This window comes from Dromiciops gliroides, chromosome 6 (genome assembly GCF_019393635.1).
Source record: "Dromiciops gliroides isolate mDroGli1 chromosome 6, mDroGli1.pri, whole genome shotgun sequence".
NCBI classification, from domain to species: Eukaryota; Metazoa; Chordata; class Mammalia; order Microbiotheria; family Microbiotheriidae; genus Dromiciops; species Dromiciops gliroides.
The window spans coordinates 109,537,999-109,659,894 of NC_057866.1; the positions used below are offsets into that span (position 1 = coordinate 109,537,999).

The 121,896-nt window shown below is 40.3% G+C and overlaps 1 protein-coding gene and 1 long non-coding RNA gene across 2 annotated transcripts; one reads left to right on the top strand and one right to left on the bottom strand.

Moving 5' to 3' along the window:
- The first annotated feature begins 22,843 nt into the window (after positions 1 to 22,843).
- Positions 22,844 to 121,658, top strand: RRAS2 (RAS related 2). The gene is made up of 6 exons (XM_043970324.1): positions 22,844 to 22,985; positions 108,752 to 108,839; positions 111,163 to 111,265; positions 111,465 to 111,573; positions 118,463 to 118,581; positions 119,995 to 121,658. The coding sequence occupies exons 1-6, from the start codon at positions 22,878 to 22,880 to the stop codon at positions 120,080 to 120,082; spliced, it is 615 nt and encodes a 204-aa protein (XP_043826259.1). The 5' UTR covers positions 22,844 to 22,877; the 3' UTR covers positions 120,083 to 121,658.
- On the bottom strand, positions 23,272 to 48,834 carry LOC122730836. Its single transcript, XR_006353551.1, has 3 exons — positions 48,612 to 48,834; positions 23,539 to 23,624; positions 23,272 to 23,313 (listed from the first exon to the last, which is right to left on the bottom strand). It is a non-coding gene; the product is annotated as an uncharacterized LOC122730836 (long non-coding RNA).
- Positions 121,659 to 121,896: the final 238 nt, after the last annotated feature.

Consider the following 121,896-nt stretch of genomic DNA (forward strand, 5'->3'; position numbering starts at 1 on the left):
TCACTTACTTCCTGAAGAGTATTATGCTTTAGGGAGGGGGAGATTGGTAATAGGGAACCACTAGAGTTTTCAAGGGCAGAAAGGAAGTGATCACTATAGTGTCTTAGAAAGATTACTACTCTAGTCATTATCAGAAGTAGTAAGCAGGAAGACTACTTCACAATCTATGATAACACAAAGGGAAAGGTAATGAGCACCTTTAGGACGATGGGCACAGTCAAGTGAGGAACGGTGGCAGGGGGAGGGCCTGGAAGGGGCAGAGTAGAGCCAGGCATGGGCTTACTCTTCGTCCTGGCTCATTAGGCCGAGGAGCACAAGAAGTGGAGCAACCCCCATTGAAGGTGGTAGCCAATAATTCTTTTTTTTTTTTTTTGGTGAGGCAATTGGGGTTAAGTGACTTGTCCAGGGTCACACAGCTAGTAAGTATTAAGTGTCTGAGGCCAGATTTGAACTCAGGTCCTCCTGACTCCAGGGCCAGTGCTTTATACACTGCGCCACCTAGCTGCCCCAGTAGCCAATAATTCTTTGAGGAAGATGGAAAGAGGCTGAGAAAAAGGTGTAGGTTGAATGAAGGGAAATTTGTTAATAGCATTGAGCTCCAGAGAATGCAAGAATACCATAGGGACTGGTGGGACTAGGGTCTGTGAGACTGAGAATATGGGGAGAGAGGGGGTTGTCTTTTTTTTTTTTACCTTGACAGCTGGAGACTCAGGATCACAGGGCTTAGGGGAACAGGAAGTAGAGATGTGCTAGTCATTGGATCAGATAATGGCAGTGTGGCAGTAATAGATGCAGAGTTGCTCTTGGAGTTGGCAGACTAGTGTTCAGATCGGGCCCTTGACCCATCCCTGCCTGGACAAGTCACTTAACTTCTTGGTAACTTAGGCTAGTGATGTCCAAAAGGGTGGGGCAGTAGGGGACAGTGGCCTGACCCCAAGAGCTGTGTCATCAACCAAGAGGAGAGTGGGAAGAGCAGCTCCTTCTCATTCACTTCCTGACAGTCGGTGCTGAGACCACACATATCTTTATTCCCCATGTTCTCCCATACAGCCCCATCTCTGTACTGTGCAAACTTCCTACTACTCCTTCTGCATGGCACATTGATCCCTCCAGTCAGTTTTAGCCTAAACTGACCTGGTGACCCTCACAGCAATTTGCTGCTGTCATCAGAAAAAATCCCCCTTCTCCCTCCCCAAGAATAATTGCCCCTTTCCCACAGTTCCCATCTTATCTGCAGGTTCGGGCTCCTTGGCCAGTGAGTAAGAGCTCCACTTCCCTCCTTTTCATTTTTGGTGGGACGGAGTAAGTCACATGGGATGAGCAGGCCTGGATGGGCTGCAGTACTGAACCCCTAACTTATTACAGCAGGGCCTTATAACCTCATTTCTTTCATGGACCCCTTTGGCACTGGGGCGAAGCCTAGGTCCTCTTCTCAGAATGTTTCTAAATGTATACAATAAAATCCACTGGATTACAAAGGAAATAGGGTATGTTGAAATACAATTATCAAACTATTTACTTAAAACCAAAAAACAAGTTAATGGTAGGTTCAGAACTCCCACAGTACATTATCTTTACCAATATCCACCCTTCTACACTTCCCTGTTTCTGTTGAGAACACTCCTGTTTTTCCCAACAAGCACATTTGTAACCTTGGTGTTATAAATAGATAATATATAAACCATGCTGACTTCTCACTCTCTTTCACCCTCATATGCAGTCAGTTACCAAACTTTGAGTCATTTTAACCTTCCCAACTATTCTTCTTTCTTTGTATAGGCCCGACTCTGGTTCAGGCCCTCATCTCTCACCTAGTCTATTGATTCCCCTGCCTCAAGTCTCTCTCCACTCTGACCAGTCCTCCTCATCGTTCCCAAAGTTATCTTCCCAAACCAAAGGAACATCGACCAGGTCAGTCTCATATTCAATAAACTCCAATGGCGGCTCCCTATGGACTCTAAAATTAAATATTATTTCATATTTACCTCTTTCTTTTCAAATTTCTATTTTTGTTTGCATTTTAAAGTGAACATCATGATTAGTATAATAGTACACATATTTTAACATATATTATTTTATAATAAATAAATATACTCAGATTGGGGAGCATGCTCTTTTTTTTTTTTTTTGGGTGGAGAAGCATGCATGATCAGAAAAATTTGGAGACCACTGCTTGAGGCAACTCTGTAAGACTCTAAGTTGTAGAATAATTTGCTCATATGTATTGATGGAGGAAATTTCCTCAGCCAGAGTTCTTGATACCAATGAAATAAGAGATTTGGTTAAAAATTTTAAAAAGGGGGGCAGCTAGGTGGCACAGTGGATAGAATACTGGCCCTGGAGTCAGGAGTACCTGAGTTAAAATCCGGCCTCAGACACTTAACACTTACTAGCTGTGTGACCCTGGGCAAGTCACTTAACCCCAATTGCCTCATTTAAAAAAAAACATTTTAAAAAGGATGCAAGAAGTACAAGTTAATCAATAACCTCTGCCTTCTAAAGTCCTTCGATGACTGTCTTCATCAGAGCAAGTACATCATATCCATATCCTCAGCATTTTCTTTCTCTAATGCAGAAGAGTTGGGGTTGGCAAGGAGTACAGGTATCAGTCAGTAATTACCTGGAAATCAAATCCTGAGCAAAACTGACCTCAGATTCACTGCTAACCCCATCACTTCCAGGGGGCCTCTAGAGTTGAGAAAGGGTATGGGAGTAGCTGTATCACAGATATGAGAGCAATGGTACAACAGGCTAGGGAGGACTCAAAGGTGTTGGGACTATGATCCTTCCAGGGAGGTAGAGAGGAAGAAGCATGCTTTGAGTGAGGTCTACTACATACACCCAGAGGCAAAGTTCCAGCTGCCCAGCCCTAGTTATCAGTCTGCTTAGAATGAATTCTCATCTCTCTCTTCAAGATTCAGTGACAGGGACCCCACAGCTTCCAAATAGCCCCAGGTATTAACTGCCTCTCCCACCTCAAACTTTCCAATAGCTTTTTGTCTGATCTCTCCTTTATTACCTTTTGTGTTTAAGTTGTGTTTGCTTTTACTGGGTGTTTACTCTACCAACCTTCCTTTTTCCTTAGCATTTGAGAGAGAACAAATTTATATCTCTTTTTATTGTCACTGGCCCCTTGGAGGTAATAGCCCTTAATGGTAATTCCCAGGTCTGTGGGACTATTTGACTCCCTTCTCTTCCTCATCCCTCTCTGTTACTGCCTCCTTCTCCTCTCCCTCCTCCCCAAATCCCCATGACTCAGAAAACATCTAGATCTCTCACCACTATCCACCTCAACTCTGGTTTTAACTATCTATGCCCACTCCTACCCCTTCCTTCTCCCTCTTTCCTCAGGAATTCACCTATCTCAGCCTCCCTCCCTGTCCCAATGCATGCCCTCTTATTTAGTGGTCATCAACATGCACATCAATGCTCATTCAATCACCTGGCCTCCCAGTTCATCAATTGCTTTAACTCCTATGACTTGAACTTTCATTTCACCTCAGCCACACACAAGGATGCTCATCCCTCTGATCCCATCAAAAGCCCAGAACTTTGACTTCCATGATCTAGAACTCTGAAGTTCTTCTCTGACCAGACTCCTGTCCTTCCACGTCTCAGCCTTTCTTTTATTCCTCCTCATTCCATGCTTTCTCCCCACCACAACCCTGGTTTCTCCACCACTCCCTGCTCTCCTGTGCTTCCATTCCTGTTCTGCCCTCCCTTTTCTTCTTTTGAAACATAGATCTTGATACATTTCAACCATAACTTGTCCTCTCCTTGAGCCCCTCGCTCCCTTGTCCTATCACCCTTCAAGATTTGCTGAACCCTAACCTTAGTCATCCTCATTATCTAACTTTTCCATCATTACTCATAACGCTACTGAACTCCAGTAGAGGAAGTCACACCACTCTGCTGCCTGGGTCTACCAAAATTTATGTTATCTAATCTCAGCTGGGACCTCAGGGTTGCACTACAATTCTTTTATTTTTTCCTGACTGGCTTTCTACCCACTGTGGAAATCAAATGCTGTTCTTCCCACAAGCCTCCTACTCCCACTTTCTTCCCTTTCCCTTTCAACAGATGACCTTGACTCTGAGTTTCCTGAAAAAGCTGAGGAATCCAATATAAGCTTCCTCCTGTAGCAATCCTATATTCGAGAACTCCTCCCCATTTTCCAACACCTCTTCTACCCACTGTGGAAATCAAATGCTGTTCTTCCCACAAGCCTCCTACTCCCACTTTCTTCCCTTTCTCTCTCAGCAGATGACCTTGACTCTGAGTTTCCTGAGAAAGCTGAGGAATCCAACATAAGCTTCCTCTTCCCCTAACCCTCTATGCTAAAACTCCTTCACATTATCTGATATTCTTTCATTTGCTCTTATTGCTGACAAAGAAGTGGTTCTTCCTACTTGACATGATCAACACTTCTACTCGTGCTCTTGTTCCAATCTCCTTTTTTCTCCTCTGAGAGCTTAACCCTTCAATCACCCCCTCCCTCTCTCATCTTTAATTTTTGCTAATAGACTGGCTTCTTCCATGTTACCTAGTGTGGAAATTTATTTTGATTTGGGGACCCTACCTTTAGGCTGAGATTAGAAAGCCTCAGGCCCTCAGGGTCTCTCCCCCTCCTCCTCAGCTTTAGCTGAACGAAAAAGCCCCGTGGGCTATACAAGACGCCAGGTCAGACAGCTAGGGGAAAAAAAAAGCCCCCAGCTCCCTCCGACCTGAGCGGAGCTATTTGAAGGATAGCCTGTGCTGAGGCATGAGACTCGAGAGCACCCTCCCCCCACCAGTTGCAGCTCTGGTTGGCGGATTAGCTTGGTCTGTGGGGGGCGAAGGAAGCCCCGAGATTTGAGTGGAGAGAAGAAAAGGTATATATAGACCTGGGAGTTAGATAGGAGGGAAGGAAGGAGAGAGACGGACTAAAGAAGGAGTGAGGATGGACTAGATAGAGAGACAAGATTAAGGAGAGGGGCTGACTAGAGGGGAGCCCGGACAAGGACGGAGGAGAGTTCGGTTCGGAAAAGGAGAGACGGATCTGACAAGGTTACAGGCCTTAATACAAACCAGGGAAAGTGTAACGTGCCCTGAGGCCAGAGGCGGCTAAGGCCCTTATTGTATTCAAGAAGTTCGAAGCGCAGCAGGTGCGAAAGAGACCACAGGAAAGTAGTCAAATTGTACACTTTATTTCTCTGTATTCCTAATTTTAAATAGTATCTCATAAATAAACTCTGCTTGGATTATTTAGTTAAGAGGCTTCTTAATCTTTAGTCTATCAATTTGGGAGTGGAGCAGTGTGGTGGAACTTTACAAACGGCCCAACATTAAATGAACGAAGTCAGATAGCCAAATAGTCAAAAGTCCCAAGATTAGTCCTCCAGTCAGATTAGCCTCCCAAATTAGGCTAGTCATTCAAAAATATTTCTACACTAGAAATATACCCAGGTCTTCAGAATCCTCAAAATTTTTCACCTGACCGTCCCCTCAAGCTGTCATGATATATTTTCTCCCTTTTTATAGTCAAACAAACAAAAACCCATTTATACTCATTGCCTCTGTTTCTTCTAGCATCGTTTCTCAACTTCATTCAATATGGCTTCTGATTTTTACAATTCAACTAAAACTGCTCTCTCCAAAGTTACCAATGATCTCTTCATTGCTAAACCAGAGGTCTTTCTTTATTATTCTTAACCTTTCTGCAGTAGCTGAACCTGTTGGCTACCCCCTTCTCCTGGATCCTCTCCTTATTAGCTTTATGTGACACTTCTTCTACCTTTTTTTTTGTTCCTTTTCAATCTCCTTTGCTAGATAATCTTCCATGTCTTGTCCCCTAAACATGGGGTCTCCCCTAATGCTCCTATTTTCTCTCTACATTCTTTCTTTTGGTGATCTCATCGGCTTCCATGAATTGAAATCTTGTCTCTATGCAGATGACTTCCAGATAAACCTATCCAACCCTAATTTGTTATGAACTCCAATCCTATATCACCACCTGCCTGCTGAATATCTCCAAATGGATGTCTTATAGGCATGTCAAAGTCCTGTCTAAAACAGCACTCATTAGCAAAACCCCCTAAAACTATCTCTCCTACAAATTTCCCAATTTCTGTTCAGGGTACTCCCAACCTTCTAATAACCCAGTTTCATACACTGAAGCATCCCTGCCTTTTCATTCTCCCTTATTCCTGGTATACAAAATTTTCACATCTTATTGACTACACCTCCACAAAATCTCTTGCATCCTTTTCCTTCAATAAATGCTTGTTGACTTTATTTCTGTCTACTTACACAATGTTATCTTTCACCTGGACTACTGCAAGTCCAATTAGGAGTCCTATTGGACTTCTTCCTAGCCTCCAGTCTCTTCTCTCATCTATCTTTTCTCCACACAGCTGCCAAAACAGTCCTCCTAGTTAAGGCTTCTGAGCAGGGAAGTGGCAGAGATGAAAGGGTGGGAAGTTGTGGTTGGAAAGTGGAATTTCAAAGTTCCACATTTGGTAAGCAGTGTGATTTCAATTTATTTAGAATTTCACTTTTCCAAATTACATGTAAAAACAAATTTTTTTCTTTCTTTTGTTTTTTTTAGTGAGGCAATTGGGGTTAAGTGACTTGCCCAGGGTCACACAGCTAGTAAGTGTTAAGTGTCTGAGGCTGGATTTGAACTCAGGCACTCCTGACTCCAGGGCCGGTGCTCTATCCACTGGGCCATCTAGCTGCCCCCGTAAAAACAAATTTTGACATCAGTTTATAAAACTTTGTGTTCCAACTCCTCTTCCTCTCCCTCCCCCAAGAACTAAAGCAATTCAATATAAGTTATACATGAGTAGTCATGCAAAATATCTCCACATTAGCCAGGTTGTGAAAGAAAACAGACAAAAAACTTCAGATTAAGGAACTATAAAAAAATTATGCTTCAATCTGTTTTGAGATAGCATCAGTTATTTCTCTGTAAATGGATTGCAATTTTCATAAGTCTTTCAGAATTATCTTGGATCATTGCATTGCTGAAAATAACCAAGTCATTCATAGCAGCTCATCTTATACTATTGCTGTTATTTTGTATAAAGTACATTTCACTCTGCATCAGTTCATGTAGGTCTTTCCAGGCTTTTCTGATAGCATCCTGCTCATAATTTTTTTGTTTGTTTCTGATAAAGTAACTAACAAAAAAAATTATGTTCAATCTGTATTCAAATACCATTAGTTCTCTCTCTGTAGATGGATTGCATTTTTCATAAGACCTTTGGAGTTGTCTTGGATCATTGCATTGCTGAAAATAACTGAGTCATTCACAGCAGATCATCTCACAATATTACTGTTATTTTGTATTCACTAGATTTTACTTTGCATCAGCTCATGCAGGTCCCTCCAGGTCTTTCTGATAGTATCCTGCTCATTATTTTTTTATAGTAAACTACCTTTATATAGTACCTGAAAGAGAGATTTCCTTACAATGAATCCATGAGGTTGGTTATTGCAAAACAGTGATAGATAATTTTTATATAGTACCTTAAACTTAACAAAGAATTTTCACAACAGCCCAGCAAAGAAAGTACCATACATTTTGCCATCATCATCAATCAATCAATCACCATCCATCAATCCTCATTATCATCCTCAATCAATCCTCATCATTGTCAATCAATCCTCCTCTTCCTTCAATCATCATCAATCCATCATCATTGTCGTCATCATCATACATTACTTTCCTCTGCTTCAAAAATGTTTTCACAATGACTATTGTTGACGGTTTCCCTCCATCCTATTCCCTTCCCATGATATTTACTGTCTTTTCGATCTTCTTTTACCCTATCCCTCCTCAGAAGTGTTTTTGCTTCTGACTGCCCTCTCCCCCAATATCCCCTCCCTTCTTTCACCCCTCCCTCCTTATCCCCTTCCCCTCTTTCTTTCCTGCAGGGTTAGATAGATTACTCCACCCCATTGAGTGCGTATTTTATTCCCTCCTTGAGCCAACTGTTTACATTCCTACATAGGAAGATGATATGTCTAAATCATAAGAGCTTTTTTAGTATTGGGGCAGATGATGGGAACAAATTTAGACAGAAGGCACAGGTGGGAAATGATTATGAAGGGATGATATCTGTAAAACATTTATTTTTTGTTTATCTTTTTTTTGGGGGGGGTGGTCAGGGTTGGTGAGTGTCTTGTGTCTGAGACTGGATTTGGGCTTGGGTCCTCCAGGGTTCAGGGTGGGTGCTTTGTCCACTGTGTCACCTAGCTGTCCCATGATGACTTCTTTAAGGTAAAATTGAGGGGGAAGAGGAATGCACTAGGGGATGGGGAAAGGGGAAAGGGGAGAGGTAGAATGGGGCAAAATCTCACATGAAAGAAGCAGGAAAGGGCTTATGGAGTAGGGGAAGAGATGGGGGAGGAGTGGGGAAGTGAAAGAGCCTTACACTCATCAGAATTAGCTCAATGACTTTAATCTCATCAGAGTTGGCTCAAGCAGTGTGATTTCAAGAAGAGGAAGGTTTTCTGGTGTTGGAATTCCAGCATGTGGCTGAAGGAAAAGGATATCATTATAATTTAAATGAGTAAACAATTATGTGAGCTAGATACTAAAGTCACTGGGAAAACAGATAATGTAATCTAGAAATCAGCAGATCACAGTGAGAAGGAGGTAAAGAGGATGTACAAGAACATTGTACGTATCTTAAAAAAGGAAAGGTTATTGAGGGATGAAAGAAAGAATAGACTGCAGTGATGGGAAGCAAGGGCTACAGCAGAGCAGAAGGCAGTCAGTTAGCATGCATTTATTTGGTACTTACTATATACCAGGTGCTATACCAAGGGCTGCAGATACAAAGCAAAGAAAAAAAAATTCCGACTTCTCTGCCCTCAGGTAGCTTGCATTTGAATGAGAGACAATATGCATATACAAGTGGAAGGGAATTTCAGATGGATGAGCCCTAAAGTGAAGGGAATGGCTTCATTCCAAAAGCTGAGCAGGTGTCAGGAAGTGGAGGTGAGGAGGGAGAACCTCTGGGCATGGGGTACAGCCACTGAAAAGTCACAGAGTATGGAGATGGAATCTAGTGTGTAAGGAATAGCAAGACAGCAAGCGTGTCCCCACGCAGAGTGTGGGGAGCAGGGTAAAAAGATAAGAATGGAAAGATGGCAAGGACCCAGATTGGAAAGGGCTGGAAATGGTAGGGGATTTTATATTTGATATCCAAAGAAAAGATTAATAGGGAGACCCTAGAGGTTTTTTAATTGGGGGTGATATAGTGAGACTTGTATTTTAGAAAAATCACTTTGGATGCTGAATGAAAGATAAACTAGAGTGGGGAGGGCATCGAGACAGGGAGACTAAATGGAAGTCTATTGCAATAGTCTACGTGAGAGATGACACACCTGTGAGTGGAAAAAAGGGGAGGTGTATAGGTATGTAAATATATGTGGGTGTATACCTATATGTGTACATGTATAGGTATATGTAAGTCTACAGCTACATGTATGCACATAGAGGTATATATGGGTGTATACCTATGTGTGTATATGCATGGGCATAAACCCACATATGATATGTGCATAAACAGAACATACACGTGTACATGTGCATATATGTATGCACATATATTCATACATGTGACACACATATATGAGAGAAGTCAGCAACAGATTGCATATGTGGGATGACTGATAGAGGAATTGAGGTTGTCACTCAGATTTCCAGCCTAGGAGGATGGTGGTGTCCTTGATAAAAATAGGGAAGGTTGGGGGAAAGATAATTGATGTCGTTCCGGACATTCAACAAAGAATATGGTGTCCTCAAGTGGAAAGCTATGTTTGAAATGAGAGCAATGTTGGTTGAAACATTTGAAGATGTAGGAGAGTTTGTTGATAATACAGTGGGAGGTTCTGGAGGGTTAAGAGAGGAGCAGAACAGGTAGAAGAGAGCCCAGAGAGTAATGTAAGACTAATGATTAGGAAAACCAATTTGGAAGGTTATATAAGCAAGCATTCCCACTGCAATGAAGGCTGTGATGCTGGTGGACTGGCCTTGGCAAAGCAATATGATGAGAGGTAGATTTCTGTGGCATGCTCCCTTGAAGGAATTTACTTAAAAGGATATGTAGTGGGGGCAGCTAGATGGCGCAGTGGTTAAAGCGCTGGCTCTGGATTCCAGAGTACCAGAGTTCAAATCCGGCCTCAGACACTTGAAATTTACTAGCCGTGTGACCCTGGGCGGGTCACTTAACCCCCATTGCCCCGCCAAAAAAAAACCCCAAAACCCCCCAAAACCAAACAAAAACAAAACAAAACAAAAAAGGATATGTAGTTAATCTGGACGCAGAAGTACCTTTGTGAAGTTTCATCCTCAGATGTTCAACTGGTGATTCTTCTCCTTACATTAGGAATGGGGCTTCCAGGATCTTTGTAGGAAAGCTTGAAGCAGGTCAATATAATCTGTGGTCAGTAATTTGCCCCTTTATTCCCATCTTCAAGGCAGCTATTGAGCTTCAGTGTGGTCCCACTGAAGTTGTAGGACATCCTGAAACCTCTGCAGCTAGCAGCTAGTCAGGTGATTCTATTCCTCTAAGGAGTGGATGCCAGCATCAGCCATTCATGGGTTCACAGATTAGGGCTTAAAAGGACCTTAGAGAATATCTAGTCCAATATTCTCATTTAACAGATGAGAAACCAAAGCCATAAAGCTTAACTAGATAGGGAGATTGGGAAACAGATGCCAAGACTGGCATGGAGTCTAGACTAGGGATGGGGAACTTCAGTTATTCAGACACGGGCTGGGGTTCTCTCTCTGACAAAAGCAGAGTAGTGAGTAAGTTCTTGATCATCTTTAGGATACTTTTATCTTTCTAAAGTTGGAACAACATCTAAACACAGTGTTTGGCACATGGAAGGAACAGTAGGCACTCAAGATTAACTCTTCTGAATCCAGCTCTCACCAACAAGGTAAAACTGGCTGCTGGGCTAGAAATAATGAGAACATTTTGGGAAAGGGACAAATCCATCCTGGAATTTGTGACAGAGAAGAAAAAGAGACCAAGCCTCATCTGACACCCCCCAATTCCAAAGGGTTCAGGTCAAGGATAGATGAGACCCAGTGGCTAAAATTCAATTGGAAAGTCTGGGTAGATGGAGTAGAAGAAGATAGAAAGAAGAAATCTAGGCACAATCTGATACATATCCTTGAGTTTTAGAAAATAGATTGCAAAGTGTTTAGACAGAGGGTGCAGGGGAATTCAATCCAGGAGGGATAAGAAGCTCTCAAGAATGAAATCCTGATGGTCCTAAAACAATTAGAGTAAGGAGGAAGAGGGACAGTTGTCTACAGTAGTGGTGTCAAACTCAAGTGGGGAAACTAAAAGATCCCTATAGACTGCACATTAACTTAGAAAACCACCAACTAACATTATTTATGTTTTATTGTATTTTGATTTATTTTGCTAAATAGTTCCCAATGACACTTGGCTGATGGGGCTATGCACTTGACACCTCTGTTTTAAAGGGACTTATTGACTTAGATTCTTTAAAGATGTGTACAGCAGATGGCAATGCATACCTTGACAACACAAGGGTATGAAGGGTACAGACAAAATTGTGAGACAGCCCAGAAAGGCTTAAAGCTCAGAATGGTTTGAGGATGAATAGGGAGACTAAGGTCAATGCAAAAGGGTTATTTTTTCTTTTCTTTCTTTTTCTTTTTTTTTTTTTTGGTGAGGCAATTGGAGTTAAGTGACTTGCCCAGGGTCACACAGCTAGTAAGTGTTAAGTGTTTGAGGCCAGGTTTGAACTCAGGTCCTCCTGAATCCAGGGCCAGTGCTCTATCCACTGCACCACCTAGCTGCCCAAAAGGGTTATTTTTTAAAAAGCTATATTGGGGAATTGGCCACTGAGCTGAGATGATGGCAAGAAATTCAACTGCACATAGTAGGTGCTTAATAAATCTTGATTGATTGGTTGTTTTCTATGGCAATGATCTTTTGGCTGACCAGAAAGGATGGAATAAAAATGGCTAACAGAGAGCGGAACTCTAAGATTAGTGTAACTGGGGCTTCTGAGCATGATCCAACATGCTTGTCTGAACCTGCTTTCAGAAAGATGAGGTAAAGTAATGTCTGGCTGTGACTCAGGAGGTAGGGGCTATTATCTCCATTTTACAGATAAGCAAACTGAAGCAAAGGGGCTAAGTGACATGTCCAAGGTCATGTAGCTAGTAAGTATCCGAGGCTGAATTTGAATTCAAGTCTTCCTAACTCTCAGCCCAGCGCTCTATCCTTGTACCACTTAGCTGGCTCTGACTATGCATTCGAAAGGCACTAACCAGCCAAAGCGAGGGTCTTATTCTTTCTCATTCCTGTCCGGCAGGACTCGAGACTCTGGATGGTGAGAGGCCTTAAGATTTCCCCATCTGAAGCCAACATGTGGCCTCTGCCTGTGGGCCTCAGTTCTTTGCCTCTTTGCTCTAGCTCTTGTTGTTAAGCTCAGTAGAGAATGCTTTAAACCTCTGAGTGGGCCCCCAGGCCATTGTTTCTTCCCATCAAAGCTGCTGGCCTGTGGCCCACTAATGTATGGACCATATGTATTTTTCTGGCTGTTAGGTGAAGGAGCAGTGGAGACAACTATGACTTTGTGAGCTTCAAAGTGTCAGAATGGTAAGCCACCAAATGCTGGGAGCCAGAGTTTATACTAAGATTGATGTGCCGGCAGCAAGCCTGCTGAGGGACCTAGCTCAGTGAAGATCCATCCAGCAGCTGTGTTGCATTTGGAAGTGAATTTGATGGGGTGAATGCTATATAGAAACTGCTTGTGGCTTGAGCCCACTCTTCTCAGGGACTAAGATGGTATGGGGGACAGGGATAGGGGGAAAGGTTTTTAACTTATCTTCCTATTCTATCTTCTCAGGAAGTGTAATTTTGTTAAACTGATTTGATTTTAGTTGGTTAAATGGAACTTGGGTACTAACCACTGGTGGCTGACAGTGGGTAGAAACACTAGAATGGAAACTTGAGCCAATAGCTTAAGGGAGAAAAAACACTCCTCTCTGCCCATGAGGGGCACCCCTAGGAAAGGGGGAGATGCAGCCAGCTTAGCCCTAGGAACCCAACCTATTCTTGTGCATGAGGTTGGGGAAGTAATTCCAGAATCTTGCTACCAAATGACATAAATAAGGGAGAACAATTAGCTATCCTTAAGGAATTCATGCCATCTGGTCCACATGAAATAAAGGTACGGAAGAATCTTTGGATGGGATTGTTGAAGCAATGTTAATGATCTTTGAAAGATCATGGAGAATGGAAGACTAAACACAGGACTGGAGAAAGGCAAATGCTTTCACAATTTTTGAAAATAGTAGGCCAGTGAGTTTGACTTAGATTCCTGGCAAAATTCTACAAGATATTTTTTTTAAGTTAAATTACATTGAAATTTTTAAAATAAAATTTTTATTCTTTTTTTTTTAAATCACCAAATTTCTTCCAGCACCTCTCCCTTCCTCCTTCCAAAGGATCATCTTATATAACCAAAAAAGTATTTTTAAAGAAAAAGAGGAAAAAATCATTAAAGCCCATCAAAGTACATCAACGAAATAAAAATATATGCAGTGTGCCACATCCATGGACCTCCCACCTCTGTAAGAAAGTGAGGTGGAAGTTATTTTTTCTTATCTCTTCTTTGGGGCCATTTCGTCATCAATAATTTTGCAACAATCGCTTCTGATTGTTTTATGGCTGTTCTTTCTACTAACCTGTTCTTCTACAATGCATTCATAAAATGATGGTTAGAAGACAACTAAAAGAGGAAATAGTGGAGCATCAAGTACAGTTCATGCCTGACTAATCTCATTTCCTTTGGTGATGGTGTCATCGGATTGGCCAATCAGAAGAACGATGTAGATGGAGTTTACCTAAATTTTAGCAAAGCACACGATACCATTTTTCATGTTGTTCTGGTGGGAGAAGATGGAAAGAAATAGGCTGGATGATAGTGTAGTGGGGTGGGTATCTGGAACCAGTTGAATAGAGAGACCCAAAGAAGAGTCACTAATGATTTGAAGTAACTCTGTAAAGAGGTCTCTAGGACAGTGGCCCTAGGACTTGTCCTTATTCTTGCTCTGTCTATTATTTTTATCAATGACTTGGATAAAAGCATAGGTCAGTCAACAAGCATTTATTAAACACCTATGGTGTTTATATGGTTATATTTACCTTTATTGTTCTAAGTGCTGGGAATACAAAGAAAGGCAAACACTATTCCTCCCCTCAAGGAGTAGAATTCTTTTTTTTTTTTTTAAGTGAGGCAATTGGGGTTAAGTGACTTGCCCAGGGTCACACAGCTAGTAAGTGTTAAGTGTCTGAGGCCGGATTTGAACTCAGGTACTCCTGACTCCAGGGCCGGTGCTCTATCCACTGCGCCACCTAGCTGCCCCCACAAGGAGTATAATTCTAATTGGAGACATGGCATGTAAATATTACACACTGACTACACTGGCCCTCACTGCTTGAAGGCCAGGTGTATTATACTGCACCACTCCCTCTGCGTTATCCCTTACTGTGAATGGGGTTTGGAGTTATTTAGGCTCTCTGCCAATGGCTCCAGGCTCTCTACTGGTGGTTTTCTCTCTAGGTTTAGTGGATACTCCCTAGCACCCCAGTTCCGTTTAGTCACTTAACAGATTCTTTTTACAGCAGAATATTTATTTCAAAGGTATAATCACAAATATACAAACTTACCTTCTAACCCTTGGGGCTTTGTCCCTTCAAGAACAAAGCATGAAAGAGTTTGTGGAAGGAGAGTGAGCCAGAAAGAGAGTGACCATCGATTAAAGATGCTGCCTGTTCCCATTGGTTATACAACCAATCAAAGGAGGCTACCTCCACTCATGTGTTAGGGGGACTAAGAGTGCTTTCATCTTATGACATGTGGGAAGTCCAGATAAGCCCCTTACATAAATGACTAGGTATATGCATTGTCACAGGGAAATTGGTTATGGTGAAGATCCTTAGGAATTCCTCTTTAAAGAATTATACCCTCTGTCACGCAAATCCAATTAGAATAAAATAATCTTTTATTTAGGCACTAGAGAAAGGAGACCAAGAGAGAAGTCTGGAGGGGAGAAGGTTCAGAGACATGGTTCTCTGAGATACCTATCTCCTTGAATGGGAGAAAGGCAAAAACTTTTTTTTTTTTTTTTTGCAGGGCAATGGGGGTTAAGTGACTTGCCCAGGGTCACACAGCTAGTAAGTGTCAAGTGTCTGAGGCCGGATTTGAACTCGGGTACTCCTGAATCCAGGGCCAGTGCTTTATCCACTGCGCCACCTAGCTGCCCCCAGGCAAAAACTTTTATAGATGGTAGATGGGGGTGATTACCTGAGGATGGAATGTGCCTTATTGGGAGAAGTCGGGTGAGGGGCAGTTGTTCTGATTTCTGGAGCTATCTCTTGTCCTTGGCGACACTCAAGCAGCAGCCACATCTAATGGGCTTTTCTCTCTTGCTTCTCAAAGTGTGTCCTTTAGTTTAGCTGGCCAGTTTAAACTTTAATAGTTCCAAATACCTTGATATGTCCCAACCCCATTTGATATATGCAGAGTAGATCATCAGAAAGGGAAGGCGTAGCCCCTAGAGAGACCCTAAAAGGCTTGTGGCCAAAGGTGGGATTTAAGATGAGTCCTGAAGGGCGCCAGGGAAAGGTGAGAGGGAGAGGGCAGAACATACCAGGCATTGGGGATAGCCATTTCAAAGGCATGGATGGAGTTTCAGTCATTTATTCAGCTCTTAAGATGTACCAGGTGCTGTCCTGAGTGCTAAGAATACACATTCAAGTAAAAAGAAAGACGGTCCCTGCCCTCAAGAAGATTACATTCTATTAAGAGAAGACAACACCTACAAAGGGAGCTGAAGAACAGAGAGGAGTGGTGGGAAAGGGAAGGGAGGAAGGAGGTATTCATAGGGGTGCGTGGTGATGAAGACCAGAGAATGAGGAATCCATCGCTGGTCTGATCCCTTCTCCAAACTGGACGTTCCAGGAGGGATTCACAAATGGGAGAAGGGGCCTTCAGAAGCAGAGTGAAGAGGCAGCCTAGGGATGGTGGTATGGTCTGAAGTATTGTGTTTGAGGAACCGAAAGTAGGCCAGTGTTTCCAGCTTTCTGGAATGGTTTGCTAATTCCTTCTCCAGCTCATTTTACAGATGAGGAAACTGAGGCAAACAGGGTGAAGTGACTTGCCCAGGGTCACACAGCTAGTAAGTGTCTGAGGCCAGATTTTAACTGTGGAAGAGGCGTCTTCCTTACTGGAAGCCTGGCACTCTATCCACTGCATCACCTAGCTGCCCTTGCTGTTCAGCTGGGGTTTTTAGCAGACTGCAAATTCAGCAGGAGCCAACAGTATGGTACAGGAGCCCCAGACACCCTCATTTGTTATTGAGTTGAATTGAGGGTAATGTAGTATCTACGATTGGAGAGTTAATTCCACTGTTTTGACCAAACCAAATCTGGAGTATATAACAAGAGCAAGAACAATAGCATTTATATAACACTTGAAACTTTACAAATATTTCATTTTATCTCCACAAAGCCCCCCAATGCAGGTGCTGTTATTATCCCTGCTTTTAAGTGTCTAAGGCTAGATTTGAATTCAGGTGTTCTTGACTCCAGACCCAATGCTCCATCCACTGTGCAACCCAGCAACCTGCCATTTTAGGAAAGACATTGATAAGCAGCTAAGTGATTTGCAGTAGATGGGGCCCTGGACCTGGCATCAGGAAGACCTGAGTTCAAATCCAACCCCAGACAGTAAATAGCCAGGCGACCCTGGCCAAGTCATTTAATCCATTTGCCTCAATTTCCTCAATGATAAAATGAGGATAATAATAGCACTTAACCTCTGGGGAGGTGGCTGTGAGAATTAAATGTGATTTTATTTGTAAAGCACTTGGCACAGTGCCTGGCATGTAGTAGGTGCAATATAAATTTGTATCATCATCATCACCACAAGATAGAGAGTTTCAGAGAAGAGCAGCTAGAATTGTGGAGGGCTTCCAAATCATGTCATGGGAGAACTGCTTGAAGATGCTGAGAATTTGGCTGGAGAAGAAAGGCCTTATAGGAAACATGAGAACGGCCTCCTTATATGTGAAGGGCTTTACTACTCGTTCAGGTTTACAACCTTAGAGTCAACCTCTCCCTCAAACCCCTTATCCTGTTATCACCTACAACTTTATCTAGTCTATTTCCCTCTGCAGTGTTTCTTGCCTCTGTCTCCCTTTTCTTCTGGTATACAACCTTTCCTCTGTTTCATGGCCTTATCACTTCTGGCTTGGACTACTGAAATGGCCTTCCAATTGTTCTTCTAACTCTGGTCTCTCTCCCCTCCAATTTGTTGTTCACACAGCTGCCAAGTTGATATTCCCATGACACAGATTTCACCATATCACCCACCCCTTACTCTTTTTTGTTTGTTTGTGAGGCAGTTGGGGTTAAGTGACTTGCCCAGGGTCACACAGCTAGTAAGTGTTAAGTGTCTGAGGCTGGATTTGAACTCAGGTCCTCCTGACTCCAGGGCCGGTGCTCTATCCACTGCACCACCTAGCTGCCCCTCACCCCTTACTCTAAAACCTTCAATGGTTCCCTAGGCTAAAATACAAAATCCTCAACCTCGCTTTTAAAGTCCTCCCTATTTTGACTTTCTCTTAACTTTTTACCATTATATGAAATTCTTCCACTTGTCTCACTTTCTCCATTCTTTTCCAATTGGACTGTCAGTGTTCCTCCAATACGATATTCCATCACCCACCTCTACACCTTTGTACAAAGGGTACCCTGTTTCTGAAATGTACTCCCTTCTCAGCTCTACTTGATAGAGTCCCTAGCTTCTTTCTCATTATGTTCTACCTTTGAAACCAGAGTTTTCTCTTTGCTTGCTTGCTCATTCTCTGCCTCCTCCAACCCCCACCCTGATGAGGACAGATACTGATCCTTGTCTTTTTAACCCTAACACACAGCACAGAGCCTTGCAAACACTAAGTGCTAGATAAATGTTTGTTGACTTGAATGGAATTAAAGAGGCATTAAGCAGCTAGGTGGTGAAGTGGATAGAGCCCTGGGCCTGAGTCAGGAAGAATCATCTTCCTGAGTTCAAATCTGACCTTAGACACTTACTAGCTGTGTGACCCTGGGCAAGTCACTTAATCCTGTTTGCCTCAGTCTCCTCATTGGTAAAATAAGCTGGAGAAGGAAAGGGCAAATCACTCCAGTATCTCTGTCAAGAAAACCCCAAATGGGGTCATGCAAAGTCAGACACTGAAAAATGACTGAACAAAAACAAATAAATGAAGAGGGGATTCAGGGAGGAAGAGTCAGGCTCCCTGTAAGAAAATACCTCCTGTTAGAACTATTTAAGAGGGGAATAGATTGCCTCCAGAGTCAGTGGGTCTCCCCCCATTAGAGGTCTTCCAGCAAAGGAAGGATAAAGACTTTTTGGGTGTTTTGAAGAGTGGATTCTTGCTCAGGCAGAGGTTGTACTTATATGCTCTCTGGCCTGGAACTCTGTAGGCCCCTCTAACTATGATTTTTAAAATGATTTTTGAGTTGGTAGTAGACTGGAGACAGGAGGATCAGTTCTGAGGCCATCATAATATTCTAGCCAAGTAGCAACGAGGGCTTGAATGACGGTTGTTGTAAGGGTGCAGACAGGAGAGAAATCATAGAAGGATAAAGAGCAGAGCCTGGTAGTGGATTGGCTGTGGGAGCTGAGGGAGACTCCAGAAGTCAAGAAGAATCCATGGTGTGAAATTTAGAGCTGGATGTGACTAGTCCAATCCTCCTGTTTTCCTCATTTTACTAAGGAAGAAACTGGGCCCTCCATTAGATAATTAGATACCCACTTTCTATGTGGGTAGCAGGTGTCAGAGTTGGGATTTGAAGCTGACTCCCAGGGCTCTTTCCTGATACTATTCTTTATTTATTTAATTTTTTTTGGCGGGGCAATGGGGGTTAAGTGACTTGCCCAGGGTCACACAGCTACTAAGTGTCAAGTGTCTGAGGCCGGATTTGAACTCAGGTACTCCTGAATCCAGGGCCAGTACTTTATCCACTGCGCCACCTAGCTGTCCCCTCCTGATACTATTCTACCTAAATAGTTAGAGCCCCAGGAGTGAATGGGATCACTAAGAGGGAGAGTGTATGAAAGAAGAGAGGAGAGTGGAGAACACCTCTTTGGAGAGTCACCTACACTTTAGACAGAGAAGGAAATAGTAAAGTAGGACTGCAAGAGAGAATCCAGTCACAGAAACTCAAGGGTCGAGAAAGAGGAGTGAATCCCAACCGTTGAAGGTCAATGATTTGATTTCTTTTACACTTGATTGTATTTTATTTGTTTGTTTTTGTTTCATTTTGTTTTGCAGGGCAATGAGGGTTAAGTGACTTGCCCAGGGTCACACAGCTAGTAAGTGTCAAGTATCTGAGGCTGGATTTGAGCTCAGGTCCTCCTGAATCCAGGGCCAGTGCTTTATCCACTATGCCACCTAGCTGCCCCCTTGACTATATTTCATTCTTGGATGATGCAGCCAGAGTATGTGAGTCCTAAAATATAAGGGTCTCTATGGTGTAGAGTTTGTTCTCTGAGCCTGCAAACACAGGCAGAAGGAGCTTGGGTTGTTTGGGAGAGAAGGAGCTGGACAGAAGAGAGACTGAATAACCACCATTATGTCTCTGAAGGGCTATTCTTTAGTGATAGGCAGTCACCAAGGGGCACTGGATCCAAGGCCTGGCAGCCCTTTCTCTACCACTCCCCACAATATGCTGCTCTTTATCCTCTCTCTCCCTCTCTCCCTCCCCCCCTTTCTGTCTTTCCTCTCTCCCTCTCCCCCTTCCTTAGATTGTCTTCGTCTTCCACATACAAGACACTATTACTGTGACACCCAATCAGTGTCGCATATAAAACGACCTTCACTTTCCTATACTCCTAGAACCCAGTCACTGTCACACCTCTATTCCTCATATTTGCAATCCCTATTACACACCTACAATCAGTTGCACATCCATACCTATACTTCCTATCAGACATACTTACTGCTAATAGACAATGTCACCTATCCATATCCCTGACACAGAGAGCATTATATCATTTATTAATGTGAAAAACATTTGGCATTCAACAGACATTTATTAAACATCAGTAACAAGCAATGCTAGAGATACAAAGAAAGGCAAAAGGCAGTGAGTGTTCAACTTCAAGGAGATAGAGATCCAATAGATGAGATTATTGGGAGAACAAGGATAGAGAGAGAAAAGAAGAGCACCCCAGGAGAGCACTTTAGGGGGTACTCATTCTCTAAATGTTCTTATTTCACTCTGAATGTAAACACCAACTAAAAAGAGCATTTCCATATATAAAGTAGACCAGGAAAGGATTGTACAGGAGATGATGAATCTATTATGCACAACTTGTTTTTCCTTCCAATAATACAATCAATTCAGCCTGTAGCTTTCAAAACTGTCCTGCTTGTTTGTATTTCCTTCTGGCCTTCTTTCTATTCTTTCATGAGCTGTCCTAAAAATGCTTCAAAAACCCTCTCCCCACCCCCCTTCTTTTTCTTTTTTTTTTTCCCTTTGGCAACTTATTCCTAGGCTCCTTCTCCTCCTTCCTTTTACCTCAATGTGAAAAAAAAGGGAAAGAAACAAAATCTTCATAACAAATGTGTCTAGTTAAGTAAGACAAATTTTCACATTTGAATGTCTTTTATTCTGCAGAACAATACTTCTCCATCAGGAGGTGTGCAACATCATTATTGCAGGTGGGGAGAGGCAGGACACATCCATTCTTGGAGACAATTACAGAGTCACAGGGGCAGCTAGGTGGTGCATTGGATACAGCACTGGCTCTGAGGTTGGTTGGAAGGACCTCAGTTCAAATGGGACTTCAGACACTTACTAACTGTGTGACCCTGGGCAAGTCACTTAACCTCAATTGCCTTAAACATCTAGGGCCATCTCCAGTCTTCCTGATACATATCTTGCCATTGGACCCAGATGGCTCTGGAGAAGAGAATAAGGCTGGTGACTTTACACAGGCCTTCTTCACTTAAATCCAATTCACTGCAAGTCATAACATCACCTCTGGATGTCATGGTCCTCTTCGAGAATGAAGGACAAACATCCACAACAACAGAATCACAGAAATTCAAGAGTTGGATGGGATTTCAGAGGCCACTCTGAAGAAGCCAATGGACAAGTGGTCATTCAGCCTGTGTCTGAAGACTCATTAGTTCCAGAGGAAGCCAATTCTACTTTTGGAAGCACCTGGTATAGGGGAGGGAGGGAGAGAGGGAGAGGGAGAGGGAGAGGGAGAGGGAGAGGGAGAGGGAGAGGGAGAGGGAGAGGGAGAGGGAGAGGGAGAGAGAGAGGGAGAGAGAGAGAGAGAGAGAGAGAGAGAGAGAGAGAGAGAGAGAGAGAGAGAGAGAGAGAGAGAGAGAGAGAGAGAGAAAGAGAATGAATGCAGGAGCCCTGGCATTAAAATCAGGAAGGCTTGGCTTCAGAGCCTGCATCAGATGTTAGCTGTGTGTGACCCTAGTAACCTCTTGAGCCTGAATTTTTTCACTGACACAGGTGGAGGGTAGGGTGGGAAAACTCCTGCAGAGGTTGGGCTCACCCTGGGAGTGTGAGTGCACACTATCCTTATATATAAAACATGGGTTTGGACTTTATGGTTTTAAGGTTCCTTGCAGTTCTAAATCTATGATCCTATGATACCAGATTTCAATTTAACAAGCACTTATTAAGCACCTACTATATGTAAAGTCAAAGGCAATTATAAAAAATTTTCAAACAGCTCTTGCCCTCAAGAAGTTTATAGTCTACTGAAAAAGAGAAAATGATGAAAATATTTGAGAACTGTGAGAGAGCACACTTGGAGGGCACACAATCCCTCACTCACGTGATAGCACAATCTGTCACACAGAGACACATACAGTCACATAATCACACCTTTTTCACATAATCATACCTCAGATAGATGCACATGCCATCACACAATCTGTCTCACACACATGCACACAGATGTACCCCATCACCCCCCTTCCCCATGGTCACACAATCCTTCACCACCACCCTAGTCACACAATGTCACACACACAGATCCACACGTGGTCACACAATCTGTCACACACACATGCACACAGACAAGCACGCAGTCACAGAATCACAGCCCATTACACAATCATGGCCACACAGATCCACACGTGGGCACACTGTCTGTCATACACAGATGCACACAGTCCCATAATCACACCCCACCACACAATCACAGCCACACAGATCCACACGTGGGCACACAATCCGTCTCTCTGTCACATACACGAGCGTGCACACACGCACACACGCACGCACGCATTCAGAGGGTCGCACACGACCACACCGCGTTGGGGCGGTGGGAAAGCGGGGCCTCCGCAGGAAGCCTACTCCCTCCCGTCTCCCTCCCTCCGGGTCGGTGGAGGCCCCGCCCCGCCCCGCCCCCTCATGAATATCCCGGCCCAGATTAGCGCGGACCCCGCCCCGCCCCGCCATTTGTCGCGGCTCGGGAGGCTGCGCTCGCTGCCTGGGCGCTGAGGAGGGAGGCTGAGGAGCGCGAACCCGGACCCCGGCCCTCGGCCGGGCCCCCGCCACTCTTGCCTCTGCGGCTCCGCGCCCGCGCCCTCCCCTCGGTGCCCCCGGCCCTACCCCTGCCCCGAAGCCCCCGCTGCGGCGCCCCCGGCCCGGGCCGCCCTGCCGCCCTGCCGCCCGCCGCGGCCCGCGCTCGGCCCCGGAGGGGTGGGTAGGGGAGCGGGGCCTCCGCAGGGGCCGGCCCCGGCTGGGCCGGGCTGGGCCGGGCTGGGCCGGGCCGGGCCGGACGCCCCCATGGCCGCGGCGGGCTGGCGGGACGGCTCCGGGCAGGAGAAGTACCGGCTCGTGGTGGTGGGAGGAGGCGGCGTCGGCAAGTCGGCGCTCACCATCCAGTTCATCCAGGTGACCACGACGCGGCTCTGGGGCGGGGGGCCTCCCGGGGAGAGGGGGCGGAGGCTGCCCCGTGGAGGGGAGGGCGCTGAGATTGCCCCGTGGGGCGGGGCGGGGACTGAGATTGCGGGGTGAGGATGGGGCAGAGGCTCCGGGGGGGGGGGAGCGGGGAGGGGGCTGAGGCTGCCCAGGGGGAGGGGGCACTGAGGCTGCCCCGTGCCCGAAGAGGCCGGGCCCGGAAAGTTGTCGGTGCCGGCCTCCCATCCCCATCCCCTCCCTGGCTGGTTACCGCTTGATCCTCCGCTTTCCGTACCGTCGGTGCCGGGGGAGCCAGGCTCCTCTGGAATGTGGAAGGGAAGGGCGGAGAAGATTTTAATCCACTTTATCTCCTGAGTTGGGGCCAGCCCGCGGGGAGAGGGCCGGGGGCTTCTCTTCGCGGGCCCCCCCCCCCACCTCGGGACTTGGTAGGTTCAGAGCTTTGGAATGTCTGCTTCTCCCCCTCCCCCATCTGTGTGATGATTTGGGGAGCCCCCAGGGCGGCGTGGTGTGGCCTCCTAACACTTACGTCAATTTGAGGTCGTGCTCGCGGGGGTCCAACCTTTGGGATGCCTCCTGCTGGTTTAAAGGACGTCTCCGTGTGTTTAACTCGGGCTAAGACAAAGAGATGAAATTGTTTTGTGCACTTTATGCACGTGTTAAAACCGTCCCTCGTTGGGGTGGGATTATAAAGATACGGAAAAATGGTGCCTGTGGAGAAATTAAAATACAGCCAGTGGGGCCCTTTCATTCCTCCGAATTGCTTCTGCCGTGGTGGCCCTTTGAATGAGAGACGCCTAGTCTCATGATAGTACGCATACTTCTCTTCCCAAATAGTTACAGTAAGCATTATCCAGACAGATGAGCCAACCGAGACTCGGAGACATTTAGGTGACTTCCCCAGGCTCACCCAGCTCTTAGTGAGTACAGCAGGCTGAGTTGAAACCCAGGCCTCTGCTGACTCCAAGTCTGGAGTTCTTTATGTTGTACCACGTTTGTGCTGTGACATTTTGGAAAGTTCGGAGGGACCTCAGCAATAGTTTGAAAGCCGAGGCTCCATTAAATGACTTGTCCAACAAGACCCCACAGGTAATAAGAGAGGGCGCAGGGACTGAAAGAAATCTGGCTTCCCACTCCAAATCCAGGGCTCATTCTATTTGAGCAGCCTTCCTTTGTTTTAGCTTTATCGGACTTGTGCATCAACTCCACCTTCCCACCCTAAAATATTTTCTGGTCAGTTCAACCACATTTTTTTAGTGCCTCCTATGTGCAAGACACTGTTCTTTGTGGGTCCAGCCACCCTTAGGCTGTGGGCTTGCATCTGGGTGAGGAAGAAAATCAGAAGGGGAATACTTGTTTGAGAAGTTCAACAGATAGTTTTTAAGTCCTTAAAGTACTAAGATGTAGATAATAGAAAGCTAGAAAATGGAATTCCCTCCTACCCTAGAAAACCTGAGAGTTTAGTAGAGAGTTGAGGCTACACAAATAAATATGAGTTGGAATGAGGAAAGTATGTGAAAGGTCAAATTGTGAGCCCGCTGAAGGTGGGGGAGGGTACTGGGAAGATCAGGGAAGGCCTCATGGAAGAGGTGGCCTGAACTAGGCCACCTAGACAGGTTTTCCATAGGTGGAACCATGGAAGGAATTTATTCCAGATACAGAGAACGTTTTTTAGAATTTGTTTAAAAAAAAAAGTAATTTCTTAAAATTTTTGCTGCTAGTAACAGGAATCAGATCTTTTAAATTCATGATTTCTTCAATCCAAAAACTCAGTAACAGGGTACTAACAGTCTTTGAGTTAAGTTAGGTGGCCATTTAGTGTAGGCACTGATCCATAGGCACTGTTTGGTTTCGTTGGCATAGCCTGAAAAATGTTGTAATGAGTATGATCGAATGCTTTGGTCAGCATTGGATTTCACATCTTTCCAGACCATTGTTTTAAATAGGATACTTAAACAGCCTTCCATTTTTACTTACTGGGTATTAACAACTACAGATATCAGTAACATGTGGAAGTTGATCTAATCCCCTGTCATGTTGATGCTGTGACTAATAACCTTTGCAATAGTGTGGGGAGGGACTAAACAACGGAAAAGCGTTACTTCAGTTTAACAGACATTCTTCAAGTACCTCCTAAGTACCTGGGCTAGTGCTGTGGGACAGAGATTATTAAACAACCAAGCAAATGGTGTATTTGCAGAGTGTAATGCAAAGTAATTCTTGGATGGAGCAAGCACGAACCACCTCAGGGATCTCGAAATCTCCGGTGTGGGAGATGGCAACGAGTGATGTTTTGAGGGATGGAGGTAATATATTCTAGACCAGGGCTTCTTAAACTTTTTTTCACTCTCGACCCCTTTTTGCCCTAGAAATTTTTACTCAACCCGGTGTATATAGGTATACAAAGTAGGTATACATAACCTTTTACTGTTGCCAAATTTTTTCTCGACCCCCCCCCCCCCCACATCGAGACTGAAGCTTTATTCTAGACACTTCTGATCATTTGGACAAGGGCTTAGAGGTGGAATGCTATGTGTGGGGAATAGTTTGCAGTAAAGTAAGCCTGAGATGGCAAGTATGTCAAGGAGAGTACTATGAAACAACACTAGAAAAAAAATTTAGTTTTCAAGCAGTTAGGAGCCATTGAACAGTTTGAGTTGTGAGTGACATGGTCAGACTGCCTTTTAGTAATGTCATTATTTAATAACATCAATAATTGAGACTCGGGCTGCTAAAAATTATTGCAAATAGTGAGACAAGAAAAAGAAATGCCTGTGTTATCCCAGCACTGACTTATTCTTTCTGGATGCCCACTATCTATTAAAAATATTTGAAAAGTAAGAGTAGAGTGAGCTATTTGGTTTAGGTTGTAGAACTTACTAAGATGCTGTCATGTAGCTATTTCTCAAGGGCTTAGGGTAACATTAGGGAACTGATAACAAAGCAGTTTGTAGCTGGCTTTTCTCTGGGGAGTTTGGTCTCATGGTTAGAACAAAGGGGGAGGTGTGAGGTAGGAATTATGGATTCTTTTCCTGGCTCCACTATTGATAAATTGTTTTACTCAAAACCACAAGCGTTTAAAAACTTTGGCATCCGACTGTTTGAATCCCAAATGAGTGTCGTGATTAGAAATTCTCTGGGTGCAGAATAGCAGGAGAAACTCGTGGGAGAAAGGCTCTGGATACTTGACAGCCCTGTGATCTACGGCAAGGAAATTTACCTTTTTGAATTTCAGTTTCCTTGTAAAATGGGGATGACCATATTTGCACTACCTACTTTATATAGTATGGTGTGAGAAAAGCATCTTGTAAAAGTAAAAGCTCTCTAAATGGGAGCTGTTATTTAAAGTACAACTGCCTTTTTGGAAATCTTGTAATAAACGTCACTTTGTAAGCCTAGTTTATAGAGAGCATTGAGCTCAGTGCACCGTTGATACAAAGGAGGTCAAGACACGTGATCCTTCCTTGGAAATTTGCAGTCCATTTGAAGAAAGATAACATGTTTAGTTAAAATGTCTGGAGCATAATTTTTAGTCACCATATAAATAAGTATAGCTTAATGCCTAGAGAACCTGGCAGGCCTGGGTCAAGTCCCCTTTATGACACATTTATTTACTTATGTATGTATGTATGTATATATGTATGAATGAATGAGTGTGTGACCTGCAGAATTTGAGAATCTCTAAGGAACCGAGGAAGGGAGGGGATGAAGGTGAGGAAGGAGAGCATGCCCATGCCTGCTACAGTAATAGGAAAGTTGGGAAGAGGAAGGTTTTGGGGGGAAAGATAATGAGTTCTTATAATGAATATGTTGGATTTGAGATGACTTACACATCATTTGTCGGCAGAAGGGATGGCTGATGATGTGGAACAGGAGAAAGAATAGGGCTGGATATTTAGATCTTGGAATAATCAGCAGAGGTATGATAATTGACCTGTGAGCTGGCGAAATCACCACATGAGAGAGCATCTAGGGGCAAAGAGAGGACCCAGGACAGATCTTTAGGTAGCACCCAGGGTTACTGGATGGACCTGGGAGTGAAGATCCAGCAAATGAGTCAGAGGAGTAGTCAGACAAGGAGGAGGAGAACTGGGACAGGACAATATCATGAAGACCTAGAGAGGAAAGAGGATTCAGGAGGAGATGGCGATCTACAGTGTCAGAGGTTGCAGTTATTAATAACTTCACAGAGAACAGTTTCCTTTGAATGATGAAGTCAGAAGGCTCCTTACAGAGAGGCTTAGAAAAGAGTAAGAAGAGTAGTGGAAGTGGAGTCCTAGGTTATTGGTGGTCCCAAGGTCATGGGTGATTTTTTTTTTTTTTTAAGGATGGAGGAGACATAGGAAGAGCCAGTATCACATGGGGAAAGATGGGAGATTAGAGAGAGTGGAAAGAGTTGGTGAAGGCAATCTGCCAGAGAAGACTGGAAGGGATGGAGGCATGTAGAAGGGTGAAAGGGGAATCATCATTACTGGCATAGGGAATAACGGGTGCCAAGGCGAAGGGGGGGGGCGGAGATGGAACACTGTGGTGGTGGTGGGGGGGTGAGGAAGTGAAATAAGGCTGGAAAGCTCATTTGGGCACAGAAGCTGAGGAGCTTTAAATGCCTGGGGAGTTTGTGCTTTTATCTTGAGAGGATAAGGAGCTACCAAAGCTTCTCCAGTAGGGGATCGCTATGGTCTGATGTGGACTTTAGAATTTAGGCTCGTAGTCTCAGGTGCAGAGCTAAGACCTCATTTACAAGTGAGGAAAAAGGACCTGAAGATTAAATGACTTGCCCAGGGTCATACGCTGTAAACAGCAGTGGCAGGGTTTGAACCTGCACCCTTGGTTCCCAGGACCAGTGCTTTTTCCAGCGTACCATGACTTGATGTAGAAAAGTTGCCTTCTTGAGATCTTTTGTTAGCTGACACTTGTGTACTTTTTTCTCATGGGGACATCTTCCCAGTCAGTCAGCTGTAAATAGTTACACAAATTTTTAGGTATGCCGACAGCATGGGCTAGTGGAAGGAGTGCTGGATGTGGAACTAAAACCTGAGGTGACTGCGGGCAAGTCACCTGACTTCTCTGAACCTTGGTTTCCTAATTTGTGAGGAGGGCTAATTCTTGGACACCTTTCCTCTCAGAGTTGTTGAGAGAAGTTTTACAGACTTTAAGGTGCTGTTAGAGTCCCCGGTAGTTTAGTAGGCTGGAGTACTGAATTGCAATCTCATTACTCTGTTTAAATCTTTCCCTCTGTAATCTAGGACTTTTTAAATAACATCGTTACTTTCACCTGTGAATTTGAAATACTATAGAGCTGTTTAATCCATCTCAGGATTTAAAAAACTTTTTCAAACTAATTTCCAAATGAATTGTTTGTGGTTTTAAAGGCAACACTCCTTCCTTCCCTGTCATCCTCCTTCCTCATTCTCCAAGGTGGCAACAATCCTCTTTGTAGTAACTCAAGTTAGTTGAAATGTTCCTGCTGGTAATTCCCAGATACAAATTCCAGTGGCTGGAGGAACATTTTTGAGAGTGGTTGTATTTGTCAGAATGGAAGCAGAAGGAAATTCCAGCCCAAACTTTTCTTGACCTAATGAGAGTCAGAAAAGAATATTTAGTAGCTCTTTTTTTTTTAAACTAGCATCAGAATGTCCCATGCTGATATGCTGTTTACTAGGATAATGTTTTAATTCAGGTTTTTTTTTTCCCCCCCCGACTTGGTCCTTTAGTATCCCATGGCATAATGAAAAGAGGACATCATTAATTAGGGAATGGGGGAGAAAAGAGAACTGACTGATCTTGGAGACATAAAATCTGAATTCAGGTCCTGATGCTTAGTCTTAGTAGCTTTGTTATCTTGGACAAATCATTTAAACTTCTTGGACCTCAGTTTTATTTGCTGTAAAGTGAGGGTAATCTGCAGGGCCTACCCAAAGATAATATCATTTCACTCTTCTCTAGGGCCTTATCAATTGACTACCTTAGGTTAGTGATCATGTGCTTAAGTGACATTATATGAAGTATTGGAGTGGCCAAGGGAATAGGGTGCTGGACTTGGAGTCATGAAGACCTGAGTTCTAATCCTGCTTCAGCCCCTCAGCTGTGTTACCCTGGGGAAGTCACATGCTTCTCAGCTTTACTCTCCTCATCTATAAAATGTGAATAATAATAGCATCTACCTAGCAGGGTTGTTTGTTGTGAACATTGAATGAGAAATTTTTTTGGGGGGAGTGAGGCAATTGGGGTTAAGTGACTTGCCCAGGGTCACACAGCTAATAAGTGTCTGAGGTCAGATTTGAACTTGGGTCCTTCTGAATCCAGGGCCGGTGCTCTATCCACTGTGCCACTTAGCTGCCCTGAGAAAATATTTGTAAAGAGCTCACAAATCTGTGAGCTGTGTAGAAATGTTAGCTTATCATTGAATTTGAGTTTAATTTCCTTGGCAATCTTTTGATCATACAAGCAAAGAAGAATGTGTTTTAAACCTTCTTTGACAGAAACTAAGATTTACAAATTCTCTCTTTTGCAGTTTATTTGGGATTCTGAAAGAAGCAACTCCTTATCCTTCCCCCAATGGGGCTTGGCTATCTCTGTAATGATCTTAGTGTTTAAATTCCACTTCTGTGTAGCATGTCAGAGTGTGCTTCTTTGTCCCAGAAGACAATCATTAAACCAGGGTGAGTGCCGCTGATTTTCCATCTGTTAGTGTTGTAGAAGAGAGTCTTGTTCAGGTATGGACTGGGCTGCACATACCCTTTAAGCTGTGAGTTCCTTGCTATTTTTGATTTAGTGGATTGCATTTACCTTTTAGGAAAATTGCATTTGTGGATTTTTGTACGTTTGACTTAGCATTGTCCTTGTAGCCTCTTTTAGGATTATCCTGTACTGGAGGAGGAAATCAGAACTTTAACTAAGTACTTAGACCTTCAGGGAGCAGCTCTGGGGAAAGTGTCAGGATGAAGCATCAGGAATTCTTTCAAATGCGAGAGATCTCTGAAGCACTTTTGCCAGGTTTCTAAAATGAGCCAGGGCTTAGAAGATCAAGATGCTTGGTCCTAGAGAAAGCCAGGACTTTTAGTTTAAAAAATAGATTATTATTGATAATTTTTTTTTTGTTTTCACATAGCCTAGTTTTCTTCTTGTATTCCTTCTTAGTCTGGAGAGTCATCTTTTAAACAAAGCATTTATAGAAAAAATAGGAAGAAGAGGAAAAAAGTCAGCAAAACTGTTTAGCATGTTGAAAAAAATAACTGCCTTTCTGTGTACCTGTCCTTCTCTTGTCCAAGGAATTGTAGGCTCTGTATCTAGTTTAACTGCCATCATCACTTTCCTCATTGTTTCTAGGCCTTTTTTTAAGGAGATATTTCATATTGCCCCCCTTTTAAAATTCATTTGGATTTGCTTTATTGTGTCTTGATTTCTCATAAAGTCATTAGCTTCTATTTGCTCTATCCTGATTCTTAAGCAATGATTTTCTTCAGAGAGTTTTTGTATCTCCTTTTCCATTTGGCCAATTTGACTTTTCAGACTGTTGACTTTTTTTCATGACTCTCCTGCATCACTCTCATTTCTCTTTACATTTTTCCCTCTACCTCTCTTTCTTTATTCTCAGAGTCCCTTTTGAGAGCTTCCATGGCCCGAGACCAATTTATATTTTTCTTGGAAGCTTTGGCTTTGTTATCTTCTTCTGAGGGTGAATTTTGATCTACCTTGTCATCAAAGAAGCTTTTGATGGTCCATTGCTTTTTCTGCCTGCTCATTTTGCCTGCCTATTTCTTGACTTGTAACTCCTTCTTAAAGTGGAGCACTGCTTCCAGGCTGCAATGTCCCAAACTTCAGGAGGTCCCAGGTGGTACCATTTGTTCATTCTCAGCCTGCCTGGCCTGTAAGTCTCTAGGCCCCTTTCTAAGGGACCTCTTTGTAGAGGGGCTGCTGCTTACTCTGTAGGCTGGTATTTCATATCTGCATTCCAGTGCCAGGGTGGGCATGGGCAGCGGGTTGGAAATCTTCATTCAAGCCCTAGCTCAGGTTCCACCTTGTCCATGCAGCCTTCCTGGATTCTCTTTGAGTCTTTAACCCCTGAAAATTAGGTGATACAGGTCCTTAAAGTCAAGGACTGTCTCCTTTCTTTGTATTTCCTATGCTGAGTACTAGCTTGGCACAAAGTAGACAGTGAAATATTTGTTCCATTGATTTTTTTAAAACAGTACTTTATTTTTTCCCAATTACATGGAAAGATAGTTTCTATCATTCCTTTTTTTATGATTTTGAGTTTCATTTTTTCTCCCCCCCTCCTTTCCTCTCACCCCCCTCCCTAAGACAGTAAGTAATCTGATAAGTTGTACATGTGCAATCATATAAACATATTTCCACATTAGTCATGTTGTGAAAGAAGAAACAGAACAAAAGGGAAAAACCACAAAAAACAAAATGATGAAAATACTATGCTTCAGTCTGCTTTTAGACTCTATAGTTTTTTCTCTAGATGTGGATAGCATTTTCCATCATGAGTCTTATGGAATTATCTTGGATCACTGTATTGCTGAGATGAGTTAAGTAAATCATAGTTGATCATCACACAATGTTGCTGTTACTGTGCACCATTGTACACAGTACATGTTCTCCTGGTTCTACCACTTCACTCAGCATCAGTTCATATAAGTCTTTCAAGGGTTTTCTGAAATACACCTGTTTATCATTTCTTATAGCACAGTATTATCCCATGACATTCATATGCCATAACTTGTTGAGACATTCCCCAATTGATGGGCATTCCCTTAATTTCCAATTCTTTGCCGCCACAAAAAAGAGCTGCTATAATTAATTTTTATACATGTAGGTCCTTTTCCCTTTTTTATGGTCTCTTTGGGATACAGTCCTAGTAGTGGTATTGCTGGATTAAAGGGTAAGCACAGTTTGATTGCCCTTTGGGCATAATTCCAAATTGTGCTCCAGAATGGTTGGATCAATTCACAACTCTGCTAACCATGCATTAGTGGCCCATTTTCTCCACATCTTTTCCAACATTTATCTTTTTTTTTCTATCATATTAGCTAATCTGATAGATGTGAGATGGTACCTCAGAGTTGTTTTAATTTGCATTTCTCTAATAAGTAGTGATTTAGAACATTTTTTCATATGACTAGATAGCTTTAATTTCTTCATCTGAAAACTGCTTGTTCATATCCTTTGACCATTTATCAATTGGGGAATGACTTGTATTCTTATAAATTTGACTCAGTTCTCTATATATTTGAGAAATGAGGCCTCTATCAGAAACTGGTTGTAAAAACTGTTTGTTTCCCAGCTCTTTCCTTCTAATCTTCGTTGCATTCTGTTTTGTTTTTTTTGTGCAAAACCTTTTTACTTTAATGTAATCAAATTGATCTATTTTGTTGCATTGATTATTAGGGAGGGAAAGATGTTGGTAAATGTAGAATAAATAGATACAAAATTTTCCAGCTTACTAGACTTTTTTCAGTCCTTTGAAAGGTTTGAAAAGGCCAATTTTAATTTTATATACTTTGTTTTTTTAGCTAAAGGTTCATGAAAAAAAAATTAGTGCTTCTTTCTGTAAAAGAGAATTAAAATGAAACCCCAAATCTGGATCTGATGATGCACAAATATCTGGAGTCCCAGCTAGCTAGTTGGGCTGGTTCTCTTGAGTTGGAAAGTTCTTATTTGTAGTGAGTATTTGGGTAGAGTGGTCACACTATTAGTGTCAGCATGATGATCTGCCTTAGAGCAGGGGACAGCCAAGTTGCCCAAGGAGGGATAAACTGGCCCAAGTCAGAAAAACAAAGCAGGTCAAAATTCCACAACCAATCACCAGTGAGCAGCCTGTGCACTGCTAACCTGGGTGAGATAGGGAAACCCAAGCTTTTAAAAACAAATAATCAAACAAAACTCAAAGCAACAGCCCTATATTTTTCTTTCTTTCTTTCTTTCTTTCTTTCTTTCTTTCTTTCTTTCTTTCTTTCTTTCTTTCTTTCTTTCTTTCTTTCTTTCTTTCTTTCTTTCTTTCTTTCTTTCTTTCTTTCTTTCTTTCTTTCTTTCTTTCTTTCTTTCTTTCTTTCTTTCTTTCTTTCTTTCTTTCTTTCTTTCTTTCTTTCTTTCTTTCACAGGGCAGTGAGGGTTAAGTGACTTGCCCAGGGTCATACAGCTAGTAAGTGTCAAGTGTCTGAAGCTGCATTTGAACCCAGGTCCTCCTGAATCCAGGGCCGGTGCTTTATCCACTGTGCCATCTAGCTGCCCCCGAGTCTTATAATTTTTAAAAACAATTTTGTGATTTTTAACAACCAATTATGCTATCTTAGCATAAAGCTTCAGATGTGAAAAAGTACCCTAATAAAAACTAGAAAGTTTGTACTTCCTTTGTTCAAGTGTTTCTGACCTTGTTGAAAATAAAAGATTATCAAAGACATGTTTGTTTAGTTTCAGTCAGTTATATATGGGTCTGTGAAGTCTGTCAGTGTCTGCTGTGGAATGAATGCATTGGTAGACTTTGTCCCTTGTATTTTTTCTCTAGAGGCTTGTCCAATTCTGACCTCACATCAGTTAGACTGCTGGGAGGTGAAGCCTCTTTAGTCTTGTCAGCTGGAGCGCAGGTGTCTCCAGCTTAGGTGAAAGCCACCCTGGTCCTCCTGGAGAACTGATTAAAACTCCCTGGTGAGAGGATTGAACACCCTTCTTCTATAAGGAGTCTGAAAAAACTGGTGATGATCCGCTTGAAGATTGAGGGGGATGATGATCCGCTTGAAGATTGAGGGGGATGATGATAGTGTTCATGCATTTAAAGGGTTGTCAGGAAGAGGAGGGTATAGGCTTGTATTGTTTAATGTTAGAGGATAGGACTAGGAACAGTTGGTTGACATTACTGAAAAGCAAATTTAGGCTTAATATAACTAACAATGAGGACCACTTCAAAATAGAATGGACTGCAGTGGTCTTAGTTGGCTGTTTGAGAGGCTAGATGCCCCCTTGTTGTGGGATATCATAGGCCTGTTTAGTTCTGGTTTTGATTAGATGCTTTTTGAGAGTCTTTCCCAATCTCAATGACTTCTAATTCCTTGTGTAAAACAAGGAGCTTATTCCCCAGGCCCTCCTGAAGGTCTTCTGGGCTTCCACCTCACTTTTCTGGATCATGCTTTAAAGGGTACAGATGACTACTTGTTTTCCTTGTGACAGTGCTATGAGGCAGTAACGCATGTGTCAGCCAGTCACTTCACCGCTGTCATTTCATGAGGGGACTGCACGATGCCTAGCTTGGTATCTTTGCTCCATTTGGCAGGTGAAGCTCAGAGAGGTTAATTCCCTTTCCCAGGTCCCTTGGCTCGCAATTGCTGGAGTTGAGGCTTTAGGCTAGCTCTATCATGTTGCCTCTTTTCCAGATGATGCAGATTAGGGTTCCAAATTTGCTGTGGCTCTAACCTGCATTCTCAGCCTTGAATTTGAAATGTCTTGACCTCTGATGATGAGTTTGGGGCATCAATTAAAGTTTAATGTTATACTTTCTCGGTTGGCAACAATGGCCCACAGAAGACCCACGACAATAGAGGATTCCCCACCCTTCCTGTATTGCTTGTAGCCCCTAGATCGAAGGAGCTTGACTCTGGAAGAAGCCGCAGCACAGTATAGGGGCTTGCTGGCTTCTTGTGCACTAGACATTAAGCCGTGTGATTTGGGGAAAATCTCTTCCTCTTCCAGTATTCTCTTTTGATCCTAAGTAACTTTTTGTGTCTTTACCAAAAAACTAAGGACTTCTCAGAAACTTAGATTAACTCCTTAAGTCCTAAAATCTAGAACCAAAATGGATTCCTACAGTAGTGTAGTGGATTTGGATTCAGAGAACCTGAGTTTGAATCATTTAATCTTGTCAAGAGATTTGGATCAGATGATCTTTAAAGCTCCTTCCAGTTCTAAATTCTTTTTTCTGTCGTGTATTTCCCCAACTTGCCATATTGAGATACTCTTTGTGAATGGATTCACCCCACTTAGCTTTACCTACCTCTGCAGTCTTATACCTGATTCCCAGCTAAGCACTCTTGGATCTTTTTCCACTAACAGGACATTCTGTTTCTTGGCTCCAGGTGTTTTCACAAGCTGTCCACCATGCCTGGATTGCTCTCCCTATTCATCTCTACCTCTTGGCATCTCTGGCTTTCTTCAAACCACAACTAAAATGCCATTTTCTATAGGAAGCCTTTCCCAAACCTTCTTAATTCTAGTGCCTGCCCCCTTTTAATCATTTCTTATTTATCCTGTACTGCAAAGCTTCTTAAACTGTGGGTTGCAACTTTATATGGTGTCGAATAACTGAATGTGGGGGTTGGGAAAAATTTGGAAACAGAAAAAGGTTAAGTGTACCTATTTTATAGACCTATATACCTGGGCCTGGGCAAAAGGGGACTGTGAGGGGGAAGAGTTTATAAAGCCCTGCTGCCCTATATATAATTTGTTTGCTTGTTGTTTGTCCCATTAGGCTGTGAGCTCCTTGAGGACAGGGACTGCCTTCTGCCTCATTTTGAATCCCCAGTGTGTAGCACAGTGCCTGACACATAGTAGGTCCTTAATACGTATTTATAGACTGACTTTCTTTGTTCATCTCAGGGAATTTATTTAGATTCTGGCACTAAATACATTGTATACTTTTTATTAATGATAGAATTTGGTGCTTTACAGGACATAAAGAAATGATTGAAAAGAGGTCTTAGGAGGAAGAAAGGTAAATCAAGTGTCGCTTCTGGGTCAGCAACAGTTACTGAGAGGTTAAGGCCATGATTTCTTTTTAAGAATCTTTATAATACTGAGAAGTTACAAACTGCAAATTAGTATCAGCAGTGATCTGTTTAATCTATCATAGATTTACTTGAAGTTTAACACTTTAGCAGTTTGATCTAGAACATGGAAGTGTCTTAAAGAATATAATCTTCATTTAGTTTGTCTTTCGAAGTTCTGACTTGGGAGATTTTGAACAGTTTGAGAATATGGTCTTAAAAGATTTATGAATTTGTGCATTTTCTGGTGAGTTTTCTCCTACTATCTTATTTCTGATTAGATTACAACATAGAGCAATTTGTGAAGTGAAAGGAACGGAATAGAAAACATTCAAGCCAGCACTACAAAATGAGGGTTTGTGATTTTTAAAAAAATTAATCAATCAATAAACATTAAGCACCTACTATGTGCCTAGCATTGTGTTAAGCACTACATTTAGTGGTAACAAAAGCTATAGAAGAGTGCATATAGAAGATAACTTTTCTACTCTGGCTTCCATAAAGACAGAGCTCAAAGAGATAGATGGCATCTTTGAAGTGGGACATTTTTGCCTTAAAAAAAATCCTTCACCCTCCACCTTCCCTCACCATTGGTGTGACCATCTGGCTCTGACATGAGAGGACTTAGAATGAGAAATGGAAGTAGAAAGAGTATGTGAGTTTAGGGAATCTCAGAGATTATAGACTAGCCCATTGCGAGGGATTCCTTCTTTGGGGGACACCATATATGTTATCCATTTTAAACAGACTAGATGCACAGGGTGACAAGGCTAACACTGCTCAAGCTGTTTTATAAACAGGTGACTTTTATAAGTAGAATGGTTGGTTATTCTATCTCTTGTTAAGCTCACAAACCCACTTTTGATTTTGTTGAAAGTTGGGGGTGGGGAGGGTAGGTTGAATGTAGTAATTCACATGGAGTCTTGGTTGGTTGTCCTCCTTCCCTCATAAGTGTGGTGTTTTTAAACAGCTGTGCTCACACTTCTCAGAGCTGTTGCTGCTGCTACTTTGTTGTAGGAAATCTCATTTATAGTCTTCAGTTGTGAAGCACTGTCTCTAACTTCATTTTGCAGGCCTTTAGAGATGTTGAAGTAGGGATTTCTATCCTCTCTTCCCCACAATATGGCATGCTAGACTTTGCTTCATGTTTCTGTTGTAAGCAGGCACATAGTTTCAGAAAGGAGTGCTGGTCAAATCAGTTAATAAAGAAGTATGACATGGGCGACTTGAGTTTGTGGTTTGAAATGAGCAGTACATGCCGCACAGCTGTTGTTCCAACAGCTTTTCTCCAGCTGTCATGCACTGGCCTGTCACAAAATACTCCACATTCCCTTTTTACTGAACCCTTGGTAACATTCTATACTTTATTACTCAAAGAAATGGAACACACCAATTAATTTAATGACCTTTCTTCACTTCTGTGCCTCCCAATTGCCAACTTGCATTGGCTTTCTGAGGCTGAATATAGGCCAGCCTTTTGAGTTCTGGTTTTGTGTGTTGGGTAGTAGGGGTTGGGTGAGATTTTTGATGGTGGCAGTAGCTTCCTCTCTTAAAATATTACGTATGAAATTGTTTGGATCAGAAGACTTTTTAGGTATAGCACAGCTTTTAGGCATATGAAAGGTTCAGTTTTACTCTAACCTTTCCTCAACCCTAGCTTGTAGCGGGGTAGCCTAGTTATCTTTGGTACTACTTCACACCCCATCTCCTTTCACTATCCCATCTGTATTTACAGGTTTTAGCAATATTTTGCAAGGCTGAAAGTTTTCTCTGGCTAAATTAGTTTGAGAATGCTGTAGTATATAATCAGGCTTACATCTTTCTTATGGTTTTACCATTGTTTTGCTTTGAATTAAAGTTGAAATTGTGTTGTGTGAAGGAAGTAGCCACTAGAGAGCATGGCAAAAAGATACTTCTAAGTATGATGAAGACTTTTGTGATTAGTAAGAAATTAAATTTGACATTTATGGTCTTAAAGCACTTTACCTACAATTAACAAGTATTAAGTGCTTACTGTGTAAGCTAGGTCCTGGGGATATAAGTACAAAGAATGAAATTATTTCTACTCACAATGAAATTAATAGGCTAATAGAGGACACAAGTACATAGAAAAATCTCTAGATAGAGAATAAATTTAGAGTCAATAACTATGTATACATACACACACACAAAGTAATTAAATACAAGATAGTTTGGGAAGGAGGGAATTAGCGTTTGGGGTATCAGGAAACATTTCATGCAGAAGATGGTGCCTAAGCCACTCCTTTTTTTTTTTTAAAGTTGTTTTAAAAAATTTTATTGATGCTTTTTGGCTTTAAAAAAAATAGCATTTACCAAATACTTCTGTCTTCCTACCCACTCCTTTTTTGTAACAAACATTTTAAGCAAATGAAACGGACATGCTATTGACATGCTCTTCCATACTCATAACCCCTCAACCTTCTACTGAGATTAAAAAAACCCAAGCAGATTTCATTGGCCTTCTACAATCAATATCGGTTACTTATCTTACCTGAATTTTTATTTCTTTTAGTATTTTCTTCCCATGAAAATATATACCTTGATTCTTTTTTTTTCCATTCTGCATAAGTTCATATAAGTCTTTCCCTATTTCTTTGAATTGTTCAACTTTGTTGTTTCTACCACAAAAAGTACTACTAGTAACAGGGGACTTTCTCCTCCACTGGTCTTTGACCTTATTTTATTATATGCCTGGTACTAAGTAGATGGAAGACTAGGTCAAAGGATTTGAATAATTTAGTGAGAAATTGCAAATTGTTGGAATGGTTGGACCATTCCAGACTTTCACCCCCTATTGTATTCTTGTCTTCCCATAGCTCACTCAACATTACTGGTTTTTTTCCTATCGTATTTGCCAATTTTAATGTGAGGTGAAGCCAATATTGTTATAATTTTCATTTCTCATATTACTGATTTCCTGTAATTTTTTCTTAATTGCATTTTCTAATTCTGAAGGCCATTTGTTCATATCTTTTGACCATTTAGTTATTAGTAAATTCTCTGTCTCATATTTTTGTATCAGTTCTCCATAGCAGATTTTATTATTGGTTATTTGATTAAAATATTTTCCCCATCCTAGTTTCTCATGTTTTTGTTTGTGCAAATGCTTTTTAATTTTAAGTAATTCAATTTGTTTATTTTACTTTGTAGGAACACTTCAATCCTTTAGTTAAGAATTCTTCTAGCTATTTTGTGAAAGTGCCTCCTTCCTTTCTCCTAATATCACCTCACTGTGTGGGCATTATGTTTTTTAATGTTATTTTTATATCTAGGTTGAGTATCCAATCAGAACTTAATGTAGAAATAAATTATTATTTTATTGATGATGATGATGATGATGATGATGATGATAATAATAATAATAATAATAATAATAATACGTGCTGACCTAAACATTTCTGCCAAACACATGACCGGTTTTCCTAATAGTTTTGACAAATAAGGAGAGTCATGGTTTTAACAGAAGGTCCTGAATGGATGACTAGCATCAACTTAAAAAGTTAATAATAGAGTGGTGTTAAGAGATAAAGTGGAATGGAAGTAATTCATTCTGTAAGTGAGGAAAGAAGTAAAGCTATGACCTTGGAGGAAAATGTTTGAGGCAACAAAAAGGCATATATTAGAAGAACTAAAGTGTGTAGAGAAAGGTTTATTCTGGTATTGGGAGTTTAGGCTTAAAAATGAAATGTTTTAGGAAAAATTATATTGCTTGATATCTAGTTTCCTGCTCTCCCTGTCAAGCCTGTTGTTCTCAACATAGGGCTGGTACAACCAAATAGATTTATAACTTAATATTGGAGCCTGGTTTGTGGCAGGGGGGCAACGTCCTCAGCTGATGAGGAAACTGAGGCAAACAGGGTTAAGTGACTTGCCCTGGGTCACAGAGCTAGTGAGTGTGTCTGAGAGGGGTTTGAACTGAGGTCTTCCTTACTGCAAGATCAGACTTCTATCCATTTACTCCTAGAGGCTTCTTGCTAGAGAGGGGAGTCTACCAACAGTGTCAGGTGTAGTAGATGGGTTAGGAATGATTAGGACTGAGAAAAGATCTGGTAATTAAGAGATCATTCATGACTTCAGAGAAAGGTGCTTTAAATTGAGTGGTGAGGTTGAAAGTTAGATTGCAAAGAACGGAGGAATGAGTAAAAAATCTTAAAAGTGAAATGATTGTCCAGGGTTTTTTACACACACACACACACATATAGATAGATAGAGATATAGATACATTATATACTTGATGAGTTATCAGTTATCAAGTTTTTTGGATCCTAGTCTGTTATTCCTACCATAATATGCTTCTTAGCAGATAGCTGATGTCAATTCCAATTTACATCTTCTTTTCATTGTGAATATGGGTTGAGGTTTCTTTCTTAGGGAGATATTGTATAATAGAGGGCCGGATTTAGTCAGAAGACCTGGCTTTGAATCCTGTCTTCTTGGTGTTTGTCAATATGTCACTTCACTTCTGATCCTTAATTTTCTTAGCAGTAATGGTAAAGGTAATATATACTGCTTCAGAGGATTTTTGAATACACTGTTTCACTTGATCAATTGTGCCAATAGCTGTTTTAAATTACAGGAGTACCTATAGCATATTTAGACCTAATACACTAAAATCACAGATATGACAATAAATCCATTAAAATAATAACTTAATTGTGTAAATCATATCATTTGAATGACATGTGCACACATGTGCATGTGTGTGTAAAACACCACTGGTCTAGAACTCATAAGTAAATGTTTTTCCTTCAGTTGCTATCTAGGATTGGATAATATGTGATAGTACAATACATATAGTTCAGCATACTTAAAAGTGGAATGGTAAAAATAGATGAGGTTCTATCCGTTGTTCTTGATCTCATATAGTTAAATATTTAGGATTTGTTTTTTTAACTCCCAGAACTATAAAACTGTCATAAGATCTGAAAAACAATCAAACTATCCTTTCAGCCTTCTAACCTTTTAGCAGTTTATAAGATACATGTAGAATTCCATTTTGCAGTGGTATTGGATTTCTGTAGAGTTTGGTCGATGATGATTAAAAATTGATTCTTTTTTTTTTAAAGTAACATAACAGATTTGTAAATAATAATGTAACTTTGTAATCATTGAATAGAACTTATTTTTATTTTTCTAGCTCTGACTTAAACTAAAAAAACTGAGGGCTAGGCTTTTATTAAGCTTCTGTAAAGGTATAATAGATTGACTACTGAATTTGGTTCCGACCCTGGTCATACAACTTGATATCTGTGTGACCGTTAGCTCAGGCTTCTCTTGATTTCCTGGTCCAGACTATGATACCTCCCTAATTTACCCAACTTCTTAGATTGCTGTTTCTGGAAATGGAGGGAGTTGAACTAAATAATCTTTAAAGTCCCCTACTACCTCAGAAATCCCAAGTTGTACAGCAGAGCATAGATTTTGTTTATGCTGTGATTTTTGAACTTACTTTTATTTTCCTACATAGAGTTTAATTACTTCATTATTTGAGGATTTGATGTTTCTTTTCAAAATTTTGCTTTCCCCAGTGCTAGTTTGTGTACTTCTAATGCCTGAAAAGAACATTTCCATGCTACTGCTACTTTTAAGTTATTTAAACAGGAATAGGCTGCACCTATTTCCATCCTACAGTAAGAGGAATTGTTTTCTCTAATTTGTTCATTAAATTGTGTGAAGAAATTATTAAGCTTATGAAATGTCAGTGTCCACTGGGGACAATGCACAGAGGTCTTATGATAACTGTGTTTACTTTCACTAGGGAAATTATCTTATCACTTTTTCTCAAGTGGAATAGTGATGTTATATTCCTCTTCCTTCTCGGGAAGACAAAATCATTCCAGTATCAAGGAATAAGCTTTCTTATTCCAAAGAGCAGCATTTCAGTTAAATAACAAACATTTATTAAGTGCTTCTCTTGTCACACAGTAGACTAGGTGCTAAGGTTACAAGAACAAAAGTGAAAGTTCTTGCCCTTGATTGACTCATAGTCTAGTGGAAGGGGGATGGGAATGGGGAGAGCACAGGACCATATATAGTTATAAGATGCTCTGAGGGAAAGAAGGGGAGTTGCTAGCAATGGGGGAGTTAGTTTTCTTGCAGGAAGAAGGGAGCCTAGGGAGAAACTAGCCATTTTTTGAGGAGATAGTGAGGAGGGCTGGCATTCTAGGAATAGGAACTGGCCAGTGCAAAGGCATAGAGGCTAGAAATGGGAGACTTTCTGTGATGAACAGAGAACATCTGCAAAAATGTCTAATAAGGCTGGAAGTGAAGTTGGAACCAGGTTGTGAAGGGCTTTTAAAACCCAGACAGAGGAGTTTATATTTAATGCAAGAAGTGCCAGTTTGTCCATGGAGCACTTTGGGACCTCTAATATATTGTTAGAGCCTATAAATGCTGGTCAAGGGGAGTCTGGGAAAGAGTAGGGGCCTTAGTGATAAATTGGTACAACCCCCCCATATCTTATAGGTGGAGCCCAGAGAGGTTAAGTGACTTGAGGAGGCAGTATGGCATAATAAGAAGAAAATGAATTTGGAATCAGGAGAGCCTTGGGTTTGCAACCTGTGCTTACCTAATTCTCCGATGCAGTTTCTTCATGTGTAAAATGGGGCTGATGATAGAACCTGTATCTACCTCTTAGGGTAGATGCTCTTATAATATATATATATATATATATATATATATATTTTTTTTTTTTTTTTGCGGGGCTATGGGGGATTAAGTTACTTGCCCATTATCACACAGCCAGTAAGTGTCAAGTGTCTGAGGTCAGATTCGAACTCAGGTACTCCTGAATCCAGGGCCGGTGCTTTATCCACTGCGCCACCTAGCCGCCCCTGCTCTTATAAAATCTTAAAGCTCTGTATAAATGTCAGCAATTATTATTGATGCCCATTATTTCTTAGCTAGTGATGCTCTAAACTCTCTGCTGACCTCCAGGCTTGCATTTCTAGATGCCTTTCAGACATCTTGAACTGAACGTCCAGGAGAAATCTTAAACTCAATGTCTGGAACTGAACTCATAATCTTTCCCCATAAATCCATCCTCCCTCTTCTTAGCTTCCTTATTTTTGTAGAAGGCAACAGTATCCTCCTAGTCTCCCTCAGGCTTGCAGCCTCGGTCATCCTGGGACTCTTTTCTCTGTCTCTGTCTCTCTCGCTTCTCTCCTCCCACAGTACCACCATTCTAATTCAAGCCCTCATCATATTATTCTGGGATTATTGATTGCAATAGCCTGCTAGTGGTCTGCCTGCCTCAAGTCTCTCCCCACTCCATTCTATCCCCTATTCAGCCACCGAAGTGATTTTCCAAGATACAGGTCAGGTCAGTGTCCACACTAATAAACTCCAGTGGTCCCTGTTGTCTCCTGGATCTGCATTCAAAGCCTTTCATAACCCAGCCCCCTCTTACCTTTCCAGTCATCATACTTGTTACTTCTTGACAGATACTCTTTGACACTAACCTCCATGAGCCATACACTCCATCCCTTGGCTATAGAGGCAATTTTCTCTGTCCCCTATGACTGGAGCTCTTCTCTGTCCTCCACTTTGACTACCCACCTCCCTGGCTTCCTTTAATAAAGTCCCAACTAAAATTCCATCTTTTATTAGAAGCCTTCCTCAACCCTTCTTAATTCTAATGCCTTCCTTCTGTTATTTTTCCCCCCTATTTGTCCTGAATTTAGCTTTGTTTGCATGTTATCTCCCCTATTAGATGGTAAGCTCATTGAGGGCAGAGACTATCTTTTGACTGTGTTTTTATCCTCAGCATCTAGCACAGTGCCTAGCAAACACATAGTAGGTGCCTATTAAATATTTATTGATTAATTATTTCTTATCTAATATGAGGCAGAGCTAGGATTTGAACCCAACCCACTTGACTGTTTGATATTCTTTCCCACTGTACTATAATACATATATGATTTCATATTGACTATTTTGGAGGGGAAAATCTTCTTAGCATTAAACTTCTTTGGAGCTCCTATCCACATCGTGCTTAATGTCTAGGTTCTGCCAGTTTGGGAGATGCTGGTAAGAGCGTTATTGTTGTTGTTGTTGTTTAAGGATTGATTGCTTCTCAACATGTGTTTTATGATTAAATTTTGAGAGGCATATAAAAAAGAGTGTCTAAGGACTTCATTTTTGAGGCCAGATGATCAGAACTCTTAATTTTCTTTGCAATCAGGAAGAAATGTGGAATTGGAGCCTGCCTTATTTATCTAAAAGCAGACTGCTCAGTTCATTCTGGCAGGCCTTGTTTGTGGCAATACTCTATGAAAGGATCATGCTCTAATTTAAATGGAGTTACCATAGTTCTTAGGTTCTGTGTCAGGAATACCAGGTTAATGGAGGTTATAAAGCTTTTAATTAGAAATCATTTTATTTTTCAAAAAGTCTTTCCTCCCTAGAATTTTTTTTAATGTTTTGTATCAAACTTTCAGTGCAGATTTATGACTGTGCTAAATGTAGGGCCTAGAGTATTAACATTTACAAAATTTTTGTTTTGAATAGGTTGGTTTTTCTTTAAATTTTCTTTCAGTGAATGATAGAAAGAGTTCCGATTTAACACTTTGCCTTCCTGTTGTAACTATGCTAATGATGACCATTGATGAAACCAGGATTAGTGCCAAAGAAAGGTAATGATATCCTTATTGTAAATGTCAGCTTGAATAAGGCTTTGTGAGAAGCCGGAGCTAAAGATACTGTGGTACTTGATAAAGAAGGGTAGTTGAAATGTAAGTTTATAATTACAAACAAAATAAAACCAGGTTCTCTGGGAGGGTTAAAGGCATTGTAATACTAACAACTCAGACTCTTACATTAGAGTTTCCCTTCTGGGTGGGAGCCTGTTTCCTTTCTGTGTACTTAAAGAAGAAAAACAAACAAAAGTACATTTTCCCAATTACAGTTAGAGATGAATGACTTTATGTTAAAGGTTTTCCCTTAGAGTTTCCTAGTAGACAAGCATTTTTCAGTGTTGTGATTTGCCCTTTGAATTACATTACATTAGTTTGGGCTTTTTCTCCAAGAACAGTATCTGACTTCATCTGGATAGTTACTGGAATTGAGGATTAATTTTGCTTTGAACTTCCTGTTTGAAGAAATGTCACTTTCAGCTTTCCCCTTGTGCCAAATCATTTAGTAGGAATACAGAACAGATGCTTAAATATGGGGTTTAGAAGTGGATGTATGATGGAAGATTTAAAATGGTGAGAATGGCAAGAGTACCGGACTGGGAGTCAGGTTTGAAACCTGCTTGAGTCACCTACTTACTGCCTGTGTGATCTTAGGGCAAGGTAATCTTCCTTCCCCGGGCCTGTAAAATAAGAGGGTTAGACTCACCCTGTCCATAAATCTATCATCGAAGTAGTACTGAAGTACCTTAGCTTCCATGTTGTAGCTATAAAATAGGCTCACGGTCTTTCCCCTCCCCTTCTGAGTGTATCTGTGTACATACACACACACACACAAGTGGATGCCATTATTGAGGATTGTTTATAAAAACAAAGATTCAGAGGAGCCAAAGAGTTCTTTATTTGGAGGCTGTTTTAATCTGGGCTACGTTAAGCACTTTACTGCCTGTGACCTTGGGCAAATCACTTTACTTATCTGGGGCTGTTTCTGTCAAATGAGTGGCTGGACTAAAGGATCTCTTAACATGTCTTCCAGCTCTAAATGCTGTGATTCAAAGTTTAATTTTTAGAAAGGGTTTTTTGTTATTATAAATCGAAAGAATAAGTGCTGTAGTAATAAGTGAGAATAAGCCAATTGTAGCTCATACTTACCCCCGCCCCCGCTTCTGTTGTCTTCTATATCATATCATATATCATGTCATGTCATACATCACATTATATGTGTTATATGCTATATAGTGTGAATCATAGTACAGAAAGGGCTTTTTCAATGTATTCTATATATTCTTTCTATATATACACACACATATATGTGTATGTACACACATGCACACACACATAGACTTTTCCTTTCTGGGAACTCTCTTTTTTTGGGTCTGACTTGCCTATATTTGGGGATAAGCTATTTTTAGACTAATATGGGAGATCTTTCTGAGCCTGCTACATCGTTGTTCCGATCGATGGTAGAAATTTAGATAAGGGCTGTTTAGGAGGAAAATGTGTTGGGAAGAAAGGTAAACTGATCTGTGACTTCCCTAACAAGAGGGTAAAAGTAGAATCCTTTTCTTTCTCAAAGAAAGTATGGGATCAGATTCATTTGGGAGCCAGGGAATTGAGATTCTCTGTGTCTTTCAGTGCTTTCTTTGGAGGCATAAATTTAGTTCCTCACCCATCACCTCTGTCCCTGAGAGGTTGTTGGAGACTTTCTTTTCAAAGGGGCTACTGTTGGTCTTCATGGGTCTTCCTAGTGGTTCAAGGCTCATCTCTAGTCGTATTTTACGTACCCTTCCCATATCTCTTCTGTACTTTCTGTTTCTGGAATTCATTTATGCACTAAGTACTAGGTGCCTACTGTGTACAAAGGCTGCATGAAAAACCAACTTTATATATGAACCTGTGTGTGTGTGTGGGAGGAGAGAGGAGTAGTCACATAGATAAGTAAGGGTCAGATGATTTGAGAAGGGAGAGAAGCCTGGCAACTAGGGTTTCAGAAGGAAGGTTTTTCCCTGAAGTTTGTATTTATTTTGTATTTATTCTGCACATAGTTACAGATCTACCTATTTAATGAGTACCCTTTTCTACTTTGATAGAATGTAAACTCCATATGAGTAGGGATTATCTTATTATGAGAAATAATTATTAATAATTAATATCTCGGGGAACCCAGAAATCTCCCCCCTTTTTAATCTTTTCCCTCCCATCAAAGGCAAGGTCTCCTTGAGAGATTTCATCAGATCTCTCCATCTGGGTTAGGCTCAATCCAGGCTCACAAGGAATCTTGGGTAGAGACCGATCCATTTATCTGGATAGCCAAAGGCTTCTCCATGCCAGGGTGGGGGTCACTCATGGGGCCTCCTATTGAAGGGGAGGACATTCTTTGGATTGATAGCCCAGGGCTGGAGATAATGTCTCTGCAGGCCAGTTCTTGGCCCCATTGACCACCTACTGTTTCAAGGGTATAAAAGCTTTGTGCCCCACCACTGTGGGGATCTCTGGTCTGAGAGAGATGGCCCCAGACCTCGTTTTATTAAGAAGCCACCTGCCACATTGATAAAATGATGAAATTGCTCAGATCCGATGTCTCTCATTTTAATCGTCACATGCTACTCATTTGTTTCTTGGTACCTCAAGCACAGTGCCTGGCACACAGCAGAGGCTTAATAAATGCTTGGTAATGATTGATTACCCATTCATTGATTAGTTGCCAGGGGTTACATGTCTAGTAAATGTTAGAGTTGAGATTTGAATTCAGATCTTTTGGCTCTTAGACAAGTGTTCTTTCCACTAGACATGGCCTCTAGAAAGAGGAGAATTTTTTTTTTTATTTTAAGTTTTAAGGTGTTTTAAAACAGAGTACTGGTAGAGTCATAATCAAAGATTCATCCTTCGAGGGGAAGCTAGGTGGTGCAGTGGATAAAGCACGTGCCTGGATTCAGGAGGACCCGAGTTCAAATCCAGCCTCAGATACTTGACACTGTGTGACCCTGGGCAAGTCACCCTAACCCTCATTGCCCCATCAAAAAAAACCAAACCAAAAAACCAAAAAACGAAACAAGCAAATAAACAAAAAGATTCATTTTTCAAAAGGTGGAGGAACTAAGAAGGGGAAATTCTTACAGTAGGGAACTCTGGGGCAGGTAGAAATGGCCAGACTCTTGGAGGAGAGCCAGGAGTCATTTAACAGGTGTCCCAACCTTTGGGAGAACAATTACAGAGAGTTTAGGGGAATACTAGGAGGAACTTAGGAACTAAACTTCTATTGAGAAAGTCAGTGTAGGAGGGATGGGAAATTCTCCACGTTGAAATTCTGAAGACCCAAGAAGTGGTTGCTGTCCAGAGGAAGAAGCAAACATGGAAAACCTGCCTAGAAGATGGAAGCACAGGGAGCTGGCCGAAGAGGAGTGAACAAGTCTGACAAAAGGGACTGGTTGAGTCTATGTTTCAGTACTTCTGGGACTGACTGGGAGTAGTAAGGACTGCCCAGAGAAAGTGCTACCAGAAAAAGAGAAGGACCCAAAGAGAGGTAAAGGCCTCTCCCTGCTCATGGCCAACTGGCCGACGGTAACTGATGACAGAGAGAATGCAGGCCTGCTTAACTTTGCTGTGCTTCTAGTTTCAGTATCAGGACAGGACAGAAAGATGGCTAAGAGGCATCTGATGCTCGAGATGAGAAGGTGGCTAGTCAGAGGATTTAGCTGCCATGGATGAATTGGTCACCTGGCCAAGATAAATGGACATCATCTTTGTGTGGGTACTTGCAGTGCTTAACCTGGAGAAGAGAAGACTTAGCTCGTGGTAGTTGTCTAAGAGTACTTGAAGAGCAGTTAGATTTGGGTTTGAGAGGGCGGCATTAGGAGCAGTGAGGTAGAAGGCTGCACCTTATAAAAACCTTCATTATATTTCTATAGTCAGTTCCTAATACTTGACATCTGGGCTTTTAAAAAATATGTCTTGTTTTTAGGTTTTGACTATTAGGTTCTTAACTCTTTATTTTGTTCGTAGGAGATTGAGCATTTTATCTACCTTGCTAGAATACTCCAAATTCAAACATCTCTCTCTCAAATGGTCTCTGGAAAAAGGAAACTAGTTGATGCTCTTTATTAGTCTAGGAAATCATGCCTAATTCAGAGCATAGTGCAATTGTAAAATTACAGTTGGAATGAATGTCATCGAGTGGCTAAACTCCTTACCTGAAGGAAGCATGAATCTCTCCTGTTATTCAGTCTCTGCTTGAAGACTGTCAGTGATGGGGAGCTTTTACATCAGCCTGTTTTCATTTTTCAGTAGCTTTAATTTTATAGGAATTCCTTCCTTGCCCATTCAGCAGAAACCATTATTCCTTTGGCTTCCATCTGTTAGTCTTAGTTGTGTCTGGAGTAGATAGCAAGTAGGAGTTGAGAACAGTGGGGTAGGGGTATGGATCCTGAAAGAGAAATGATTAAATAAAATGATTAAATAACTTTCCATTATTTCTGGTCAAATCAGTGTTTAACTCAAAGTTGTTTTTTCATAACTCTTTTACCCCCTCTGGCCTCCTATAGATAGATAGCCCATATTGTCCAACCTAATGGTTCTCAGCCTTTTCAGCTATGGGGATAGCCCCCCTACCCTGGCCCTTTTTTTTTTTTTTTAAGCAAGGCAATTGGGGTTAAGTGACTTGCTCAGGGTCACACAGCTAGTAAGTGTTAAGTGTCTGAGGCTGGATTTGAACTCCTGACTCCTGACTCCTGGGCTGGTGCTCTATCCACTGCACCATCTAGCTGCCCGTACCCTGGCCTTTTAAAACTTTACCACAATTGTTTTTTTTTTTTGTTTTTTGTCATTTTCATTTCTTTTAAAAAATTTCTTTTTCTTTTTTAAAATCATAACACATGTAGAGATAGTTTTCAACATTTGTTGTCATTTTCATTTCACTAGCTGTGCGACCCTGGGCAAGTCATTTAACCTTGGTTGCCTTAGTTCACTCAACTGTGAAAAGGGGATAATGATAACATTTTGTGAGAATAAAGTGAGATGATATTCATAAAGCTCTTAGCACAGAACCTAGCAAATAGTATGCATTTTGTCAATGATTATACTTACCCTTCCCCAAATATAGCCTTTCCCCTTCCCCTGCCCAGAGGTATCATACCTTGTAACAAAGAATTTCTTAAAAGTGAAGGAGGTGGGGCAGCTAGGTGGCGCAGTGGATAGAGCACCGGCCCTAGAGTCAGGAGTACCTGAGTTCAAATCCGGCCTCAGACACTTAACACTTACTAGCTGTGTGACCCTGGGCAAGTCACTTGACCCCAATTGCCTCACTAAAAAAAAAAAAAAAAAAAAAAGTGAAGGAGGTGCATTTTGTAATGTAAAAATTTTTTTTACTGACCTCAATATGATACTAATTATACTATTAGTGTGCATTAATTGATAAAGCATATGTATTTTTTGTGACACGTTATTTGCCACAACTTCTGAAGTGTACATATGCCTAAAAATTACTTGTATCCTAAATTTTGACGCCTAGGAGATCTCAATAATAATTATAAACATTAATTAAAGTTGTTTTTGCAGCCTTAACATTTGGAAAGCCTTTTTTTGGTTGGGGAGGTAAGGTGTCATTTAGATAATCCATATCTCTTTAAAAGGCTTTGTGGGTGGGCAGTTAGTTGGTGCAGTGGATAAAGCACCAGCCTTGGATTCAGGAGGACCTGAGCTCAAATCCAGCCTCAGATACTTGACACTAGCTGTGTGACCCTAGGCAAGTCACTTAACCCTCAATGCCCTGCAAAAAAAAAAAAAAAGGCTTTGTGGGTAGATAGAGCCAAGATGATGGAGTAGCAGGAAGCAGTACAACAAGCTTCCTCTCTGCCTATCCCCCCAGTTCTCCCAGACACATCTAGAAAATGTACCAACTTGAATCTGGGTGGGGAAAGCCCAGAACAAATGAGTGAATAATTTTCCCAGCCCAGGATGGCAAAGGAAAGAGACTGAGGAGGCTGTGCACATGAGTTGGGATTTGCCCAAGAGCATAGTGCAGAGCATTTCAGTACAGGGAGATAATGTGTACCAGGGCAGGTGGAGGACCCAGGCCCATACTGGGTCACCTCAGCAGGGACAGGTGCCAGTTTTGTTGCCTGATTTTCAGTTCTGGGTCACAGATACAGGGTGCACTGAGAAGGGGATCTTCCCTTCACAGCTCACTACTCTAATACAAACCTTGGACTGTGTACTGAGGAAGAGAAGGTTTAGAAGCAAACAGCAACAGGGTGACTCAGATACCAGGAGCAAAGCAGGGTCTCAGTTCCAGCATCTAGCCTAGTTTGAAGCCTACAGATGGATGACTAGGCAGGAATTCCAGACCAAAGCAGAGTGTCCAGTTCTGTTACTGAGCCAGCAGAGCTTCCCATATGCTTAATAGTGACTGAGTCCAGCAGCAGTGTACTGTTGGTTAGAACCAAATTCTGGTCAGGAACTTGCTTATCTCATTCTAGGGGCACAGTGATTAGACTGTGCCTGGAATCAGACTACTTTGGGAATACTAAAAGCCTGCCAGGTCCCAGAGAATTGGCGTTGAGAGCCTGGAACAACATAAAACTTGATACCCCAAGAAAGCAGGACCAGCTCAGAACTTCCCTTCAGAAGTGTTCAGAGCCTAGCCTTGATATGAATGAAGTCTGAAGTTAGGAAATAGACTGAACTAATGAGCAAACAAAAAACTATCCTGTCACATAGAGTGACATGGACACTCAAGACACAAACCCAGAAGAAGAGAAGGACTTCAAAATATGTACAAGCAAAAGCCTCAGAGGAAAACACAACTGGAGAACAGATTCAGCTAGAATTCTTGGAAGAGATGAAACCAAGTGTTTAAAAATGTTTTTGTCGATAAAATGAGAATACCAAAGGAAAAAAACTGGAAAAGAAATGAGAACTATAGAAAAAAGAATTGGAAAAGAAATTAACAGCTTGGCACACGAAGTACAAAACTTTTACCAGGCAGCAAACTCCATGAAGATTAGGATAGATCAAATAGAGATAACAAGTAATATTAAAATAGTCAAAAGACTAAAAAAAAAGAAAGAAAAAAGTAATGTTTTGTAGCAAAAATAACTAACCTGGAAAACAGATTAAGAAGAAAAAATTTCATAAAGGATCATCAGACTACCTGAACACCATGACTGAAATGAGATTCTGGATAACATATTTTGAGAAATCTTAAAAGAAAACTGCCCATATTTTTAGGGCCAGAGGGCAAGTAGAAATAGAAGGAATAACCTTCTGAAAGAAACCTCCAAGTGAACTCCCAGGAGCATTATAGTAAAAATTCAGCACCTCTAAGTTTAAAAAAAAAATACTGCAATCAGCTAGAAAGAAAGAATTCAAGTACCAAGGAACCACAGTTAGGACGACACAAATTAGCAGCCAGTCCCAAAAAGGAGTGGAGAGCTTGGAATATGATATTCCATAAGGCAAAGAATCTGAGTTTACAGCTAAGAATAACTTGCCTAGTAAAACTGAGGAGTATAATGCTACAGGGAGGAAAAATGCATCTTAAATGACGTAGATGATTTCGAAGTATGCCTGATGAACTGCTGTGGAGAAACTCTGAAATACAAACACAAGAGTTAAGAAAAACAAAAACATAAATGTGAGTTAATAATTATAAGAGATTAAACAAGGACAAATCACTTGCATTCTGATTTGGAGAGATGATATTTGTGTACCCTCTGAACCTCATCATTGGGTCATAGAGGGAGGCCTATTAGACAGGAGGCATAGGAGTGGTTCTGTTTTCTCTTAATGATCTTAAAACAAGAATGGAAAGAGAGGGCAAGAGTAATACACTGATTGGGGAGGGGAGGAAGGGAAGGGAAGGCTAGAAAAAATTGTCTCATATAATCAGTACAGACCAGGAGGCGGAGTTAACATCTGACACTTGAACTTTGCTCTCATTAGAACTGGTCAAAGGAGGGAAGAAAACACACACACACACACACACACACACAGAGTTTTGTATAAAAATGAATTTCACCCAGTAGGGAAGTAAGGAAATTGGGGGAGAAAGGATAATTAAAGGTAGGTTAAATTAAGGGAGTGATTAGTCCTAAGCAAAATAAACTCTGAGGTGGCAAAGAATAGGAATCTGAGGAGGTGGCTATCAACTGGGCAATGGCTGAACAAGTTATGGTGTAATTCTGTGGTGGGGTAAACCGATACAGAGTGAAGTGAATGGAACTAGAAGAACAACAATGTAGTAAAGACAAATTTGAAAGAACTAGAATGAATGAAATCACCAACCATGATTCCAGAGGACTTCTAATAGAGAGATGAAAGACTCAGTGCAGAATGAGACATATTTTTGGAAGCATGGCCAGTGGGGAAATTTGTTATATGTGTTTATAACAGGGTTTTGTTTTTTCTTTTGTTCTAAGCTGGGTGGGTGGGGGTTGGGGTAGAAGAGAAAGAAGGAAGATTTTTGCTAATCAACTAAATAAATAAATGAACATACACACTCTCTTACTTTCCAGGGAATTGAGCTTCCCCCCCCCCCATTTCCCTGTAGGCAGGCAGAGGCCTTCACAGTCAGTTAGTTAACTTTAGAACTGACCTCAGAAGTTGTAGGTGCTTAATAGATGTTTGTTTCTCACATTGTAAAGCATTTTAAAAAGTAAAGGCTGATTTTTCATACAACCACAGTTTGTTCAAGGTTACCAGAACTGCTGCTTAGTATCAGACCAAAGCTGTGCTACTGGGAACCAGCAAGTGCTGCTGAGTCCTTCTCGATTCTTATTCACTTCCTTAGAGCCTATTTGATAATTTGTTGACATAGAAGCCAAGCTGTTCAAAATGACCCAGTGATAAGCTTTTAAAACAGAGCTTCAGCAAGATAGTGTCCTGACTAGGCATGTCTATTTGGAAAGCTCCCAGTGAATAGGCACAAGTGACATGTCATCCAGCCACAGGATGGCAGAAGGTAGACATTGCCTATGCTAATTCTCAAACCTCCATGGTATATACCAGGTACTCAGTGAGCAGCACCTGGCCAATCTTCACAATTTGGCTTCTCATTTTCTTTAAATTTGCTATTCACTCACATACTCCAATGTACATATTAAATTTTTTAATATAATCTTATTCTGGTACCTTTTTGGTTTGTGGAGGTGAACTCGGGTTCTCAAAGGCTATTCCATTGGAGCTTATGCTGGAAAGGTTTTTTTAGAGTGTGGGCAAAGGGGAAGACTATATAAACCTTCCAGGAAATAGCCTATCAATGTTTAGAGGAGGTTCATCATCAGATCAACATTATCAAAATGTCTTCAGTGTTTTGGACACGCAAACTCATGAAGCCTTTGAGGTGTGGAAGGATTCCAGTTTTTGTTAGTGGCAGGAGGGAGTACCAACACTAAAGAAAATGCAGATTATTTGAAGTGAAGAAGTAAAATACCTTTGGTTTGCCTTGTTCTCTCCATTTTTAATTGTTCAGATCTCTGGTATCCTTCACTAATTAATAGGCATAATAAACAAAAGTAAATTTCAGCCTGGCCTCTATTGAACTCTATTAACTATCCTGATTTAGTGGTGACTGAATTATTCCATTTTTACAGTAAATTATTGAGATTAAATTGAAAGAGTAGTACAGATGGTCAGACTATCAATCTTCTGAAATATCTTCTCTGGAACATCCTGATGTTATAGCAAAATTACATGCCTCATTCCCTTCCCTTGAGTGTTTCTGATACATCATGCTGTGAATCATACCATGAAATTTAAAGAGATAAGGAAAACACTCCTTGAGTTAGTGCTCCAAGCCCACGGATGAAGGACTTTCTTACACTTTAGCAGTAAGGAAAACTCGAAAGGTAGTATAAATACTCAAGTATGATTGTAAAAATGTTCTGGTCAGTAATCGGAGTTGGCAGCCAACAAAAGCTAATATGATTTTAGGCTACATTAAGAGAGGTATAGCGGGCAGCTAGGTGGCGCAGTGGATAGAGCACCGGCCCTGGAGTCAGGAGGACCTGAGTTCAAATTTGGCCTCAGACACTTGACACTTACTAGCTGTGTGACCCTGGGCAAGTCACTTAACCCTCATTGCCCTGCAAAAAAAAGAAAAAGAAAAAGAAAAAAAAAGAGAGGTATAGCATCCAGTACTGAATAGTGTCCAGTATAGTTTCCAGGGAGATACTAGTCTAACCATTCTCTGCCTTGGTCAGATCATGCCTAGAACATTGTTCTAAGTGACACATTTTGGGAAAGATATTGCTAAGCTGGAGAGCATGCAGAAGAAGATTAGGGGAATGATGAAGAGACTGGAGATCATGCCATATAAAGATCAGGTAAAGGGAATGGGGATGTTTAACTTGCAGAAGACTTGGAGAAGACACACTAGCTATCACCTGTAAGTAGGATTGGTATATAAATAATGTGTAGATTTTATATGTTAGAATATACACGCATATTTATGTTATAATCTGTGTGTGTGTGTGTGTGTGTGTGTACTTGCTTCGCCCTGGGGGTGTGAGTAATAGAGGGAAATGGTGGAGAAGAAGCTTTAAGCTTTGGTCTAAGGACAAATTTCTTGATAGAAGCAGGACTTGGCTGCATCAGGAAGGACGTGGTGAGTTTCTCTTCCTTGGAGACTTTCATGGAAAGACCCTAGGGCTGATTTTTGGCTATATTATGGAGGAAATTTCTTTTCAGGTATGAGTAAGTGGTATTATGCCTCCAGAAAAACATAAAATCCCCTGGGTGCAGAAATTCTTTCAATTTGTGTGCATGCATGTGTGTATGTGTGGGTGGGTGGGTGGTGGTAAGTTGTGCCCTGCACATAGGAAGCACTATTTTTATTTTTGTTTTGAATTAAGTTGAATTGAATTAGTTTCTGTGATTTAGTGATTTAGACAAAGGAGATTTTGTTTAATGTAGTATTTTTTTTCTTCATATAATAATCTTTTGTCCAGTGTTCTGGCTTTAGTGAAACCCTACTTTTAAGTGTTTGATTATTGAATTCTGTTGTAGAGTTAAACATTTCAGATATATGAACACAGTTAAAAAACACTCTTTATACCAATATTAATTGCTCCTGGATAGGCTGTGCCAATATAATAAAAATTACAGTACTACTTAATTTACTTATTCAGTATCTTGCCAGTCAAACTACCAAAGGCTTATGTAATAGATCTAGAAAAAATAACAATTCATCTGGAGGAACAGAAGGTCAAGCATATATCAAAGGAATTAATTTTTTTAAAAAGGTGAAAGAGGGGCAGCTAGATGGCGCAGTGGATAGAGCACCGGCCCTGGATTCAGGAATACCTGAGTTCGAATCCGGCCTCAGACATTTAACACTAGCTGTGTGACCCTGGGCAAGTCACTTAACCCCAATTGCCTCACCAAAAAAAAAAAAAAAAAGGTGAAAGAGGTGACAGAGAGGGTGCTAATAATACCAGATATATCAAACTGTTCTACAAAGCTATAATTGTCAAAACTATTTTGTTTGTCCTTCTGTTATTATATACATCATCTGTAATATGTATTTTCCCTTTCCTATATTGTTTGTTAGCATTGGTTATGATATTCTGTTATTTTTTAAAATTTATTTATTGTTTATTGTTCCATCAAGGAAACACCCTGTGTTTCTTGACGAAACAAAGGGGGAATGTAAAGAATTAATTGTTATTTGAGGTTTTTATGTCTTGGTGTGCACTGGCTTGGGGCTCTGCAAACCGCACGGTGCTCTACCCACTGGTTGTAGCCATTGCCAGGGCACTGGCACCACACGTCATCACCACTCGCCGACACCTACATGGGCCTGGCAAAATTATAATGATTGGAAGCCTAGTGAGGGCAGTCATGTGACTCTAGGTTTGGAGGAGGAGAATTGGGCATTCTAGGTGGAAGCTGGAAAGCAACAGGTGTTCTGCTGCATATTTTAAGCTGATTCCTAGGCGGTGGTATTTTTTCAGGTATTATAATTTCCCTTTTCCCATTTTATTTCCTTTCCCTTGATCCTACTGATCCTGTTTGTGGTGTTTTTTTTTAAGTTTGTTCTTGTTAAAATAAATCTTGGGGGCAGCTAGGTGCAGTGGATAAAGTGGATAAAGCACCGGCCCTGGATTCAGAAGCACCTGAGTTCAAATCTGGCCTCAGACACTTGACACTAGCTGTGTGACCCTGGGCAAGTCACTTAACTCTCATTGCCCCGCAAAAACAAAACAAAACAAAACAAAACAAAACAAAAATAAATCTTGTTCTGTTTTGAGGGAGGCTGCTGGTCTCCTTCCTTGCCCTAATATTGTGGCAAGCTGCTTAGCTAGCACTCCTCAATTAAAAATTGGTCCCCACACTGGTTAAGAAATAGAGGTTGATCAGTGGAACAGATTAGATATATAATATTACAGAAACAAATGAGCACAGTAACAGAGTGTTCAATAAACCCAAATATCTCAGCTGTTGTGGGAAGAACTCACTGTCTGACAAAATCTAGTGGGAAAACTGGAAAGTAGTGTGGCTGAAACTAGTTATAGACCAACATCTCACATTGTATACCAATATAAGCTTCAAGTTAGTACCAGGACAGGGCTTCTTAAACTTTTTCTATTCACAACCCCTTTTTGCCAGAGAAATTTTTATGCAACCCCCAGTATATAGATATATAAAATAAGTATACATAACCTTTTGCTGGTTTTTGTTTTGTTTTGTTTTCTTTTTTGCAGGGCAGTGAGGGTTAAGTGACTTGCCCAGGGTCACACAGCTAGTAAGTGTCAAGTGTCTGAGGTCAGACTTGAACTCAGGTCCTCCTGAATCCAGGGCCAGTGCTTTATCCACTGTGCCACTTGGCTACCCCATAACCTTTTATTGTTGACAAATTTTTCTTGACCCCCACATTCAGTTACACATTTGGGGTTGTGACTCACAATTTAAGAAGCTTTGATCCAGGACATCAAGGAGGACATCACAAGGAACATGGAAGAAATTACCTGTCTGACCTATAGATAGGGGAAGAGTTAATGACCAAACAAGAGATAGAAAGGTTCACGGGAGGCAAAATAGAAAATTTTGATTTCATAAATTAAAAAAAAAATTACACAAACAAAACCAATGCAAGTACACTTAAAAGAGAAGTGGGAAATGGGAAAATATTTGCAGCAAAAGTCTATCATAAAAGTTTCATTTCTAAGCTTTATTGGGAACTGAGTAAAATTTATAAGAATAATAACTGGGGCAGCTAGGTGGCGCAGTGGATAGAGCACTGGCCCTGGAGTCAGGAGTACCTGAGTTCAAATCCGGCCTCAGACACTTAACACTTATTAGCTGTGTGACCCTGGGCAAGTCACTTAACCCCGATTGCCTTACTAGGGGAAAAAAACAAAACAAAACCCATTTCCCAATTGATAATCAATAGATACAAATAGGCAGTTTTCAAAGGAAGAAGCCCAAATTATTAATAGTCCTATAAAAAAAAAGCTTAAAATCACTAATAATGAGAGAAATACAAATGAAAACAATTGAGGTGTTCCACCCTACACTCATCAGGTTGACCAAAAAAAAAAAAAATGACAAAAGGCTTTGGGAAAACAGGTACTTTAATGCACTATTGGTGGGCCTGTGAATTGGTACAGCCATTTTGTTTGTTGTGACTTGCCCAGGGTCACGCAGCTACTAAGTGTCAAGTGTCTGAGTCTGGATTTGAACTTGGGTCCTCCAGAATCCAGGGCTGGTGCATTATCCACTGTGCCATCTAGTTACCCCCAGTTCAGCCATTTTTGAAAACTGTACTTATTATTTGAGCCATTACTAGGTCTGTTCCCCAAAGAGATTTAAAAAAAAAAAGGGGTAAAAGGATCCACATGGATTTTTGTGGTGGCAAAGAATTAGAAATAGTGAATGCCTCAGGAAAGGCTGAATAAGTTATGGTTTATGTATGTGATGGCATATGTATGTGCTAGGATACTATTATGCTGTAAGAAATGGAGATGAAGGGAATGATTTCAGGAAAAAACCTGAAGACTTGTATGATCTGATACAAAGTGAAGTGAGAAGAACCAGAAGAAAAATGTATATAACATCAATATTGTAAAATGATAAACATTTTTGAAAGACCTAACAACAATGATCAACAAAATGATCAACCACAATTCCAAAGGATTCATGATGAAACATGCAATACACATGCAGATAGAAAAGTGATAAACTCTGGGGGCAGCTAGGTGGTGCAGTGGATAAAGCATCAGCCCTGGATTCAGGAGGACCTGAGTTCAAAATCTGGCCTCAAACACTTGACACTTACTAGCTGTGTGACCCTGGGCAAGTCACTTAATCCTCATTGCCCCGCAGGAAAAAGAGTCCAATACAACTGAAAGGTGATTAAACTCAGAGTACAGTTTATCACATTTTTTTTTCTAATTTTTTGGTTTTGGACAAAGCTAATTTGGAAATTTATTTTGCTTGGCTATACATGTCAGTAATGAATTCTATTTATTTTCTCAATGGGTGGGGGAGGGAGAGAATTTGGAATTGAAAATAAAATTGAAATAAAAAAATAAAACATTTCCCTTGAAAGAAGAAGTTTCTACTTCCTCAGTACCTCTTCCCAACCCCCACAGACTAAATTGAAAACATTTTTTTATCAAGGAAAGAGGTTAAGCTGGGTGATTAAGGCATAAGATATGTTGTATGTTGCAATAGTGGAAATCTTTGTAACACTTTTCCTTTATTGAGCTCTTCACTTTTTTATTCCTTCTCCGTCTTCTCTGTCCCTACTCCCATATTCTTACCTTAAGAAATTTCTACTACTCCTGGGGATTAATCAGTAACTATTGAATAGACATCATTTACTACACCAGTTACTAGATAAGATGCAAAAGAAGTATTCAGCTTAATTTTTTGTTATTTATTGAAAGGGACCTTGGCGATCATTTATTTTTATCTCTTCATTAATATAGATGAATAAACTCAGGCTCAGAAAATGTAAATGAATTGGATTAGAGTATAGGTCTTTTGACTTGTCACTTTCTTTTCCTGAAATCACACTGACTTTCAGCCCTTATGTTTATAATCTTGGGGTGAACAAACTATCTCTCTCTTCCTCCCTTTCTCCCTCTCTCTCTCCCATCACACACGTCTCCTATGTGAACACTAGAACCTTCATTATGTACAACTTGGTTTTTTAAAGTATATAATCAGTTCTGCATTTTACTTTCAAAAGTGTCCTACTTATTTCAGTTTCCTTCTGACTTTCCTTCAGTTTTCTCTTGTGCGTTTAAAAAGTTTCAAGGATTTTTTCTTCTTTTTTCCTCCCTTCCCTAAATGCAAAAAAGAAAAAAAGCAATACTTCTATTAAACATATTCAAGAAAAAATTCACCCATTGGCTATGTCCAAAAATAGATGGCTCATTCTGTACTTTGAGTATATTATGTCTCTACCAGGAGTTGGCGTAGTATGTTTGTCATCAGTCCTTTGGAGTCATGATTGATCATTGTATTGATTAGAGACATTAAATCCTTCAAAGTCATTTTTCTTTTCCTTTTGAAAAATATATTTCCACATTAATCATGTTGAGATAGAAGAAACAGAACAAAAGAAAAAAACCAAAGAATGAAAATAATATGCCAAGATTTGCATTCAGACTCCATCAGTTCTTTCTCTGGAGGTGGATAGTATGCTTCATTGTTAGTCCTTTGAGATTGTCTTGGATCATTGTATTGCTGAGTCATTCCCAGTTTTTCATTAAACAATATTGCTATTACTATGGTACAATGTTCTCCTGGTTCTGCTCATTTCACTCAGCATCAGTTCATGTTGTTCCAGGTTTTTCTGAAAATTGTTTGGTCATAATTTTATAGTACGATAATATTCCATTACATTCCTATACCACAACTTGTCCAACCATTCCCCAGTTGATGGGCATCCCCTCAGTTTCCAGTTCTTTGTCACCACAAAAAGAGCAACTATAAATATTTTTGTACGTGGGGGTTCTTTTCCCTTTTTTATGATCTCTTTGGAATACACACCTATTAGTGCGATTGCTGGGTCAAAGGGTATATACAGGTTGGTTGTCCTTTGGGCATAGTTCCAGATTGCTTTCCAGAGTGGTTGGGTCAGCTCACAACTCCACCAACAATGCATTAGTATCTCAATTTCTCCATATCTTTTCCAGTATTTTCCTTTTCTATCATATTAGCCAATTTGATAGGTGTGAGGTGGTACCTCAGAGTTTTTATTTGCATTTCTGTCATCAGTAGTAATTTAGAGCATTTTTATGTGACTATAGATTTTGATTTCATCATCTGAAAACTGCCTGTCCTTTGACCAGTTATTAATTTGGGAATGACTTGTATTCTTTTAAATTTGATTCTGTTCTCTATATATTTGAGAAATGAGGCCTTTATCAGAAACCTTGGTTGTAAAAATTGTTTCCTAGCTTTCTGCTTTCCTTCTAATCTTTGTTGCATTGGTTTTGTTTGTATAAAAACTTTTTAATAGAAGTGTCCATTTTGCATTTCATAATGCTCCCTATCTCATTTGGTCATAAATTCTTCCCTTCTCTATAGATCGGACAGTTAACTATTCCTTGCTCTCCTGATTTACTTTTGGTATCATCCTTTATGTATAAAGCATGTATCCATTTTTGACCCTGTCTTGGTATATAGTGTGAGATGTTGGTCTATACCTAGTTTCTGCCATACTATTTTTAAGTTTTCACAGCAGTTTTTGTTAAATAGTGAGTTCTTATCCCAGAAGATGGAGTCTTTGGCTTTATCAAACAGGTTACTACAGTCATTTACTGCTGTGTTTTGTGTACCTAATCTATTCCACTGATTTACTACTGTTTCTTAGCCAGTGCCAAATAGTTTTGATGATTGCCACATTATAGTATAGTTTTTAGATCTACAGCTAGGCCACCTTCCTTTGCATTTTTTTCATTAATTCCCTTGATATTTTTGACCTTTTGTTCTTCCAGATGAATTTTGTTATTATTTTTTCTAGCTCCAAAAAATAGTTTTTGGTAGTTTGATTGGTATGCCACTGAATACATAAATTAACTTAGGTTGAATTGTCATTTTTATTATATTAGGTTGGCCTACTCATGAGCAATTGATATTTTTCTGATTGTTTAGATCTGACTTTAATTGTGTGAAGTGTTTTGTAATTGTGTTCATGTAGTTCTTGGGTTTGTGTTGGCAGGTAAACTCCCAAATATTTTATATTGTCTACAGTTACTTTACATGGAATTTCTCTTTCTATCTCTTGCTTCTGAGCTTTGTTGGTCATGTATAGAAATGCTGATGATTTATGTGGATTTATTTTATATTCCGCAACTTTGCTAAAGTTGTTAATTATTTCAGGTAGTTTTGTAGTTAGTTGATTGTCCAAGATTTTCTGAGTATATCATCATATCATCTTCAAAGAGTAATAGTTTTGTTTCCTCATTGCATATTTTAATTCCTTCACTTTCTTTTTCTTATTGCTACAATATTGAATAAAAGTGGAAAAATGGGCATCCTTGTTTAACCCCTGATCTTACTGGGAAGGTGTCTAGCTTATCCCCATTACAGATAATGCTTGCTAATGACCTTAGGTAGATATTACTTATCATTTTAAGAAATGCTCCATTTATTCCTATACTCTTTAGTGTTTTTTAGTAGGAATGGGTAGGGTATTTTGTCAAAAGCTTTTTCTGCATCTGTTGAGATAATCATATGCTTTCTGTTGGTTTTGTTATTGACATAGTCAATTATGGTGATAGTTTTCCCAATATTGAACCAGCCCTACATTCCTGGTCTGGTATATAACCTACCTGGTCATAGTGTATTATCCTGGTGATATATTGCTGTAATCTCTTTGCTAATATTTTAATTAAATTTTTTGCATCAATATTCATTAGGGAAATTGGTCTATAATTTTCTTTCACTGTTTTGCCTCTTTGTGGTTTAGGTATCGGCACTATATTTGTGTCATAAAAGGAATTTGGTAGGAGTCCACCTGTTTTCCCAAATAGTTTATGTAGTATTGGAATTAATTGTTCTTTAAATGTTTGGTAGAATTCACTTGTAAATCCATCTGGCCCTGGGGATTTTTTCTTAGTGTGTTCATTGATGGCTTAGTGAACAGACTATATTAAGATGAAGGAATAGAGAAAATTCAAGGTAGCATACAAGGTAGCTGTAAATGCTATGGGGGTTTAGAAAAAACTAGAGGTGAATGTTACTTAAGTTGGATGAAATTTCCTGGAGATGTGGGACTTGAGCTGAATCTCAAAGGACAGGTGGTGAGGTGCTGGGAGAATAACATGGGAGTGGCATCCCATTAAATTCAGCAAATATTTATTTCAACCTGAAATTTGGGGAAGGAGTCACAATGGAGAGACTGACTTGATTGAAGTAAAGGGTGTACTGTGGGGGGAGTGTCACGGGAAGAAAATCTAGGTAAAAAGTTTACAGGGAAATGGTAAGTGAAAGCAGTTGTATAAGTCATTGGAGAAGATGAACGAATAGGAGGAGAAATAGCAAAACTTTTCCAAAGTAGGGAAGGATGTATGTTTATAGATTGAAGAGTAAAGGAGCCTGTCAGCTGAGAAATTGGACAGGCAGGAGTGGAAGGGGATAAAAGTATGCATGTGAGAACAGTGTCTTTCAGGAATTGGAAAGGGATAGCTATTTAGGATCCAGTTGAAAGGGAACCGCCTGACTCATCTGATTCATGACTTCTGATTTATCTATATGCTTCATGGAGTTGGGTTGTAGCATCACCTTGATCTGTGGGCATATATCCAACACATGACGGGATTCATCATGAAAATCCTTTGGCTTCAAGGCTTCAATTTCTATAAAATGTATTAGTTTCTTTTAAGAAGTATATGCCTAAAATTCTGTAAATTTTGTTGCCTGAAAATGGGCAACATAGTTGTTTTGTGTTAAATTCCTTTGTATTTGATCCTTTTAAGGTTCCTCATTCTATTTATAATCTTTTAACTCATTCTTTTTCTTTAGGTAGTATGGAAGGAACCTTTGTTAATAATGACATCTCTGATCTGTTGTGTTTAGGTGGATTTTAGAATATTGGAGGTTCAGGCTAGGGGAAAGGGATTGGTTACATTTCATAAGCATGTAAAAAGAAGAAGCATGGGGGGGCAGCAAGGTGGAGCAGTGGATAGAGCACCGGCCCTGGAGTCAGGAGGACCTGAGTTCAAATCCAGCCTCAGACACTTAATACTTACTGGCTATGTGACCCTGGGCAAGTCACTTAACCCCAATTGCCTCACCAAAAAAAAAAAAAAAAGAAGAAGAAGAAGCATGTGCTGTTAAAGCTAGATGTAAAAAAGACCACTTGTAACCTCTTTTTCTTTTCTTTTTTTTTTTTTTTTTTTGCGGGGCAATGGGTGGTTAAGTGACTTGCCCAGGGTCACACAGCTAGTAAGTGTCAAGTGTCTAAGGCCGGATTTGAACTCAGGTACTCCTGAATCCAGGGCTGGTGCTTTATCCACTGTGCCACCTAGCCGCCCCCTGTAACCTCTTTTTCAAAAGCCTTTCCTACAGACTATGGAAACTGTCCTTTTAAGAGAGAGAAGGTAAGAGAGTTGTAGTTGTATTGTCAGATATAAGAAGTTGAGTTTAGTTTTGATTGATAGGGATTTTTGAGAAAAACGACAGGGAAAACAAAGGGTAAGGAGAAATTTCTTATAGTTGTCTTAACTGCTGTTTTTATGAAAAACAAGAAAAATTTGCGAGAAGATAGGTGGGGGAGAGAGAGAGAGACAGAAACTGAGATTGACTATTAAGCATGGTGGCTTGAGAAAAGAAGAACACTTTCTTTTTGGTCATGGTTGGAAAGAGACTGAGTTGCTATTGGTTGTTGTTTCTTATTCGTTCTAGAAAGGACAGTGACATTGGGGTAATGTCACTTGCAATGAACTGGATTTAAGTGAGGAAGGGCTATTCAGGGTCACCAGCCTCACGCCGGGTCCAGTGGCAAGATACATATCAGGATGACTGGAGATGACCTTGGATGTTTTTAAGGCAACTGTGGTTAAGTGACTTGCCCACAGTCACACAGCTAGTAAGTGTCTGAGGTGAGAGTTGAAGTCAGGTCCTCCTGCCTCTGGGGTTTTATCCACTGCATTAACCAGCTGCCCCTAGATAAGGTACAAAGGACAAAGAGGACTTTTTTCTTTAAAGAATAGTTTTAATCTTTATCTTTTGAAGATGAAGATCATTCTTTTTTTTATAAAAGTATTTTATTATTTTCCAGTTACATGTAGAGATAGTTTTGAACATTTGTTTTTATAAGATTTCTAGTTTCAAATTTTTCTCCCTCCCTCTCCCCTCCCCAAGACAGTAAGCAATCTGATATAGGTTATATATGTACTATTTTTTTTTTTTGGTGGGGCAATGAGGGTTAAGTGACTTGCCTAGGGTCACACAGCTAGTAAGTGTCAAGTGTCTGAGGTTGGACTTGAACTCAGGTCCTCCTGAATCCAGGGTCAGTGCTTTATCCACTGCACCACCCAGCTGCCGCCCCCGCCCCCCTGCTTTTTTCTTTTCTTTTCTTTTCTTTTTTTTCTTTTTTTGGTTATATATGTGCCTTGGGGAAAAACTAAATATGGCTTTGGACATGTTTGAGGTGGTAGTGGGATATACACACACACACACACACACATATTTTAGGTAGATGTGATTAATCAATGTGTACTGTTAATTTGGAAAAGTTATATTTTGTAGAAAATGAATCAATGAGAGGATTATGTGCTTTATAACTGGTTTCTGTCAGTCAGCTAACCACTAGGCCTTAGTATTCATAAATAGACATCGTATTATGCCCATCATATGTTAGTGATATAAATGCATTTATCTCCCTAAAATAGCTCTGTGTGTGTGTGTGTGTGTGTGTGTGTGTGTGTGTGTGTATAAGTAATTTCTCCTTCAGTCACCAGCATTATAATGGAGTTCTATTTCTGGAGCACATTAATGCCTATTCTTTTATTCTAACTGTTGGTATGCCATCTAATATATGAATGTGTTTCATTCTGTTGCTAATTACTGCCTTGTCCCTGTGATGATGTAAATGCCATCAGTTTGAATGCTTAATAAGTATTCTGTTGATTATAATCCAATTTGTAAAATTCTTTTTTATTTTTTCCAGTTATATGAAAAATAATTTTTAACTTTTATTTTAAATTTGTGAAATTTTATTACACTGTGAATATCAGATCCAGTATGACAAAGACTCAGTGACAAAATTATCTGAAGATGCTGATAACAGTACATTTATTAAGGATTTGGAAAACCTAGTAATACAGTTTTATCTCTTATGTTCTCAAACATTTATTCCAATTAGGTATAAACTTACAGTCCTCAGAGAATGAGGGCAGAAAAGGATATTAAGATGCTTGAGGCAACAGTAGTTGGAGGGAAAAAGGTGACTGGCCCACTGTCACACATCCTTTAAATTTGAGAGGCAAATAGAAGTCTTTTTTCTGTCTTACAGTTTCCCTCCTGTTATGTGGTTCCTTGTGAAGCCTTAAGGAATATGTCACATAAGTTAATTAACCTCTGTTTGCCAAAAATAGAGTGATTAACCACTTTTCATAGCACTACAATTAGTCTTGTCAAGCCTTTAGAGACTCCTTTAAAGGGACTTGCCGCTGATCACTGCTGAACCTTGGCAGGGAGCATCATGGCCCAGGCTTCCAGCATTCTCCTTAGTAACTGTAATGTACCCATTTCCCTTTCTTGGTATGTTCTTTTCTCTTTTATTGATAAAATAGATATGGAATAGCATAAAAAAGAGCAACTCATTGTAGTAATGCTATGGGGTTTGCTCACAGATTTCATTCCCAGTCATCTCATTCTTCAGGAACACTAATAGCGACTTTGTGGCTTTTCTCTCACTGTTCCTGGGGGTGGGCTTACATTTTGCTTTCACATTGTTGCTTCCGGACCCTCCCTTATCATTCAGTCAACAAGTATTTATTATGTGCCTGCCCTGTGCTAAGCACTGTGCGAAGTGGTGGGGATACCACGAAGGCAAAATGCTCACAATATGCAGGTAGCACTGTACCAGATGTGAGAGATGAAAAGTCGTCTCAGAAGGAAGGCTAGGAGCTGGGGATACAAAAAATGAAACAATCCTAGCTCCCAACCTACATTATAGTGGAGGAGACATGTACGTATACACCCCCTTGCCCCCCCCCTTCCCCCAGCACACTAAATAGAAGGCAATATCCAGAGGCAGAGGATGTAGTACCAGGAAACACATTCATGTTGAAGGCAGTGCTTGAGCTGAGTCTTGAGGGACGTAAAGGATTTTATGAGGCAGTGAGTTGAGGAGGGGAGAGCATTCTAGACTTGGAACATGGCTCATACAAAGGCCTAGACTTGGGAGATGAAGTGTTTTGTGTGAAGAACAGAGATTGGATTTTAGAGTATGTGGAGAATGATAGAGGCTGTGGCAGGAAAGGTTGCTTAGGGCCAGGTTGTAAAGGACTTTAAAGCCCCCAAAGAGAAGTTCATATTAATTCGATCTCAAAGACATTAGGGAGCCACGGGGGTTTATGGAGTAGGAGAGTGACATGGTCACACCTGTGCTTGAGGAAAAGCATGGCAGCGTGGTGGGGTGAATGGGAGATGATGAACTAAAGGGATGGCCGTGTGAGGAGTTCAAAGGGGACCAATACAAAAAAAATGTGGTAAAGGTAGAAACAGAAAGATTCGACAACTGATTGGATATGTGGGATGAAGGAGAGACCTGACATACCCAAACCCTGCATTTTACAGCTGGGGAAACTGGGGCCCAGAGAGGCTAAGTGAATTGCCCAAGGTCACAAAAGTGGATGGAATTTTAACCTGGCTTCTCTGACTCCAGACCTGTAGGGACCAATTTTTAATTGGGGAGTGTTAGCTAGGTGGCTTGCTGCAATATTGGGGCAAGGAGCCCGACAGCCTCCCTCAAAACAGAGCAGGATTTATTTAACAAGAACGAACTTTTTTTTTTTTAAGTGAGGCAGTTGGGGTTAAGTGACTTGCCCAGGGTCACACGGCTAGTAAGTGTTAAGTGTCTGAGGCTGGATTTGAACTCAGGTACTCCCAACTTCAGGGCCAGTGCTCTATCCACTGCACCACCTAGCTGCCCCAAGCACGAACTTTAAAAAAAACCAAAAATCCACAACAGGATCAGTAGGATCAAGGGAAAGGAAATAAAATCGGGAAAAGGGAAATTATACAACCTGAACAAAACCACAGCCCAGGAATCAGCTGAGAACACGCAGCAGCATCCTGTCGCCTTCCAGCTTCCAGCTAGAATAGGGAATTTCCTCCCCTCTTCCCAGCAGGCCCCAGGCTGACCACACATAGCCCCCAACCAATTGGCTGGCCACTCTGACAGTCACATGACTGCCCTCACTAGGCTTCCAATCATTATAATTTTGCCAGACCCATGTAGGTGTCAGTGAGTGGTGATGACATGAGATGCCGGCGCCATGGCGATGGCTACAACCAGTGGGTGGAGCACCATGCTGTTTGTGGAGCCCCAGAGGCCAGTGTGTGCACCAAGAATTTTTTTTTTAACTCTAGCCAAAAGATGGGGTCACAAAAACCTCAAATAACAATTCTTTACAGACCCAGTTGAACATGTAACATTAAGGAAAACGTTGACATTGTGAACCTTGGAGCCTGGGAAGACGTGGTAACTGTGACAGAAACGGAGAGGGCAGATTGTGGAAAGAAAGAGAATGGAGCTGTCTATTGTGCATCCAAATATCAAATAGAGAGCTGCTGAGGCTGGATATATTATAGATGTAGAAGTCATCTGAGTAGAGATGATAAAATTAAGTTCATGGGGACTAAAGAGGTTCACCAAGTGAGAGAGGATAGAAAGAAATTTGGAGATGGGGTATAGATGATGAACCAGCAAAGAAGGCTGAGAAAGAGTGGGCAGTTAAGTAGGGTGACAAAAACTTAGGGGTGGAGAGTGTATGGTCAATTATGAATGGCTATAGAAAGATCATCAGATTTGGCAAATTAGAGATTATTGGCAATTTTATTGAAATTTCAGTTGTGTTTTGAGGTTGGAAACCAAATTGAAGAGCTTTTAGAAGGGAATGAGAGGAAGAGAAGGCACAGGGTTTAGATGGCTTTTTTTCAGAGAATTTGGCTGAGAACAGACGGATATGTGTGTGTGTGTGTGTGTGTGTGTGTGTGTGCATACTTTCATATATATTTATGTATATATATATATATATATATAGTATGTATATATATATGTATCCACATATGTATAATCACAACTTGAGGGAATAGTGGGTCCCAGTAAAGGTTTTTTAAGGATTGGAGAGATTAGAGCATGTCTGAAAGCTGCAGGGAAAGAACCAGTAGAAAGGAAGAGATTAGAGTGGGGATGATAGTGGAGGCAGTCTGCTGCAGAAGACAGAGTGGGATGGGATCAAGGGTATATGTAGAGGGAATGAACCCTGCCAAAGAGAAGAGCCACCTTTTCATCAGAGACTGGAATCAAGTAGTGGAAGATGATGTTAAAGGGTTGGGAGATGAGGAGAAGAGAAGAGGGAGCTCTTGGTGACCAGCTTTAGTTGATAAAGTTAGGAGGCAAGAACTAAAGCTGAGAGTGCACAGGTGGGAGGCCCTTCTTCCCCCATTGCCCTTGTCCCCTCCAGTTCAGGGAGAGAGGATTTGGACACCTATTGTAGAGGCTAGAATAGAGAACCTTGTATCGTCTATATCTTTTAGTCAATGGCATAATAGAACAGATATGTTGTTTGCCTATCGCCTTCCAATATTACTTCAAAAAGGATGCTTTCGATGCTTAGAATGATGATTCTTACTAAAACATTTTATATAGATGGGAAGCTAGGCATCTGGGCTGGAAGGTATTACTATTCTCTTTTGCCCTTTTTTGGGAGTAGCAGCATTTGGTTGTAGATATTTTCCAAGCCTTTGGTATCTTCTCCTTCAGCTGCCTTAAGAACTGATCCCTCCCTCAGTGTCCTCAGAATTATATCACCTCTGTCATCAGCTTTTGTTGGTATACTTGGCCTAATCCAGCTGCTTTTGAGATCTCACCATTGTTTTCTTGAGTGCCATTTCTATATCCTCAAGAAGTGTACTTGGGTTGTGATCAGAGTCCCAGGGTATTGGCTCCACTTTTCCTTGAAGAGTTTGTTATAAAAATAGATCTTGAAAAAGAAATCTTTTAGATATTTTTCATCTTTTGCCTATGTTGTCCTCTGTCCATTTTCATTATTAAATGCCCTTGAGATGACTTCAAGCTTTCTTTAAACTGATTTTTCTGGCCAATGCTGCTTGCTTTTGGGGGGGGGGCACGGGCAAGGAGGGTTAAGTGACTTGCCCAATGTCACACAGCTATTAAGTGTCAAGTGTCTGGGGCTGGATTTGAACTCAGGTCCTCCTGAATCCAGGGCTGGTGCTTTATCCACTGGGCCACCTAGCTGCTTGCTTCTTTAAAGGCTGTACAACTCACTTTCTTCCTGGTCCTCTGGGAGATTTTTTAAAAAATTAATAAAGAATTAAAAAAAATCTTTTTCCATAAACCCCATTGGGTGGGCGGGGAGAAAAACAAAACCTATGTATTATATATGCAAGTGAAGCAAAACGAATTCCTACTTCCACTATTTCCAAAATTGTGTGTATGTTATCTCATTCTTCATCTTGAGCCAGAGGATCTTCTACAAGATGTTCTAGTCTAAACTAGAAGGGGTTGGCGTCTGTGAACTTGTTTTTTAAAATGTTTCGATAAGGAGCGGCTAGGTGGCGAAGTGGATAGAGCACTGGCCCTGGATTCAGGAGTACCTGAGTTCAAATCCGGCCTCAGACACTTGACACTTACTAGCTGTGTGACCCTGGGCAAGTCACTTAACCCCCATTGCCCTGAAAAACAAACAAACAAAAAAAACAAAACAAAAAAAAATGTTTCCATATTTATTTCAGTGTCATTAGTTTCTTTTTATCCTATGTATTTTATGCATTTGAAAACATTATCCTGAGTAATCTATAGGCTTCACCAGCCCACCAAAGGGTTCATGACACAAAACCAGTCTTCAACTGCTGTGTCCCCTCCCTTGGCAATGTCACATGTTTGCTAACTAGGGGGCTCTCTTTTAGTCTTTTCATTATGGCAGTTAAATGATACCAGCTAATGAAATTACTAGAATTAATGTCAGCATTCTTTCCTTCATCTATTTTCAATTTTTGTCATCAATAACCTGCTTGAATCAGTCAAGTTTTAATTGAATATGCTTTCTCATTTTTATTCTGAGTCTTTATTGTTTTGATCTTTGCTCTAGTATTTTCATCTCTTACATGGACTGCTGGGTTGGCCTGCCACAAGTCCATTTCCACTCAGCTGCCAAAGTGATTTTCCTAAAGCACAAGTCAAACGTATACCCCCCCCCTCCCCAAATAAACTCAGGAGGCTCCCTATTGCCTCTAGGATCAAATACATAAACTTTAGACCTGTTAACATGTATTTTATGTGGTATTTTCACAGTTAATATGTGTTTGATCTAGGTGGTGCAGTGGATAGTGTCAGGCTTGGAATCAGAAAGATCTTCCTGAGTTCAAATCCAGCCTCAGATATTTACTAGCTGTGTGACCCTGGTCAAGTCACCTAACCCTGTTTGTCTCAATTCTTCATCTGTAAAATGAGCTGGAGAAGGGAATGGCAAACCACTCTAGTATCTTTACCAAGAACACCTCAAATAGGGTCACAGAATCAGATGTGACTGAACAGCAAGAACAACAAAAAACTCAACTCTGGTTTTGTTTGTAGAGCCTCCCTTGGTTTCACAAATGACTGCCAGGAGTGCTAAAATGCTCTTCTTTTTTTGGGATGCCTTTGGTGTTAAGTGAATTGTCCAGGGTCACACAGGTTCTCCTGACCCCAGGGCACTGTACCATCTAACTGTCCCTGTAGTACTATTCTTAATAGACTTATTGTGGTTTTTTTGTTTGTTTGTTTTGTTTTGTTTTTTTAGTGAGGCAATTGGGATTAAGTGACTTGCCCAGGGTCACACAGCTAGTAAGTGTCAAGTGTCTGAGGTCGGATTTGAACTCAGGTCCTCCTGACTCCAGGGCCAGTGCTCTATCCACTGTGCCACCTAGCTGCCCCCTTAATAGACTTATTGTAATAATAACCCTTCTATAGAACTCTTAAGATTTATAAAGTCCTTGTATCACAACTAACTTGTAAAACACTTTGGTTTTTATTAGCCCTATTTTTTAAAAAAATCAATTGATCAATTTGTTCATTCATTCATTTTTACAGACTAGGAAATTGAGATTATAGAGGGGAAGTGACATACTTGGAGTAACAGAGTAAGCTTTGAGCTAGGATTTAAACTCAGGTCTCCTAACTGAGGCAGCTAGTTGGTACAGTGAATAGAGTTCCAGGCCTGGAGTCAGGAAGATATCTTCCTGAGTTCAGATTTGGCCTCAGATACTTATTATTAGCTGTGTGACCCTGGGAAAGTCACTTAAAGCTGTTGAACTTACTTTCCTTATCTGTCAAATGATCTGGAGAAAGAAATGGCAAACCACTCCAGTATCTTTTTTTTTTTTTTGGGGTGAAGCAATTGGGGTTAAGTGACTTGCCCAGGGTCACACAGCTAGTTAAGTGTCAAGTATCTGCGGCCGGATTTGAACTCGGGTCCTCCTGAATCCAGGGCCAGTGCTCTATCCACTGCGCCACCTAGCTGCCCCCACTCTAGTATCTTTGCCAAGAAAACCCCAAATGGGGCCAAAAAGAATTGAACACATCTGAAAAATGACTAAACAACAACAAAAATACCCTCCTAACTCAAAGTAGACCATAGTCTGTTTTATACCATACTGCTTCTCACGTTTTTTTCCTTTCACATTTTTTTTTAAAGCACTTCTTTTCTTGAGAAGACCTATTTGCTCTGATTTTTTTTTTTTAAGACTTTGACATTAGGAATAATCTATTTTATTCCTCTGGTGGAAACCTTTTTTTTTTTTTTTAACAATAGAACACAGAAGTATTTTATTCCTTACACAATGGCAACTAACAGTTTTTTTCTAAGCTCTTCAAATGGAGTGCTCAGGATTTTGCTATGTCAGCGTGCGTAAGGGGTCGGAGAACATTTACCCCTTGAAGTAAATTATTTTTTCTTTCACAGTTGTTTACCTTTTCAGAAACCTTACTAAACAGATCTTAGAGTCTGTAAAACATGTAATAAAAATATGTTGCACATTTACTGAGGGCTCACCTGATAGTTCATTAACATTGTGGAATGGATAGAACTTTATTTTCTTTTTCTAATTGGTAATTTTGTTTTCAAACATAATCTAAAGATGCTCAGAATTAAATCATCCATGATGTGTTGTCCTGCAAAACAGCATAATAGTGGTATAGTTTTGGTATAGTTTACTGTAAAGAGTGATGACAGATGTGTACTTTTAAAGTCAACAACATAGCCTAATGTTTTTATTTGCCTTTTAAGATTAGCTTCATTTATGTAGGTTTAGTAATTTTTTATGTTTTTCTTCTTAATATGTGCATTCTGTAGCATTTCAGTTGTTTACATTTTTCATATTTATTGTTCTTTAAAACAGTCATATCTCATTATATTCATATGTTCCCGTTTATTTAGTCATTCCTCAGTTGTTGGGCAATTAATTTAGTCCTCATTTTTTGTTGTTACATATAATACTGTTGTGTATATTTCCATATAGATAGGTCCCTTTTTTTCAGTGACCTCCTTTGGATGTCAGTTCAGTAGTGGGATCGGTATTTCTATCAGATGGCATAGATAGTTTTGTAATTTTTTTTTTTGGCATGTTGTCAGAATGTTTGAAATAGTTCCCAGTTCAATCAGTAGTGAATTAACATGGCTGTTTTCTTATATCCCTGTCAGCTTTTCCCCCTCATTTTCTAGCATTTTTGCCATGTTTGGTTTATAACAGGATTGTAGAGTTGCTTCAACAGTAGAACTATACATATAATAGAACATATTTGTAACAAGAAAAACAAAAAACATGATTATGTTAGTAGGTTTAGAAAAGACCTGATGAAGTGCAACAATCATTTTTCTTAATCACTAAAAACATGAATAAATGGACTATTTCTTAACATGGTAAGTAGTAAGTCTTAAAACCAAGAACCAACCTTAGCTATAATGGGTATAAATGAGAGGCCTTTTCATTAAGACCAGGGGTAAAGTAAGAATGTCTGTGATCACTACCACTATTTGATAGAGTGCTGGAAGTGCTACCTGTTGTTTTTGTCCTTCATTCTCAAAGAGGACCATGACATGGGGAGGTGGTCATGACCTGCAGTGAATTGGATTTAAGTGAGGCCAGGCTGTGCAAAGACATCAGCCTCACTCTCTCCTCCAGAGCCAAGTGGGTCCAGTGGCAAGATATACATCAGGACAACTGGAGATGGCCTCAGATGTTTGAAGCAATTGGGTTACGTGACTTGCCCAGGGTCACATTGTTAGTAGTGTCAAGTGTCTGAGGCCAGGTTTGAACTCAGGTCCTTTTGACTCCAGGGCCGGTGCCCTATTTACTACACTGCCTAGCTGCCCAGAAATGCTTGCTATAGTAATAAGCCTGTGTGCCACCCCCACCCCCCAATTATGGGAATTAGCCCTAAGTAGAGAGGAAAAATTATTACTTTTTGCAGTTGACATGGTTGCTGGCTTATTTACAATACTAGAGAGTGAGCTGAAAATTAATTGAAACAATAACTACTTTAACATAGTTGCAGAATATAAACCAAATCCATCCAATTCACCAGGCTTTTTATCTTTTTAATTAGCCTTTGTATAAGATAGGGCATAGTTTTGGCAGGAACGGTGGTGGGTGCCAATATGCGCCTCTTTCTGATTTAAACCTGTAGGCAAAGAGCTTTGAGACAATTTCTGTGGAAAGGCACTGATCGAGTTTATGGTTGGTGTTAAAGGATGAATGAAAAGGGGTGTTTATCCTCAACCCCAGGACTCCATGTGATTGTGCTGCTTTGCCTCTTGAGTGAGGAGAGAAGAGTGAGCCCCACTTGCTTTAGCTCAGCTAGAAATAAGCGCTGGGGGGCTTTCTTTGAAAAGAGCTCAGGAAGGGGAATTTTAAGATAGATGAGAAGACAAACCTGTGACAAATGTGAGAAATAGTCCCTGATGTTCCTGAGATAAATTGGTACTAAGACAATAGTAACATTTGCCTGAGATCATGTTAGGGAAGGACTATTGGTAGAAGTGGTACTTCTACAAGGGCCAGCCACAATGGTAAGGTGGCTGTTGGGGTACTTTTCAGCTCTCTTTCCACTGGTATAATGCATCTGTGGGTGAGTGTTCTCATTTGTTGATGGCACCTAAGAATGATACTACTGCATTTAAAAAAAATTTATTAATGGAAACATACTAGCAAAGTTAAATTATTTGGTGTTTGGTTTGTGTTTCCTACCTGGTCTGTGAATTGAGTCTGTTACAGTTGAAAGCTCAAGAAATTGATTTCTCCCACATTGAATCTGAGTGGTGAGCACCCCAGGATTGAGTGGAAGATCAATCAGATCTTTCTCCTGACCTTCAGTCTCATGTATCCATTTGCCTATTGGACAGTTCACATTGGATATTCCACAGACTTAAACTCAGCATATTTAGAATTGAATTGATTGTCTTTTGCCCCAAACTTTTCTTCCTTCCTGACTTTCCTATTACTGTTTTGAGGGTACCATCATCCACCCAGTCTCCCCCTATATCTACTCTTTTGCCAAGTCCAGTTGATTCTTCTCCAAATCAGCTTTCTTAGGGCAAAGTGTTAAGGGCTAAAATTCTAGCTAAACTGTCTAAAATATCTAATGAGTGGTCGCCAATAAATTATAAGCTTTAGCAAGAGTTAGACTTTTAAGCATTTATTAAGGAGAATAAGAATTTGGTAAAGAGAGAGAAAAAGGCCTAGATTCCTATCTATTAAAGGGAGAGCACATTTCTAGCTCCGCTCTCCACCAGAGTCCAGAGGAAAGAGAGTGAGACCGAGCGCCAGTCTTTTCTTTTTTTTTTTGTGGGGCAATGAGGGTTAAGCGACTTGCCCAGGGTCACACAGCTAGTGTCAAGTGTCTGAGGCCAGACCTGAACTCAGGTCCTCCTGAATCCAGGGCCAACGCCCTATCCACTGTGCCACCTAGCTGCCCCGAAATCATCTTTTATTACCAAAGTGCTTTATCCACTGTACCACCTAGCTGCCCCCTTGAATTTTTCTTTCAACAATTAACTAGAAATCAGAGTTTTGAACCTATCACATGATTTAAGAGAGAGGTCATAAGAGGCTGAATGAAAGGGGTGGTGAAGTAGAGAGGATGTAAGAAAAATTTCAAAGGCAAAAACCATAGCATTTGAATTCTTGATTTGGTGATGAATTAAAATGTTTATGGAAAACTCAGCATTTATACTCTAAATGTGAGATCCTTGTCCAATGAACATAGTATATAAAAAAGTAGCAACAAGGGAAGGGTGAATGAAGGGAGGGGAGGGGGGGGAGAGGGCAGTCAGTAGCAAAACACTTATGAGGAAGATTAGGGCAAAATAAGGTAGACAATGGAATAAATATCATTGGAAGGGAATGGGATGGAGGGAAATAGTTACGTTGATTGACTACAATGTCAAAATGTATGGTACCTACTCTGTTGGGCTATTATGAAGAGAATTCTCTGTCAAGTTCAAGGTACTATATAGAAATTGTGATGAACAGGATGCTATCAGAAAAACCTGGAAAGACCCACATGAACTGAAGCAGAGAGAAATGTACTGTATACAAAATAACAGCATTAGTGTGAGATGATCTGCTGGGAAGCATGTGGTTATTTTCAGCAAGGCAATGACCCAACATAACTCTGAAGAACCTAGGAAAGTTGCAGTATATCTACAGAGAAAGAACTGATGGTATCTGAAAACAGACTGAAACACTTTTTTTTTTTTTTGACAATTCCTTAATCTGAAGGTTTTGGTTTTATCTGTTTCCACTCACAGCCTAGATAAGGTAGAACTGTTTGCCATGACTACTCATGTATAATTTATGTTGAATTGTTTGAGTTCTTGGGGTGGGGGTGGGAGGGGAGGGAGGAAGAGAAGTTAGAACACAAAGTTTAAAAAAAATTGATGTCAAAATTTGCTTTTACATGTAATTTGGAAAATAAAAGTCTAAAAAAAAACAGCACAATATCTTGCTGGGGGGGCTAAATCATATCAATCTTGACATTTTTGCTATAAGTGAAACCAGAAGAAAAAAGAAATTGGCAGCCAAATGGAGGTTGACTCAAGGTACTCTTTGGAGAGGCAAAGCAAGCACTTGATGAAATGGGTTTTGTCAGACTTCCAAGTAGCAAGAAATTTTACTTCATGGAATATTTGGTCATAATCTATTGCAGTACTAATTAAAAATATATGTAATAAGACCATCATGAAAATAATCCAGTGTGGAGTCCAAGTTGAAGAAAGATCCCTGTGGATATTAATAAAATAATAATAATTATTATTATTACTGGGCATAGTTTGAAATCACCCTCCAGACTGGCTGGACCAAATCACAGCTCCACCAACAGTGCATTTGAAATACCTGTTTTCCCACAGCCCCAACAATGATCATTTTCCATTTTTTGTTTTCTTCCTAGTCTCCCAAGAGAGAAGTAGAACCCCAGCATTGTTTTAATTTGCATTTTTCTAATTATTTATTTGGATTTTTTTTCATATGTCTGTTAACAGCTTAATTTTTTTCCTTTGAAAACCTTGATTATATCATTCGACCATTTGCCAACTGCTAAATCATCCGAAAAGATTTTCTTATCTGTAAAATGAGAATAATTCCAGTTGTGCTTCCTATCCCATAGAGTGGTTTTAAGGATTAAATGAGAAATGGATGTCCTTTGTTTTGTTTGTTTTGGTTTTTAGCAGGCATAGTGCCATAAAACACCTCTTATGTGGTTGTCACAGCAGCTGCCTGGGGCCTCTGGACAGACACCAGAGTGTGAGTCTTCACAAGATGGTCGTGAATTCCTGATAGGGAGACTTAGTAAACCCAGTCTCCTTCCACAGGTCTGAGGTTAGGTAGCTGTGTGTTTTGGAGATGGCATCAAGGGTAGCTTTAGCAAAGTTGCCTAGAGTGGCAGTACAGCCCCTTGCAGAAGTGTAGCAGTCATCAATTCCAGCCATCATCAGGAGCTTTTTAGGCACAGGAGCTGAGACAATGCCAGTCCCTCGAGGGGTGGGGATCAGGCAGACCAAAACCGATCCACAGTGCCCAGTGACCTTGCAGGGCACTGTGTGAGGCTTGCCAATCTTGTTCCCCCAGTAGCCACGTCTCACAGGAACAATGGACAGCTTGACCAGAGTGATAGCACCACAAATAGCTGTGGCCAACATGGCCATTGTAGTCCCCAATGGCCACAAAAGCCTTGAACCCGGCACATTGTCCAACTCTAGTTTGTTTCTGACCAGGCATGATCTTCAGAACCTCATCCTTCAATGAAGACCCCAGGAAGAAATCTATGATCTCAGATTCCTTAATAGGAAGGGAGAAAAGATAGATCTCTTTCAAAGACTTGATCTTCATGTCCTTGACTAGCTGGCCCAGCTTGGTGATGGGAACCCACCCTTTATCTTAGGTTTTTCCTCCTCGAGCCTGGTCCTGGCCCTGTCCTCAACCGCGGTCCTGACCTTGACCTCAGTTGCCATTGTGGAAGCCACCTCAGAAGCCCCCTCGGGCCCTGGGGCCTGCGGCTCCTCCACACAGCACCTGCGTCACCTGCCATTTGGTGTTCGTTAAAAGTAGAAGAATGTATGGACTTTGTAACCTGTATGTAAAGCCTTTACAGTTTTTTATACTAATTTTTTATTTGTACATCAGCAATTGTGATGAACAATATTTTCATTTTTAACAATAATTTTCCAAAAATAGATGATTATCCAAAAATGCATAGCAAAAAATCACTTTGCTTTTTCCCCCCTTCTAATAGTAATGGACAAGTATTTTTAAAAGCCAGTTTCATTCTCATTTCCCTCTTCATAGGGATGTTTTTTGCTTGTGGAAGACTGGACTGGGTTCTGGGGTAGATTAATTCTATTTACTGAGTTTACTCCATAAACAGAGCATGAAATTCGCTTTTCATATCTTCATCCTGCAACCTTCAATGAACTAACGCTTTTTCTGCTGTGATAATGTTTTTCTGTTTCCATTACCAACAATTTCTTAACAAGATCCAAAGTCTTATCTGAGACGGCTTTCCAGACTTCTGGAATGAATTTGTATTTCCCACTGATGATTTGATCCTTTAAGATGCATTTGAGACTTGTATTAAAAGAAAGGTAAATAGACACTAAGGCAAACCAAGCAATGCCTGAAATAAACACTAACTTACCCAGTCGACTGCAAAGAAATTCTCACCTAAGGAGCCAAAGAAGGCTTCTTACAGTTTACAAAAGAAAACAGTAAATTTTAGTCATTTTTAGAAATTTTTTTCTGAAGTAAATGGCATAAATGAAATGACAAGGCATCTATAACTATAGATCAACATCAAGAGCCAAGTAGATATGGAAATAAAAGAGGAATTTTGCTTTAAGACGACCCCCCAAAAACACCAAAGGGCAAACACCCAAACAAGAACAAGCCCTAATTGCCATCGATATTCACAAAGGGAAAATGGACTGTCTAAAGAAATTTCTGGGGGCAGGTAGGTGGTGCAGTGGATAGAGCACTGGCGCTGGAGTCAGGAGGACCTGAGTTCAAATCTAGCCTCAGACACTTGCCAACTTACTAGCTGTGTGACCCTGGCCAAGTCACTTAACCCCAATTGCCTCACCAAAACAAACAAACAAACAAACAAACAAAAGAACAGAAATTTCTGGCTTAAAAAAAAAACACAACCTATTGCTAGATCTTTAAAATCAGTAAGATCAGCACAAAAACAAGTGTGCTGGTTATCACTTCTATTAAATATAGACTAGAAATGCTAGTTGTAGCACTAAAGTGTGCCCCATTCCCACCCCCAAATAAATATAGGCAAAGAGGAAAAATGGTGGCTTTTTGCAGATGAACATTAGTTCATTATTATTTTTTATTTATTATATTATTATTACTTAAACACAAAAATAGAAACTAAAAAAGGTTGAGATAAAAATGAAATATTTGGCCCTTGAGTATCTGCAGAACCTTTGAGTTTTATTTGGAGAAGGCTGATGTAATCAGATGTGGGTTTTAGGAGATTTCACTTGGACAGCAGTATAGAGAATGAATTGGAGGAGGGAAGAGACTTGAAGCAGGGAGACCAGTTAGTAAGATATTGTGAAAGTCCAGGTGAAAGGTGATGCGTTTCTGAACAAAGGTGGCAGCTATGTGCATAGGGAGAAGATGGCAGATGCAGAAGACGAGGAGGAAGAAGAGACAAGATTTAGCACTTGATAGGTTATTGAGAATCAGGGAGAGTGAGGGGTCACTGATGATGCTGAGGTTGTAAACCTGCGTGACTAGAATGGTTATACTCTGCAGTAATAGGCAAGTTTGGGGGAAAAGAGAACATAAAGAGCTCTTTCACATTTATTTCACCTTGTCTATATCTACTCATTCTGTGTGACTCACCCTGTCCAACCCCAAACCAAAAGGGGCAAGGCTCTTAGAGAGAGTCATTGCCCTCTTTGTTCCTGGTGGGGAGCCTGTCACAAGGTAATTTGAGGCCAAGAAGTGGATATGCTGAGGAGGGGGAGACATTTCCCCACTGGCACCTACATCGTTACTGCAGTAGGTGCTGGAGGTGTGACCTGCTTTATTTAGAAGTGGAGAGATGGGGAGCTTTCATAGCAGAGGAAATGGTGGAAGGTTAGGGGATAAAGGCAGGCATGTTGTGTTGTGGATGGGACCCTGTGATAGCAAGGGTGGGGTAGTGAATAGAATACTAGAATTAGGAAGACTTGGGTTTGAATCCTTCCTTAGACACTTAGTTTAGTTGTGTAGTCTTGGGCAAGTCATTTGACCTGACAGCCACAGTTTTCTCATCTGTAAATTGGGAATAATGGCAACGTGCAAGGTGCTTTGTAAAGGGCTATATCCTAGCTTTTATATTATTAGATTGTTTGATGACATACTCCTTGGATGGTCATACTATGCCCATCAACACATTATAGTCCTGGTAGAAACAATTAAAATTCAGAATCTGATATTGTGATTTGTAATCCATTTTTGCGTGTTGTAAACTTTGTGCATGTATATGTATGTAAGATATTTTATTACAACCTAGAACTATGGCACCCACTTTGGAGACCACTGTTTGATTCCCTATCAAGTTTCAAAATATCTTGATATGGGCATTTCTTTTACGACTTTACTTTTCAGTTTTAATGTTGAAAGTAGATTGTCCTACTTCACAAAACCAGCAATTGTAACTTGTTTTGTTAATCGTGCTGGGCCAGGAGTCAGAAAGACCCTGATTCAAATGTAGCCTCAGACACTTCCTAGCTATGTGACCCTGGGCAGGTCACTTAAGCCCTTTTGCCTGTTTCCTCACCTGAAAAGTTGGGATAATAACAGCACCTACCTCCCTGGGTTGTTGTGAGGATCAAATGAGATACTTGTAAGCTACTTAGCACAGTGCCTGGTGGAAAACAGTAAACTACATAAATGTTAGCAATTATTTTTATTATTGTCAGGGTTCTGAAGTCACAGATTGGCTTTTTTAGTTTTATTTAAAGGCATATATATATATATATGAAACTGGGGCCATTTCTTGGATTTAGTAAGTTAATGAAAAGCTGTAGTTCCCAACTGTGAGGGAACTTGTAGTACATGTAACTGCTGATTTATTTATTTATTTATTTATTTATGTTGAGTATTTGAAAGCTAGGTTTTTTAGCTGATTAACCAAAAATTGTAAGCTGCTGTGGTTGGTGGTGGTACTATTTTGGACTTTGTGGTTACAGTATGTGGAGAGATCACAAACAAGAGGTTTGGTTAATGGAGGCTTTAGCATGGGGATTTACCAAGAATATTTTCTTCTGTGCAAATGCATCTTATTCCTGCTATTTAGGATATTAATCTTTATCTCTAATATGATATTTGGTTAGGAAATGGGCTATATAAAGAGAAAAACTCCAGAATTTATTTTGTGGTAATTGTTTCCTCCCCATATCATACGCATTATCAGAATGCAAGGGAGGGTCGGGGAAACTTGAATCTTTCTGGCTTTGGCTGCTGAATTCTACAGATACTGCTCGGTATTTGCTAAAATTCTCTTGTAGATTTTCCTCTTCACAAAATAGGATAGCTGTTAATAATTGCTACCTGTTTGCCTCCCAGAGTCTGGAAAGGATTAATGAATGATTTAATCATTGTGAAACACTTGACATGTCATGAATAGAAAGTCTTAGGGGATATTCTTACTCTAATGCATTAAAAAATAGTACTCAGACAATTAAAGGTGTTGCCCCTCGGTGGATTTAGCAACCCTTCTTCCAAAGCCAACCTAATTCTCTCCAGTAGAATTTTATGTATTGGCATTATAATTAGTGTTATTCATTTGTATTTAAGGAGAATGTTTTAGTTTAAAACTAAGTGCCTCTTGCTAGTGTACAGGATCTTCATAGAGTTCCTTTTTGTTTTTGTTTTTTTCAATTCAGGCTTATAAACTTGAATAACTTAATTTGTTGCTAGAAACAACCTATGAATAACATCTAAAGACAAATTGAATTTCCTTTTCACAGCCTGATATGAACGGACACACAAATCATGGGACACAATTTGTTCATCACCTGTAGACATTTTTTGTTTGTCACATGATCTGAAGTAATAATACATTATGTACAATGTCCTGTTATTCAAGAGTGAATAATTTTACTTTTAAATGCTTTGGGGGCAATATTTATTAGTGTTTTTTTTTAAGTGCACAAAGACTTGATTAAAGCCCTTATAACTAGAAGCCAATCAACACATAATAGTCCTGGTAGAAATAATTAAAATTGAGAATCTGATATTGTGATTTATAATCCATTTTTGCATGTTTTAAACTTTGAGTGCATGTATATAAAATATTTTATTGGACTAGAAAATCATCAATAAACATGAACTTTTGCATATACGAAGAAAGCCAGAAAAGAGAATTATATGTGAAACCAAGAATCTTTTGCATACAGCTCTGGAAAAAAAATACATATTATTTCATTTCATGGAGTACTAGTACATGTATTTGTGTCCCCTTCTGTTGATTTCTGTCACTATCACTATTTCCTCCCCTCTTCCCCTCCCCTAACCCCCCAAACCTCACAAACCAACATATTTGTGTTGTATTGGTCCTTTCTGAAAATGTCTTTTTCTGTACCTATAGTCTGTTACCTCTCCACCAAAAGTTAGGTAGCAATTTTCATCAGTCTTTTGGATTCTTGATTGATCATTGCTGTGATCAAAAATTTTAAGTCTTTCAAAATTGTTTTCTTTTTTACAGTGTTGTGGTCAATTGTTCTCTTGGTTCTGTTCACTTTATTCTGCATTAGTTCATCAGTTCTTTCTAAGTTTCTCTGAATCTATTTCTTTTCTCATTTTTAATGGCATAATAGTGTTTAGTGTTTCCTTAAAGTCATTTACTACAATTTAGTTCAGCCTTTCCTCAACTGATGGGAGCCACTTGGTTTCCAGGTCTTTGTTACAGCCAAATGTAGTGCTATATATATTTGCACACATAGGTCCTTTTCTTCCTTTGATCTTTTTGGGCGTTAAAGGCCTTGTGGTAGCATTGCTGGGCAAGAGTAGGCACAGTTTAGTGGCTTTTTGGATATAGTTCCCAGTTGTTTTCTAGACTAAAGTAATTCATAGTTCCACCTATGGCATACTTGGTTGTTTTGTTTTGTTTTGCAGCCCCTCCAACAGTTATTTTACTTATTTATCATCTTTGTCATTCTGATTTCTTGAGTTAAACTTAATATAAAGTTTAGAGTTGTATGCTTTTTTTCTTTCCTATCAAACCATGATTCTAAATTATTCAAAAGCTAAAATCAGCCATGCTTAGTAAGCATGTACCAGGCATGGTGGAAGGCATTGGAAAATTCCTCGTTGTGATACATATCAAGTCAGACTGAAGTAGTTGTGAAAGGAATGCATGCACCAGTTTAGGAGGACCATCTTTACCTCTGGAGCATAGATTGTGGACTTGCCCAGGGTCACACAACTAGTAAGTGAGATGTCCACAGCCTTGTGATAGTGTAAGTTTACATGTGGTAGTTCCCCATTTTGTAGATGAGAAAACTGAGGATCAAAGAAATTAATGGACTAGACCCTAGTTATACACACAGTAGTGAGCTTCAGAAGTGAGATTCAGGTCATTTGGCTCCAGCTCCAAAATTCCTTCAGCTGTCACTCTGCTTTTATTAGCACATCAAACATCAAATCTTTGAGCAGGGAGGCCTTTTTAGAGTTCATTTTAGTTCCACCCACTCATTTTGCAGGTGAGGAAACTGGACGACTCTGAAGGGGAAGTGACATAGCCAAGCTTCTGTATTGAGTTAGTGGCAGAACCCAGACCAGAATTGCTCAGGTCTTTTAGTGCTGTTCCCTTTCTTTGTACTTCATCCTTCTGCATGCATAAAACAAATAGGAGCTCATTGTGTTAAAAGCAGATGCATTTTAGCCAAATGAGTTGAGTGGCAGAAGATATTATTTATAAGTGAAATTCCAGAGGCCACAGAAAGGTGCTGGATCAAAAGGACAACTGTATATTTAGAGCTGGAAAAGAACATGAAGGCCATCTCAAAGCCTGCCTTAGTTTACCAAACTGGGTTTGAGAAGGGAGACCACCTTCTTTCTCTTTCCCTCAAGTCTTAAAGCATGAGAGTTGGAAGAGATCATATGGGATGGCCTTAGACGTCCTTGGTTTCAAGATTGAAATGGTGTAATTGCTAAGAGTGAGGGAAGAGGTTTGGGCTCGATCAAGGAGAGTAGAGAAGAAGGTTTGGGAAATGTAAGAGTCGAGTAAAAGGAGGCAGGCAGTACATTGAATAGTACCCTAGATCCTGCTTCAAAGCCTATGCCAGACATGTATTAGCTATTTGACCTGGGGCTAGTCACTAACCTCTTGGAGCCTCAGGCATAAATTCTGTGTGTGAGAAGGAATTCTCACAACACTTAAATCCTCTTCACATTAAAGGATTGTTCAGAAGGAATGAAAGCCCCATTAAGAACTTGAATTGGTAGTGGCCCCCCATCTGCCTTCAGTAGCTAAGGAGCAGATAAATTGTAGAAACTTCCCGAGGTTGAGGTTAGTCAAATAGGATTGAAGGGGAAGAAGAGAAGTGAGCAGCTAGGTGGTACAGAGGATGAAGCACTGGACTTATAGTCAGGAAGACTCATCTTCTTGAGTGTATTTATTTATTTATTTTAAAATTTTATTTTATTTTATTTTTTGCAGGGCAATGAGGGTTAAGTGACTTGCCCAGGGTCACACAACTAGTAAGTGTCAAGTGTCTGAGGCTGGATTTGAACTCAGGTTCTTCTGAATCCAGGGCCGGTGCTTTATCCACTGTACCACCTACCTACCCCCAGCTTCCTGAGTTTAAATCCAGCCTTAGATACTTACTGTGTGACCCTGGGCAAGTCACTTCACTTTGTTTGCCTCCGTTTCCTCATCTGTAAAATGATCTGGAAAAGGAAATGGCACTCTGGTATCTTTGCCAAGAAAACCCTAAATGGGATCTTGAAGAGTCAGACATTGAACAATTGATTGGACTTTATTTGATATTTTAGTAAAATATCTAACCTAGTCCCTGCTGGAATTATTCAAAGTCTTACTGGAGGAGGTCCTTACATGGCTCTCTCTGAGTGAGATTTGAACTTTGGGTCCTAGAATGACACCAGTTAGCTTTCCACTTGGCCTCTAAGAACAGAAGAGAAAATTTGGAAGCAGCTCAGGCTCCAGGCTATTTTTAATAAAAATGACCTTTACTTAATATTTTACTGTATGGAATATTGAACCCCATTGAAATATGGACACACTTAAACTGTTTTTTTGTTTTGTTTTTGGTGAGGCAATTGGGGTTAAGTGACTTGCCCAAGGTCACACAGCTAGTTAAGTGTCAAGTGTCTGAGGCTGGATTTGAACTCAGGTCTTCCTGAATCCAGGGCCAATGCTCTATCCACTGTGCCACCTAGCTGCCCCTTGGGGCTTTTTTGGACAGATTGTAAGCCTGCTGAAGTTTTCACATTTTCTGAAAGCATTAGGAATTTTATTGAAGCAATCTTGTTTCGTTAACTAAATCTTAAGTCTCTGGGAATTCCCTTGGAAAAGCCATGGGGCTGTGGCCTGTTTATTTTGTTTATAGAATGAGATTGGCAAAATGAGACAAAAGATAAATAAGAGTTGTTTATTTAAAATCTTGCTGTGGAGATTTGTTTTTAGCTGTCTTGTGTTAGGTTGAGCCTTCAGGTGGAGCATGGTTCTGTCAGTCTCAACAGTCAGGCAAGCGTGGGGCTTAGAGCACTTAAAAGATTTTTATAAAATGTTTTCCTTTGGACGTGAGGGGAAGAGATGAATGTGGTCTCATGTGGTTTTGTAGGGTGCGGGCAGATTTGGTTGTTTGTGTGTTTCTCTCAGTTGCTTTCTGTACAATGAATGCTTTCAATTTGCATCAGAACTTTGCGAATTTACTGGGGAGGAAATGGCAGAAAGTAAAATATAACCTCAAATGAGTTTTTTAATAAGTAGATGCTACACCCAATTAAACAAATTGAAATATGCAGTGTGGAGACCTTTAACCTGCCTTATAAACACATTACATCATGATGATTCCTCTGTCCTTCCTTGGTACTTGGGAAGACTTCTTTAATCCTATGGCTGCCACATTTCATAGAACTAGAATATGGAGCAGGGCAAGTCTTCTCTTCTTGGATTACTAGCCCCTTTTCTCTTGCTTGGAGTAATAATAATGAAGACAGTGAGGTTTACAAAGCACTTTTCTAACTATGTCTGCTTAGAGGTAGACTGCAATAATAAAAGTGACATTCTCTCATTTGATCCTGTGAGGTACATGCTATTGTAAACCCCATTTTACAAGGAAGAAAACTCAATGTCATAAAAGTAAAGGGGCTTGCCTAGGGTCACACGACTTGTACAGATCAGAGTGGGGATCTCAAGATTTTCCAGAACTCTCATTTTAGCTAAAAGGAAATTTGAAGCCCAGAGGTTAAGTAACTTGTCCAAGGGCAACAAGGTAGTAACATTTATGAGGGTTTTATAAATGAAGTTTTATTGCTTTTGCAAGAGCCTCACAGTTTCCCTGAATATGAATCACTCCTTACTCTTGTTCTTGGAGGTAGCTAGGAGGCACCACAGTGCACAAAGTGCTGGGCCTGGACTTAGGGATGTGAGTTCAAATGCAGCTCCAGACACTTATGAGCTGTGTGACCCTAGACAAGACATTTCACCTCTATCTGCCTACCTCCCAGGGTTCTTGGGAAGATCAGCTGAAATAATTTTTGAAAAGCTCTTAGCACAGTGCCTGGTGGCACACAGTAGGCAGTTAATACGTGCTTGTTCCTCCTCTACCCCTTCTCTGGTCCATTTCATTGTCCATCTGCAGTACATGTCCGAGGGATACCCGTGTGTATATGTATATATGTGTGCGAATATAAATGTACATACAGACAGGCAGACAGACATAATCACGGGGCACATCTAACTGTAGACCATAATCTGAGCAGTGTGCATTTTTCATTACACTTAGATTTGTATATTACCATTCTCTTAGCCTAACTGCCAGCAGGATGGTTGGTGGTAATATTAGTCAGGGACACTTCTGTAGTGATTTAAAGTTTGCAAAACACTTAATTTGAGATGCCAGTGAGACAATATAACACCCACCCCTGTGAAGAAGGGTCTTTCTGTGTGTGTGTCTCTCTCTCTGTCTAGATCTTTAACTTTACAGATGTAGGCAAATTTCTCTTGAGGAAACTCTGCCAGTGTAGAAATGCAGTTTTGTAATTTGTAAACTTAAACAATTACCTGAGGGCACTGAGGTGTCATTGTATAGCTCTAAACAAGGCTGTCTGAGTAAAGTTGACTTGAATTAAGCTACTCCCCTGGATGCCACTAGGTAGATTTTTGTTTCTTGAAAAGGTTTTCCCCAAGTTGTGGCATGTCAGAGGTGATGATTGAAAACTTGTGCATAGTTTAAATTTGAAGATTGACTTGTCCTGAGGCCACAAACCTGGTGGAAGGGGGCGGGCCCTGGGCCCTTTAAAAGAGGGGGTTGGATTAGATCCCAAACAAAAGGTGTGTGGTGTGTGCAGGGTGCTTGCTTAGGTGTTGGACCAGTCCAAAACTGAAGGAGAGACATCCTTGCCTTTAAGGGAAGGTGGAAACACCTAAGTGGCTACTTAGTAATTGGTGGAGGGAGCCAACTACTTACTGAGAGAATGTGTGTGCTTTTTTGGTTGGGATGTGGGGGTGGGGGAGGAGCTCCTGAAAGGTTTATGGTTGGAGGTTGTTAAAAATTAGGATTTTCATTACGTTTGTGCTTGTTAGTCTTCCACACTAAATACAGCATAACAAAGTATGAATGAGGAAAATTTGTTAGTCTGTGAGTCCTCTCTACCCATCAACATTGTACACATATCCCTGAGTGAGAATTCATTAAGATCTTGGTCTGTTACATGTCTTTGTTTTAAAATCTCTTCTAAATTTGGGACCTCAGTTGGTATGTAAATTATGGTTAGAGACCAGAACAGATTAGGACCCAAAAATGATCAAGGGAAAGCACCTTGTTGGAAACCCCCATGACAGCCGACCTCTCCCTGTAGTTCCCATTTGTATATTTCAATAATGTGGCTCATGCTAAAATTAGATCACAGTTTCCATTTGTAAATCCTTGTTTTGGTAGATAGACAACCTGCATATAAAGACAGCCTGATTGTAAACAACACACTTACTAAACAACAAATTAGATAAGTGTAGAACATTTTCTTGATTTTGCAAAAAGTTTAACAGTAGTTTTAGTTAGGAAGATTAGCTTTTGCAAATAAATTAAGTATGCTTTAAAATTCAGTTTTATCAGGAATATGATTTATTAGATTATTTAGGCTATTTTCACATGTTTTGTGTGTGGTGCAGTGGATAGAGCCTAGATTTGGAGTCAGGAAGACCTGCATTCAAAGACTAACTTTAGATGCATCAAATACTTACAAAGCTCTGTGGCCCTGGGCAAGTCATTTGTTCTCTGTGCCCATTTCCTCATCTGTAAAATTGGGATAATGATATTGATAGCACCTACCTTACAGGGTGGTTGTGAAGACCAAATGATTTAACATATGTAAAGTGCTTTGCAAACCTTAAAAGCCTATAGAGGGGGCAGCTAGGTGTCGAACTAGATAAAACACTGGCCCTGGATTCAGGAGGACCCGAGTTCAAATGCGGCCTTAGACACATGACACTTACTAGCTGTGTAACCCTGGGCAAGTCACTTAACCCTCATTGCGGCCCCCCCCATGAAAAGCCTGTAGAAATACAGACGATTTTGTTGCTATTAATCAGTATTAGTTGTACTGTAGATGTGGATGCAAAGGTCTGTCCCTTGGTACAAGGCTCCTTAAACCTTTTCTACTTGTGCCCCCTTTTTGCCTGAGAAATTTTTATGTGACCCCCCAACATGTAGGTATATAAAATAGGTAATAACCTTTTACTGTTGCCAAATTTTTTGAGACCCCCCCACATTGTTACATAACCCCACATGGGGTTGAAACCAACAATTTAAGAAGTTTTGCCTTAATATACAGTCTTCATGAGTTGCCATCACCAAAAAAATGTATTCTCCTCTTGCCAGTGTGCTCTCTAAACTTGAACTTAGCTTAAGGCTGGTCCTCCACCAACAGACAAACAATCCTTCAAAGACAGGATGTACTTGAAGTTTTTTCAGCTTGGTGGGACCTGCCAGACCATGTACTTTGTTGGCATGCCACTTTTGTGTCATAATGGTAGGCTGAAGGAAGACTGGTAAAGCTATTAGAGTCTAATAAATAAGCAAATGGGCTAGACATCAGTACTGTGTAAATGACTTCATTTGAGTTGTGAGAGTGTAGAGTTAAACATATATAATTCCTGCTACCAGGTTTCTTAACCTCCACTCTGAGTTTATAGCAGGGAACTAAGAACAGTCTTTCAGGAAGTAATAAATCTCAGGATAATTCAGATAACTGTAGTAGGCTGTATTTAAAATATAGTTTCATCATTACTTATGCTTCCTTTTTTTTTTTTTAAGTGAGGCAGTTGGGGTTAAGTGACTTGCCCAAGGTCACACAGCTAGTAAGTGTTGAGTGTCTGAGGCTGGATTTGAACTCAGGTACTTCTGACTCCAGGGCCGGTGCTCTATCCACTGCGCCACCTAGCTGCCCCCTTATTCTTCCATTTTTGATGCAAGATACGTATGGCTTTGCAACCGTGTGAGCTTAATGCTTAACCAGGTAAGATACTTGCCACAGTGAATGCTCGAGGGAAATAGAAACTCAGACCCCAAACCTCATGGGTACAATTGGATTCTCCTCTTTGATTTGTGCCACTGATTCATTCTCATCACTGTGAATAAAGATCAGTTGGATTAGTTCATAAAATCAGCTGCACTTCAGGGGATCCTAACGAGTTAGAAGGAAAGGAACCTCAGACATCCACATTTTGCAGATGAGTAAATATAGCCCCTAAAGGTGAGCTAACCTTATCCGGGGTCACACAGGTAGTCTGTCCTAACTCCAAATCTAGTGCTCTTTCTAGTACAGTAACATCCCACTATCTGCCTTCCCTAATTATCCTGTAGTTATCCAACCCGACTGTTGCCAGGTGGGCTGTGTGTGGTGGTGTTTCTCCCTTTGTGTGAGACACTGCCTGTTCCCACCTATTCCTTATGGCTTAAGGAACCCCATTTCCCCTATTTTATGACAGAGCCAGGGAACCAGACTTTTCTGGAGAGGAAGCCTCTTTCTGAATGCAGATTTGGTGCTTTGAATGAAGAGAATGAATCCACATTTACCAAACTGAAGCAGTGCTTTGCTAAACCAAATAATTTCTTTTTTGTCTCTGGGCTATTATACGTACAAAATAAGTAAGTGTTTTTATATATAGATGTAGATATGTATGTATCTCTATATAATTTAGTTGGATGTTGGCTTTTTCTTTATGTGGCTTGCAATTGATCTGGCCATTCATTTGCTGTGCAGTTACACTTACTCATAATGATAGCTTATGATTTGTGGATCCAAATGGTGTGAGCAAGAGCCTAAATACTCAAAACACACATGCTTTTGAACTGGATTCCTTAACCTCCATTTTTGGATGTTGGGTTGAAATAAGTATATGAGTATGGTGCCTTTGTATTCTCTACTTAAATTTATCCACTGCCCCAATCTTAGAGTGGATTGTATATGTACCAGAGAGGAGGGTATTAGAGAAACCACTGGCTTCGGGGTGGGATGGGGTTGAAGCATGTTTTATAGGCAGAAAATGGTTCTTAAATTGAGTCGTGGCATTCTGTTCCTCAGACTATGAAGACTGACTGGGTAAATAATTCTCAAAAAGGATCCTTAAAACTCACCAGAGGGAACCAGATTTTGGCATGAATCCCTGAGATTGTTCTTCCCTTTCAAGTAAATATATAGTCATTTCTAGTTAAGCTTTCTATATACAGTATTGCTAGCTCATACCTTACCAGCCTCCCAGGGCATCACATGAAAGTGTGTATTTAAAATGTTTTGTAAGCCTTTGAGCATAATAAGAACTTTTACTAGATGCTCTGTTTTGGGAGTAGAAGGGGCACTGGTCTTGGATAAAAAGAATTCACATAATCCTGGTACTGTTCTTACTACTTCTGTGGCCTTGGACAAGTCACTTTAAACCTGGATTCTCAGTTTCCTGAAAGGGACCTTAGAGAACATCTGATCCAACATGTCATTTTACAAATGAGAGAATGGAGCCCAGAGGGGTTAAGAAATTCCTGAAAGGTCTCACAGGGAGTGTGCTGCAGAGCCAGGGTTGGACCCCAGCTTTTCTGACTCTGCATCTAGTTATCGCTCTTTCCACTACATCAGAATGTGGCTAGATGATTCTATGGTCACTTCCAGCTCCCAGATCCTCTGAGAGTGATAACTGAGGTTCATTGTGACGTTTGTGAGCCAGTTCAGATGTTTCAAAACCCTGTGAATCACAGGAGATGAAATTATATTCAAAAGAACCTTAGCCGAAATCTCTGAAAATCGATTTTCCCTGTAATAATTGTAACTGATACCTACACAGCACTGTGAGATTTGTAAGGCATCTTCCCTACATTTAGATGGCTACTTGGTTTTACTGTAAGGGCTGGGTTTTGGCACTTGGCAAGCTAAGAAAAGTTTTTATATTTTCTAATACTGTATAAAACTTTCTTTAAAAAATGTAAAAACTATCCATAACTTACAGGCCATACAAAAACAGGCAGCGAGCTGGGTTTGGTTGATGGATGGTAGTTTTGGGTGGTAGTTTATAGACCCCTGCTGAATGGTATGGACCTGGAGTCAAGAAGATCTGAGGTCAGTCCAGCCTCAGACACTTACCGTGTGACTCTGGACAAGTCACTTAGCCTCTATCAGCCCCTGTTTTCTCTTCTGTAAATGGCGATAACAGCATCATCCTCCCAAGGGTGTTGTGTGCATAAAATAAATGAATACTTGTAAATTACCTTGCAAATCTTCAAGTGCTAAATAAATGCTGTTGTCTTTGTTGTTGTCATTGTCGGCATTTGAACCTCACAACAACCCCGTGAAGTAGGCACTAAGGTATTATTACCTTAACTCAAGTGGCTTGCAAAGATTAGAGAAAAGATCTGAATTTAGGTCTCCCGGATTCTGAGTCCAGGACTCCATGCTGCATTTGTGTATGACTGCTTTATTAACTAGAATATTTGATCACAAAATGATTTTAATCACAGACTTGGAAATTTAACGGTAGTCTGCTCCAGCTCATGCTGAAAGTGTCAATCCCTCAACATCCCTGAGAAATTGCCATGGAGATTAATCAGGACATCCTATTATTCAACCATGCTAGATATGGAAACTTGAGGCATATGCCTATTTATTAAACCTAGTCAATAAACTAGGTTTGTGCAAATACATTCAATTATAGTTAGCTTCTGCATTCTAAAAAAGATCGTTTGGGATTGGGGATGAGTAGTGTTCCCGTGTGGTGTAAGAGAATATTTGAATTCTTGTATTATAATGGGGCCTTTTAAAATTGTTTTAAGTTTGGGGTAGTTTTCTGGAAAAGTCTCCTTCAAACGAAAAGAAAGACCTCCTTAGAGACCTGCTTTCATTCATTCAGTGGTGGGCATTTCTTCGATTACGTATATATGAATGTCCTTTTGGAATTTGAGGATTTTTCCTTGTATCTAAATGTTCCCTTTCTTCCTCTCTTTAGCTTGGTCTTCTTTTCCTAGACTAGAATAAGATTGAGTAGCATATGATATACCAGGCTGACTGCATTGAAAGAACCATGACTGAGAGGAAGACTTAGAGACTTTTAAAATAATAGCTCACATTTCACTTTTATAGTTTACAAATAATTTTTCTCACATCTGGCCAATCAAGTTGATGTATCAGTATTTATTACCCCAGCAAGGTTAAACCTTTGAAGTCAGGTATTCTGACTGTTTAGTTCTCTTTTTGGGATACCACCTGGCTCTCAGAAAGTGATAAAATTGATGAATACTCCACAGCTAACATAAGGAATTCATTGATGGGATTTTTTTTGTCCTTAGTAAGTGTGACATTGCTGTTGTAAGAACACACAATTAAGAACACAAGTTTTCAGAACTTTTTTTTTCAATATCTTTTAAAATATCAAATCAGATGGCCTTAAAACAGTCTTCATTGCCCTTTACATATCTAGCCTGGCCTTCTGTAGATTTCATCTTTCCCCTTTTTAAATTTCTGAGATATCCCTCTTTTTGTCTTGCCCTTAACTATGTTCCTTTTTCTGTCACTTTTTTACACCATTTTTCTCTTCCCCACACCTTAAGCTGCTGCTGTTCAGGGTTCTAGTCTCAGTCTTGCTTTTCTCCCCCCCCCCCCCCCGGGGGCGGGGCACTACTCTGTCTCTTGATAATGTAACTCACTCACTCCTTTGGTTTCAACTATAATGTCTACGTAGTTAACTTTTTTTTGGGGGGGGGGGTGTCAATGAGGGTCAAGTGACTTTCCCAGGGTCACACAGCTAGTGTCAAGTGTCTGAGACCAGATTTGAACTCAGGTCCTCCTGAATCCAGGGCCTGTGCTTTATCCACTGTGCCACCTAGCTGCCCCATAGTTAATTCTTAAACATTTAGATCATTTGCAATGACCAAAGTTTGAGATCTTCATCTCTGCTTAGATGTTTCCCAGCAGTTCGAATTTATAATGTCTAAAACTAAACGTGGATCATTGCGATGGAATGTTTTTATTTTCCTTTTTTACCTCCCTCCCTGATTCTCTAATCTTACTTTTCTATTCAGTCTTCTCTACTCTGTGTAATGCCTGCCTCCTGAGTTGTTGTTGTTGTTTCAGTCGTGCTATTTCTCTCAAAAGTAACAGGATGTAAAACTCTTTGAGAATGGGGACTGTTTCATATTTGTCTCATTTTCATTAACGTAGTGCCTTGCATGTAGTAGGCCATAAGAAACATTTAAATGTTGGCCATCAGTGTCATAGAGAATTTGAGTTGTGTCAATATTGGAGGGTATTTAATCCAACCCCCCACCTGAACTTTTTTTTGTGAATGAGTTTGCTACTGAACGTGTCACTTCCTACGTTGTACAAGGGGTTGTGAGGCTTCTTTAATGGAAGAAAATCCATTCATGAAAAGGGGATTGGGTGATTATTCAAAAGTAAAAAAGCTAGAGAGGACTTTTCATAAAAGATCCCTCAAATGTTGATATTTCACCCTTATTGTTAGATATGAAAGTGACTGAACAAAATTAATAGCAAAATGAAAATAAATTCTTAGCTCCTTTCTTTAAGTATTCTAAATATTGTCAAATATTCTTTTTAACCTAATTTATTTTGTGTAACCCAGATAGATCCTCCAGTTTAATGATTAATACCATCAGAAATAGCTTTGAGTTGGTGGGGAAGGGGGCACAAAAGTTGCTTGGGTTCTAGTTGGGTTCTCCTAATTAAAAGGTAAAAAAAGCTCAATCATGCTTTTATAGTAGTTATATTACACATGATAGTTGTAATCTTTTACATGCAGTGTGTGGGATTTTTTGGTTTCTCTTTTAAGGTAGAAAACCACAAGGTGATTATTAGATGGGTAAATACCATCGCCCCTTTAACAAGAAGAGTTAAATGTTGTAACGCTGAGATTTATCGTATTGTCTTTGGAATAGTGTTCTGGTAAATGGATTCTCCTGGTTAATTAAATCCCTAAGACCTGTAAGCTTTGTTTCAACTCTGTTAAAACTTCCTGGCATGTTTTGTCCGCTTTTTCTGTTTTTTTGGTAAATGCTAAATATCGGAAATAAATCTCTACTTAGGTTTTGCCTCTATCATTATGAATATCATTGATTATGCAGTAAAGACCCCCTGATGCTTCATTTTATATTGGAGGTAACTGGGTCCTCAAGGTCTGTGGCAGTGAAGGAATATGTAATCAGAAATCTTTTGCTATGGGTATGGGATTGGGCTTTCAGACATATCTTGGAAATTGCTCTTTTTCTTTCATTTTAAGCTAGGTTATAGCCTTGGTGTGGTGGGAACAGTATCCTAACTTATCCCTAATACAAGGTATGCTAGTTTTTCCTTAAGAGGTATGGAGACATTCCTCAAGACTTGGTTGGCTTTGAGGATTACCATGAGCTAAGGTTGTCGATGTCACCTCCTCACTACCAGAGTACAATGCCATCCACAAGGAGCTGGAGGGGCTCTCTGGTGGGTCACCAGGAGCTTCACTCTGCTGAATCAACATAAGGGTTCTCAGTGCCTTTTCCTTCTTGAATGTACTTCTGCTATAGCTAGTAAATCTCCTTTTATTGACTCTTGAATGACATACAGGCGTCTCATTTTGATCCATTATTGAAACTAAACCACTAGGGCATTGGCCAGGCTTTGGCTCAGCCCAGAACATCTAGATTGGGTTTTCAATGATCCTTTTTTTTGTTTGTTTGTTTTATTTTTGCAGGTCAGTGGGGGTTAAATGACTTGCCCAGGGCCACACAGCTAGTAAGTGTCAAGTGTCTGAGTTCAGATTTGAACTCGGGTCCTCCTGAATCCAGAGCTGGTGCTTCATCCACTGCGCCACCTGATTGCCTCCCTAGATTGGGTTTTTATTTTATGTTTTTCTCCTTGAGGTATACAGATGTTAACTCTGGCCAATCAAAGGATTCCTTCCAAGGCTGGCTTCTACGGATGAGGTTTTGAATTCTGTCTCGGTTTCATATTAGTAATTTTAGATATTACAAGAGCCTTTCTTCGACAGTATAAAAATGGAATAGATTTGAAATAAGAAGGTACATATTCTCTAACTTAACTGACGGAAAGTATTATTTCTTGGCATCCTGGCTATCTTTGAAACCAGTATGGGAATAAATAACTGTTGCTGTACTTCTACCTCTTCCTGTTTTTGCAGCTTCAGTGCTTTACCTCTGAAAGCCTCAGTGTAACCCATCTCTTCATTTTGTAGCCAGCCATGCTCTTACTGTGAACATCTTGGCCAGAACAATTCCTGCACAACCAGACACATTAAAGACTATCAGTTAGGACTGGAGGAGAGGTCTCTTCTTCCTTCCCTGGCAGACAGAGCATATAGTGAGTGTTTTTTTAAATGGGAGGAAAAAGAGAGGGGGAGGAGAATCACATCTCCCAGGACTGCTGATGCCGTGCTTCTGGACATTTGGGCTGGACTGGAGAAAGTAAACATTTCTTTACTTGTATTTAGAAAGGCTCCATATGGGGAAACTGGTCTCCTAGGTAGCGTTTGCTTGTGGTAATTTCTTCCTAGCATTTCTTCGGAAATCAGTTTATTAGTTGGGAAAAAATATTATGATTCTCCTATAGGGATTAAAGTTTAGCTCTCAACAAAAATGAAAACATGTTACTTTGTTCAGAGGAATGGAATAACACGTTTTAGTGAAGAAAAACAATTGGATAGTAGTTGTAAAGCTTAAAACGAGATAGGTAAGTTGTTTGAGACCACTGATTTGCTAGAGCAGGGCCTAAGTTTCCTGACCCCCAATCTCATGTTCCTTATTGCCAAAGTATTTAATGTTGTGGATTTGTTCTAAGCCAATGTTTCTTTTCAGAGATGACAGGTTATCAGTCTGTCTCTATACTCTTAACTTTTTTTATTCATTAATTTAGTTTGAATGGGGCAGTTTTTAGTTTGTGAAGACAAAGGACTAATTTGTATTGAAGAATTACATGTATTCAATTGCTGAAGCAGATTCATTGCTCTCCATTCTTAAAATGACAGATTTAAACTTATGTAAATAGGATAAGAATGAGTCATACTTTAACTGAAAGTTGGAAAGTATGAATATTCATTAGTTACCAAGTTATCCAAATTTCGATTATGCAATTCATAATAGCTCTATGTTTAAGATATAGGTGGAGATGGGGGCAGCTAGGTGGCACAGTGGATGGAGCACTGGCCCTGGATTCAGGAGGACCTGAGTGCAAATCCGGCCTCAGACACTTAACATTTCCTACCTGTGTGACCCTGGGCAAGTCACTTAACCCCAATTGCCTCTCACCCATGCCCCCCCCCCAAAAGATATAGGTGGAGGGAAAAATTTAGGGTACTGTTATCAATTAAGGCATTAAAAAAGTAAGAAGAGTGATCATCGACCATTGTTTTCTTGATTGGTACTCAGTTATTAAGCTATAGGATAATTGTTTATCTTTCTTTCTTATTGTTGTTCATTAAACTTTGTACTGCTGTGGGGTGGGAGGAAGATGACAGGAGTTGGAGAAAGGATATAAAGCCAAATTTATCCATTTTCCTTCTTGTAATTAGCTATGATCAAGATCTGAGAATTTGAATCACCAATGAATTTCAATGATCTCTGTTGCTCCCCTTTCTCTATTTGCACAAATAGATTGGAATTAACTATGTGGAGAATTAATGATCTTCAGCTTTGAGATAATAACCATTCCCTAGACCTAGTTCAGATACCACTTGTTTCATGAAACTATGATTTCTCCTCTACTCCCCAAAGTTGTAAATCTTTCTTAGACCTCACATAGCATAGCACTTTATATCTCTATTAGGCTATACTCTTCTGCATTAATGATTATTATATAGTTATCATAAATTGGGATCTTACTAGAATAATTCAAGGGCAGGAACTATATCTGATAGATTGTGTTGGTGACCTTGGACAGATCATTTCACTTCTAGGGGGTGATTTTAGTTGCTTGTTTCAGCTATAAAATGAAGGGGCAGGACTTGATTTCTCATTTCAGTGGTTAGAACATGGTAAATACTTGCTTAATCATTGTCTACTGAACCATTAAAATCTTGTAATAATGCTGCCCTCGAGGTCCATCCTGTGAGATGTCTTATAATGAAGTCCTTAACACCCTAATATTGAATTCTACTCAACAGTGAAGTAGATAAGACGTCGTTCAACTGTTCCTTTCCCCAGGCCTCCTCAAACCAGCTTAATACTACTAGTACTACACTGTAGATAGTACTGTACTATACCGTACTAGAATTCTGGCTCAGCTTCATTTATATGTTAAATAGACTTCTGTGGGTAGATTGGGGAAATTAGAGGCTGTTCATTTCAATTTTTCTATGGGGGAATAAGTTCTCTAGCAAGATCACAGACTTTTGAAACAACAAACTTGTGAATTGAATAAATTGAAAGGTGCCTATATTCTTCATACTTTGCTTCTTATTGACTGGATTTGTCCCTAGTCAGTGCTTAATAAGCGGCTGTGTTTAACAAATAGCTGTAAAAATAGGCTCTTATGAGTTGGACTAGGTGGTGGTTGAGGGCCCTTCCCCAACTCAGATTTTGTAATTCGGAAAAGCGATGCTTGTCCCAGAAGTCTTAGTATAGTTTAATCTCATTAAAGCTGTATTAAGATTCTTCGGACACTCTATCTCAACGTGGTAAAAATGGTTTCAAATGTAGTACCTCAGGTGTGTCAGTTGTAGTTTAAATTGTGCAGAGTTCATGAGACACAAGTTTGGAGCTCAGCTGCCTGCATCCTTTTGGGCCTTTTTGGTGTCAGAGCAGAGGGAGAGATTAATTTAAAGAAGGAACGTCTGGAAGTCCTTGCCCTTCATTCTTTTCTGCGCATGAAAAGCAAACTCTCCCAAGGCATAACTCAAGCAACTTCACAAATCTGTTAGAATGTGAAACTCCAAGAATCTTAGTTTGGCTAGCAAACATTTGATATGAAATTGTAGGGAACAAAGGGTCTCTGTGAGCTGGCAGCTGCTTTTCAAAAGTGACATAAGGAAGAGCCTAATTCTAGTTCCTGCACAGCTGCCATGAGAGGAATTTGCCGTGATTTCTGTGGCAGTGAATAGTCTTCTGGCACACACTTAATTAAAGTATTTCCTAGAATCGCAGAAGGTAAGAGGTGGAAGGGGCAATCATATAATCCATCTCTTTCATTTCCCCTTCACCACCCTTTTTACAAATAAAGCAATGGAGGCTTGGGATTTAGCCAAAGTCACATGGCCAGTAGGGGTAAAATACAGTCCCAGGTCTTCTTAGGCTATGCTGCACTGCCTCTTGTGATGCTGTGGGAGGGAGACAAAGATAAGCAAGAGTGCCTCAGCCCTTAGAGACCCAACTCTTATAAGTAGATTTTTATTTCCATTTTACAGATGATGAAATTGATGCTGAGGGAATCTAAGATGATTTGATGTGTCCAAGGCTATGTTGCTAATAAGTTGCAGAAACAGGACTTGAGCCAAGGCCTTTGTGCTCTTTCCATGCTGGTGAATGTGGCTGAATGCCTAGGATTTTACAATTTATTTAGGGAGGGAAGTTCTGTACATAGAGTATCATGGGTATTGAGCAGGCCTGGATCCTCCAGGTCACGCATTCCAGCTCCTCATTTTAGAGATGAGGAGACTTGAGACTCAGAGGAGTTAAGTGACAAGGACACTGTAAAAAGACAAATGCTAATAAATGAGTGGAGTAAGGGCTCTAAGAGTTCAGAGGAAGGAGAGAGTCACTTCAGGTTGGATTCGACAAGGAGGCTTCCCAAAGAAGGCATTTGGGCCATGTGTTGAAGGATGGGAAGAATTGGGGTATCTTGATGAGAGGGAAGTAGAAAGCATCCCCAGAGAGAGAAGAACATGTATAGGCAAAGGTGTTTAAGGCCTTTTGGGGACTGGAAATATATAATTTTGGGTGGAGCAGATGGTTTCCACCAAAGGAGAGTAGAAGGGTGGTTAAGTACTTGGGGCCAAATTGTTCAAAGTCCTCAAGGCCATACTTCATTTTGACCGTAAGATGGTACATTGGACTGGGAATCGGGCATTTTGGACTCTAGGCTCAGCCCTCTTACCAGTCAGCCTTGTGTTCTTGGGCAAGTCATTAGAGCTGTATGCCTCACTTCATTCCCCCATCTATAAAATGAAGAGGCTAGATAAGGTCCCTTCTGTGTCTCTCTTGAGACACATCTGAATGATGTGGCAACTGCCAGATTCTAGGAGGATTAACTTGGTAATAGTGTGCAGTGTGAGCTATTACAAAGGTCCAGGTGTGAACTAATAATAAGGGTCTTCTGTTTTAGGATGGTAGAAATAGAAAATAAGAAATGCATTTGAAACCTTTTGAAGGAATATTTGCACATAGGTGCTAAGTGAATTATTTGTTAATTTAGATTGAATCAACAGGATTTAGGCCCTGGGTTTGAGGAATAAGAAGTCATATAACTCATGTTTCAAGCCTGTCTAACAAGGAAGAATTGGATAACTGCAGTCAGGAAGCTGGGAAGCAAGAGCCACTTGAAGGGGAAGGTGTTTTGTTTTGATTTAGATCTTGATTTGAGATGGTTGAGTTCATGTGAATGGAAACAGGCAGTGGACAGTAAGAGTCAGAGTACATGGGGAAGGAACACTAAATACCCTATTTTATTTTCATTTGGGCTGGACCTAGGATTGCATTGGAGTAAAGAGCTCCTAGTAAAGAAAAGCCCTCTCCCAATGCAGGCCAGCACTTGCTGTGCAATTTTTCATTGTAGTGTTAAGAGAAGTGGACTTAGGGGCAGCTAGGTGGCGCAGTGGATAAAGCACCAGCCCTGGATTCAGGAGGACCTGAGTTCAAATGTGGCCTCATACACTTGACACTTACTAGCTGTGTGACCCTGGGCAAGTCACTTAACCCCCATTGCCCTGCAAAAAAAAAAAAAAGAGAGAGAGAAGTGGACTAGAAACACTGTGATGCACCCAGTCACATGTGGGCATCTGTTAGAGAGAATTCAAACTCAGCTGGTTCTGACTGATGTGTTGTCACCCAGCTTATCGTTCCCATCTTAGGTACTACATTTCTTTTTTTTTTCTCTTCTTCTTCTTCTTCTTCCTCCTTCTTCCTTCTTCTTCCTCCTTCTTCCTTCTTCCTTCTTCCTTCTTCTTCCTTCTTTCTTTTCTTCTTTCTTCTTTCTTCTGGCAGGGCAATGAGGACTAAGTGACTTGCCCAAGGTCACTTAGCTAGTAAGTGGCAAGTGTCTGAGGCTGGATTTGAACTCAGGTCCTCTTGAATCCAAGGCTGATGCTTAGGTACTACATTTCTTTTAGAAGATATAGTGACAGAGGGAGGGGATTGAGTGGTAAAGGGAACTGGAGGCAGTCTTCTGTGAGGGTCAGTTGGAAGTGCTGAATTTGTTTAGCCTGGAGAATGAGAGAGACTGCAGGAGGATGTGGTTGCTGATTATTTGAATTATCTGCTGCTAAGTGAAGAGAAATTAAATGGGTTTTGCTTGACCTTGGTGGGTCAAAAACTCAAGAGCAGCAGATCAGAATTATCAGGAGACAAGTTTAAGCTTGAGGTACAGAAAATTTCCTGACAAATTTGAGCTTTCCAAAAGTGGAGTGGACTGGTAAGTCTTAGTCACTGACCCTTGTTTTCTCATCTGTAAAATGGCAATAAAGGTAAGGGGGTAGCTTGTCTTTATAGAGTTGCTGCAAGGGTTAAATAAGACAACACAGGCTTTGAAAACTGCCAAGTGTTATATGAATGATCAGTGTTGTCATTGCTAGAGTGACTTTCCCAGTTCCTGGAGATCTTTGAGTGGGGGTTTGATGACCAGTCCTTTGGAATGTTTAGAGGGCTATTCCTCTCTGGGTCTAGATTGTTCTAGGTCCTTTAAACATCTGAGAGCCTGTGATTAGGACTTTGTAGAAAGAAGTACAGGTGCTGCAAATAGTAATCCATTGGCTGTGTGGAATAGCCAGCCATTTCATGTTACTTGTGTTGTCTAGCTTAATGACAGTTTGCCCAAGGTCCTACACTCTGACCTTGAAAGAGCAAAAGAAATCAAAGAGATTTCTGGTGTTTGTCTGCCTCAAACTTTAAAAAATATTCAGTGATGCACATCAGGAGAAGATGGGGAGAACTTACCATACATTGCTTCTTGTATATGTACTGTCTGAATCTGAGTAGATCAGTGTTCCTCTTATAGTTTGTGTGTGTGTGTGTGTGTATACACACACACACACACACTTTTTTTTTTAATGTATGAGGTATTTTATTTTTTCCATTACATGTAAAGATAGTTCTCAACTTTTGTTTATACATGCTTTACAATTTCAGATTTTTCTCCCTCCCACCCCTCCCTCCCCCCTCCCCTAGACAGCAGGTAATCTGATATAGGTTATATATATATACATATACATATAGATATATATACATATACATATATATATACACACACATATATACACATAATAACATTAATCCTATTTCTGCATTAATCCTGTTACAAGAGAAAGAATCACAGCAGTGATGCAAAACCTCAAAATAGAAAGAAAAAAAAACCCAACAGCACCCAAAACAAAAGAAATAATATGGTTCAATCAGCATCTATACTCCACAGTTCTTTCTTTCTTTTTTTTTCTTGGATTTGGAGATCCTCTTCTATCATGAGTTCCCTGGAACTCTTCTGTTCCATTGCATTGGTGAGAAGAATATAGTCCATCACAGTAGGTCAACACTCAATGTTGATGATACTGTGTACAATGTTCTTCTGGTTCTGCTCATCTCACTCATCATCAGCTCACGTAAGACCCTCCAGGTTTCTCTGAACTCTTCCTGCTCATCATTTCTTACAGCACAATAGTATTCCATTGTATTCATATACCACAACTTGTCCAGCCATTCCCCAATTGATGGGCACCCCCTCAACTTCCAATTCCTTGCTACCACGTAAAGAGCAGCTATAAATATTTTTGTACATGTGGGTCCCTTTCCCCCCTTCCATGATTTCTTTGGGCAAAAGACCTAAAAGTGGGATTGCTGGGTCAAAGGGTATGCACAGCTTTATCGCCCTTTGGGCATAATTCCAAATTGCTCTCCAGAATGGTTGGATCAGCTCACAGCTCCACCAACAATGCATTAGTGTTCCAATTTTCCCACAGCCTCTCCAACATTTATTATCTTCCTTTTTTGTCATTTTAGCCAATCTGATAGGTGTCAGGTGGTACCTCAGAGTTGTTTTAATTTGCATCTCTCTAATCATTAGAGATTTAGAGCATTTTTTCATATGGGAATAGATAGCTTTGGTTTCTTCATCAGAAAACTGCCTGTTCATATCCTTTGACCATTTCTCAATTGGGGAATGACTTGGATTCTTATAAATTTGATTTAATTCCCTATATATTTTAGAGATGAGGCCTTTATCAGAAGCACTGGCCTCAAAAATTGTTTCCCAGCTTTCTGCCTCCCTTCCAATTTTGGATGCATTGCTTCTGTTTGTACAAAAATTTTTTAATTTAATATAATCAAAATCATCCATTTTGCATTTTATAATATACTCTATCTCTTGTTTGGTCAAAAACTGTTTTCCTTTCCAAAGATCTGATAGGTACACTATTCCTTTCTCTCCTAATTTACCTATGGTATCACCTCTTATATCTAAATCATGTATCCATTTTGACCTTATTTTAGTATAAGGTGTAAGATGTTGGTCTATGCCTAATTTCTGCCATACTATCTTCCAGTTTTCCCAGCAGTTTTTGTCAAATACTGACACACACATTTTTTACTGGAACTGTGCTTTCATTGGTGTGGGGAGCTCAGATGGGCACCTCTTCTGCAGTCCAGAGGCTTAGGGAGCTGCCTGGGATGCTGAGAAGTTGTGACTTGTCTCAGGTCATGGCCACAGATGGTTGAGGTGCAGCTTGACTCTACCTCTTCTGTTTCCAGGGCCAGATTTCTGTCCACTGGGCTTCTTGACACTTTATTTGACCACAATTCGATTGTTTTGAATTTCCTTAATATTCTTGTTTATCAGTGCTTCATTGAATGGTGATGAATGACCATTGTACCTGTCAGGCAATTTTTTTCACAGTAACTATTGGTGTGTGATTTTTGTCTGATTTGAATTTAGCAATGAAATAGGGGTATGAATTCTACTAGTGCTCTTATTCCAACATGCTACTATGCCAATACCCACTTTGTTGTTGTTGTTGTTGTTGTTGTTGTTAGCATAGATTTGAGAGTGTCATAGCGAGGAGAAAGAGTACTGTCCTTGAGCCAGCCAGCTTCTGAGTTCCCATAACCCTGACTCTTGGGTTTTGAGGTGGCAGTTGAGGAGTGAGTGAGGTGGGTGGTCTGGGGGTTATTTTCCCCTAGGGTTACTAAAATTAAAAGACAAAAATGATCATAACATGACAGTTCATGAGCATTTATACCATCTAACTTGCCCAAACAATGTTGGGTTGGAAACTTTTCGGAACTGGTAGACTCCTTATTCTAATATATGTCCTAGAAGCTGTAGTTTCCCTATCTGTAAAATGAGGGTTTTGGATTAATCTCTAGGTCCCTTCCCAGCCTTAGTGATCTGTGACTGCAGCTCAGGGACAGTGATTCACAGAATCATTTTTTGATTGTTAGAAGTTGCTAAATTGGGGATTTCTGTGGGATACAATTATGTAGCCAAAAGTCTGTTTTCTTGGTGGTCAGGTTTGATTTAAAATAGACACAAGGCCTGAGAAACATTTTGTTAGACTAGGAAATGTTTCTAGGCATCAAGGTCGTCTGGCCTTGAAAGTGGGATGTTGGAGTAAGAGTGGATGGAGTTCAGGGTTGAAAAGAGATCATGGACCTTCCCTTTCTTTTCTTGGTTTGCCTTTGTTTTTTTAGTGTCATATACCAGAGTTCTTCCCAGCCCAAGTTTTTCCTCTAAGATCTGTAATCCACTTCAGAAAGGGGAAACTACAAGTCCTGTATTGGGATACCTTCAACCAGGGGTTCTAAACCTTTTTGTGTTCCTGTACTCCTCTGCTAGAATCATGTTTTTAAATGCATGAAATAAAATAAAGGCGAGTACAGAGGAAGCCAATTATATTAAGACATAGTTATCATTTTTTTTAAAGTTCACAAACCCTTGCCTTAAATAGCATCTTTGTCACCCCATCTCATTCCCATTGCCCTTCAGTTTGGGGCAACATGGTAAAGGGAAAAGGGCTCAGGACTTGGAGTCAGAAGTGCTCCTCTACTGCTTACTACCTGTGGTGGGCCAAGTTACAGGGACTAGCCCCACTGCGCATCCTTTTAAAAATATAGGATTGGGCTAAATGACCTTTGGGGAACCTTGCGAACCAGATCTCTTGACAGACTCCTCCAAGAGATAGGTTGTGTGTGGCCATTCCACCATCTTGTGGCCATGCCTAGTTACTGCACCCATTCTCTTAGCTTGGGGGGGGGGGTGACTGGAGGTGGCTGGGGCAGTGGTGGCTCTCTGTTCAACACCGGGAATGCAAAAGCAACATCGACTTCTTCCCATTGGCAAAGTCTCCTAGAACAGGAGTATACTGAGCTGGCATCTCTCCTAAGGGATTTCCCTGGCAAACTCTCGACTCATCGTACTGACTTAAGCTATTAGAGAATGTCTTAACAGAGAGCTGGTAAGCATTCCCAGGGTAGATTCCCTAAAGGGAAATACATCTAGCCATGCCTGAGTGACCCCTCTCCTCCTAAACCTAACCTCATCATCTCAGACATAGGATTTGAAGCTAGGAGGCACCTTGGACACAGCCTTGTCTCCCCCTCTGCCTCATTTATTTATTTATTTATTTGTTTATTTTTTTAGTGAGGCAATTGGGGTTAAGTGACTTGCCCAGGGTCACACAGCTAGTAAGTGTTAAGTATCTGAGGCCGGATTTGAACTCAGGTACTCCTGACTCCAGGGCCGGTGCTCTATCCACTGTGCCACCTAGCTATCCCTCCCCCTCTGCTTTTACAGATAAGAAAATTGAGGTCTGGAGAGCAGACCTGGCATTTGAACCGAGGCCCTTTCATTCCAGACACAGGGCTCTTTTCCCTGCCTCGGTGTCGTCTTGGTTTTACATTTCCCTGTCTGTGTCTAAGAGTAGATTGTAAAGGCCATTGGCACTCACAGTGTTGCCCTGTCCCGGAGAGCAGGGCATTCCCCACCATACAGGAAGCATCTGTTTTCCTTCTTTCCCTCTCTTGGGGGGGGCAGCACTGCCCACATTCTCTCCTTGCTCCCCACTGCTATGTGGCTTTTTAGACTATGCTCAATAACTCTTTTAGCATTTGGGAAAAGCTGTATTTCTCTTTCCTGGCAAAATTGCAAGGGACTTCCTATTTGTTTAGTAAAAGAACTCTACAATAAAAGCCAGGAGATCTGGGTCAAACCCAGACTAGAATTTGGGTTTTCCCACTAGATTGCCCTTACTTCTGTGAACCACAATTTTCTTGTTTGGAAAATGGGAATAAAATGACATAATGGATAGAACACATTTTTTAGCTTGTTATTTATCTAATTATATGACATATATGTGTTTAAGTAAATCTTTAGAGATTGCTGATAGCTTCATGGAAGAAGAAAAACTCATCACTTGGTAGTTAACCTTCTTGTGACAAGCTTTGATTGTTCAGTCGTGTCTGACTCTTTGTGTCCCCATGGACCACAGCACACTAATATTGTTCATGGGGTTTTCTGGGCAAAGATACAGGAGTGGTTTGACATTTCCTTCTCCAATGGATTAAGGCAAACAGGTTAAGTGACTTGCCCGGGGTCAAACCAGCTAGTAAGTGAGGCTGGATTTAAACTCAGGTCTTCCTGACTCCAGGCCCAGTGTTCAATCCCCACTACACTATGTAGCTGCCTCCAAGTTATGATAAGCTTACCCAAAGTTAACTAAGCTGGTGCTTAGATTGCAGATATACATATTGGTGTCAGATCCATATTTTTGACATCTTTCCAGCCTGTGGTAGCACTTGCCAAACTGACATAGCCTTTGAAAACCCCTCACCTTCATACCTGCATGAAGCATATCAGAGTTCATTATATGATTGAGTGTGTACATTGTGTTACAGGAGGTACTTTGGATACATTACAGGTACCAATTTCACAGCTCCACACACAGTGCATTAAGGGTTCCTGTTTCCCCTCAGACCTTCCAGCAGTTTTCATTTCCCTTTTTTTTCTACTTTGCCTGTCTCCTAGGTGTGAGGGAGAATATCAGGGTTATCTTATTTTTGCACTTTTCTAATTATTAGTGATTTTATATATATATATATATATATATATAGCTGGATAGCTTGGATTTCTGCCTTAGAAACAGCCTATTTGTAAGATTTAGTGCTCAGAAAGGACCTTAGAGATCTTCTACCTGGTCAATCGACTCATTCATTTTACAGATGAGAAATCTGAGGCTTCTAAAAAGGAAGGATTTACCCTCGGTCGCATAGCTAATAAGTAGCAGAAAAAAGATTTGTGCTTTAAGATTTACAAAGCATACTATGTGCATGATCTCTTGAATCTCACAACTCTGGAGAGTGGAATCCCAATTTTTTATTGAAGAAAAGAGGCTCTGGGAAAGTTAAGGGACGCACAAAAATGGAGACAAAATCCAGCCCTTTGCTGCCTAGAGTTGTGCTGTTTCTGTCATCGGGGAAGTGCAGTCACCTGCTTCCCCCAGGAGTTCCCACCCTAACCTCTGCCTTCCCCCACATGTTCCCAATGCTTTCCAGTGGTGGGGGAGCTTAATTCATTAATTATCATTAATGCTAAGAATTAACAGAGCAAGAGGAGAAAAACTAAGAATTTGGTTTGGCTATATAAAAGTAACACTAATTATAGTGCTTTACATAAATTGCTTATCATTTATAATGAATTGATATGCAACACAATACTAATTATGCAGATTATTAAACGTGTCAAATTAACATTTATAAATTGATTGCAGTAATAAACTATTTATACGTACTCAGTGTTCATAATTTGTTCCTGGGGGTAAAGCTTACAATTCAGATCAGCTCATAGTTCTCCCCACTGTTTTGCTTCAGGCTCAGATTTTGCTATTTGTGGCTCTTAGCCTTAGCAACACCATCCTCTCCACTCTTATTCTTCATCCCTTCTCCATGTGTTTGCCCCTTAATTTATTAACTTCTCCCAAAATTCCAGGAATATCTAGTAGTCCAGTTTGGCTGGACAGTGGAGGGAATAAAAGGTGGGAAAAGAAGGTTGAAGTTAGATTGTGGGGGGCTCCAAATGTCAGGCTGAGGAGTTTTATTCTAGTGGTCATTGGAAGCCACTGAAGGCTTGAGGGGATTGAGGAGAGAAAAATGAAATGGTCACATGTATTTTAGGAATATGGATTTGGCACCTGTGTGGAGGATGGATGGGAGAGGAGAAAGATAGGAAAGAGACACATGAGTAGAAGATAGCAACAGTCCAGGTGGGATGGGTAGGTGTGTAGGAGGTATTGTGGAAATAGGCTTAAACTGGGTAACTGGGCGGGTGTATGGGAGAGCTTTGAACAGAAATAGGAAAGAGGAAGAGGAGCAGATTTGAAGGAAATGATGATGACTTTCATTTTGAACATATCTACTTTGATGTCTTTGGGATGGTGTTTGTGGGTGTGTGTGGGTGTACACAGCATAAACAAACAGGCTGGGTAGAAATGTTGTTCTGTAAATTGAAACAGTGGGTGTTCTCTTTCATATTTACAAGGGGATAATCATTCTCCCAAAATGGAAAAGATAGAAAAATCTCCTTTTCACAGGAACAGGAGACAGATGAATTTTCTGACACATGGGATGTTGGATAGGGGTTGATAAACAAAATTGTACTATATTTGAGTGGTACCTATGTATGTATAACAGATAAATTAATTCTAAAAATGATTTTTTTTTGGCAGTCCTACTTTGTCACAGATTATGATCCAACAATTGAAGATTCCTATACTAAACAGTGTGTGATAGATGATAGAGCAGCACGGCTTGATAGTAAGTAATTTTATTTCAATTTCCATTTCTTTAAAAGCTTCTCTCTACTATAGCCTTCTTCCACCAGCTCCTCCTCATGGTATAGAGGTGACTCTAAACTCTAGGATAACCTGCCAAACTAGAAAGGATTGAATGGATTTGTCAGCAGACCGGGTGTCCTCTGACTGAGAACCCTCTTAGCTAAATCCAGAGAGACTCAGCCACCATGGCATGCAGACCATTTATTAAAACCCAGAAGGGCTGTGGTCCATTTTTTGGTGGTATTCTTTTTTTTGGGGGGGGTACAATGGGGGTTAAGTGACTTGCCCGGGGTCACACAGCTAGTAAGTGTCAAGTGTCTGAGGCTGGATTTGAACTCAGGTCTTCCTGAATCCAGGGCCACTGGTTTATCCACTGTACCACCTAGCTGCCCCCTCGTGGTATTCTTGAAATATTAAATTGTCATAGTTTGATTAAGGTATCAGGTTACGGAGGTGGAAGGGACCTCAGAGGTCCAGTCCCTACTCAGAGTGTGAACAGCACCAACTAGTGGTCATCTACCCACTTTCTGCTTGAAAATGGAAAGCTTAGGACATCTCAAGACAAACCATTTCCTCTTTGGACAGTTCTAATTGTTAGTAAGAGCTATGTCTCTTTAGGGCCAAGGAGAACAAGTCTACTTCTCCATGACAACCCCTTAAATATTTCAAGACAGCCACCGTTCTCTACCCCATGTTGCCTCTGCTACTCCTGCCCTGAGTCTTAACATCTTAACATCTTCAGCATCATGAACTCTGTCTGAAATGTAATACACTCCTCAATAGCAAGCATAACTTAACAATTTGAACTACTGATTCGAGATTCTAGAAAAGTTCTTTCTGTCCTTAAAGTGAGGGTTTTTCCCCCATGGGTCAGGGGAATGCATGATTAGAACTCAGATTTTAAAAAATGTTTCTCCACCATGAAAGCTGAAATGAGCTCTTTATGATTGGGATATTCATTTTATATGTTATGGTGGATTAGAATTCCTGGCTTTCAGGCTCTACGGACCAGTACTTTTGTGACTTGATAAACTTGGTCAGATTTATTTTCATAGAGAAGTATCCTGCTCTAGTGAAAAAGAGGTGGACCTGTGACGACACCCTGATCTGTCACCTTCCTCTTTAGCTTGGGAGCTCCTTGAGGCCGAAGTCTGTCTTGTACTTCTTTGTAGCCCCAGGGCTTGGTACAGTGCCTGGCACATAGTAGACACTTAATAAAGGACGATTGAGTGACTAGAAGCCTTACTAGCTTTGGGAATGTCCAAGTTTAGGAAATCCTTGATTTCATCAGTATTGCTACTCCTTCTACTGACATAGATCCCAACCCCTCCACACCCTTATTTAGATAACCTTTGGTCATTTGCCAAAACCCCCCACAGTATCCTGAAATCCAGATAACACATCAAGTGTGTCCCAGGGCCTCTACCAAAAGCTCTCCTACCAGAGGTTGCCCTGTAGCATCACCTTTCAGTTGCAAGGAGGTACCAGAAGAAGCATTAATGGAGAGTTTGTATTAAAAGCTCCATGCAAAGTCAGAATTTCCCAGGGATTTTGCTAGTATCCATTTATTCCATCAGAGTATGATTTAAGGGGGCAGCTAGGTGGTACAGTGGATAAAGCACCAGCCCTGGATTCTGGAAGACCTGAGTTCAAATCCAGCCTCAGACACTTGACACTTACTAACTGTGTGACCCTGGGCAAGTCACTTAACCCTCATTGCCCGGAAAAAACAAAACCAAAAAAACCCCAAAAACAAACAAACAAAAACCAGAGTATGATTTAAGGTTTAGTCAGCTTCAACTGTTTGACCTGTTCATTTTAATTTTTTTTCCCCCATGGAAATTGATACTAAACATTTAATGTGAACCTGAATATTGAGAAGGAATGGGACCCTAAAATGCTCACTGGTAGCCATTTTTTCATGTCTTTGTCTGCAGATTAGGGGTATGCTGGAGCCAACTTGTGTGGTCTCATAAGAACTGATTGTTAAATTTTCTTTGTAAATGTTAGGCCTTGGAAATCCACAAATGCTATTAATTGGGTCTCCGCGTATTGTTTTGTTGGTTGTCTAGATTTAAGTAAGTGATGGAGAAAAATGATACTAATGTAGATTAAATCTAAAAGTGTGCTGTGCCTTTTTGGAAAGCTGGTTGTTAAACACATAGCACAACACTGCTGCAGATACACTACTCTCAATTTGGGGGAGCTCTGCTAGTTGTAAAACCTTTGTAATTGGGAAGCCTTTGCGGGGCTCATCTTTAAAAGTGCATATGCAACTATGTCTCTGTTTTATTTCTGTGTAGTTCTGGACACTGCTGGTCAAGAAGAGTTTGGGGCGATGAGAGAACAATATATGAGGACTGGAGAGGGCTTTTTGCTGGTTTTTTCAGTCACTGATAGAGGAAGGTATGTACATGCAAGTGTTACAGTGTTAGGTCAACAAGGTGGGTTTAGACCTGCACTTTGGGATCATATTTGGATTTTCTGTTTCTCCTTTTTAAAGCAAAAAGGATAATTTTTACTATAAAAATGGAATTTATGAATTGTTTTCTGTATGATTTGGTAATTAGTTACCCAACAATTTCATTTGTATTTTTGGTTTTAGCTTTGAAGAAATCTATAAATTTCAAAGACAGATTCTCAGAGTAAAGGACCGTGATGAGTTTCCAATGATTTTAGTTGGTAATAAAGCAGATCTCGACCATCAAAGACAGGTAAGAAGTTTCATGATTATTAATATCTCTAGTCATGTAATTGGAGTAAAGATAAATTCGGGTATGTGTAATTCAAAGAGTTTGTACTACACACTTTGAAAACATAAAAGATATATCAAAAAGAAAAAAGAAAACAGACTTTTAGAAAATTTGTCCTTTCATTGTCATTAATTTAATTAAGTTACAGCATGTAATTGGAACACATTGACTGCATGAGAAGTTGTACTACTTCCTGTCATTTTTCTTTTCCCCCCTACAATCACGATACCACCTCCTCTGGCCACTGAAATCCTGAAAAGTGAGGCCATCATCTCTGATTTGGAGTCCAGTGCTCTGCCCACTACAACAGTATTTATTTTTATTACAGTTTCTGCCTTTGTGGGTTTTGTTAAAAATGATTATTGTCTGATATGTGTGTGTGTGTGTGTGTGTGTGTGTGCGCGCGCACGTGCATGCGCATGCGTGCGCTGATTCCTTTTAGGCCTGTAGTTTATGGAATGTAAGGGTTAAAATTCTAGCTATACTGTCTAACATATCTAATGAGTGGTCGCCAAAAAATTGTAAGCTTTAGCAAGAGTTAGACTTTTAAGCATTTATTAAGGAGAATAAGAATTTGGTAAAGAGAGAAAGGCCTAGATTCTTCTATCTATTAAAGGGAGAGTGCATTTCTAGCTCCGCTCTCCACCAGCATCCTCATGAAAGAGAGTAAGAGCGCCAACCTTGCCCCCTCACCCCCTCTTCCTCCCACAAGCAAACGTCACTTCCTGACGCCAAAGAAAAGCCGCATAGTCCTGCCCTCAGAGGCCCTCTCCTCATGTTAGAGCTTTGCTACAGTAAGTCTCCAGCAGGTGGCGTCATTCCAGTTGTTATAGGAGCTACACATTTAAGCAAAATATAGTGAAAATCCTACTGAGAATCTTTGTCATATAGTGACTTTATATATGTATATATAGTGACTAAATACACAATTACTAGCGTAGTGACTTTCTCACTAGAGATGTAACCAGAAGGTTCATTTAAGATGGAACGCTGGTTGGCAGGCTCTTCAGCCTGAGAGAGGAGAATAAAGGAAATGAAGTAGTTGGTTTTATTGTACATCCAAACACTGGGCTTACTCTCCTCACAAGGCTTCATGAGGAGGATAAAGCAGAAATTCTTTTTATTTTTAAACACCTTTTATGGTTTTTTATTTTTATTAAGTGGTTACACCAGAAGGTGTGGTTATATACAGTGGAAGAAGAAAATACACATAAAAAACCCTGCTGCCAGACCCCATGCAAGCGCTACCTAAGTATCCACTGGTAAACCCCCTGAGAGCCAGACGAAAGCCCGAGGAAGAATGTTTGCGTAATCAGAAAGCATCTGCTATGTTCTGAAAGGCCCACATCTTACAGCAGAGAGAAAAATAGAGAGCTCAGACTACATAAAGCAGGAATTCTTAACCTGGGGGCTGTGAACTTTGAAAAAACTTTAGTTTTTTAAAACTGTTTTTGACAACTCCATTGCAGTGTAATTGGATTCCTTTGTAATTTGATGTATTATCATTAACATGATTCTGAGAAGAGATCCATAGGCCTTATCACACTGTCAAAGGGGACTGTAACATAAAAAATATTATGAACCCCAGCATAGATAGATACACTTGGCATGAAGGTACCAGAGGAAGAAGCAATTCAGTATAGTAGAAACCATTTGAAATGAAGTGAGGAGAGACCTGGGTTCAAACACCAACCGATGCTTAGGAGCTTTCCTCCAGCCCTGGTCAAATCACTCAGCTTCTTTGAAGCTTTAGCTCCTCGTCTGTAAAATGGGGGCAGCCATACTGGAGCTGCTACTTTAGGGGGTTGTTACTAGGAAACAGATAGAGATGCGAGCTAGGTGGTCCCAACAGGAGTACAGCAGCTCTGCAACCTGGAACAAATCTGCCAATGTCCTTCCTGTTTGTCCACTCTCATCAGAAGTAATAGAGGGAGGGGCAGCTAGATGGTACAGTGGATAGAGCACCGGCCCTGGAATCAGGAGTACCTGAGTTCAAATCCAGCTTCAGACACTTAACACTTACTAGCTGTGTGACCCTGGGCAAGTCACTTAACCCCAATTGCCTCACTTAAAAAAAAAAAAAAAGAAGTAATAGAGGAGCCATCACACCCTACCACTCCCCCTCGCAGTGTATCCTGTGAAGGGATGAAGATCAAGTCAGAACAGACACACTTACATAACAATGTATGGGAGTGACCTCTCAAAGAGTAGATTCCAAAAGAGGTAAACAGGTCAGATAATAAACAAAAAGAGGACTAAAGAGATATTACCAACCCAGTGCCTATTTTATTACTTTCTAGGAATTATTATACCAGTAGTCTCTTTGAGCATCAGGGGCATTCTTTGAGAAAACAAGGAAAGTAATCCTAGGCCCTTTAATGTTACAGTGAGCACCCTGAGGCCTAAAGAAGTGATTTTTCCAGAGTCATGGGGGTAGGATTTGAATCCAAGACCTGTAGTTTCAGAGTCACACTTTTCCCACTGTACCATGCTTCCTCCTAGGCATCCTGTTTACTAAATCCCATATGAAGATTTCTTACTGATGCCATAGTTCTCCAAATTCTCTTATTTGCAGGTATTGTAATATTTATTTCATCAAGGCCTGGAGCACCACAAAGCTTCCTACAGTGTAATCTTCACTAACATGAAAGAGATTGCGTTTCCAGTCTGTGTAAATGTTTAAACCAAAGTGAACAAAAAATGCATGTTGCCCAGATGATGGTCTGTTCTTGGATGGCAGCCCATCGAATTAGGCTTTGCGTATGTGTATCTTGGACAAGTTCTACATATGCCAAATGAATGAACGAACTGAGCCCAGAATGGAGGAGGAGGAAAAGACCACACAATGCTTTCAATGATGCCAGACTGCCTGGCATTGGAAAAGCTCGTCCCTGTAGTATCAGGGTTCTCAGTGAGGTGCTGTTCCTGTCAGTCATGCAACACCCTAAGTTCAGTTACACTTGACAAACAACCCAAAGGACAATGGAAGGAGGCAGAGTTAGGTCTAAACAATCTCTGGAGTAACAACCCTTGCAAAAGTGCCATACAAGACATTACCGAAGCTACATATGAGCAGAAAGGAGAGGGAGAGACAGCAGATGTAAAGTCTACTGAATACACAAACAGGAATTCCATTGAATCTAAGAAGGGTCAGAATCTGTATTGGTGGGAGGAGTAGCCATGCTCAGAAAATCATGGAGTCATCAAAGCAAGATAATGTTTGTAGATTTAAATCTTTAACTGTAGAGATCCCTGCTATATCTCTGATAACTAACTGCAGAGATCCCTAATACTGAGAGAGAACCTGAGATTTGTGTGAGTAACTATGAATGTCCTATTTTACAGATGAGAAAACTAAGTCTCAGAAAGGGTAGGGGACTTGCTCAGGATCACATGTCTACTATCAGAGTTGAAATTTTAACTCGGGTCTTTTGACTCTTAAGATCAGTACCAGGGTCTATTTCTGTCATTTACCATCTGTGGAACTTTAAGCAAGTCACCTTCCTTTTCTGGTCCTCAGTTTCCTCATTCACAAAAGGAAAAGATTGGATTAGATACTTTTTAAGTTCTCTTGAGTCCTTGATCTAGATTAAATTCCACTGCTTGATATGCTTCTCCTCCCCCGCCCCCCCCCCCCCATTCCCCACTCCCCTTTTGGAGATGGTGGTTTCATCATCCCCTTTAATTTAAAATTTTTTGGTTGATTTTTTCCCCCTGTTTTTATTGTTTAAAAAATTTATTCAGGGGCAGCTAGATGGTGCAGTGCATAGAGCACCGGCCCTGGAGCTAGGAGTACCTGAGTTCAAATCCGGCCTCAGACACTTAACACTTACTAGCTGTGTGACCCTGGGCAAGTCACTTAACCCCAATTGCCTCACTTAAAAAATATAAAATTATTCACTTAGCAAAAAATATCCCCACTTATGGTGGCCCAGAAAAAGATAACTATATGAATATAGAAATCTATTGCATTCAGCTTGGTTTTTTCCTTAAAAAAAAAAGGTATGTAATAAATTCAGCATGTTACTTTGAAAGCTGTCCTTTTGCATCCCTTTTTCCTTCTGAACTTCATTTTTATAAAGTGGATTTTCTTTCTTTTTCTTTTTTTTTTAATGTGCATTTTCTTATAAATGCTCTAATAACCCTCTTTCCCTTTTTCTTCTTGGCATTATCATCCCTTGTTGTCTCTGCTCCTTAAATACCTTTCCTTATTGAAAAGCAGAGAAACAAGACCCTTATAACACATAAGTAGAAGCTATGTGTTGGCTGCATCTGACAGTTATATTTCCTTTGGCATTTCAGTATCTCAGCCTGTTAGGAACTGGGGAGTGTCCTCTGTCCTCTCAAGTTGTGGTTGTTCATTTCATTGATCACAGTTCTTAACCCTTTCTACATTGTTGGGTTTTTGTTTTGTTTTGTTTTTTTACAGTGGCATTGTTGTTGAATAGCTTACATTCCCAGTGTATCCTTTCTGCTCCCTTTCCCAGAGAGCCACTCCTTATATAGTCTTCCAAAATTATCAGTGTGGTTGGTTTTAAGCTTTTATAGCTTCAGATGAACAAATGCTAGAAGCTTATTAAAAACATTTAAAAGGTTAAGTATTTAAATATTGATATGTTTCATATTAAAATTCTGCAAGTAACCACTTTCTGCTATACATCACTAATAAATTTTTGAATTTTGTTTAGAAAAACAACAACTATTGCATTTGCAATCCTAAGCCTCATTCCAAAGATAAGTCTAATGAAAATAGTTCAAGTGACTGAGGTGGATGCACATAATCATCTACTAACCAATAGGTTTGAGAAAATGTCAGCCAAAAACCTTTGCTTATGCATTCTTACACTGTGCCCTGACTTATTGCAGTTGAAAATTTATTATTCAAAATTCTGATAAAAACGAAATACCGGTAAAAGAATTTGAAATAATTAAAATTACAAGGGAGATTTTTTTGGTAAGTTTGTAGCACTTACACTTATGAAGTTAATAAAGTTAAAAACTGCGCTAAGACTTTTAGGACAACTTATAACCAAGGAATTAAAAAAGAAAAAAAAAAAACGTTGAACAAAACTTGCCAACACATAGAAAAAGCCTCACATTATTCGGTGTTTCATAAGTCCCCTATGTATGCAAAGAAGAAGGGCGGGGGTAACTTCTACATTTCTTATTTGGATCCAATCTTGGTCACTATAATTTTGCATTCAGTTTCAGTTGCTTTGTTGTAATTGTTGTGTTTCCATTCACATTGTTGTAGTCATTGTAGTATGTCATTCTCCTGCTTTCTATTTACCTCATTCTGCACCAGTCCATATAAGTTTTTATGTTTCTCTGTGTTCATAATATTCATTATTTCTTATGGCACAGTAATGTTCTATTGCATTCATGTTCCACTACTTGTTTAGCCATTCTCTGGTGGATGGGCATCTGTTTCATTAAAATAATTTTGCTATTACAAAAAGTGCTGTTATAAATATTTTGGTGTTTATGGCCTTTCTTGTTATCATTGATATCCTTGAGGTATATTTCTGGCAGTGAGATCTCTAGGCCAAAAGATTGATCAATATTTTAAGTCATTTTCTTTATGTAACTTCAAATTGCTTTCTAGAGCATTCTCTTTATTAATAGAAAAAATTCCATCTGCCTCTAACCATCAGAATTCTAATTTGAGGTTAGAAATATGTGATTCTCAGCTACATCTAGAAAGCTCCAATTATTCTTTCCAACTAGTTAATTATTTCATCATGTAAATTCAACATTTTCTGATACAGATGGTGCTTCTTGCTCACTGTACTTGGTCATTGGCTTTACTTATGTCTGGTCAGAACAGAATAGCTAAGCAGTGATATTCTTGGGGGTTAGCCACACCAGCAAGAAATCTGCTTGTATCCACTAGTGTGCCCCTCCTACTTGCATGATTGAAACAGCTAGTGATAAACTTTTGCCCCTGTGGATTAATAGGTGTTTTTGTTAAATGGAAATGTGGGATAGAAGCAGTTGTATGTTTTCCCTCTTTTCTACACAAAAGGTCAGATTTGAACTCTTCTGTTTTCCTCTTCTCCATCTTTCACTCAAGTACAGAGACAAAGGAACAAAACCACAAATGCCAAACACTGTGGTACTTTGGAGCTTGAAATCCTTTGTCCTGGGGATGGAACAATGTAAAGTTAGGTAGAATTAGAATGGAAAACTATTACTTTTTCACTAATGTGTTCTTCCTTCCATGTCTTATTAGGGTTTAGTTTGGGTACCTAGATTTTTTGTTTTGTTTTGTTTGGGAGTTGCATTTTAAGGCAAAGCTTGATTATTACCCAGAAGAACTGGGTTAAAATCCTGGCTCTGTCATTTATTATCGTAATTTTCTTCATCTGTAAAATTAGAATGGACCAGGTGACCTTTGAAGTTCCTCTGATCCTGTAGATGATTATCTATGTATTTCCTGGTTCATAACTCAGAAACTTCAGTTGACAGACAAACATGAGCGACAGTGGTGCTCTACTTTTGCTAATCTGGGCTGGTCTGTGAAATGAGAGGGTTAGAATAGATGGCTTCTAAGGTTGAATCCAGCTCTGAATTTTGTCATTTCACATTGGTAATCTTGTATTCTCATTATCATTGAAAACATCAGCCCACGCAGACTTTCATTCCCTCTTCTAAGGAAAAAAAGGTCATTTCCTCCCTGGGAATGAATTCTCACAGAGTTTGCAGTTGTGAAATGGATCTGAGTGTTGTCTTCTACTCTGACTTGTGCCTAGCAGTGCCCCCCCACCCCCCACCCCCCCCAGTCTAGGGGGGTAGAATAAAGCAAAGGTGAAAGTTTATACTTTTCCTCAAACATCACTCCTCATTTCAGGTAACACAAGAAGAAGGACAGCAACTTGCACGGCAACTCAAGGTGACATACATGGAGGCATCTGCAAAAATTAGAATGAATGTAGACCAAGCTTTCCATGAACTTGTCCGTGTTATTAGGTAGGTCCAGTGTATTCTTATAGGGATTTACTAATTTCTGTTTTATAGTTTTTTTTTTAATTGAAAAGATAAAGTTTCTTTTTGTATTTGTTACCAAAAGAAAGCAAGAGTAGTTTGTACCCAGCATTCTTTTGCTGAGCATTAAATATTCCTGATAGGCAGAATTTAGATTTATCATTTTAAATATTATAATTATACAGGATAGGCTTTAGATTTTAGGGGATGGCTAGAACCCAGAGAAACATAGAATGTCAGATCTGGAAAAAACCTTTAAGATTATTTAATTCCAGTCACATTATTTTACAGATGAAAAAACTTAAGGCCCACAGAGGGGAAATGATTGGCATCAAGGATGCTGATTATTAAATGAACCACAGTTAGAAATCAGGTCTTTTGGCTCCCAGGGTATACTGTAAAGGTGATGAGATCAATCCTTGGGAATTGGTTGGGTGGCCAAGATTGCATGTCAACCACCAGAAATTTTTGCTTTAGTGTTACTTCCTCTTAGGGTCTGATATACTCGGTCTTTATATTGTGCAGAGAGGACAGAGATGTGCCTCTCCACTTACCCAGTATATCAAATGATCATCCTCCATACCCCATCCCAGAAAGTGCTAGAATTGAGCTAGTGAAGCCTTCAGGACTTTGTAAAATGGCAGCAGTTATTACTGTGTTTCCCTTCCCCTTAATCTGCCTTTCTTTTAAAAGGAGCAGAGGAAAAGAGCATCTGTAAATACATATTTCTGGGAATTTGGAAGGCACTGGATTGGGTGAGACATGGGGAAGGTGTTTTAAAGGCTTGAGAATGACTTTGTACCTCAACTTCAAGTTCCCCATGACACCCAAGGTCTCTGCCCTTCTTTATATTTGGGAAAAAATAATAAATTGTGCTTAGCTAATTTTCACCCCTTTGTTAGAAGACCTCTGGCTATTTTACGTTCATTGGTATCTCATGATCCACGGTCTTCACACAGAGGTACAGAAGACCCGGGTACTAGTTCTAGCCATGCCACAGAGGGCTGGTGTAAATCATCTCTCCAGTGCCTTCCAACTAGACTATCTTGGGTCTATGCTGCCCTCTGGGCACTTAATTTTACCTGTCGCCTCAGAAGCTAGTCACTGTCTCTCTAGAAGTATGAAGATCAGAGTCTTTTTGATGGGGCCGATTTAATTTTTCTTAGCTACCTCCCCACCCTCTCCCGGTACAGCTTGGTTATATTCAAAAGATCTCTCAAAGTAGTGTTGTATTTAGGTCTCTTGTTCTCTGCGGTGGTTATACTTCTTTGGTTTGCCAGTCTCAAAGTTTCTGGTGTTCAGTATATAAAAGGTCCCTTTCTTTCCTATTTTCACTTGGGCTAAAGTATTACACATTTGAAAATCCTCAATTTAAAAAACCCTTTTTTTATCTTATAGGAAATTTCAAGAGCAAGAATGTCCTCCTTCCCCAGAACCAGCAAGGAAAGAGAAAGACAAGAAAGGCTGCCATTGTGTCATTTTTTAAGAGTCCCATGAATCTTAGCTGCCGACTGCCAGAAAAAGCCCTCATCTGCTCCTTTCTTCCCTTCAGTTACATCCTGTTGGGTACCTTTGTAGCCTTATGCAAGCCTGTCCTTGAAATGGCCACCAAATGAGCCTTAGTCCACGAAGCCAGTTAATCCTGGCCTGGAAGATGGTGGTGATTGTGATGGGTCTGAGGATGTTATGGTCATGTCAGGACAGACTTAAAGAAAACACTAAGGCTGCTTCTCTAAGATCATCCAGTTACTCTTTTTTTAAGCTAGATATCTCACACACACACACACACACACACACACACACACACAATCTCTCTCTTTCTCTCTCACAATTCTTTAAGGGCTTACACTTATAGAGGGGATGAATCAGCCTTGAGTCCCCAATTATTTTCCAAGCTGAAATCATTGTATGCAAAATGATTAATTTTGAACTTCTGAGATCACATTGCCTACTGTCATCCTAAATCAAAACCTAGGGAGTTTTTGTTGTGGGTTTTTGTTTGTGTTGTTTTGGGAGAAAATGTGAATTAGCTTTTTTGCCCAAGAGAATAAAATTTGATTTCAACTTCAGTTAGCCTTAAACCCACTGAAATGAATGAACAGAAACGAGGTGTTTTGGACCTCATGCATCACTGTAGCTCCTGGTTTCCAGTGGCCAGAGACACCTGACCATCTACTGTATTTTTCTTTGTATCCAGAACAGCTATAGGGCTCTTTACTACTCCTGCCGTTGTTATTGCTGTGTGGCCAATGATGGTGGTGGTCTCTGCGGCCATATACCTATGTTCATTCTGGACAGAAGCACTTCAGTTTCTTAGGGATATTTCTCAGCCATTTATTTGAGGGGGGAAGGGGTCAAACCATCATCTGTGTTTTTCTTCCTTTTTGAGTATTTCTGGATAAGGGATTCAAGAAAACAAACTGTAGTTGTTTTTGTTTTGATGTAATATAAAAAATGCAATTGATCTTTCCAGGGTCAGAGATGATTAATGTTTTTGCTATATACTTTTATACATTATTTTCTTATCGAACTAGTTAACAAGTATTTTTATATGTTTGTAAGCCAATATGCTTTCACAGCATAACTTGTGTATATGTAAAGATGAGTATTTAATTCTCACACTTCACTTCTAACTGATACTCAAAAACAAATGTGGAAGCTGCAGAAACTGTGGTAAAACTTCTCTTTATTTTTCTGGGCTTTTCAGGGCCCACTTTTGGCCAGTCACATCCCTGCCCAAGACACTGTCATAGGTACAACTCCCAGGAGGTGGATCTCAAAATCACTTTTGGTAGCCCTTACTATGAAGTATTAAACTGTACAACTCTTAACTGACTCTCTGTTTAACTGCGGATGGCTTCTGATTCTTTTTTTTGAAGTTTTGTGGATTGTGTTTAAACAATTCAACAGTATGCTTCCTGATTTTGAGATGCTAAGTGGTGGTACCGCACAATCGCCACTCTACCGAATGTGTACAACAGCCCCACAAAGATGATAAAGTAAATTATATACCCTTGTAGAGCTTTGGGTGCTAGAATTAAAGAGAATCTGTTATGACAAGGTGACTGCTGTGCTGCCCATATTATTTGGAGGTTGGGGAAGCGGGGTGGGTGCAAAGGGTGGAGCAGTAGTCATCCTAAATTCATTTGCTGAATTGTAGCCACATATTAAAGAAAGCAAAAGTTTTCTACTTAACTACCAGAGTGCTATTTTTTAAAAAAAAATCCTTCAGTCATAGGCATTCGTCAGTTACCAGAGCTGGAAGGTTCTTAGAACATCTTAGGTTGGGAGTGAGAGAGA

Coding starts and splice junctions, on each gene's coding strand:
- RRAS2 (XM_043970324.1), top strand. CDS start 22,878: ATGGCCGCGGCGGGCTGGCGGGACGGCTCCGGGCAGGAGAAGTACCGG. Junction 111,574..118,462: donor ATCTCGACCATCAAAGACAG/GTAAGAAGTTTC, acceptor TCCTCATTTCAG/GTAACACAAGAAGAAGGACA. Junction 118,582..119,994: donor GAACTTGTCCGTGTTATTAG/GTAGGTCCAGTG, acceptor TTTATCTTATAG/GAAATTTCAAGAGCAAGAAT.